Source organism: Leptodactylus fuscus, chromosome 6 (genome assembly GCF_031893055.1).
Source record: "Leptodactylus fuscus isolate aLepFus1 chromosome 6, aLepFus1.hap2, whole genome shotgun sequence".
In the NCBI taxonomy this organism is placed as follows: Eukaryota; Metazoa; Chordata; class Amphibia; order Anura; family Leptodactylidae; genus Leptodactylus; species Leptodactylus fuscus.
Window position 1 is genome coordinate 110,334,791 of NC_134270.1, and position 144,179 is coordinate 110,478,969.

Here is a 144,179-nt window from a genome sequence, read left to right on the forward strand (position 1 = left end):
TGACTGAATTTCTGTGTCTCCCAGGTAGGTTTTGGGGTTACACACCGTGAAAAACTGGATTGAGCGTACATAGCCTGACTGTATTTCTGTGTATCCCACTTAGGTTTTGGGAGTACACACCGGGGCTATCAGGATTGAGCGTACATAGCCTGACTGTATTTCTGTGTACCCCACTTAGGTTTTGGGGGTACACACCGGGGATATCTGGATTGAGCGTACATTGCCTGACTGTATTTCTGTGTATCCCACTTAGGTTTTGGGAGTACACACCGGGGATATCTGGATTGAGCGTACATAGCCTGACTGTATTTCTGTGTACCCCACTTAGGTTTTGGGGGTACACACTGTGGATATCTGGATTGAGCGTACATTGCCTGACTGTATTTCTGTGTATCCCACTTAGGTTTTGGGGTTACACACCGGGGATATCTGGATTGAGCGTACTTAGCCTGACTGTATTTCTGTGTATCCCAATTAGGTTTTGGGGGTACACACCAGGGATATCTGGATTGAGCGTACATAGCAGGACCTAATTGCACTGTATCCCTATTAGGTGTTTGGGGGGACACCGCCTGTAAAGCTGAGTTGAGGGTATAGAACTGGACTGCATTGCTCTGTATCCCTGTTCGGTGTTTAGGGGGACACCCCTTGGAAAGCTGTGTTGAGGGTATAGAACTGAACAGAATTGCTCTGTATCCATGTTAGGTGTTTGGGGGGACACCGCCTGCAAAGCTGGGTTGAGGGTATAGAACTGGACTGAATTGCTCTGTATCCCTGTTCGATGTTTGAGGGGACACCCCGTGGAAAGCTGGGTTGAGGGTATAGAACTGGACTGCATTGCTCTGTATCCCTGTTAGGTGTTTGGAGGGACACCGCCTGCAAAGCTAGGTTGAGGGTATAGAACTGGACTGAATTGCTCTGTATCCCTGTTAGGTGTTTGCCTGCAAAGCTGGGTTGAGCGTATAGAACTGGACTGAATTGCTCTGTATTCCTGTTTGGGGGGATACCCTGTGGAAATCTCGACTCCTCTCCCTTCAGTATAGCTCTGAAAAGAGCTGTTGTTGTTCTTGTGTTTTTCCCTGCCTAGTAGAAGCTAATCCTCTCTAGCCCTCAGCAACACATCTGTCCCTACGTCTACAAGTCGCAAAATGACACGAAGATGGTGCTGGCTATTCTTATAAATGGAAGGTCACATGTTTTCAGCAGCCAACAGGTTTTTTCAATTTTTTTTCAATGCCTCCGTTGTCGTAGTTCCTGTCCCACCTCCCCTGCGCAGTTATTGGTGCAAAAAACGCGCCAGGGAAGGTGGGAGGGGAAACAAATTTTCACTGCATATACCTTGTAGTATTCAATTGGAAATGAATACCTCGAACTGCCTGATATTCGATCAAATATCTATTCGATCGAACGGTGTTCGCTCATCTCTAGTTATTATGAATCAGATATGAATCATAAATTTAGCCCAGTGCAAATTATGTAATAAATGATTGTGAATATAATATATGTTATTACTTATTGTTGCAAAGTGGTTTGGGCCGTGTGTTTCAGTATGAGTGATAAAAGAGAGTAAACCTTCATTATATCAATATTAACAATTAGTACCTGTACAGCTCAGGTTGCTCACAGCACCATACGGCACCATACAGCACCATGCGTGGTTGGATATGAATTAACAGTCATCCACAACACTGACCAGCACTGTGGGATCCACATATCTCACATCTACATTAATTCAGCAGCTGATGAAGTTCTTGCTGTCTAAGGATTTACTTGTATTTTATCAACAGCAGATTTATAAGTGAAATATATCTCACAGCTGGGGGTGTTAAAGAAGAGTAGAGACGGAGACAATGCTCAATAAAAGTGCTGCTATTCTGACTCTCAGCAGGAGGCAAGGAGTGATCCAGTATAAGAATACATTATTTCCAACCCTGCAGTGTCTTCATAAAAGGCAATGCAGAAAAAAATTAGCACAACAAAATCAGGAAAAAATCATTAACTGATGACCTTAGAAATCAGTTTTGGGAACTGATAAGTAGCTATAAGTATAATTGATTGAGCATAATGCTGCGCTCCAGGTGATTACATAGCACTTGCATAAAAATAATTAGACTTCAGAAATAGTTAAATTAATTGGCGCATCAAAGCTGTGCTCTCAACGCCATGCTCACAACTTGTTGACATTTTGCTATAACCTCCCCAATGAAAATGATCATTTATTGTTCCAGCTGCTTCTTCTTCTAAAGATGTCTAAGTGTTTCTGATGGTATCTTCATTATATAGAAACATATCTACAGTATTGCCAATAAGACATCAGCAGGAGTAACACACTTTCTTGTATACAGCTATAGCAAGATCAGACTGACTGTCATTTACAGGGGTAAAGAATGTTCAATGCTCTAAATAATGAACAAATAACATAGGCTAATTGCACAATTAAAGAGGCTGATGGTGCCTTCACCTGACATTGAGATTATTAATAACCTGTCTACCCACACTACATTAGTATACAAGGATCCAGTATTCTCCGCACTGTATCAATTAAAGGAACACTAGTTCACTGTATTGTAATATGTCTAAGCAGGGACTAGAGATGGGCAAATTGGCTCATAATGAGCTGGGTTCATTCCGAATATTCCAATTTGTTTTGTTCCTAGGGGAGATGACAAAAATAAAAAAAACACTCATAGGGCTAGTTCACACGTGAGTATAAGGGGAGGTTTTTGACAGCGGATTTCGCGTCCAAAACCTCCCCTTATAATGGTGGTCTATGGAGACCGCCGGGCTTCTGTTCTCCGCTAGCGGCGGGCTGCTGCTAGCGGAGAAAAGAAAGGACATGTCCTTTCTTCAGGCGGAAGCCGCGCGGGCTCAGCCGCGCGGCTTCCGCCCCCGGCAGCTCCCTCCTATGTCGGCTCATTCATTTGAGCCGACAGCAGAGGGTTAAGCCGCGACAGCGATGGTCGCGGCGGGCGGGTTTTGACAAGAGAGAGACGTGGCTCGCCGCGTCTCTCTCTCTGTCAAAACCCGCGCGGGCAGTTCACGTGTGAACTAGCCCATACTCACCTTCAGTTACCTCTGTTGCGCCTCCTCCTTGCAGCATCCAGTGCTCTTCTGTGACATCATCGACCAGGGTTCAGCGCTGAGACTTGGGCATACCGAGCTTCTTCATGTCATAGGCTGACTTCCTTCCATCTCAGCAGGATCAAGCAGGTACTGGGGACTCCTAGCAGCCTGGGGTCACTGGCAAAATTCCGGGCTGCAGAAAATACATAACCCCTACATTGAGGTACCAGTGGGGGTTGTTATTATTACAGAACCCCTTGGATGCTGCGGTCATGTTTTCCTGTGGCATCCAAGGGGTTAAAAAACCCATCACAGCACTGCTCCAAGTGGGAGTTAATGGAGCAGGTGCTGCTGTCATAGGGTGCACTATTACTTCAGTTTGCAAGTACCAGTCGGCCAGGACATAATAGTATGTCCTGTGTCGCTAAGAGGTTAATCACATGATTGGACATGACACTTTTCCCAAATCCGGCTTACTGTTCTTCTGCTGAGGTTATAATTTCTGTTCTCCACAGCAGCAGTGCCCAACTGCCTGTCCTGTTGTGGTCTGTATGAATCAATATATAATATACATTTATTCCTTCTTTATACTTGCATTGCATACATGTGCTTTGCACGGTTTTTATGTAGTTAAAGGGGACCTTTCACCTCCTGGGACACATGCGGTGTAATACACCGCTAGAAAACTGACAGTGCGCTGAATTCTGTGCCCCCGGTGAAGAGCTATCGGTGCTAGTACCATAACTCTTAACTGTCAGAAGAGCGTTTCCCTACGTCCCTCCTCACAGCAGCGTCTATAGTGCTGTACTGTGAGAGGGGGCGTTGCTTACCGCCCAGCCATTACGCTGAGTGGTGAGAAATGCCCCCCAGTACTCGTGTACGGACGATTACTATCAGGAGGGGAGGGAGGCGTTCCTCCCCGCTTTCACAGTACAGCACTATAGACTGACTGGCACTCCGATTTTACTGGAATGGTTTATAGGTACCATGTCGTATTTGTAGAGCCCTAAAGGTATTACAACATTGGAAATTCCCCAAATGTGACCCCATTTTGCAAACTATACCCCTTAAGGAATTCACCTAAGGATGATATGACAATTTTCAAACCCTGGCTGAATTTGGCCGTCAATTGGAATACATGATAAATTCCCCACTTATATGTACTTTTTTTTCATTGTTTTATTTTTTACTAGGGAATAAAGTACCCCTTCTTGTTAAAAATTCTTCCCCCCATTTGTGTTGAAGAACTGCTGTTTGGGCACAGAGAAGGCCTCAGAAGCAAAGGAGCGTTATTTGTCTTTTGGTGCTCTGATTTTACTGGAATAGTTTACAGGTACCATGTCACATTTGCAGAGCCCTAGTCAGTGGCGTAACTTGGTCTTGGACCTCAGCAGTCACGTGGGGCTTGATCATTAAGCCAATCACAGGCCCCAGCAGTGAGGCCTGGCGTGTGTGACCTCAGTCACTAGCTAGAAGAGCAGCGGAGAGGATGCTGAGCCCAGGACAGGTGAGTGTAACTATTTTTTTATTTTGTGTCAACTCCACTAGGCTGGAAAGTATTAGAAAAGGGCCAGCCAAGGATCTTTCCATTAACAATATGTATAGCGGTCTCAGAACCAGGCTTTCCCCGACCACTATTATGACAGTCTGAGGCCCTTGCCATTTCCAGCTGGCCGTGGGCCCCGTACCTCTCCGGGCGGAGTCACGGTTGCACCCCTGCACTCACGATCATTACGCCACTGGCCCTAGTATCACAACAGTAGAAAACCCCCAAAAGTGACCCCGTTTTGGAAATTACACCCCTTAAAGAATTCAACTAGGGGTATAGTGAACATTTTGACACCACAGGTGTTTCCAAACGGTATTGCCCAGCAGATGGTACAGAAGGAGAATTGCAATTTTTAAATCTTATATGCCATTTCAGTGCCCAATATATTGTGTCCAGCATGTGCCACCAGAGACATAGACCCCATAAATTGTAATGTAGGTTCTCCTGGCTATGGAAATACCCTACATGTAACTGTTGTGTAATGCCTGAACACACGGCAGGGCTACGAATGGAAAAGTACCCTGGATTTGGCAGCATAAAAGCATTTCCACTAAGGCTGAAATGTAAGGCCCCTGAGGTACCAGTGCAAATGAGAAAGAAGTGACCCTATATTAAATACATTACCCCTTCAGGTATTCATCTAGGATACACTGAGCATTTTGACCCCACAGACTTTTCCTGTGTGCAGGGGCCACTATGGAGCATAATACTGTGTGCAGGGGCAACTATGGGGCAGGCATAATACTGTGTGCAGGGGCCACTATGGGGCATAATACTGTATGCAGGGGCCACTATGGGGCATCATACTGTGTGAAGGGGCCACTATGGGGCATAATAGCATGTACAGGGGCCACTATTGCGCATAATAGTGTGTGTAGGGGCCATTATAGGGCATAATAGAGTGTGCAGGAATGCGGTTTGTGTGGGGGAAGGGGGGGGCTGCCCACATCAAATGTTTGCCGTTGGGCCCAGCCATTCCTAGTGTACAGTATTATGAGTCTCTGCAGCAGAAGATCAGATCTCTATTGCAATACTCTACAGCAGGGGTGCTCACACTTTGTCAGCATGTGAGCTACTTTATAACATTACCAAGTTGAAAGATCTACTACCCACTTCTTGTGGGTGGGGCCGGGGTGTGCCTGTGGGCGGGGTGGGGGGTGCCTGTGGGCTGGGCGGCCATCTCTGTGGTTGGGGCCGGACATGTGGGCGGGGCTGGGCGGATCGTGAGAGCAGGAGACAGCGGCATTCTGTGGCCGCCCAGGGATCCCCGGTGTCTGCTTGTTCACAGCGCAGGCTGAGAGTTATCTCGACACTGGCAGGCTGGAGCTGCGGCAGCCCCGCCTGCCAGTGTCCATAGATGACTCTCAGCCTGCGCTGTGAACAAGCAGCACCCCGGCCCCCTCCATCCCTAAGAGCGGCCAGCAAGTCTCCGGAGTGCTTGTTCACAGCGCAGGCTGAGAGTCGACTCTCAGCCTGCACTGTGAACAAGCAGACACCGGGGATCCCTGGCTGCATCCCGCGATCGACCCATACGTCCATTGCGATCGACCGGTAGATCGCGATCGTTGTATTGGGCACCCTTGCTCTACAGCATCTGATGTGCATTATGTTATTTTGCACGAACTAATATGTTTATGGTAAGATAATGTTCTGCAGCATTAGAGCTGTGTTTACTACAAACTTCTGCAGCATCCCAAGTGTGTTATGAATGATATTCTGCAGCAGATGAGGCGTGTGATGTGCTGCAGCAGCTTTCATGTCTGTCTAATGTAGTTGTAGTTTACAGTAAGCCTTTGATATCCGTAAAACACATGCCAAAACAACCCATCTTTTCTTAGAACAGAGCTGTCTGACTCGCAGTACTCTATTGGTGAGGTTCTGCAGCAGCTGGTGCACTGTACTGTATGTTATACACTGCATTTGCTAAACCTTTTCTTGCACAGAAAGGGAGTCCTACATAACAGACAGTGCTTGGCAAACAATGAATTACATCCCACAAGTCTGTGGCAGACCTCTTGTAGAGGAAGGGATAAACGGTGCCTATGTAGTGCCGCTCATCTCTGTATATCCATCAGGTTCATACATCAGAATGTGATGATTATATAATTATTATTTATATTCTAGTGTGCCGAGATTGTCAGCAGCCATTTTCTTTGTAATTCTAAATCTTTTGTCTTTGTAATACTCATTAAAGTATCACTTAAAAGAGATAACACAGATACCAGCTCTTTCCATGAAGCCACACGGGGTGTTCTCTGCTGTCAGATGTGATTCCATCTCATGCATAAGACTGCTGTTTCATAGTTTCATTTAGGAAGAGATGTTCTGTTTGTTTATCGCTCACAAAAGTCCAGAAAGGCGCTGTCATTACAGAGAGGCTTTACTGAGTGATTGCATATGTTAGCAATGCACCTTGTGGTGTATTTACAATGTGCCGCACTGTATAGAGAGATACCGCCATTCCCTCATGCCCTCAAGCAACTATTCTGTGTCTTTCATGTGTGACAGGGGCACCACTGGCAGATTGAACTGTGACCTCCCTCCAGCACAGCTGGGCATCAAACTTTTGGAACACATCAGCAGATCAGCAAAGGCACAGCATCTGCTAGGAGGCTGGAGAACATTAGTGATCTGATTCCTGGGCAGGTAGTGTATGCTGAATGGCAGGTCCTTGGGGCCAAAACAGGTGCAGCAAGCCGCAGTAAAGTTGCAGGAACTGAAGAAAATGGAAATCACCTGCTGTCCATTTTATACGAGGCAGCAGTTGTAAGTATAAAAATAAGCAATGCTATTAACTTGAAAAATGTAAAATTCTAAGGATCCTTTGCTACTACTGTATGCAGAATATAATTTGAGAATATGGAAAATAGTCACATTAGAGATATAGGAAATGCCAAAAGGGACCCTGGGAAGTTTGGGGCATCCACTGTCTATATTTTCCTTTCAGCCTTGTTCTATCTGTCTGTGTATCTCATATTTGTTTGCCACAGATTTAACTTCCATTAACTTTGGTAAAGAGTTGATTTTGCCAAAATCTAGAATGTTGTTCCCCTGATTCGAAAGCCGTTGGTGAGTGTGTTCCCACTAATGTTATAAATAGCTGTTGCTCTCATCCGTCATAGTGTTAATGGCTTTAACATAGTCATATTCCATGTGGATAGGTCATCTTCTACCTCTATTACCCAGGGTATAATTCCTCATCCTCCCTGTCATATACAGGCCATCCTAGCACGTGACGTGGGTATGGCTATCAGGGGTTAAAATTTTAGGTTTTAAAGATGACCTGACCCAACCCAATCTCAGAGAGAGATCTGACCTTCCCAGATATTACACTGTACTATCACACTTTTCACTTGAGACATTTGGCCTCTTGGTCGACACCGTGGTCTTACAACTGCTGGCCAGAGGTGGAGAAGCTATGGCCAGCCACCACACACCAATGCCCTATGACTTTCTCTCGAGAAATATGGCTGAGCTGTAGAGTATGCTACCAATTTGCTACTTTGACGTCTCCCCTCACTCCCTTCCTAATAACTTCTCATATTCCCATTAGTACCCAGGCAGAGATTTTGAGACCTTAATCATCTTGTGCCCTATTCCAACTGGTGGACTTAGCAGAGCCCCTAACCTGCCATGTTCTTCCATTCGGTGCTCTACAGTCTCACCATGGCCTAGCATCTACTGCGGCCTAGAGTTCTCAACAAATCCTGCATTTTCATTCTTCGATATTTACTATGTTCCCTGTAATGCGACCAAAAGCTCTCTGTCATATAATTTACTTACCAATCCCCGCTGCAGGAGCAGGGATAGGTAAGTAAGGCTGGGATAGCCGAAACTGCTATTGCCATACTCTGGGGTCTCTTCAGAGGCCCAGAGGAGGTAAGAGAACATAATAAACTGTGTTACTTACCTCTCCTGCGCTCCAATGTGACTCTTCAATGACCTCACGTGGGTCAGGCCGGCATTGCAACATATAATGACACCTGAATAACCCACATCTCTAATATAATCGAAGAAGGCTCAAGACTGAACAGGGAGAGACGCCGGAGCCTGGGAAAGGTAAGTAACATTTTTTCCATTACATCCACCATGACGGCTACACAAGGAGGTTGACCTCTGACCCGATGTAGGGACAGGAACTGAGAGACTTTGTTAAATACACCACTCCCACCACCATTCACCAGTGTTTCCTGTCCCTACACAGGGCATGGCTAAAAGGTATTTACTAACCTGTATGGCCGCATAGCTAAAAGGTATTTACTAACCTGTAGGGCCGCATGGCTAAAAGGCATTTACTAACGTGTATGGCCGCATGGCTAAAAGGTATTTACTAACCTGTATAGCTTCATACTAACTGGTATAACTTCATGGCTAAAAGACATTTGCTGACCTGTATAGTTTTATGGCTAAAAGGCATTTACTAACCTGTGTAGCTTCAGGGCTAAAAGGTATAGCTTCAAGGCTGAAGGCGGTGACTGACATATATAGACCCTTTGCTGAAGGGTATATATGGACAGAGTACTGATCTCCATAGGGGAGATAGGTATAGCACGTCTATCACCATTACTGAACAATATGTGTGCATGGCACATATGGCATACATAACACCATTGTGGAATGGTATATAATGTCAGCTACAGATAGGTGTGTATATATAGCATGCATGACACCATTGTTGAATAGTATATAACGGATGCAATACACCAGTATTGAATGCTGCATATACGAAAAGATATAGCATGCTCAATACCATTTTGAACGGTATATAATGCTATAGCATGCATAACACCATTACTGAATGATATATAACGGTGTATGGGTATATAGCTTACATAACACCATTGTCGAATGGTATATAATGGATGCAATATGCCAGTATTAAATGATATATACGGAAAGTTATAGCATGCTCAATATATACATATACATATATATATGTAGAGATATATGTAGAGATATATGCATATATGTGTATGTAGCTTGCATAACACCATTGTTGAATGGTATATAATGGTTGCATTATACCAGTATGGAATGGTATATATGCATAGAGGTATAACATGCTTAACACCACTGCGGAGTGGTATATAATGATAGCATACATAATGCCATTATTGAAGGGTATATTATGTGGTATATAGATAGGTGTAGATAACATGCATAAACACCATTGGCGAATGGTATAAGGGATACAGTACATCAGTACTGAACAATATATACAGATAGAGATATAGCATGCTTAACACCATCATGGAATAGTATATGGTATGGAGATATATGCGGTTGTGTGTATATATACTTATGTATATGGCACGCATAACGCCATTGTGGAATGGTACACATTGATCGGTGTATATAGGACTGACGCCATTGTCGAATGGTATATGCCTATTGTGCAAGGACATAATATTCATTACAGGTTCCTGCTTATATCAGGGCAGATATCTATTGATTGGAGAATAAAACCCCTTTCGGACAACAGTGCAAACGGCCTGTTCTGATAATAGTGTATGTAGGTTACACTTTATGCCTGTTCGGATAAAGGGGTATGTTCGTAGATATTGTGCAGGTCCGGATAATGGCCTACCGTATTTTTCGGACTATAAGACGCACCCAGGTTTTAGAGGAGAAAAATAGGGAAAAAAAATTTTTCAGGCAAAAAATGGTAAAATATTTAATATATGGGAGTAGAGATGAGCGAACACTAAAATGTTCGAGGTTCGAAATTCGATTTGAACAGCCGCTCAATGTTCGTGTGTTCGAACGGGTTTTGAACCCCATTATAGTCTATGGGGAACAGATACTCGTTAAGGGGGAAACCCAAATCCGTGTCTGGAGGGTCACCAAGTCCACTATGACACCCCAGGAAATGATGCCAACACCTCTGGAATGACACTGGGACAGCAGGGGAAGCATGTCTGGGGGCATCTAACACACCAAAGACCCTCTATTAACCCAACATCACAGCCTAACAACTACACACTTTACACACTCAATACCACCTCTCTGACAGTAGGAAAACACCTTGAAACATGTGTATTTGGCACTTGGAGTGAGGAGAGCTTGTCACCAGCAGTGAATTTGGCCCTTGTAGTAAGTTGAGGTTGGCACCAACATTTGTTTTGAAAATCAGGGTGGATTGAGCCTCCAACCAGCAGAGTTGGGGCAAATTCATGGTGGAGGGAGCCTCTAAAAACCCCAGTTTGGACCAATTCATGGTGGAGGGAGCCTCTAAAAACCCCAGTTTGGACCAATTCATGATGGAGGGAGCCTCTAAAAACCCCAGTTTGGACCAATTCATGGTGGAGGGAGCCTCTAAAAAACCCAGTTTGGACCAATTCATGGTGGAGGGAGCCTCTAACCAGCCCAGTTTGGACCAATTCATGGTGGAGAGAGCCTCTAAAAACCCAGTTTGGACCAATTCATGGTGGAGGGAGCCTCTAACCAGCCCAGTTTGGACCAATTCATGATGGAGGGAGCCTCTAAACAGCCCAGTTTGGGCAAATTCATGGTGGAGGGAGCCTCTAACCAGCCCAGTTTGGACCAATTAATGGTGGAGGGAGCCTCTAACCAGCCCAGTTTGGGCAAATTCATGGTGGAGGGAGTCTCTAAAAAACCCATTTTGGACCAATTCATGGTGGAGGGAGCCTCTAAAACCCCAGTTTGGACCAATTCATGATGGAGGGAGCCTCTAAACAGCCCAGTTTGGGCAAATTCATGGTGGAGGGAGCCTCTAACCAGCCCAGTTTGGACCAATTCATGGTGGAGGGAGCCTCTAACCAGCCCAGTTTGGACCAATTCATGGTGGAGGGAGCCTCTAACCAGCCCAGTTTGGACAAATTCATGGTGGAGGGAGCCTCTAGAAAACCCAGTTTGGACCAATTCATGGTGGAGGGAGCCTCTAAAAACCCCAGTTTGGACCAATTCATGGTGGAGGGAGCCTCTAAAAACCCCAGTTTGGACCAATTCATGGCGGAGGGAGCCTCTAAAAACCCCAGTTTGGACCAATTCATGGTGGAGGGAGCCTCTAAAAACCCCAGTTTGGACCAATTTATGGTGGAGGGAGCCTCTAAACAGCCCAGTTTGGACCAATTCATGGTGGAGGGAGCCTCTAACCAGCAGAGTTGGTGGAAATCAGGGTGGAGGGAGCCTCTAACCAGCAGAGTTGTGGGAAAGCAGGGTGGAGGGAGCCTCTAACCAGCAGAGTTGTGGGAAAGCAGGGTGGAGGGAGCCTCTAACCAGCAGAGTTGTGGGAAAGCAGGGTGGAGGGAGCCTCTAACCAGCAGAGTTGGTGGAAATCAGGGTGGAGGGAGCCTCTAACCAGCAGAGTTGGGGGAAATCAGGGTGGAGGGAGCCTAGTATTAGCAGAATTGTGCAACGCTTATGGTGGATGAGTATGAGGATGCGGAGGAATTGGAGAGGTTGAGTACAGACATGGAGTTTCATGTTGGGGTGCTTTACACAGGTGGGCACAAAAATGAAGGCTCTATCCAGTGGTGGTTCATTTTTATCAAAGTGAGCCGGTCGGCACTCTCAGCTGACAGACGGGCCTATACTTCTCACGCCTGGTGACACTAGGACCCTCCGTGGCGGCACTTTGGCGAGGGGGTGCCATCAAGGTGTCCCAGACCTTAGACAGTGTGCCCCTCGTTTGTGTGGACCGGTGAGAACTTGGTTGCCTACTGGAGGAACTGCCCTCCCTGCCGCCAACGTTACATGCTGGAAACATCTCCATCATATTCTGCACCAATTGCCTGTGGCAAGCATTGATGCGATTGGCCCTCCCCTCTACCGGAATAAAAGACGAGATGTTGTTTTTATACCAGGGGTCAAGGATAGCAAAGATCCAGTACTGGTTGTCCTCCATGATTTTGACAATACGCTTGTCGGTTGTAAAGCACCCCAACATGAACTCAGCCATGTCTGCCACAGTGTTAGTTGGCATGACTCCTCTGGCCCCACCGGAAAGTTCAGTCTCCATTTCCTCCTCATCCTCCATGTCTACCCATCCGCGCTGCAACAATGGGACGATTCGAAGTTGCCCGGAAGCCTCCTGTATCACCATCACATCATCGGACAACTCTTCTTCCTCCTCCTCCTCCTCCATTAAACGCGATGAAGCGGACAGATGTGTGGACCTACTCTCCAGCTGTGACGGATCGGATGCTATCCCTAACTCCTCTGTGTGATCTGAGTTATCCCTGATGTCAATCAGGGATTCTCTCAGAACACACAAGAGCGGGATTGTAAGGCTCACCATTGCATCCTCAGAGCTCACCCTCCTTGTGGACTCCTCAAAGACCCGTAGGATGTCACAAAGGTCTCTCATCCATGGCCACTCATGGATGTGAAACTGAGGCAGCTGACTTTGTGGCACCCTAGGGTTTTGTAGCTGGTATTCCATCAAAGGTCTCTGCTGCTCAACCACTCTATTCAACATCTGAAACGTTGAGTTCCAGCGTGTGGGGACGTCGCACAAAAGCCGGTGTTGTGGCACATGCAGGCGTTGCTGGAGAGATTTTAAGCTAGCAGCGGCTACTGTCGACTTGCGAAAGTGGGCGCACATGCGCCGCACTTTCACCAGTAGCTCTGGAACATTGGGGTAGCTCTTTAGGAAACGTTGCACCACTAGGTTGAAGACGTGGGCCAGGCATGGAACATGTTGGAGTCCGGCAAGCTCCAGAGCTGCTACCAGGTTCCGGCCGTTATCACAAACGACCATGCCTGGGCCCAGGTGCAGCGGCTCAAACCATATTGCCGTCTCATCGAGGAGGGCATCCCTCACCTCGGAGGCAGTGTGCTGTCTGTCCCCCAAGCTGATCAGCTTCAGCACAGCCTGCTGACGTCTACCAACGCCAGTGCTGCAACGTTTCCAACTCGTAGTTGGGGTCAATCTAACAGCGGAGGAGGAGGCGGTGGCGGAGGTGGAGGCGGTGGCGGAGGAGGAGGCGGTGGAGGAGGAGGAGGAGGGGGATGTTCTTCTCGTGTCCCTGCCAGGAATGTTAGGCGGGGAGACGAGGTACACCGGGCCAGTTTTGGAAGCAGTCCCAGCCTCAACTACATTCACCCAGTGTGCCGTCAGTGAAATGTAGCGTCCCTGTCCGCATGCACTTGTCCACGCGTCGGTGGTCAAGTGGACCTTTGTGCAAAGCGCGGAACTAAGGGCCCGCCTGATGTTGAGTGACACGTGCTGGTGCAAGGCGGGGACGGCACACCGGGAGAAGTAGTGACGGCTAGGGACGGCATAGCGAGGTGCCGCAGTTGCCATCAGGTCCAGGAAGGCGGGAGTTTCAACAAGCCGGAACGCCAACATCTCCTGGGCCAGCAGTTTAGCGATGTTGGCGTTCAAGGCTTGCGCGTGTGGGTGGTTAGCAGTGTATTTCTGCCACCGCTCCAATGTCTGAGAGATGGTGGGTTGTTGTAAAGAAGCGCCAGATGGTGCCTTTGATGGTGCAGGAGAAGGAGATAAGACAGGAACAGGGGAGGATGAGGGAGAAGTCAACAAAGTGGCAGAGGCAGATGAAGTGGTGTCCTGGCTCGTCCTCTGGAGTGCATCGCCAGCACAGTCAGCAGTGGCAGTGGCAGAGGCAGTGGCAGAGGCAGTGGCAGTGGCGTGAACGGCAGGCGGCCTTTGTCCTGCCGTTGCTGCCTGCCACTGATTCCAGTGCTTGGATTCCAAATGACGGCGTATTGAAGTGGTGGACAGGTTGCTCTTCTCAGAGCCCCTAATCAATTTCGAGAGGCAAATTGTGCAGACAACACTATATCTGTCCTCGGCGCATTCCTTGAAAAAACTCCACACCTTCGAGAAACATGCCCTCGAGGTGGGAGTTTTTCGGGGCTGGGTACGAACTGGAACATCTTGGGAGATTCCGGGTGTGGCCTGGCTTCGCCTAAGCTGCTGACCTCTGCCTCTGCCTCTAGCTACCCTTTTTGGTGCTGCACCTGCCTCAACATCCACACTACTTTCCCCGCTTGACATCCCCCCTGTCCAGGTCGGGTCAGTGTCCTCATCATCCACCACTTCCTCTTCCAACTCCTGTCTCATCTCCTACTCCCGCACAATACGCCGGTCAACTGGATGCCCTGACAGCAACTGCGTCACATCATCGTCGATGAGGGTGGGTTGCTGGTCATCCACCACCAAATCGAACGGAGATGGAGGAGACTCTAGTGTTTGAGCATCTGGACACAGATGCTCCTCTGTTAGGTTCGTGGAATCGTGACGTGGAGGGGCAGGTTGAGGGACAATGAAAGGAGCAGAGAACAGCTCTGGGGAGCAGGGACAGTTGGGGTTATTGTTCTGTGAAGCTTGGGAATTTTGGGAGGAAGGAGGACAAGACTGTTGGGTAATAGGAGGAGAGGAGGCAGAGTCTGACTGGCTGCTGGACAATGTGCTGTAAGCGTTCTCTGACAGCCATTGCAAGACCTGTTCCTGGTTCTCGGGCCTACTAAGGTTTGTACCCTGCAGTTTAGTTAATGTGGCAAGCAACCCTGGCACTGTGGAGTGGCGCAATGCTTGCTGCCCCACAGGAGTAGGCACGGGATGCCCTGTGGCTTCACTGCTACCTTGCTCCCCAGAACCATTCCCCCGACCTCGCCCTCGCTCAAATCCCTCTTCTTCAAAAGAGAGGGAGTAGCAGGCCATGGACGTCAGAAGGGCAGTGGTCGCCTACCTGGAAACTACCTACTCCTGGAGAAAGGAATCTACCAGAGCCAGGGAACATCAAAGCTCATTCAACTGGGGCAGCTTCCTCCTCTTGGGATGAGAGACGGGAGACTTCCCTAGAGCAGATATGCAGGGCTCCCACGTGGGCTAGTTCGCTGACCTTTGCTAAACACTACAGGTTGGGTTCGGTAAGTGATTTAGCCTTTGGACGTAAGGTCCTTTCGGCAGGTAATCCCGCCCTAGGAGTTGTAATCTGGTATATCTTCTTGTGTAGCCGTCATGGTGGATGTAATGGAAAAACCGGAGTTAGAACTTACCGGTAACTCTGTTTCCATGTAATCCACCATGATGGCGTCTAATTACCCTCCCTAGTTAATATCTTTATGTAAGACAACATACTGTAGTTTATATTTCGCACCTTTCCTTTGTAATTTGGTAAACACTGGTGAATGGTGGTGGGAGTGGTGTATTTAACAAGTCTCTCAGTTCCTGTCCCTACAGCGGGGTCAGAGGTCAACCTCCTTGTGTAGCCGTCATGGTGGATTACATGGAAACAGAGTTACCAGTAAGTTCTAACTCCGTTTTTTTTTTACCTCCCCTGGACTTCCAATCATTATATCCGGGAGTCTGAAAAGACCCGCAAGTATACTAATAGTTAGTGGATTGTGAACCCCCAAAATTTAGGGTTCTGCCAAAACCGAAATTTTTCTAATATTTGTAAGGACCACCCTAAGGGAGACTATGGGACATTATACCTTGTGAAGGGGCCACTGTAGGACATTATACCGCGTGAAGGGACCACTATGGGACATTATACCTTGTGAAGGGGATGCTATGGAACATTATGCAATGTGGAGGGGCTGCTATGGGACTTTATGTCGCGTGGAGGAGCCGCTATGAACAATATGCCGCGCAAAGGGGCTGATATGGGACATTATGCCACGTGTAGGTGCCACTATGGACATTACGCCATGTGGAGGGCCGATACGTATGTATGTATTTGTAAGGCAAATTCAGTTTTTGCGTGAGTACCTCCATTAATACACATGAAAGTTTTTATTGCATTGTTAGCAGAATCAGCCCCATTCACATGATGAAATCTAGTGCTGATTTTGCAGTGGATTTCACACCCAAATCAGCGGCGGATTATTCCCTCATTCTGTCTCCTATTGAAAACAATTAGTGCAGGATGCTAAAAAAAAAAACGTTCTGCTGGATCTTGCCGCGGACTCTGCCGTTGAATCGGCTTGAGACTCTACTTTGACTAGACCATTGGTTCTTAACCAGGGTTCCCTAGGCCCTATGCATGGTTCATTTTGTGTACCAGTAAAAAAAAAACATATATCTATGTCTTGAGTTTTGAAAAAAATCATATTTGATTTATCACTAAAGAAGGGTTCGGTGAATGTGCATATGAAACTGGTGAGTTCGGTACCTCAACCAAGGTTAAGAACCACTGGACTAGACCCATTCATTCGGGCCTAATCAGCAGTGAAAAGCCGCAAGGGCCTGCTGATACTCTGTATCCACCTTTGTGAGCCAGGGGGAGGCAGAAAATAAAGAGGAATCCGAGGCAGCTTTCCGCCTAAAATTCCTCTTCACTCTCTCTTATCTTAACAGATTCTGTCTAATTGTATTAAATGGACTGTATTAGACTCCACTCCAGTAGGTCCGCCTCCGAAAAAAAAAACACCCAATTTTGTTTGCTTTTTTGCTATATATACATAGTTTGCTCCAAAAGGGGCCCACAAAACCTGGAGCTGGCCCTGTTGATGCCCCACCCCTGGCCACTGCTTGGATCCGAAGATTGTAATAGCAGCAAGGAAAAAAAAATTCTGTAACATGGGGCCTTAGCCGAATACAGTATTCAGTGAGCCCCTCCTAGCGGCAGTTGAAATATTTAAGTTTATTGAACTTTTTATTAAAGAAGTAAAACATTTGAAATGCTATATATCATTTGATTGCTGTTGTGTCCCTGAACAATTTTGTTTTTTTTCCTTTGAATTAGACCACCTTTTCAAAAGATATGACCGCTGTAAAGTTATATGTAAATTAGTTTCTATTTGCCAAGAGGGTGTTAACCTTTTATTTTTTCCAAGAAAAACATAAAACTTACTTCCCATTTAGTGAATAAGACCTACTTTACACCTAATCTTCCAGGGGGCATATCATTTGATCTGGTGAACATTTTTAAACAAACATCATATTTTTCAGGGGCACAGCAGCGATGAAATGAGATAGGCCATGAAAGATTTTCTACTTCTACCAGATCCCCTTTAAAGGGGTTGTCCCATCACAAGGATCCTATCTATACTGCTTGTTAATGTGAATGTAAGACTTTTTCTAAATACATTGCTTCAGCAAAACTGCTTGGTTTGTCCACTATCTTACTTTATTCATTTTTTTTTTACACATCCCTTGACTTATCTGGTCATAAGTCAAGTGATGTTTCTGCCTGCTGTGAGGGGGGACGGAGGAGGGGCTAAGTGCACGGGAGTGAGCCTGAAGGGGGGTAGTTTACACTTTGGGGGGGGGAAGGGGCCACCAATACAGACCCGGCATCCACTGTAATAGAGAGGCGGATGCCGGGAAGTGTAGACGCCAGCACAGGTGAAGCCAGCAGCGGCAGGAGTGATGCTGCTATTCCGGAGGGGAGGGGGGGGGGGTGGAATAGCAGCATCGCTTCTGCTGCTGCTGGCTTCACCTGTGCCGGCGTCTACACTCCCCGGCATCCGCCTCTCTATTTCAGCGGATGCCGGGTCTGTATTACATTGTGAAGGCTGTACGTCCGATGCCTAGTACATCGGCAGTGCACACGCAGGGCCAGCGGCGTAGAAGCAACGACTTCTCGCCGCTGGCTTTGCATATGTAACCCCGCCCACCAATGATGCAACAAAGCTGGAAGACAGAAGAATTTACTGCAGCGAAGACTGGTGAGTATGCAACGTGGGAATACCCCTTTAAGGCTGGGATCACACAGGGTTTTTTGGACCGAATTTTGACGCGGATTACGAGCCAGAATCCGGCTCAAAAAACCGCTTCCCACTGAGTTCCTTTTTCCGCGAGCAGTTTGCTCCCACTCGCAAAAAACAGAAGCAACATGCCCTTTCTTGATGCGGATTCCGCAGCTGAATCAGCTCCAGACGTCCTCAGTGTGACACTCCCTCCCGACTAGGCTCATTCATTTGGACCTTAACCGGAGCGGAATGCCGTGACTGGATGCCGGAGCACTGTATGCACTGCACCGGCATCCAGTCACAGCTAGCTGCTTTTTGGACCGGATTCTGAGGCGGCCTCTGCCTCAAAGTCTGGTCCAAAAAAAAACATGTGAACACAGCCTAAGTGCTCGTAGGGAGGTTTCCATGTATTAGGAAACTGCTTCTAAGTGTCTCTGAAGTCCTTAGCACAAATTTACATAAAATAAATAAATATGAGGGTCCAAACGTAAGTGCCGTGATAATGGAATTATTCAACCAATCTCTAATGCTCTATTTTTTTCAGTTGTAAATGACCCTTCTAGATCATAACAAGATATACAATAGAAAATAATTGCTGTGGTAGGAGTCAGGAGTTGCTGCCTTTAGCCAGGGTTCATGAATCCGCTCTAGTATATGACATCTTTAACAAAACTGCCACCAAACTTTTTACTTATTATATAAATGAAAGTGGCCGTGTTTGCAGTACATCTTGACATCGCATTACTAATTTTCAGCTTTGGTCGCTAGATATATTCATGAAAAACTTGCAAAACAGCAACACTTGGAAGTAATGAGGCTCGGTGAAGCTTATCCTAATTAATCATTGTTCGTTATCTTAGCCAGAGCTTGACAACCTTTTTCTCTATGGGAACTTTTTTCTTTTAAATTTGTACCATAGGCTGAATTGGCATTAATACTTTAAAAAAAATCTGTCCAAGACTCATTGATTTTGTTTTCACCTAAAACAAACCTGTTTTGTTCATTGTGCATACATCCTGTATCTTACTGCAGGGTTGGAAGAAAACTGAGTGTATGGTCCTGGGACCCCTATCATGTGTGGGCTTTTATTGCTTTAAAGGAGGCATATGACATCATGCATCTGGTAGATGCATCAACCGAAGCAAGCATGATGGGCAACAACAGTCTCAACTTGTAGCCAAAATAAATGTCGCTTGGACAGTCTTTTACTTGGATATTACCCCTTTATAAACCCCTTGTAAGACCACATCTCAAATGTCAGATTCAGTTTTAGGCTGTGAATGTTAAAAAAGATAAAGGAGACCTTTCTTGCCACAGATTCCGAAGCTGAATCAACCGTGGATGTCCATGGCGCGACACTCCCTCCTGACCAGGTTCATTCATTTGGGCCTAATCCAGAGTGGAATACCGCGACTGTCAGAATGCCGCGACAGTCGTACTAGTCGAGGGAGGAGTTTTTTAGACTGGATTCTGAGGCGGTTTCCCGCATCAAAATCCTGTCCAAAAAATGCCGTGTGAACTTACCGTAAGATAGTAAATTACAATAAACCCATTTTAGCCTAAGGTCCCACGTCGCAGAAAAGTTTTTTTTGTTGCAGATTTTTCAGTGTTTTTGTTTTAGCCAGACCGAGGAACAGATTGAGCAGAAGGGAGATGTATACACCCACCGGCCACTTTATTAGGTACACCTGTCCAACTGCTCGTTAACACTAAATTTCTAATCAGCCAATCACATGGCGGCAACTCAGTGCATTTAGGCATGTAGACATGGTCAAGACAATCTCCTGCAGTTCAAACCGAGCATCAGTATGGGGAAGAAAGGTGATTTGAGTGCCTTTGAACGTGGCATGGTTGTTGGTGCCAGAAGGGCTGGTCTGAGTATTTCAGAAACTGCTGATCTACTGGGATTTTCACGCACAACCATCTCTAGGGTTTACAGAGAATGGTCCGAAAAAGAAAAAACATCCAGTGAGCGGCAATTCTGTGGGCGGAAATGCGTTGTTGATGCCAGAGGTCAGAGGAGAATGGCCAGACTGGTTCGAGCTGATAGAAAGGCAACAGTGACTCAAATAGCCACCCGTTACAACCAAGGTAGCCAGAAGAGCATCTCTGAACGCACAGTACATCGAACTTTGAGGCAGATGGGCTACAGCAGCAGAAGACCACACCGGGTGCCACTCCTTTCAGCTAAGAACAGGAAACTGAGGCTACAATTTGCACAAGCTCATCGAAATTGGACAATTGAAGATTGGAAAAACGTTGCCTGGTCTGATGAGTCTCGATTTCTGCTGTGACATTCGGATGGTAGGGTCAGAATTTGGCGTCAACAACATGAAAGCATGGATCCATCCTGCCTTGTATCAATGGTTCAGGCTGGTGGTGGTGGTGTCATGGTGTGGGGAATATTTTCTTGGCACTCTTTGGGCCCCTTGGTACCAATTGAGCATCGTTGCAACACCAAAGCCTACCTGAGTATTGTTGCTGACCATGTCCATCCCTTTATGACCACAATGTACCCAACATCTGATGGCTACTTTCAGCAGGATAATGCGCCATGTCATAAAGCTGGAATCATCTCAGACTGGTTTCTTGAACATGACAATGAGTTCACTGTACTCCAATGGCCTCCACAGTCACCAGATCTCAATCCAATAGAGCATCTTTGGGATGTGGTGGAACGGGAGATTCGCATCATGGATGTGCAGCCGACAAATCTGCGGCAACTGTGTGATGCCATCATGTCAATATGGACCAAAATCTCTGAGGAATGCTTCCAGCACCTTGTTGTATCTATGCCACGAAGAATTGAGGCAGTTCTGAAGGCAAAAGGGGGTCCATCCCGTTACTAGCATGGTGTACCTAATAAAGTGGCCGGTGAGTGTAAGTACTTCCTTTATATTTCCCATTCCTTTTGTGGCTACTCTTGGCTTTGGGCCTTTACCATAGGAATATATTTTATTATCTGAACATCAAAAAAAAAAAAAGAAGGAAATAACATAGATATATTTGATACATCCTTAACCATTATTACCCTATACAGTATAGTTCGATAAATGGCATAAATAAAAATGATGTCATTATTAATTTTATTTCACCAGTCTGGGATTTCATATTATTAAATGTGGTCTGTATATACTTAGCTGTGCACTTTTATAGTTCATGCCTTTTTAAAGGTTATGTCCCTGAAAAGGCCATAAACTGCCATTCGTGAATCACCTTGAGACAGACTATCCCAGGTTGACGCATCTGCACACATACCTCCCAACCGTCCCGGATTCCGTGGGACATTCACGGATTCGGTGTCCCCCAGAGATGGGGGATATGAAACTGGGGGCAGATAAAGGAGGTATATCAAACTGGGGTAGAGATGGAGGGGGACATATAATTTACGGGTGACTGTAGGAGGATTATACTGTGTGCGGGCACATGAAAAATTAATGAGAATGGGTGGAGTCAACATAAAAGTGAGTGGAGCTAAATTTGCTGCTGCGCGCGCCGCACGTTTTATCCCTCTTTCAGTTCTTCAAAAGTTGGGAGGTATGTGCACACGGTGTCTTAGCTCAACAAGCAGTTGGAATCCTTGAAGGAATCTGCCAAGTATTCACTTCTTCTACAGCACCACCACAGGGGAAATGAAGCATTACACACTTTTCATTGATATCAGTGCATCTCCTTGTAAAGCACAGATGTGCTGGGTCCTTTAGAGTAAAAGATATTCCCTTGTAGACAGTCTCCACACTGGCTAATAGACTGGGATGTTGAGTGATGATCTCCCCATTAAAGGGACACTAAACCTTTAGTATATATTATCTTCTATTGCTGAGCAGTAATTGCTGACTTTCTAAGTTCCTTTAAGAGCATGTTTGGCTTTGACCTACTGATTCATGTCATGCAATAACGTAATTAGCAAAGTCAGTCTTTTTTTCTCTCTCATGTCATACCAATGTGCTTTATGGACCATCCCAGGAGATCATTGAAGCACTTTACGATTAATTCCTTACCTAAGCAAAGCCATCAGATTTCTGAGATGATCAGCAAAAGTTACAATCCCTGCCTGAAGCCTGACAGAGATTTGTTAATATATTCCTACTATAGATGGCTGGATCATTTACCGTTATTTACTATTAACTTATTTATTGTTATGACACCGGTGTAGCTTAGCTGAGTTTGCTGTCGTTTGACACAGGATAGTCAGATTGCTGTGATTTTCTACAAGTTTCTAGTTTCTTCTAATATAATACATGAGTGAATCTGAGAAAATTTACTTAGCAGATATTTTGGAGGTGGAGCTATATTTTCAGCATATAACATGAATTATAGCTTCCAATGTCTTATATGGGGAAATAGAAGATGTTTGTATATTGGCCAAATATCATTACAGTGACTTTTAAGTTAAGGCCACACATTGTGGAAATGCAGTTTTTTTGTTGTTGCAGATTTTGTTGCGTTCTTTTGAGCCAAAGTCAAGAATGGCTACAAGTGGAATGGCAAATATATAGGATGTTCTTATACTTCTACCTTTTGTTCAATCTACTCCTGGCTTTGGCTCAAAAAACCGCAACAAAATCTGCTACAAAAAAAAGCTGCGTTTCTGCAATGTGGGGCTTCAATCTTAGGCTCCATGTTGTGGAAAAACTGCATTTTTTTATAGAAACTCAGGAGAGGCTACAAAAGGAATGGGAAATATAAAGGAGGCACTAATACTTTTTTCTTATAAATCCCCTTTAGGCTAAGGCCCCACTTTGCGGAAACCCACTTTTTTGTTGTTGCAGATTTTGTTGCGGTTTTTTGAGCCAAAGCCAAGAATGGCTACAAGAGGAATGGGAGATATATATAAAGTTCTTATACTTCTACCTTCTGCTTAATCCACTCCTGGCTTTGGCTCAAAATCTGCAACAAAAAAAGCTGTGTTTCCTCAACGTTGGGCCTTAGAATAAAGCTCTAAAAACCGAAGCAATATCTGCAACAAAAAACAGCAGCTTCTTAACTTCCTTCCCAAACCCAAGCAAATAGAAGTCCTAGCTGCACCAAATGCAATGTACGATGGTTCACATGTGCTGAAAATGCTCTATTATAGCTTTTTTTTTGGATGAGGTATGTGAGAATCCCTGTGATGACCACTGGTATAGTCCTGTAAAAAGACCCTCTTCTCCATCTTTCCCCACAAATTCAACAAACATACCTGCAAACTTGTTGGCTTTACGCTGCCAAGTCTGTTATCCCTAGACTGTGGAAATCTACTACCCCTCATCCTGGCCTGGCTCCAGGAATTCCTTCACATCAGGCACATGGAGGACCTGGACATGGAACTCAGCCTGGATTCAGTGCCCACCCACGAGTCTGGTTGCATTGGAAGACTTTTCATTACTCCTCTGCCTTTTTTTTTTTAAAGGGATCCTATCATTAGAGTCCCTTTTTTTCTAACTAACATGTAGGAATAGCCTTAAGAAAGGCTATTCTTCTCCTACCTTTAGATGTCTTCTCTGCACCGCTATTCGGTAGATATTCCGTTTCATGATAGGATCCCTTTAAATCAGATACTTTTTATTAACCAACTTTTCTTCACATATAAAAACAATCTAATGATAAAACAACATCACTCTCCTGCCTTTTAGTCATCCCTTCCCGATGGCTGTCCATGTCTTTGAATGTCTAGTATGTTCTACTACATTCAGAGGCAGAATTTGAAGTTCCTTGGCTTCATTGCACTTGACTTCTCATAGACACTTTACATATCTCTATCTAAAGCAAAAAGATAAATACTGGTATATTAGGCGCCAGCCTGTCAATTGATGTATATATAATCTATGCAAAATCTGTTACATAGTGTCAGGATCTGAGTTATTTATAAAATGGTTGTGCGTTTTTTTGTGGTGTTTGTCTAGGGATTTGAGACAGTGTCCTGTGGTTCTCTGCTCAATTCTCTTTGCCACTGAGCTGTTGGGATAGTGGTTGGGTCTCTGCCACAGTGTCTGCCTCAGCTTGCTTTGTGTCTTGGTGGATGTGAGCTTCAAGTGTGTGTAATTGTCATCAACCTATCAGGTCTTTCCGGGGTCTGTATTAGGCTGACTGCTGGCTTCACTCTTTGCTGGTTTTCGTGGTTACCAGCTAGGATTCTTGGCCCAGTCTAGAAGGAGAGTGTTGATGGAGTAGTATGGCTTTTGGAGCTGAATTGGAAGTGGTGTGTGTTATGTTCTGTGTGAGAGTTTGTTTTCCCTCAAATATTCCTACTCAACCCCTGTCCTGCATTTCTTGCTGCCTGTCACTGTTTGCTATTAGTGAGATTCTGTTTTGGGTTCCAGGTTTGCTTTGCTCCTGTGATACCTTTCCTCATTGCTCCACTCTTCCTCTCCTCAATTCCTGTTGTGTGTTTAGTGGTTGTGCTGCACCTGTTAGTTCTCCAGCACATCCCATCCTAGTTAGTACTATTTGCTGCTGTACTTATCCTTACGCTAGGAGGTGACCGCCTCTAGTTCCCCAGTTCCTAGCCTCTTTCAGCTCTCATTCTACCTGTCTGTAGGTCTTCGTGTTTATAGAGCCAGTAGTTGTCGGGGCCGAGCTTAGCTCAGGAACAGCTGACCAACACCCTCAGGCAGGACCTAGTTAGCTGTCGTAGCGCTAGGGACAGCTTACCTACTCCGTTTCCCTAGTAGTGCTAGCATCATTCAGTACCACGGTTTTCGGGTATCTACACAACTGTGACACATAGCCACTACCTACCATGTGCCATTTATCTGCCATACTGTATAATGAGGTAGCTGGGTCTCCTAATGTACCATGGTCCATGTGTGATTTCCTCCTTTGCACCCTCTTAGCTATGACCCTAACCATATTTACCTGCAGTGGTCATCAGACCAATTGCCTCCTTAAAACAGCTGCCAATGTGATCAGTTTACCATGTTTATATCTTGGGAGACAGATTTGCATTTTCTTCCCATGTTCCTTTGCAGTGGAGCAACTATGGCTATAACTCTCCACACACCTGAGAAGGTGGTCTCTCCCTAAGGAGTGACGTTATCCCCACAATCTGGTCTCACAGCCTCTCACTTAAACCAAATCAATTCTCTCTAGGCTGCGCTGATGACGTCCAAAGAGACAGAAACGGTGCCGTCCGTAGCTGAGAAACTGATTTGGTTGTAACCTCACATCATGCAGCAAAGGCTTCTGGGAAGTCGGGCATGTTGTTCAGGGTTGCTTGCTATAGAGGGCAGCAAACAGAGGCACTGTCTCCCTGTTTACATCTTGGGAGACAGATTTGCATATCCTTCCCAGTTTACCATGGGTCAGAGAATCCCCAATGATCAGATATTATCCTCAGAGAAAGGTTTGCTCAGCCATACATTCCCAATGCTGTGACCGCTACAGGACAAATGTTAGACCACAAGAATGGGTTTAGTTGCCCTTTACTTGGGTCTCACATGGAGTTCAGGTGCTCACATTCCTTTATAGGATGAATGGATGGGAGTTGCATTGATGCAACAATCCCTGTGCAATGAGTTACAGCTTATTTGTAAGGTATCTGTAGGTAACTGCGAATTTCATGTAAAAACATAACTCACCTTTAAGTTATTACACACCTCATAATTACTCCCACTAGGTTAAAAGCACTAACTCATGAAATGTGAATAAATTATTGCAATATTGTGATCCTTAGAAGACAGATTAATAAGAAAATTGTGACAGCTTTGTCTGATAAACTGAACCAATAAACAGTACGAGTGTCGACATTAGGCACACAACTGATCTGCCTAGAATATTAGACATATTTGGCTTGTCACAGAGAAAAATTGCTTGGAAATAAATACAAAAAAACCCAGTTATGATTAAATACTGTCTCCTATCTGGTGGGTTCTGTTCCCGCAATAGCTCTTTCATAGAACTCTGCCTTAAAAATTCCCCAGGCAAAAACGTAGAGCGTCAACTGCGTTTCAGTGTGTATAAAATAAATGAGATATGAAAATAATAGATACGGCGGCTCTGCTAGACCGCACCACATTTGGTGCTTGTTATTCTGTTATTCATTAAAAATTGACTTTATGTGCCTGATGTATACATTAACCTCTTCCATGCCAAGAGAAACAAACTTGTTAGCGTCACAAAATGAGACAGAATGTGAGTGCACGAATGTGAAAGTGAGAGTGTTACTAAAAAACAAACAGTTACTCTTCTTCTGGCAGGTTCCAGCTGTCCATGTAATAGATAGGTGGCCATATATGAATAGGTTACTTCTTCAAAATCAGCCGTTTTTTGGAAGAGGGGTGAAATAGATAGATAGATAGATAGATAGATAGATAGATAGATAGATAGATAGATAGAAAGAAAGAAAGAAAGAAAGAAAGAAAGAAAAATATGAGCAAAGAATACCACATACAATATAAGTGAGCTTCAGCTTCAGTCTCCATTTACAATCCATTGCAGGAAGGATTTTAATAAGGCACATAGGGGCTCTAGGTCATTGGCGAATTGAGCGAAAGTTGTCTTAAGATCTTGTCTGCTGGTTAAAATCAGAAGTGAAGTATACAAATGTGAACATCTATTTACCCCTGTAAATAAATTGTAGCTCTACTTAGTGTAGAGAAGAACAGGCTTTAAAGCTTCGATTTCTAACAAGAATATGTTAAGGGAATATGTAAAAGAACATAAATAATACTGAACAAGAAGAAAGTCTGACTGGCTCTTTCTGTACGTTCCACATTTTCTGGTAGGTAATAGAAATAAAGTACTGATTTCTATCCACTGGGAGAAGCCTGAGTGGCGGCATCCATCACGGTGTACCTGTAGCATCAGCACAGCAAAACATTGCAATTAGGAGACTGCGACTTCAGTAAAACATAAAGAATCAAAAGCCCCAGGTAATAGGCAATGAAACTGATACAGTCATATCCGACAAGCGGGACAGAAATACCAGGCAGGTCAGGGGCATTTAATCCCAGCCCTTGATCATCCTAAATGCCCACTTTTGGGCAGAATTCACGTAAAAAGGCTTTTTCATTCCAGCACAAGCTAAATTTATGGGGATTATTTCTGTAAATTCCGAACTGTTGTCAAGTATATTACTGATGCACCATTTCTTCATTACATCCCACAAACCTTAAAGAGATTGTCTGACATGGAATAACCATGTACATAGGTTGTATCGGGGAAAATTGATATGGTAGAAGAGGGTAGCTTGGAACCCCTTGAGTGAGATCTTTCCACTGGCATGCTGGAGCTATCTATGTATTAGATGGAAGACCAATTTTATACATTTCTACATGAAATTAGGTGACAACTGGGAGTGTGGGAGACGAACCAGACCTGAGGCAGCTTCCATCTAAGTAGGGCATACCTTCTTGAGACAAACCCTTTAAAAAAAAAAAAAAAGCCTTAAGCAATTATTCTAGCCCTGAAAAAACCCAAAACTTATCTTCCCTAAGATTGCGAATAGAGATTGGCAAATTGGTTCGCAAAAAATCAGATTCGACCCAAATATTCCAAATTGTTTGGGTTTTAAAATGAAACCGATAAATTTGGAATTTATCTATCAGGAGTAGGGGAGGTGTTCCTCACCGCTCAGCGTCATCACTGGGCAGTAAGGAACTGCCACAATCTAGACCCACTTCTTTTCTCTACCACAGTAACACAAATCAAAGAGGTAGACCAAGACCGCAGATGGGTAATATAATCTAGGATCTGACAAGCTCACTTTTTAATGTGGCCTATCCGAGAGAGGCTTTAGGCACTGTATTTCTGCAGATTGTCTCAAGCAATGTAAGGTAGTTGAGGCGGAAATGATGTAAGGGATCGGAGGCGGGATCTGAATCTGTAGGTATTTAATAGATTTGGATTGCTACGTAAATGGGAAGCTATCTATGATATGGATGGCATCAGACAGGGGTAAAGTAATATTAAGAGCTTTGCTCTTAGATTAATAACTTGCTTAGTTGCTTAGGTGTCCAAAGCATCTGAACTTTTGCAGTATCGTCAGAAAAGAAATGCATGGCTGGGTGACATAAAGAAGGAGATCCTCAGCATACTACATCATCTTAACCTGTCTGCTACCCATTGGGTGACCATGAATGCTGGGACACTTATAGGTGTTCTTTGCTACATTATGTTTTAAGCCAATTTAAGGTATGGTTCATTCCAAACTTCTTAGATCATACACAAATCCTGGTCCCAAACCATCCAAGCCCTAAAAAGAAACAAATCTCTAGTTAGAAGTTTTATGCAACTGAGACAGTTAATGCTCTAGGTTGGGCCTTCATCCCTTGGAGCACTACTCTTGCCACTCAGACCTCTACCATCTCCTGCTTAATCCCCTCTCCCCTCCCCCCCAGGAGTGAGATTTGGTGCTTTCACTGCTGTGACATGACCAGTACTACTTTAGCAACAAGAGCAGTGCTCCAAGAGCTGAAGGCCTACATCAATGCACAAACTGTCACATTTGCATGAGACTTATAAGTTATTTTTCTTCAAATCTTCAAAACTGGCCTACATAAGACAAGAATATGCTCTGTAACATGGCTGCTGGCATTTGAATATGCTTGGGAGAGGTGGTAGATTCCCTTGAATGCACAAATCCACAGGCCATATAAGCCACTCTGTAAAGCATACAGTCCATTGATCTAAGAATGCACATAAAATGCCAGGGAAGACTGCTTTAGCTATTGTGCTACATGCTCATCTGCTGAGGGACGTAGACTGAGATGGTACTGGAACTAATGTTTGGAGCTTCTGGGCCTGTGTATCGATTTGATCATGGTGTCTATTCCACCTATTAACTATGTACTAGTTCCCGGAAAGGCCTAATTCCTGTGGAGATGCATAGAGGAGAAGATACATGATTGGGGTGTGAGGAAAAGCTGTCCTAGCTAGAGAGAAGGGGAAATCATGGGGGCAAATGTTGGTGTTCCTGAGATCCTCTTAGTGCCCCTACTCAGTTCTGATGTTCCTATTATTCCTCTACTACTTAAAAATGATCCTTTTATGCCTCCATTTATCAATATGACCCCTTTATTTCCTCACTCGTTAATAATGGCCCCACTCAGAAGTAATGCCCCCTTTGTATCCACGCTAAGTAATACTGCACCTTTGTACCCCCAATGAGTAAAAATAGCTCCCATTGTGCATCCATTTCCTATACTGTCCCTTTGTATGTTCCTAACCAGTAATAATTCCCCCTCTTCAGTACTTGATAGCACCTCACTCATCTAATGTCCCTTTTACATCTGTGCTCCCAACCTGAGTTTACAGTAGGATGTAGAAATGTCATCTAAACTACAACATCTGCTCTAAGTCACTGAAACCATCAATGCGCTTCAGGTATATTGTGGGCCATAGGCCTAAACCATCCAGTAGCTTCCCTGACAGACCAGATGGGTGCCCCCAGACACCGTGGGCACTGGCACTTGCCCAAAAGCACCGAGATTGCACATTGTGGAAACCTATGGGTTTGGGAAGCACAAGTGTTTGCTGACCCATCTCTATGACCTATCATCAGACCATGACCTGCTTTACCCCTTTAAGATTTAGAAAGCTATAAGCATTCATGTTCAATGTCTGAAAGTTATTTGTGATTTATATAAAGATGTCGATTACCATTCGACATAGATTAAGTAAACCCTGCACTCTGCAAACATTGAAAATGCATTTTCCTTGTAATATTTGAGCTGTAGCAGATGCACTCTGCCATGAATAGATTTTTTTAATATAAGCAGCACTTGCTGTAATACAAATATAATGTATTTTGCATAATGATGAACACATTTATTTCACTTTAATGTCCTGGTAATGAGTCTGCTGATGTAAATGAATTTCACGCATGGATAGATGGTATTGTTTATTGATGTGCATGCACTCGTACACAATACCCGCGCAGCCGTCAGAGGATGGTGAACATCCTTGGATTGTATGAGTAAACATATGAGAAAGAATTGCTTGGTAAATCTAAATCTTAAAGGGCTTCTCTGGGGTTACAATTGAAATCCTTAGTATAGACAATCAACATCAGACTTGTGATGGTTTGACTACTACCCCCACTAGTCACTTAAAGGGGCGCTGCCAGAGATTGCATAGTCCTTACAGCCCTTTAGCAGTGAATGGAGTGTCGGTTATGCAAGAACCCTGCTGCTCTAGTCACGAGGAGGTTATAGGGGGCTTTTGGTCCCCCATTCTTCTCTTGATAGAGAGGTCAAAATAGCACAAGTCTGTAGTCTGTCTTCCTTCTCCCATGTCACAGATGAGACCCAATCACAGGCTTTAGTGGTGATCCTGGGTGCATGATATAAGAGACGCCGTGAGGAGGAAGACACAGAGCACCATACATCGCAAGGAGGCCCAAAAGTGGTAACGGAAGGTAGAAATATTTTTGTCACCTCCAGCTAAATAATAATAATAATAATAATAATAAATAATTAATACTATATAATAATTTACTGATGGTGGCCATTTTAGTCCATCCAAGATGAATTCCAATTTGTTCAATTTCAATAAAAACCAAACAATTGTAATGTTCGGGTCGAATCTTGTTTATTTCTGAACCAATTTGCCCATCTCTTGTTTTTCTGCTTACCTGCCTGCAGTGTTTTTATTTCGTAAGGAAATCTACCTGAAAGACACTGGTGTGAATATAGCCTAACGCTAATACAAGGCTTTTCTGGAGGTTTAAGTAATTGCTACTTTACAAAAGCTATTTAATCATTTTAATGTGTGCAAATGTTCATCAGTTGTGAGCAAAGAATTAACCTCATATTTTTATAATTGATATAACATTTGTTAGAATCAAAATTGAGACATTAAAATACAGAGAATGATTATACACTGGGACATTACTGAGAATAATGGATGAGGCACATCTGGTCAACTTTCTCTGACCTACTTAATGTACACACAAGGGTTTATATATTAAATAGCCTCCATTAACCTTTATGTTGCTTGAAGACCCACAGTACCAAATAAAATACAATGTAAGACATGTAGCTTGCCAAATGTTTAATTAGGGTTATGGTTAGCCAAAGGTTTAATTGGATTCACTGTTTAAGGGTTATGGTTGGGGGCAAAAGTCCCACAAGGGAAGCTAAGCGGATAATGTAGTAAATATTGAATGTCACAACAATTGTGTCCTTTGGTGAATATAGGAATTGATTTTTGTACAAACAGCACAGCGGAGGGAAGAAAGTCAACGTAAAAGGCAAGGGATGTGTTAAGAGCCAATCAAACCACATCTAATATTCATTTCAACAGTTCTTTAACTAGGTCTTGTGATCGGACAGACTTCATTAGCTGTCCCTGCTAAAGGTATGTTACATATATGCTTGCCCTAGAGACTTTCAACCACCATGAATTGCATAGCCTTGTTATTAGATTAATTTATATATGGAAAAGTATATAAATAATAACAATATAAGGGAAGACAAGATCAACCATGTTGTCTTTTTTTCTGCCTTCTTCTATATTTTTGTATTGTATGGCTATCTGTATAACGTATAACCATGCACCATATGGGGAATGCCAACTGAAGTCAATGCAAAGGCCAGTCCTGATCCATGGATTACTATTGTTGCAATATCTATAACAATGTAACTGGGACTTTAATATATGAGTAGTAGTAGTAATAATAATAATAATAATAATAATAATTGCATTATTATTTATCCTGTTTTCTTTATTGAATTTTTATCACTTTGGGTTCACTGTATCCAAATGCATCTTCATTATACTGTAAGTACCGTTATAGTTTATACATGTTTAAGATTATAGGTGACCTTATACATTTATATAGGGGTAGAGTTGCTAATTTCTTCATATAACACAACGGGGGATACATTATTTCATATATATTAAAGCAATTTTAATTACTAGCTACTTTAAAATTCATTATTGTTAATTAGGTCTGAGTTAGATTATTTTCATTATCTGGTATTAGTTTAATTATCCATTAACTTCATTATCTGTTGTAAGATTAATTAAGTAAATAATGGAACATTAAAGATTTTCATTTTTTTTAACATAGGCTGCTAAATAAGATATTCAATCATAATGTAAAGGTAGCAAAAAAAAAAAAGAAAAAAAAAGAAAAAGAAAACCTGACAAGACACAAATAGGTCAAGTGTTTTATCAAATAGCTCAGATGAATCCTCATCCTCCCAATTACCTTTTGTTTTACCTTAGACCCCTAATCCCTTAAGATTGAAAATCTGTGACATACTGGAATTTCAGCACCTGTAGAAAATTGAGAAGACCAGAGAATTGGTGTCAATATTTATGGCGTGTGAGTAAAAGGTTAGGCTGCAAAAGGTAGCAGTAACAAACAGTAACAAAAAAGGAATATCTTTTACTCTTATCTTAATTGTAATTTGTTTTACTTTATTTTATTTATTAACAGCTTGTGTCTTGGCTAGAATTCTTACCAGTGAGAATTATTCAGACACCAGTACTTTTGTTCTACGTGCTGTTTGTATAGATGACAGCAGTGGCATAACTAGGGATGCCAGGGCCCCGTGGCAAACTTTTGACATGGCCCCCCGGCTGGCGCCAAAGACCCCGACTGACCCACCTCCCCCTCCGCATTTCTGCGTGCTCTATTATGCCCCATAGTGGCCCCTGCACACGGTATTAAGCCCCATAGTTGCCACTGCACAAAGTATTATACCCCGTAGTGGCCCCTGCACACACTATTATGCCCCATAGTGACCCCTGTACATAGTATTATGCCCCATAGTGGCCCCTGCGCAAAGTTTTATGTCCCACTGTTGACACCCATAAACAATTATTATACTCTGGGGTGTTTTCAGACCCCAGAGTATAATAATCAGAGACCGAGAGGGGATACCAACATAAAACCACTGTTACTTACCTATCCCTGGCTCCACTGCACTCTTCGGTGGTGTTGGCCATCTTCAATGACATCCGGGACATCACAGAAGTAGGCCTGAAGCATGTCTGGAGAGGTAAGTAGCACAGATTTTTACTTTCCCTTACCTCTCCCGGGCCTCCAATCATTATACTCGGGGGTCTGAAAAGACCCCCAAGTATAATAATAGTGTTTGTGGGGCCCGTAGCATCACTTACCGATCCCAGGCCCTGCCAGGATCTGTAAGTAAATAGGGCTTGTTACTGGCTGGAGTAATAGCTTACAAGAAAAAAAAATGCAGCCGTTGCGGCTGTCGCCGGGCCACTAATGTCCTGGGCCCTGTGGTAGCCACTACCGCTGCTACCTCAGTACTTACACCCTTGGATGACAGTTGTACAAGTTCTAACAATAAGAATATTGATGGTGACACTACTTCTGGTTTTGGTGACACCATCAGTAGCCACATGACTGTTGTATTTCCTGAGAACCATCATCTCTTGTGGTCTGGTCCATTACATTATTTCATTCCACTCGTGTTGCCACAGCTACCACCACTGTCCTCACCCAGCCAGACATGTCCTGTGGCCTCGTCCATCACATTCCACTCTACCAAACTGTTGGTGCCACAGTGTTGGCATAAAAAAAAAATTCTAACCATTTTGATTTCACATCTGCTACCATGAAGGGATAGTTTTTGATGGTTGCGTGTTTTGTGTTGTGGAAAGCCACTTTTTCTTCATCATTTTTCAACTTAGCACACAGCCAAAAATTTGCCTCCCAAGTAATCAAAAGTGGCTAATTTTTCTACAAAGTCATTCTTTTTTTGCAGTACAACTGCCATGGGCATCTGAAAAACTACGGGCAGGTTCCTTTTCTCAAAAAAGTGTAATTTTTTTCAATGTTAAATGTGTAAAAGTGAGTGCCAATGCAGTGTATGGTTAAACTAGGACTTGTATCCATTGCTTACCATCTGTTTTCCATAAACATATAGGATAATAATACTCCTTGAGGAGTGGACACCTTTGCAGATTTACATATTCCCCATAAACATACATGTTACTTTTACTTTGACATAACTTTAGTTGTGTTTGTCTCATATTAGGTTCACACCAGCAGTGACCTTTCCAATGTTCTGGTTAATTGAAGTCTTTCTTGCAAGACTTTTTCATTCAGCGATTTTAGAACTAGACTGTGACGGAATCTCCAGATACAGACTCCAAAATATGAACATGTCTTAGAGAGGTAGAAACTGGATAGATAGGTTTGTTTGTGCAGATAAAGGCATAGTGAGGAAGCTTTCTGCCAGACAAATTCTGCAGATTGAAATAAGAGCTGCTAAAATACCATTACAAAGCTGCAATTTAAAGGTATTTAACGCTACTTGTTCTTCTAGAGCAGGGGTCGGCAACCCCTGGCACGCGTGCCAAGACTGGCACGCGAGGCATATTTTGCTGGCACGGCAGCCAGCCTGAGACTTCACACTAAATTTAGAGAGAGAGCGTCCCTTCAGTGCTCTGGTAGAGCTGCTGTGCAGGACACGCCCCCTTCTCTCACTGCCCACCAATCAGAGATGAGCCTCTCACTGCACAGGATAAGGGCTCCCTGGACCTGCTGCTACACGTGAGAGGCTCCTGCCGTCTGCAGCCCTGAGGAGGGGAGAAGCAAAGTGAAAGTAAAAACACCAGGTACGTGTGTTACTAACCATTCTTATTAATGTCAGGCATTTGGGGTTATTACTTTAGTTTTAGTAACTCCATGTGCCTCACATTAATAGCAGTTAACCCCATTATGCCCCTCACATTAACCCTGTGTGGCTCACATAAGGGTTACTGATGTGTGAGACATATGGGGGTACTAATGAAGGACCTATATAATGAAGATGTTCACTTATTACCTCCATATGTCTCACATATCAGTATCCCTTATGTAAAGTACACAGGGGGTTAATGGGAGGGACATGATGGGGTTAACTGCTATTAATATGAGGCACATTGAGTTGTAACCTGTAATATACATGACCAGACTCTTTATCTACAACTGTGGATAAAGTACAGACCTATATATTTCAATTGACCCATATATACAGCCATTCTTTTTGTGTCTGTGTATCTGGGCCAAATTGAAGAACTGAAAACTATGGCGCAGGTCCTATATGTGTCCTATACATCCCCTATATCTGTCCTATACATCCCCTATATCTGTCCTATACATCCCCTATATCTGTCTGCATTTGCAGCCCTGTCAATTCATTTTTTAACATATAGGTCAGTGAAACCACATCCGTGCCATTTGTATGCAGGAGGCCTAAGGCTGATGCCCCATGTTACAGAAACGCAGCATTTTTGTTGCAGATTTTGATGCGGTTTATTTCAACCAAAGCTAAAAATGGCTACAGAAGGAATGGGAAATATATAGGGAGCTTCTTATACGTCTCCCTTCTGCTCAATCTACTCCTGGTTTAGGCTCAGAAAAACACAGCAAAATATGTAATAAAAAAAAGCTGTGTTCCCTGTGCCTCAGCCTTAGGCTAAAGCCCCACATTGCAGAAACAGCTTTTTTTCGTTGCAGATTTTGCTGTTTTTTTTGAGCCGAAGCCAGGAATAGATTGAGCAGGAGGGAGACGTATAAGAAGCTTCCTATATATTTCCCATTCGTTTTCTAGCCATTCTTGGCTTTGACGGAAAGAAAACGCAGCCAAATCTGCAATAAAAAAAGCTGCATTTTTGTAATGTGGGGCCTCAGCCTTAGTGTGATTCTATTGGGTGGTGACACTGTAACTAGATGCAATTATAGCCAAATCCAGTTCCTGGGCACCAGTGCATTCATTTTGTTGTAAGTGTGACACCCATTAATTCCTGGCTGGGGTTTTGCTGTTATTGCACCACCAGGAACTAAAAGTGACAAATTAATCTGCGTTTCACTTAGGGAGCGTTCACACTACCGTCGGTGTCCGACAGCTAGTGTCCGCTGCTAATGTCTGTTCAAAATCTTGTGCGGATATTAGTATCGGACACTAGCTGTGTCTGTGACATTTTGCATTGATTTAAATGGACATCGGGTGCTTTCGTTTACTGTTCGTGGGTGTCCTTAAGTGTCCGTTCCCAAAGATGTCCGACTTTTCAAGCGGACAGAAAAACCTACATATCGGGTTTTGCTGTCCGCTTGAAAAGTCGGACATCTTTGTGAACGGACAGTTAAGGACAGGCACGGACAGTAAAAGAACGCACCCAGTGTCCGTTTAAATCAATGCAAAATGTCACGGAACTGCGCTGAACTGCGCTGCTGCTGGCCCGATAACGGAATAGTACCAAGTCTGCTTATACTCGAGTATATACGGTAAGCACTTAAGAGATTGGCAGGCTTCGTCACACTATTTATTGGGTGAGCAAAAGAAAACCCTTAATAAATGTGGATTTTTTTAGATTAGCACAGGCTGCGAGACTGTTTCTTGGGTTAGCAAACAGCACTCCCATAAACCAAATTAAGATTTTTTTCATATTACCAGGATGCATGACACTGTTTATTTGGAACCTAAAATATACCCTTTAACAAACAGAGATTTTTCAGATTAGTGTTAGGACTGTGCGGCAGCTGTGGCCAAGATATCAGGGTAACAGCTTGTTCCGCTGTCTCTGCTCAGTCCAGCATTCATGGGGTTATATTCCCTTCCAGCTGATGGTCATGGTCAGTCTGCTGGTTGACAGTGGAGTCAGCCTATGGACACCTGGCTTGAGCACCTGGGCTGGTTGTTCAGGTCCACCTTCCCTCCATTTAAGGAGGCTGGTTTGGGCCGTCCATGCTCTAGCCTCAAACCTCATTTGTAAAATATATGTGTGTGTATGTGTGTGTGTGTGTGTGTGTGTGTGCACGCGCACACGCGCCCATGGGTTCCTGTGAATATTCCTCAGTTGGCGTTAGTTAGAATTACCCCAAGACAGAATCACACTGATAGTTGGTTGGGCAGCAAGCTGCCTTGTGTGTTGTTTGAAACTGGTAGCACACACTGTTTACTTGGTCTCTGTCTAGTTCAGGAGTTCTGGCTAGACAGTCTTGTTTGTTGTAGCAGCTGCTCTGAGCTTCACAGGCTGTCTCTGTAATTTAACAGTGCACACACGGTTTGTGTAGTTATCTGGCAGTGACACTAACTGCCAGACCATGTTCACACTAGGGTGTTTCTGCACATTCACAGTCCAGTAGGGCTCCGCAGGGTTTTTGTTTATTTAGTTTTTTAATAAACCCTGCTGACCATAACAATTAGTACCGGCTACCAGACTGTTTATTGGACAAAAAAAACCCTTAACAAACATTTTTTTTTTTTTTTAATTAGCAGGCTGTGTCACATCATTAGGTGAGAAAAAAAAAACTTAAATAATGGAGATTTTTCAGATTAGCACAGATAGAATCCGTGTTTTGTTGTTAGATCAGTAAACTCTTAAAAAATAAACTGTTGCCCAAATAAAGGATTGTTAATGAACAGGGCTGACTTTGTCATTAAAAACAATGTAAAACACTCTGTAAACAGTCAAAGATTGCTCTATTGCTGAAGTCACTTAGATAAAATTAGATTATTGACAAAGAAAGGGTTAACTGACCATTTTCTATATTACTGTAGCAGTCTGTCTCACAAAGCCCAATATTCTCCCTCACTTCTGTCAAAGATCTTTATCACTCTATCTCTGTAATACTAACAAAAGTGCCATTGGCACTGAACGGTATCCACCTACCACTAACTATTGGCTGAGAGGTTGTCAGATGATGTCAGGTGATTTCAGGACATATCAGTAGGGTTGAGCCGATCTTGAGATTTCAGGATCATTTTTAAAAAAACAATTTCTGATCATTTTCCATCCAAACCCAATACCAATCCCAATTCTGATCCTAATGCAAGTCAGTGGGATTTTTTAATGATCGAAAATCAATTTTAAAAATGATCCTATTCGCTACACAGCGTGGAGTCCAAAAATTGAAGGCTTCAACTTTTGGACTCCACGCTGTGTAGTGATTAAAAAATCCGCCAGCTACTTAGTCCCCCCTGCTGTCCAGTTACCTGTACAAAACTGCTGCCTCCTCCCCTCCTGGTGTAACTGCTGCCTCCTCTGTACTCTGTCTGTTTCTCTCCTCTCTCATTCAGACGCGGCAGAGCGCCGTACGCGTCCCCGCCTCCCTAGTGAATCACTCACGTCTCCCCGCCCTGTACCCGCCCACACTCTCCTAAGCCACAACAAGCCCTGCCTACTCCCAGCATCAGTAACACTAGCCTAGGGAGGCAGGGGCACGCACGGCGCTCTGCCAGCATGTAAATGAGAGAGGAGAGGACAGAGAACAACGGCTCAGACCTCCGGAGTGCAACAGCAGTTCTGTGCAGATAAGTTACAGTTAAGTTGCGGGTAAGGGTTGATCGATCGGGATCGGAATTCCGTTCCTGAGCTTTTTTAGGAGGGATCGGAAACCGATCATGATCGTGAAATTTACTCGATCGGGATCCGATCTTTTCTGATCTCGATCGCTCAACCCTACATATCAGTGATTTACAGACATGTGTGTCTTCAAGTATTTTACCCGTGAAAAGTTGCTTATATGATTTTGTTAAAAATTTAGTAATCTGTAATATTCAGTTCAAACCTTGGTACGAACAGGTTCACCTACCTCTAATAATGAGCATCTAATATTGGCCTTCAGCCTTTTCCATGGTCCACATGGATTCTCCAGATTCTGAGACTTTTGCTAATTTTATATGCTGTAGATGCTGAGATATTAAAAGTCTTTGTAACTTTATGCTTAAGAACATTTTTCTATGAAATTGATCCCCAATTTTTGGATGTAGTTTTTGACAGATTAATGAAACTTGGCCCAACTTCGCTTCTTTGCTCTCAGAAAGTCTACCTCTGTAATATGCACTTTTTATACATAGCCATGTCACTTAGTTGAAAATTGACCCTCCAGCTGATATATATATATATATATATATATATATATATATATATACCTTTAGCTAAGCGGGCAAGTTGACAGCTAGCTTTATTTCGGTAACAAAATAGCATGGTTTCCGGATGCGAGCGCCTTGCTCTCTAATACTTAGCCACAGCTCATGTTCCTGCTTTACTGATATCCATCGCAGTTTATTATCAGCGGATGGGTTGATATGAAATATATACCTATCGTAATTGCATACTATGTGCATGTAATTTATTCTTAACTAGCTGGTACCCGCGACTTCGTCTGCGGTGATTGTAGAAGTGGGTATATACAGGCGCGGGTAAGGTTTTAGTAGTGTGTATAAGGTATGGGATATAAAATGTAACTGTGTATCTTGTTGTTGCTGTAATTCTGAGAACACATGAGACTTTTGTGTTGAATGTAATTTGTATTTCAGCCGCTATACGGTGTTGGTATAAACTGTACATAGTGACTTTGGGACAGAGGTATTTCAGGTTAATATACTTCGATATACGACATTGTATGAGTTGTTATTTTCCGCCAGTACATGTAAGCTTTGGGCACAGGATACTCTTGAGTAAGCAACATAAAGTCTGTCCCTGTGCATGACAATTTAGTAACTCCATGTGCCTCTTATTAATAGCAATTAACCCCATCATGTCCCTCACATTAACCCCTGTGTAAGAGTTACTGATAGAGATGAGCGAGTACTGTTGGGATCAGCCGATCCGAACAGCACGCTCGCATAGAAATGAATGGACGTAGCCGGCACGCGGGGGGTTAAGCGCGCTGGCTACGTCCAAGCGGAAGTACCAGGTGCATCCATTCATTTCTATGGAGCGTGCTGTTCGGATCGGCTGATCCCAACAGTACTCGCTCATCTCTAGTTACTGATATGTGAGAGACTTGGAGGTAATAATTAAGTATCTTCATTACTAAGGTCTTTTATTAGTACCTCCATATGTCTCACATATTAGTAACCTTTATATGGAGCACACAGGGGTTAATATGAGGGACATGATGGGGTTTATTCCTATTAATGTGAGGTACATGGAGTTACTAACACTGAACTAATAACCCCATGCCTGACATTAATGAGAATAGGAAGTAAAGGAAGGGAGCTGTGTGTTTCTTACTTTCAGTTTGCTAGCTGCCTCGGCAGGAGCGATCACTATAGCAGGCAGAGACTTGAGCGATTAAGCTCCACCCCCTGGGTTTCCTGCACATCTCGCAAAGGGGAGTGTCCTTATGCCTCAGCTCTAGCAGAGACTTCATTTAACTCTTGCAGGTCCTGTGCTGCTGGCGTGCCAGTGAAATATGGCAGGAGTGCCACTCTTGGCATGTGTGCCAGGGGTTGCTGACCTCTGCTGTAGAGGGTAATATGAATTTTGTGGCTTGCTATGGTCCAAAGTGTGTGAGATTGCAGAGATAGTGATGTGAGTTTGGGTTTTGTGGGGGTCCTGGGAAAAACGTATGTGCGCTATTGTGACGAAAAGTAGCCTATTGCGCAATCGAGTGTAGGGACTATGTTTGTGGAAAATTTCAGCCAAATCGGTGGAGCGGTTTTTGCGTGATTGACCGCCAAACATCTGAACATCCAAAGGGTCCTGGAAAAAACGTATGTGCGCTATTGTGACGAAAAGTAGCCTATTGCGCAATCGAGTGTAGGGACTATATTTGTGGAAAATTTCAGCCAAATCGGGGTCCAAAGTGTGTGAGATTGCAAAGATAGTGATGTGAGTTTGGGGTTTGTGGAGGTCCTGGGGAAAACGTATGTGAGCTATTGTGACGAAAAGTAGCCTATTGCGCAATGGGGTGTATTAACTATGTTTGTGGAAAATTTCAGCCAAATCGGTCAAGCGGGTTTTGCGTGATTGACTAACAAACATCCGAACACACAAACCCACAAACATCCAAACTCACAAACTTTCACATTTATAATATTAATAGGATTAGTCTCTTCAGGTTATAAGGAAAATGTTGTTTTTGTACCGTGTTAGCCAGTGGATATATTAAAAAAAAAACAAAAAAAACTTGAAAGTCTTCAGTAGATGATACCTTTTTTAATGGCTAACTCATAATGATGACGGATTATAACATTTCGAAGCTCCCGGTTTCTTCTTCAGATATAACTAAAAACAATTTCTGAAGGCTGCATATTTATGTACAACAGGACACATAGGGATAGAATTTTAGGAGGGAGGGGGGAGGGGGAAGAGGCTTATTGGTATGTACACGTAAACAAATCCCCAGTTCCCAGGTTCTTATTAGTTCAGAGTGTCTTTATGGCTGTATCAGGTCAGTGATTTCTGTAGGATGCCATGAACCCATGTGAAAGGTTCATTCCATTCTCCAGAGTGTTAAATAGGGTCATGCACTTGTACTCATAAATCCATCTGTTCTTCTTGGATTTAAAATTCCCTCTTAAAATCAAAATTTTCACGTCATTGGTGATATTTAGAGATGAGCGAACAGTGTTCTATCGAACACATGTTCGATCGGATATCAGGGTGTTCGCCATGTTCGAATCGAATCGAACACCGCGTGGTAAAGTGCGCCAAAATTCGATTCCCCTCCCATCTTCCCTGGTGCCTTTTTTGCACCAATAACAGCGCAGGGGAGGTGGGACAGGAACTACGACACCGGGGGCATTGAAAAAAAATTGGAAAAAGTCATTGGCTGCCGAAATCAGGTGACCTCCATTTTAGACGAATAGTGGATTTCAAATCCGGGTCATATGAGAATGTGAACTTTGTGACTAAGAGACAGGGATAGCTGTACAGGCAGGGATAGCTAGGGATAACCTTTATTTAGGGGGGAATGTTATTAAAAATAACTTTTTGGGGCTCTATCGGGTGTGTAATTGTGATTTTTGCGAGATAAACTTTTTCCATAGGGATGCATTGGCCAGCGCTGATTGGCCGAATTCCGTACTCTGGCCAATCAGTGCTGGCCAATGCATTCTATTAGCGTGAACTGAGTTTGCACAGGGGTTCTAGTGCACCCTCGGCTCTGCTACATCAGATTGCTATATCTGATATAGCAGTGCCGAGTGTGCATCAGATGTGTAGTTGAGCAGAACTGGCTCAGCACTGCTAAGTCTCTGCATTCGCATAGGAATGCATTGGCCAGCCTTCGGCCAATCAGCGCTGGCTCTGCCGGAGGAGGCAGAGTCTAAGGTCGGACCTGAATGGAGACTGGTGTGGAGCGATCTTAGACTCCGCCTCCTCCAGCAGAGCCAGCGCTGATTGGCCGAATTCCGTACTCTGGCCAATCAGTGCTGGCCAATGCATTCTATTGGCGTGATGAAGCAGTGCTGAATGTGTGTGTTAAGCTCAACTACACCGGTGGAGTAGTTGAGCTAAGCACACAGATTCAGCTCTGCTTCAATCAGCGCTGGCCAATGCATTCTATTAGCTTGATGAAGCAGAGTGTGCACAAGGGTTCAAGCGCACCCTCGGCTCTGATGTAGCAGAGCCGAGGGTGCACAAGGGTTCAAGTGCACCCTCGGCTCTGCTACATCAGAGCCGAGGGTGCGCTTGAACCCTTGTGCAGCCTCGGCTCTGCTACATCAGAGCCGAGGGTGCGCTTGAACCCTTGTGCAGCCTCGGCTCTGCTACATCAGAGCCGAGGGTGCGCTTGAACCCTTGTGCACCCTCGGCTCTGCTACATCAGAGCCGAGGGTGCGCTTGAACCCCTGTGCAGCCTCGGCTCTGCTACATCAGAGTCGAGGGTGCGCTTGAACCCTTGTGCAGCCTCGGCTCTGCTACATCAGAGCCGAGGGTGCGCTTGAACCCTTGTGCACCCTCGGCTCTTCTACATCAGAGCCGAGGGTGCGCTTGAACCCTTTTGCACCCTCGGCTCTTCTACATCAGAGCCGAGGGTGCGCTTTAACCCTTGTGTAGCCTCGGCTCTGCTACATCAGAGCCGAGGGTGCGCTTGAACCCTTGTGCACCCTCGGCTCTTCTACATCAGAGCCGAGGGTGCGCTTGAACCCTTGTGCAGCCTCGGCTCTGCTACATCAGAGCCGAGGGTGCGCTTGAACCCTTGTGCACCCTCGGCTCTGCTACATCAGAGCCGAGGGTGCGCTTGAACCCTTGTGCACCCTCGGCTCTGCTACATCAGAGCCGAGGGTGCGCTTGAACCCTTGTGCAGCCTCGGCTCTGCTACATCAGAGCCGAGGGTGCGCTTGAACCCTTGTGCACCCTCGGCTCTTCTACATCAGAGCCGAGGGTGCGCTTGAACCCTTTTGCACCCTCGGCTCTTCTACATCAGAGCCGAGGGTGCGCTTTAACCCTTGTGCAGCCTCGGCTCTGCTACATCAGAGCCGAGGGTGCGCTTGAACCCTTGTGCACCCTCGGCTCTGCTACATCAGAGCCGAGGGTGCGCTTGAACCCTTGTGCACCCTCGGCTCTTCTACATCAGAGCCGAGGGTGCGCTTTAACCCTTGTGCAGCCTCGGCTCTGCTACATCAGAGCCGAGGGTGCGCTTGAACCCTTGTGCACCCTCGGCTCTGCTACATCAGAGCCAAGGGTGCGCTTGAACCCTTGTGCACCCTCGGCTCTGCTACATCAGAGCCGAGGGTGCGCTTGAACCCTTGTGCAGCCTCGGCTCTGCTACATCAGAGCCGAGGGTGCGCTTGAACCCTTGTGCACACTCTGCTTCATCAAGCTAATAGAATGCATTGGCCAGCGCTGATTGAAGCAGAGCTGAATCTGTGTGCTTAGCTCAACTACTCCACCGGTGTAGTTGAGCTAAACACACACATTCAGCACTGCTTCATCACGCCAATAGAATGCATTGGCCAGCACTGATTGGCCAGAGTACGGAATACGGCCAATCAGCGCTGGCTCTGCTGGAGGAGGCGGAGTCTAAAGTCGGACCTGAATGGAGACTGGTGTGGAGCGATCTTAGACTCCGCCTCCTCCAGCAGAGCCAGCGCTGATTGGTCGAGTTCCGTACTCTGGCCAATCAGCGCTGGCCAATGCATTCTATTAGCCCGATGAAGTAGAGCTGAATGTGTGTGCTTAGCACACACATTCAGCTCTACTTCATCGGGCTAATAGAATGCATTGGCCAATCAGCGCTGGCCAATGCATTCTATTAGCGTGAACTGAGTTTGCACAGGGGTTCTAGTGCACCCTCGGCTCTGCTACATCAGATTGCTACATCTGATGTAGCAGTGCCGAGTGTGCATCAGATGTGTAGTTGAGCAGAAACTGGCTCAGCACTGCTAAGTCTCTGCATTCGCACAGGAATGCATTGGCCAGCCTTTGGCCAATCAGCGCTGGCTCTGCCGGAGGAGGCGGAGTCTAAGGTCGGACCTGAATGGATACTGGTGTGGAGCGATCTTAGACTCCGCCTCCTCCAGCAGAGCCAGCGCTGATTGGTCGAGTTCCGTACTCTGGCCAATCAGCACTGGCCAATGCATTTCTATGGGGAAAAGTTAGCTTGCGAAAATCGCAAACTGACAGGGATTTCCATGAAATAAAGTGACTTTTATGCCCCCAGACATGCTTCCCCTGCTGTCCCAGTGTCATTCCAGGGTGTTGGTATCATTTCCTGGGGTATCATAGTGGACTTGGTGACCCTCCAGACACGAATTTGGGTTTCCCCCTTAACGAGTATATGTTCCCCATAGACTATAATGGGGTTCGAAACCCATTCGAACACTCGAACAGTGAGCGGCTGTTCGAATCGAATTTCGAACCTCGAACATTTTAGTGTTCGCTCATCTCTAGTGATATTATGATCTTTGTTGCAGAAATGTTTTGACACAGGAAGGTCCATTCTTTGTTCTCTAATTGTATGGCGATGTGCGTTCATTCTTATTCTGAGCTTTTGACCGGTCTCACCAACTTGTCTTCTATGAGTTGGTATGATTTCAGTGATACCAAATTTAGACAGTTTTTTTAAACATTTCAACCCCTTAAAAATATCCAAAACATTGAAAAAAATTTCTTAGAGCTGTCATTTTCTGACACTTGTAAATTTTTTATATTTTCGTGTACAGGAATGCATGATATCTTTTTTGCGGGGTTAGATGTACTTTTTATTTATACCAATTTTGGAAATTTATGCTTTGATCAGTTTTTGTCCAAATTTTTATGTGAGGCGAAACATCGAAAAACAACGGCACTTTTAATTTTTTCCCACTACATTCTTCCTTATGGAGAAAATATTTTTATAGGTTTTTAGACTTGGCATTTTCAGACTCAGGGTTACTTAATGTGTATTCACCCTATTTATGTATGTACTGGTACTTTTTTTATAGCTTTTTAAATTTTATTATTATTACTAGCAGTTACCCGCGACTTCGTCTGCGGATTGGCGGTGGTGCTGAACCGCTTATATTTCTTGTCCCCCTATCGGTGCCCCCAGTATCTTGTCCCCCATCTCTTCCCCTAGCTTCATGCCCCCTCATCTTGTCCCCCCCATCTCTGCTCCCAGTTCCTCCCCCCCATCTCTGCTCCCAGCTTCATGTCCCCCCTTCTCTGCCCCCAGTTCACTTCATCTGCCCCCAGTTTCTTGCCTCCCCATCTCTGGCCACATTTTCTCCCCCCTATGTGTGCCCCCCAGTCTGATGTCCCCCCATCTCTGCCTCCAGCTTCATGCCCCTCCATCTCAGCCCCCAGTTTCTTCCCATCCATCTGTGCCCTCCAGTCTCAAGTCCCCCCATCTCTGCCCCCAGCTTCATGGCCCCCCCATCACTACCCCCAGTCACCCCCCCATCTCTGCCCCCCAGTCTCATGTCCCCCAATCTCTGCCCCCAGCTTCATGAACCCCACCCCCCCACCCCCTACAGTAACCCATGTGTAGTAGCACTCACCTTTGTCTCTATCGTGTGTGTGCTGGCTGCCTGCATAGACTTCTCGTGCAGCTGGCTGTGTCGAGTATGTAGCAGATTCTGTAGCAGATTATGTAGCAGAGGTCCGGCGTCCTAGCAACCAGACCAGGGCTTGCTGTGATTCATACAGGACAGACAGGCAGCAGGAGAAGTGTATGCAGACAGGAGCGGAGGAGAGCATGGTGAATGTTACTACACGGGGTTCGCTGTAGGGGGGGAAATGAAGCTAGGGACCTGGGGACACCCCCTACCCCCGGGCCCCCCCGCCCAGGACACCCTCTCCCCGCCGGACACCCCCCCTCCCCTGGGACACCCCCTCCTCCGCTGCACTGACCTGTATCTGTTGGGCCGGGTGCAGCAGCCTCCTCCTGTGTGTGGCAGCCTGGCATAGCTGCGGCTCCGGGACCTGTGGGCGGCCGCCGTGTTGTTCTTTGTGTCACTGCCGATTCGGCATGCCCACATTGAGTCCTCAACCTATGGTGCCGCAGCCCTGGCTCTATAGCCTGCCCACATCTACCATGCACCAATAGGAGGAGCGAGCAGAATGCCAGCTTCTATTGCCGAGGCCGGAGGGGTGTTTGGAGGGTGACGCTGGCGATTTGGGGTGAGTGGCCCACTTTTAAAGTAGCTTATTGCACCTTCCTGGGAAATATGTAGGTGTGTGTGAAATGTCACCCAAATCCATTCAGCCGTTTGGCTGTGATTGAGGAACAAACATCCAAACACACAAACTCACAAACCCACAAACTCGCAAACATTCACCTTTATAATATTAATAGGATAATAATAATAATAATTATTATTATTATTAATATTATATTATTATAAGTATTATTTAATTATTTTTTTACCGTAATTTCTAGAGCCCCTAAGGGTCTTGAACCCCAGCGGGTATGATTACTAATACAATGCCAGATGTGTCTCCTGAAAGAGCACCACATTGCATTTGAAACAGTTTTTCTACCTGTTTATCATCATTTTTGAGAGGAGTCCCTTTATATTCCAGGTTATGATAAACATAATCTATGGACAATCTAACATGGTTCCACATAAGAGAGAGACAGACAATACACAATATACAACATCCAAAAGATAATAACAATAAAGTACTGCAGCACTATGAGCTAAAATAACTCCAATGTGTGCCTCATTTATGTGTAAAATAATTTCCTTTTTTTGTGTCATGGAAATGCCCTCAAAGTTCTCCGATAGGGATATAAATCATACAGAGAGGGATGGACTTCTTTTCCCAAACACTATATATTGAATATGTTATACAATCAACCCATGTTAATAATGGTAAAGGATATAACCGAGGATAACAGTGAACTGTGGTCCCACAGGAACCGAAAATGTAGTACAGTAGATCCTTCCTTTCCTGCTGGTTGGTCATGCAGTAGAAGATTTTGCTACCCACTAGCTTCCAAGGCCGGGAGTCACTAGGTAAAGATGATGAATTGTCTGCCGGTTGGTGACAAAGAGAGGTAGACAGTGCTGTATAGATAGTCAATGTTGGTGAAAACTTCAAGGCTTCAGTCATGGCTTGTGGGGTTGAGAAAGTTTGTTTTTGGCTCATATTCTGGATAAAGTGTTCCAAATGATATTCACAGGTTTCTAGTGGGTCTCAAGTATAGCAGTAGGGGTATGAGAGAGATGGACCCCGAAGTATTGGGTGGGTAAGGTTACAGAGCTCTCCCTCTAAACATCTTCACATACCAGTGCCAGAACTAGAAGATCTTCAGTTATTTTTCATTAGTACCCCTTAATTTTCAGGCCTATTGTTAACCCTTTCCCAACTTTTTTGAGATATGTTGTTGCCATCACTTTCTAAATGAGTTAATTTTTTCAAATGGATTGGAATATGTCTCTTTAAACTTTTGATATGGGTTCTATGTTTTGTTGTGAATAAATATAGATCTATGAGATTTCATAAGATTTCCAAATCATTGCATTTTTGCTTTCTTTACATTTTATACAGAGTTCCAACCATTACAACTTTGGAAGTGAGTTTGAATAGTGTATGGACATCCTTAATAATCTCACCAAACAGTTGACTTCCTGTGTTGTAGTAGGTTTTGCCCTGACTAACTGAAGCTCAGGGTGTAATATACCCTCCCACTTGTCACTCTTAACTCACTCAGATTGTGGATTTTCTACGGCAGATCTTCAGTTGTATTTTCTGATTTGCGGCAGGTGAACTGGCAAGAACTGGTGGCATTGGAGAAGATATAGTATTGACATTATATACATAATTCACTATACACTGGTCCCTTATCATACAATATTAATTAGTTCTCAATTAAAAGTTAAAGGGGTATTCCCATCTCAATAAACACACTTCATACAGTGCATGATACCAAGATATTAAAGTCGTTAATTACCTTTAGTTTCTTATATTGCATTGTTGTAGATATATTCCCATCTGCTTCCTTTTGTTGTTTCTTACAGGTCTCTATTGATTGCAGTGTCAGCAGATTTAGGTAATCCCAGACAGTGGACACTCTTTGGACCTGCACGGCCAATATTAATAGTAACTATAAGCAAGATTACTGCCTTTATGAAATATTAATTGTCTTTGCAATGTATGTTGAAATAATATTTCTATAGTAAACTGTTAACTCCCAAATTAAAGAAAAATACTTCCTAAATTAAAACTGATAAAATAAGTCCCTACGTATAACAGTTAGAAGGAGTTACTGGAGGCAATAAATGAAGTTCTACAACTTCTTCAGGTTCTGAGATCATAACATCAAATAAACATTATGCAGTATACACTGACACTAATATCACTTAACACCATACTTGCCAACTCACCCAAAAACAGGGGTGACATCCCAGACTCCTGGAAGAGCAGATACAACTTCCAGGTCCTACAGAATGGTCCTGCATCCAAGCTGCTATTTTGTACGTGATGTGGGCACTTTATGTACTAATCATGTCCCAAAAACATAGTGTGACCAACTCGTGTCATGTTTGTAACACTCAGGAGGGCCAGGGCTGGTATCACGGGTAATATATCAGATGTGGCCAGCTTTCAGGGGGTCCCTGGGTCCCAAATGTGCACAAAATCTCATTTTTGATGTCCCCAACTACCCACCCCCACGTGATATCTGACAATGACAACAGACAACCAGGTCTCGGGGGTAGCCGTTGCTCTTTTACTAGCAGGACAAAGTAATACAAATGTACATATGGAGTAATTCTTCACATACAATACAGCGATCTTTGTAGGTAGTGTCCAGTTAGAAGGTGATGGAGCTTGGAGCAGGAATGCTATGGATAATTTAATTAGTAGTTGCTTGGGTAGTTAAACTTGTATATACTTGTAAAGATGGCCTGTATCCAGGGGGTTAGTCCTCAACAAACTGGGTACACGTATGTAGGAGAGCAAATAGAATTTGTCAGCAGCGGGAGACCCTCGAATTCTGCCAGACTAGCTATGGGCTTCTTAAATATAGATTTGTCCCAAAGACTTACTTGAATAGAGAGATACGTGTAGAGGTCCCAGATGAGATGGATAAGCAGGTCCGTAAACTTTAGTGCTTGTAGGCTTGGAGCTTCAGAGGAAAACACTCTCTGAGGAGAATCTTGAGTACAGAGGAAAAGACATCTCTGCTGGGAGTGCCCTGAGACTTGGCTGCCATTTTCAGCTCCACATGTCTGTGTCTAGATGTCTACACACAAAGGACCAGACAAAAGGTCCCCAACCCCCCTAGAGGGGGCTGTAACTCCTCCTCCTCCAGGCCAGTCAAGGGAGCTTGATTGGTCCTGAAGGCCACCTGATCATACTGGACATTCCTGTACACTGTCAACTCAAATTACAATGGCAGGTGTAGTTCACAAAAACATCCACAAGATGGCGCATTAATAGACTCCCTGAGTGCTGGCTCTGGTGAAATAGGAACACTGGTAAATATATAGGAGGAATGAAGGGGGGGAATCTCTTTACTTTATATGCAAATGTCCATACCATCTCGGTCTGCAAGGACTATTAAAGGGAATGGGACAAGCAGTACCGGGACATTACAATGTTCACATCAAAAAAGGGATGTATGATATAAACTATGTCATCATACTGTAAGGATTGGAGTCAGGGTCAGGCAGTGCAAAGTGACACAGCTGGGAAAGCAACACTGTGCAACTAATGACAAAAGGGGTCGTAGGCCCTGCGGCTATGACTATGCTGTAGTATCTGAGATGAGGCAGACCCATGCACTTCCTAATTGAAGTGCGCCTACCACGACTCCTTACGCTTCTATCCCGGCTGCTAGGATAAGGGGAGAGGAGGCCCTGAAAGTCCTAGGGACTGGAGTCACAGGGGTCACACCTAAACAGAAAGCACAGTGTAAATGCAATGCAAAACAAAAGACTAAACAGCATGGAACCAGGGAGGACCACAAGTCCCAGCAAGACACAGAAGAGAAGGCGAGGTCAGACGAGCAAGAGGTCGAGCCAGGAGATATAATAAAGGTACCGAATCAAAAGACAAGGGATAGTCAAAAATACAAGCCGGGTCAAAAAAACGAAGAAACATATGAAATACAAACAGACAGGGAATAAGACTGAGCAGGGGGACCAGGAAACCCAAAGTGAATGGCTGGCAAGGATCCATGCTTGGGTGGGGTTTAAATAACAGCAGAGAACACACCTGATGGCTAACGGCATGGAGACTGAAGGCAAGGAAAAGATTAACCCTTAATGACCTAAGCACACCCAATAGAACTCCTAACACGTCTCCCAGGGAGACACCGCGCAGCAAGGAGACCGCGGCGACTCCGTATCCTGACACATACACTGATGTCTTAAGGTCACATAAAACAATATCCCACATATACCAACAGTATAACGTCACAAAAACATATTGTATCATACACTGACACTGTAACATCACATTACGATATCTGACACGGAAAAGATAGAAGTCTTTGAACACAGTCAGGAAAACCACAGATTTAAATGAAGTGCATTACATTCTGGTCTACAATCATATGACTATTTAAAGGGTTAAATTAGAACATGCATGCAGAACATATAGGTGAGTTTTCTTATTCAGGACTAGCAATGACACATTCCATAGATCAGTGCCGATGGCATGACTGTCATCTTAACCAGTATTGGGTCAAATTTTGGTTCAGGACCAGACACATTATTGGTATTCTGTATGTGCGGTTTAGAGGGCTAGCACATTTTAACATATGTGTTATTCAACTAATTTCTGCATCTTTTTTGGTGACATAAAATATTGATTAAAATTGATTTTTATTTTGTTTATATTTTGACATGTTTTATTTGTTTTTCCATTCGGGAAAATATAAACAAAAGAGAAGGGAAAATGTGTCTGTTTTTCACTTTTCTTTTATTATTATTATTATTATTATTATTATTACTATTATTATTATTATATAGCACAAAGTGCTACTAAATAAAATTTTTAAATAGTTTTTCTTCTCCGTTACATTAATTTTTATTTTGTGTTGTGTCATCAGGGGTGGGGCTAGAACCTGTAATAAGGACATGTTATTGACATTTTTTTTCCCTATATGTTTTATTTATTTATTTATTTTTACATTGTGTCCCTATAAGGTCATAATAGACCTTTGGGGACATCTGATCATAATTTTTTTTTTTTTGGTGGGGGGTGCTAATTTCCCCTGTAACTGGGGCTACTACATTTAGCCCCAGTTGAAGGAGGAATACAACTCCCTATCCATAACTACAGAGCTGATCTGGGTCCTGTAGGACCTAGTGGCTCTGACAGCCTCTGGTTCCAGAGAAGCATGTGACCGCCGGGTCAGAGTGGAGCCACATCATGGCATCTCCCATAGCTGTGTATACAGCGCTCATTGAAAACTGCAAGGACATACCAGTACATTCTTGAAGATCTAAACAATAACTCTTCAGATGTATGCCCAATGGGCAGTCCAGAAGTGGTTAATATGTTTTTGAGTTTCAATGGTCTCTTCTTGAAACTATTGCAACCTAATTCCATTGCAAGTCATAAAATTACCATAATGTTACTATTAAGCCTTTAACGATATCTGCCACCAAGAAATTTGTGCAGTCATCCATACATGCATGGCTTTGTGATTAGCACAGACTGTTGGAAGGATGTCACTCTGTTGCAGAAGCTGATAACCCAATCCCAAATATTTAATCCTCTAGATGTTGTAGTCAATAGCGACCTCTGCGTCTAAGAGGTTAGACAGAGAAAGGGAACACCCCTTTAGAACCTAATGAAGGTCCCTAGGTCTTTCATCTTAGTACACACTAATAAAATATTGTCCTTAGGGTAAAGAAATCCTCTGTGTCACATTGCTGTTATGTTTTAGCCATCACATAAGATAAGTAAGTGTACTGCTTACTGACAGCTTCAAAATCAATGTGACTAGTAAAATTCAGTCAGTAATGCCAGCAGAAAAACAAGCCCTCATATGGCTACATCAGCAGAAATAAAAAGATTATGTTTAGCCAATGTCAGAGATGAGAAAACAAAATAGGCTTTGTCCTTAAGGGGTTAATAACAGGACACCATAGGACTCCACTGTTAAGTCACTAATGACAACACAAGCACAATAAAGGAAAGCCCTATTGTTAATTGCTTTAGGGGACTCTAATAGGATGACATTTACCATATATCAAGCGAGGTTAGAACAGAAAAATGGCCTAATTAGCTGTGAGAAGATTTTTAATGTCACACCAGATATATCAATGTTTGCTTTATTCCACAAGTAATTTGTGTTGGCCTAGTCAAGAATGATCTTGTGTAATGTTTTTTTTTTTTTTTTACCTTTTCACAATATGATATTCTCTATGAATAGACAACTATCAGGCTATTCATCAACTTCACTGGACATATATTATTATGCCTATATAGTTTTGTTAATAACTAATCACAGGACCCATGAAAAAAGCTGCCACTAGTCATACACTTTCACTTTCCCTGTTGGGTAAAACTAATAAGGCATGCTAATTATTAAATCGGATGGGCCTGGTCTGTCCAAGGAGGAGCTGATTTACTCTGGCTCATTGGAATATACATATTTCATTACAATAAATCATAATTACCAACTTTTACATGTAGATTTCTAGAAGTCAAACAATTTCAGTGGCCACAACCGCTTTGAGTAAAACCTAACCATTTTTGGAAAATGACACGTCCCCTTTATGTTCTATGTCACACTCTTTTTGTCAAATGAACTAGTAATGTTACTTTTTGGTGACTGGCACGCTAAGGGTCAGTTCACACTGAGTTTTTTGGCATCGGATTGTGATGCAAAATCCGCCTCAAAATCTACTTCCAAAACCGGCTCCCATTGACTTCAATGGGAGCCGCTCGCTTCTTTTTTCCGCTAGATAGTAGCCGAAAAAAAGAAGCAAGATGACCCTTCTCACCGCGGATTTCGCGGCTGAATCAGCCGCAGCGTCAGCGGCACGAGGCTTCCTCCCAATTAAGCCCATTCATTTAGGCCTAATCCGGAGCAGAATGTACTGCACCGGCATCCCATTGCGGCTAGCCACGCAGAATGTTCACACGCAGAATGAAAATTCTGCTATGTGCACATACCCTAATTACCCTTGCCCATAAAAAGAAAGCTGCATTCATGTATAAACAAGATACTCACCCTTTTCTGAAAAAAAAAAAAAAAAAAGTAAACATCTTTATTGGCACAATAATATATAAAATCAAGAATTATTCTTTTGGACAATAAAGATTATCAAAAAATGTCCACCCCTTCCTAATCACATAAATATGGGCTACAGATTGAGGGTCTAGAGATCATATAATTAATTAATATCACTGACCACAAAATAAAATGTCTGGAGACTGTGACAAAAGACAAATAGTGAATATCATAAAATCCACCCTCATATCATAATCTCTCCCATGTATCATCATTAATGCCACGAATGAAAGCCTCCCACGTATGTACCATGACCTAGTCTCCGGCCTAAACACTTATAATCTAGTCTCCCACCTAAGTACTATAACATAGTCTAGTAATCTATAATACTCACACTTGAACCACTTTTAGCCTTAAAAGAAATTAGTAAGTAGAAAAATAATATCTGGAAATCCTTGGATGTTGATCGCAAAAGGACCTCTCAAAAATGTCCATCATTTGTCTGATTACATGTGAGAAAGTACCATAAATTATATCTGAGCTGAGCACCTCTTTTCTATGGAGTCTCTGCACTAGGTTTACAATCAGTACAAGTTGTAGGATGCCATAGGTAGGCATAGGGTCAAGGCGTAACCTACAGATGGTAAGTTAAGTCTTGAAGACGAGAGGATTTCCGATTGGAAAATCTCCATATCCCCATATTGTACTGGAGAAACATGACTGCAGATGAAGGAGAGGGAACTGCTGTTAGCTCATTTTGAAGATATCCTTTCGAATCCACTCGGTGTTTTCAAACTGGATTGAGGACTATGTTAAAGATGGAAAAAATCTTTAGAAAAGAAAACAGAACAAATCTATATGAATAAGCCCAACATATTACTGTAATCTAATAATTTTGAAAAGCAAAAAATAATAAATTATATTACTGTATGAAACAGTATGGTAGAAGTATGTTATAGAGCAGTGAAATGTATGTGTGTGAATTGAACTTATGATGTGAGAGTGCATGCTAGTAAAGGATAACATCCTATGACCCCGACTACAGCACTTGGGAGGCTGAAAAAAATCTGGGTTATCCTGCTAGTTACAAGTCTAAAATTTAAAAATACACACCTAGCGGTACATAACGTAATACTGTTTTGGATAAAATGACTGATAGGCATAACATGCTTGCTAAAGACTGGACTATCTTCCAAAAATGATCATGAGGTAGAAGTTGTTCTCATTCTTCCTCTTATAGCTATCTCGATTGTGCGTGTAGTTTACTGCATACAGTAACCATTCACTGTATATTGCTGCTCAGATTCACTCTTCAGCATGTGTCACAGTGCCACTCAATGTGTAGTTCACCTTACAGCCATAAAATGAGGGAGGGGGAGTGTATACAATGGCTTACCCTGGTAAAGTTAGGGGCAAGAAATGGTCCAGTGGAGAAGAACTGAAGGAGGAGGATGGGTCGCAACTGGTGTAAAAACTGTGCCGGCCCTGCACCCATGAGGTCATGTCAGTACTAGAAAGCTTTTCTCCGTTTCTTTGGCCGCTGACACTTAAAACATTGACCCACTGGACCTTGAAAGCTAGGTGTTGATCCCAAATTACTGCTCCCCATATTGATGGTGGAATGCTCCTTTCCCCACATGGACACTTACAAGGAAAGGTCTATACGGTGACATAAAGCAGGGATAGCTTTCCTACAGAAATAATGGTGGTTAAGTAATCTCCCTCTGGACTGGTTGCATGCCATCAGTTGTCAAACTGCAGTGTATACCAATAAACAACACAGCAGCCACTGCTCCGCCAGTGACTTGTCCAGGTGCAAGTTAAAGTTGCAGACCAGCTGAATGGACTGGCACAGATTGCGGTTTACTGGATACACATTACTTTATGGATGATGACCAACGTTGGCATGGAGGAGGAAGAGAACCAGACAGAGTTAATAATGATATGCCGATGTTCATGTGCTAGATGTGGATGTCAAAGATGATCATGGTGAGAAGGAATATAATGGTCTTGCCTATTTGGAGCCACTGCCAATTCCATTTTCCCTAATAAGTTGGTGATGCCTGCACACCCATTGCGAATTATTTGCTTGTAGATTTTGCACCTTGCCATTGATTTGTCATTTTGTAATGTGCAAAAAAACTCCAATATGGAGATGATCGCATATACAGTAGCTGCTGCTACCAAGAACAACATTAGTTGAAACATGTCTACCAATGCCACTACCAACCAAGGCTTCCTTAGACCTACCCCAGAAAGGAGTCACCAACCTCTTCCTCTAATGTCACTCTTTCACCCTGACCTGGTTGACAGGCTTTATCTGTAACAGATAGTCAGTAATGCCACCATCTTCACAACTTTTTATGACTCATCATGACAATGTCCTCACAATTGCCAACAGATTTACTCCTAGTGTCCCTACTAGCACAACTACCAATAGCACACCCTTACCACTACTACCTTCTACAACACTAATGTCTTCCACCTATACTTCCTCTACAGCAAAAAAAAAACAAAAAAAAAAAACACTGGCTGTTCTCAACCAATTCATAAAGAAGAGGAAGAAGAGGAAGTTTTGGACTCTATTTCTCAGCAGATGCCCCATAACTACTAGAGAATGGAATCTGTGTCAGTGAAGAAAACATGGCTCATAGTACAGAAAGACACTGTGGTAAATTACAACAGAGGTAAAAATACAGAACCAACCCTGAGTCTATGTTTCTCTTTCATTGCTTTCCAAAACATCTTTATTCTCAGAAAGTACCACAACATTGCATTGCAGCTCCTGGTGGGACTGTCAAAACCACAAGGAAGGTTGCTGTTTCCACCCATATTCTTCTTGTTAATACTTTCACAAGTATTGCTGTAATTTTGATGCAAGTTTGTCTCTAAACCTTGATGCAGAACAGTACACAGGGAGACAGTAAGGATCTAATTCAGGCATAGTAAGGTAAAAAAAAAAAAAAAGTATGTCAGATAGATTGCCCTGCCCTTACAAAGATTTTATAGGAAAATAAGATATGATGAGGCCATTTAATCTGCCATTACTGTGTTACTTTGCAGGAAGGAGTGGCTTGTACTCTGGGGTCTTCAGCCAGGAGGTGTCTTCCTGTTCAGTAGTTGACAGCTAGCCATCAGTGAGGGAAGTTAGCTTATGACAGAGCACCTTGAGCTCAGGTGGCAAGTTAGTGTCAGATACGGCTAACAGACCGTCCCATATCATTGGACTCTTACCTCACAGAACCAAACCATTGTGTACTTGACAACTAACATTTCCACTGATGTCACCGAGAAGGCAGGATCAGATCCCTGGATGCCGCAAGAAGGTCCAGAAGAGGTAACAGGAGGTAAGTATAATTGATTTTTATTTTTGTCACCTCCTCTAGGCCACCAGCTAATATTCTGGTGTCTGAAGAGAAGCCAGAGTATAATAATTTACCAGTGGCGGCCATTTCACAATTTGAAATATTTGGGTGAAATCCAATTCATTACAAACCCAATTCTCCCATCCCTAATCTCTGTCAGCTCAGCGCCCTGTGTAAAGTACAGTAGAACATGTCAGTGCTATATTAGCAATGGAAAATACTGTATTACTTTTTATTGGAATTCTACATTGCTACAATAAGCCTCTGCCTGTTGTAGAATGGGTTAAGGTGTAGTTTTCCGTGAAGCTATAAGAAGAAGTATTGAGCCAGTAAAATAGCTGATAGCTCAAACTTAATAAAATGTATTGGCGTTTTTATTGACATTGTGGGTACATACAGTAACAGTCGGCTTATTTCTGTATTGACCATATTATGTGAGCTGTAGACAGGTTAAAGGGATAGTACTTTACTTATTACATTTTGTCTCCTATATTTTATAACACTTTATCCGTTTTCCTTTCCTGTTTTTTCAATATTTGCTTTGGCTTTTGATTTAGTTGAACTAGTATTGCAAAGTTTTTTTCCATATATGTAGTGCAGGAGATGGAGACAACTTAGGTAAAAAAAAAATACTTATTTTATTTATTTATTTTATTTTATAAATTTTATATATTTTTTATACATTTTAATTTATTTAGTTTATTTTATTTACTTATTTCCTAAAGGATATTTGGGCCATTTTTCAAACCATATTTTAAATTCAATACCCCAGAAAAGTAAAGGTGTTTCAAGACAGAGTTGCTGGCATATTACTAGGATCTTAATGCAAAATCTTTTCCGTCATTTTAGCAATTGACTGGTCAGACCCCTTTTATTTGAACACCGTTGTTATTTATTATTAGAGATGAGCGAGTAGTGTTCGATCGAGTAGGTGTTCGATCGAATACTACGGTATTCGAAATACTCGTACTTGATCGAACACTACTAGCTGTTCGAAGTTTAAGGTTCGATGCAGAACCAGCGTTGATTGGCAGAATGCTATACATTGCCAATCAACGCTGGTTCTTCTCTTACCATTCTGAAGTCTTCTCCGTGCTGCGTCCCCGCGTCTTCTTCCGGGTGGAATTCACTCTGCCCAGGCATCCGGCCTAGGCAGAGCCGACTGCGCATGCACGTGCATACACAGTCGGCTCTGCTCAGGCGTCGGGCCTGGGCAGAGCCGACTGCGCATGCGCGTGCATGTCTGCACATGCGCAGTCGGCTCTGCCTAGGCCGGATGCCTAGGCAGAGTGAATTCCAGCCGGAAGAAGACGCGGGGCCCTGCACCGGGAGAAGACTTCAAGCAGAATCCAGCCTGACCGTCACTCGTGGACTTTGTAAGTATGATTTTATCGAATTTTGCGTACACCTGAAACGAGCATTTCCCCCCATAGACTATAATGGGGTTCGAAATCCGTTCGAACAGTCGAACAGTGTGCGGCTGTTCGAATCAGATTTCGAACCTCGGACATTTTAGTGTTCACTCATCTCTATTTATTATACATTTTTTAAAATACATATTCTCATTTCAAGCCATTGCACAGCTTTACGCACTCTCTCATCTAGATAAAAGGAAAACACTGTTCTTACTAAGCTCTGTTTACAAATGTAATGCTAGAAATTCAGTGAACACTGACACTGCCATGGCAGGTCAGTAGAGAGGGTGCCAATAAGAACTTGAACTCTACACAAAATGCACAGTGAAAGAATGGGCACTGTAATGACAAACACGGATGGCCCCAGCTACCTCTGAAGCTTTGTGAAATAGAACATTGAGCATGCACAAGAGACAATGGCAGTAAAGCTCACAATTTAGTCAATGTATTCAGCTAATGTCACCTGAAGTGGATTTTAAGAGGTTGTTTGGCTTAGAAAATCCATTTTTAAGTACCCTATTGGAGAATTCATCATCGGTAAAGGAGTTTCCTTATTCAAGGCCATCATCAATTTCTACAAAGCATGTATTACATATGCATGTATTACTGTACATGTTCAGCCCATCAATGACTATGTGTAATATATCATTTTTCCTGTGGTTGTGCTGCAGAGAAATTGAATACGTGGGGCTAGGGTTGAGCCAATCTTGAGATTTCAGGATCGTTTTTAAAATCCTATTTCCAATTATTTTTCATCCAAACCTGATCCCGATCCCAATTCCGATCCTAATGCAAGTCAATGGGATTTTTTAATGATTGAAAATCGGATTTTAAAAACGATCCTGTTTACTACACAGCGTGGAGTCCAAAAATTGAAGGCTTAAATTTTTGGACTCCACACTGTGTAGTGATTAAAAAATCCCCCAGCTACTTAGTCGTCCCCCTCCCCCCACTTACTTGCACAGAATTGCTGCTGCTGCCCGTTGTTCTTGGTCTGGTCCTCTCTCATTCACAGGCCTGCAGAGCGCCGTGCTCGCCCCGCCTCCCAGGCTAGTGTTACTGATGCTGAGAGTAGGTGGGGCTTGTTGTGGCTTACTAGAGTGTGGGCGGGTACAGGGCAGGGAGACATGAGTGCATAACTCACATCTCCCCTCCCAGTACCCACCCACACTCTCCTAAGCCACATGCCCTGCCTTCTCCCAACATCTGTAACATTAGCCTGGGAGGCGGGGGCGCGCACGGCGCTCTGCAGGCCTATGAATGAGAGAGGACTGGACCGAAAACAACGGGGAGCGGCAGCACTTCTGTGCAGGTAAGTTTAGTGATTGGGATCGGAATTCCGTTCCCGATCCTTTTTAGGCGGGATCGGAACCCGATCGCAATTGTGAGATTTAGGGCTCATGCACATGGATCTTTTCCGATCCCGATCGCTCAACCCTACTTATGGCATGTTTGTTCATGGTAAGGAGGTGTCTTTGATTCTCTTGGGCTTATCTTGTGCACCCCTCTTTGTTCGTGTCGTTTAGTATAGTGATGCAGCTTTTCACTTGAACCCTTTACTATTACACGACTATGTGGTCTTGTTAATACAACTACTCTGTGTTTATATTGCATCTACTCATACTGACACATTACCTTATGTTTGTTTTGGTACCGTGTTAGCCAGTGGTTATAAAATATAAAAAACAAAAAAAACTTTGCAAGTCTTCAGTAGGTGATACCTTTTTTAATGGCTAACTCATAATGATGACAGAATATGACGTTTCGAAGCTTTCCTCTGAGCTTCTTCTTCAGATATAACTGTAATTCTAGCCCTGTGTCCTGTTGTACATAAATATGCAGCCTCTAGAAAGTGTTTTTTAGTTATATCTGAAGAAGAAGCTCAGAGGAAAGCTTCGAAACGTCATATTCTGTCATCATTATGAGTTAGCCATTAAAAAAGGTATCACCTACTGAAGACTTGCAAAGTTTTTTTTGTTTTTTATATTACATTACCTTATGTGATGCACATTGTTTATGGCCACTTTTATACATTACTTCCTTCCATGTATCATGCAATTCGGCAGCATTGGCTCCCTTCTTTGTCTTTACCTTTCTAAGTTATGTCTTTTGATGTGATTATATGTTTTCTATGTATTTTCAAATAAAACTTTTTCATATTTTTTATACATTTGGTGTTTCTGCTTTGGCAACGAAATTGAATACTTGTCAATAGGTTCTCCTACAGACACTGGAGGTTCCCTAAATGGACATGTTATAACCATCACAATATTAGGTGGTCTCACAGTCATTGGCTTATACAGGAAGCGGTGTGAATAATAAAATATTGGGTAAGTTATAGTGAATATAATAATATATTATTATATATTATTATATAATAAGGATAACAATTTCCTAATACAACCATTGAAGTCACTGCAAACTAATCTAGTCTCAGGCAACTATCTTACTGCATTCCAAGTTCCCAAAATGCGTTGCAGCATTGTTCATTTCCCCATGCATTTAGCGGGTAATACCAGAAAATGAGGAGGGGGGATTACTACCATTATTCTCAAGAAAACAATGGTTCTCCACTTCACGAGGAACTACAAGAAGCAGCTGGGCCTCACACATCCAAATGAGTCTCTACTGACGCATTTCCTTCATCTCACATTTCAGCTTTGTTAGAGCCTTTGTTTCTTTGATGCTGAGAATATCATCCCATTTGGCTGTAAAACCTGTATTAGAAGATTAATTAAAAGCAGGCATAGTGCAATGGAGACATTGCAGAAAAAACCCTGATGCTTGAAGGTAGAATGTAATTAATTTTGTACAAGGGAAACATAAAAGCAATTGAATGATACCAAAGGAAAAGGCACCATCTCCTCCCAACATGGTAATGAGAAATACAATTCAAGATTAAGGAAAATATGAAAGAAAATAAATGGAATAATTATTCAGCACTTCAAGGGGAAGAAGAAAACAAAGGGGATTTCTAAGTGATCATAAAAGATTCATAGACGTCTAATGTTCAACTTGTTTTCCTAAAGGATATTTGGGCCATTTTTCAAACCTAATTCCTACGAAGAAGCTGATTGTATAGAGCACATCACGATCGCCTTTGCTATATTTTCCAAACCGCAATACGGATTTTTGCAGCAACAGCCACATAGCCAAACATATTCATGACTGAATGTCCAGGGCAACCACCAAGCACGGATAAAGAGAAGGAAGGAGGGAGGTTTAACTGATATTAAGGGAGACATGGGTTGTAGATAGTGGTAGTGGATCCCACAACTTGGCAGGGAACAAGCTTTACTTTCCTGTACTACATTTCTGAACCCTACTTACGACACAATCCCACAGAGAAGAAATAGTTGGTATAACAGTAAAATTCTCCCCTGGTATGGGTATAGATATTGCATTAGTATTTTTATGTGTGCATTTACCCAATGTATTCCCATGACTGTACATGTAATACACACACACTATATATATATATGTGTGTGTTTATAATCTAATGTAATCTATCAGAGGCGAATGGCTGAATGATGATTCAAGCCATTTCCCGTTGTGTTGGGCCAGGAGCAGCAAATGGAGCTCAGCAAGGATCTGGGCATTGTGAGAATAGCAAAACAGGATTGGCAAGGTTAAGCTGTTTTAGATGTTTAACCCATTTGCAGCCCACTGATACCAATCTTTATGTGACTATATGGTTGGAAAAGTATATATATTGTGACAATTTGGTGGTTATTTTAGCTCATGGGATGATTGGCACATCACAAATTTCCAATAACTTCACATTGTAACACAGTGAATTTGGTTCGAAACTGACCTCAGCCAGCTTTATTCTTCTGTTCACACAGCAAGCAGAATGCACATCACAAAATAAATCCTCAGCCGTCTGGCTACTTACACATTCGGTGTCCCTCACTATGACACTACCCATTATCTCCACCAACACAGCGGTTCGTATCCACTCACTTCCTTCTGGCTCTCATAGACTCTGAGATACACAGCTTGTCTTCCCCTAGACAGGAAGCATTATAGGAAGGGTTAACACTGAACAGGAAGACTCCTTCTCACGTGGCTGCTAATTAACCGTCATTAATAACTCACTTGTCTGCAAACCAAATAAAACACCCAACTTTCCAGCAGCTTGTCTCCCACACTGCTTTCCCAGGGTGAAATATACACTTTTTTGTACTTCTAGTAGCATAAATATACCACTTCAGCAGTCACACTACCACAATGTATATAAACTTTTATATGTGTACATGAATGTAAAATATGTATGTGGATATCTGCATAAATGCATGCGTGTATAATTTTGTGCACAAGTATCTGTATGCATGTAGGTAAATGCATTTATACATGTATAGACATTTAGGAATGTGTATGAGTCTGTATACACAGATTTGTGTGTGCATATACAGTATATAATATATATATATATATATATATATATATATATATATATATATATATATATATAATATATATATATATATATATATATATATATATATATATATATATATATATATATATATTTACTCATATGTGCGTGGGTATACATCCTCTGTTTAGATACCAGTAAGGACTTTGGCTGTCTCCCTGGGGCCTCACCTTATTATATTTCTGTGCTGCTCCAATTTTGATCTTTATATCTTTTTATATACTTTTCTTCCACAGTTCAGCATCTAAGTGCTACAATTATTATGGTACATCCAAAGAACTCTGCAACTTCCAGCCACTTCCACTGATGCTGATGACCAATGAGTTTTGGGCACAGGGGGCCTGGGGACTAGTAAAGACAGAGCAGACAAGGCTTTCATGTAGACTGGTTAAAAATAAAGGTTCTGGATTGCTTGGCAACAAATCAAAGCGTCTACTACATGGCCATTTGCAGTGTTTAAGCTACATAAAACAGAATAAGATATAAGGAGAGATTGCTGCAGTCTCAAAGCCCCATCAACATCGTGACAAGCAGGGCTTTTACATACGTCAAGAATGCACAAGCAAAATGTTGGCGTTGATGTATTCTACAAAGAAACCGTATTTTGCCTTCCAAAAATGGAAGGGATTGTGTAGGACCAGGTAAGAGCTTTTCTTCTTAAAGATCTGACGTCTTCATTCATATGCTGATCCCAGAGTACTTTGAACCTGACTTGTGGGGGCACAGTAGGATGTGATAGACAGAACCAAAAGATCTATCTCCCAGCAGAATAAATTATTGCTTTATCAGCTTGAGTGGCAGAAATGCATTATTCTGCACTGCAGACATAGGAGACACCACAAGGAGATAGAAGTGAGTGACCACTGATGTCACTGCTTGCAGCCAAACTTAAGCCAGAGACAGCAAAACAAAATAAGAAAAAAAAACTAATCTGCTTAATAAGCTGATTAAGAGCAGAGAAATAAAACTATATCCTTCAAGTCTATAAGAAGTTTTGAATTCCGCTGCTAAGGGATTGTTCACTTTTTAAAATCTCTTTTTTTTTGTCAGCAGAGACCCCAGTCATAAGCTGATCATTGGAATCTGTAGAGAATCTCATCAGAAAGTCTTCAATTTCCAAGCAATGTAATAAAGTATTGCCCAGATCGCACTGAGATCAATTGGCTGCTCATGTAGCACATGCATTTGTTAGGTCCTTAAGAGGGTGCATATGTAAGGATACCGTACTGGAGACCCCCTCTATAAAAGGAGTGATTTGAGAATGCAATAAAATTGTATGATAGCAGGAGATACCATAGGCCACATCAATCACTGGTTAAATCTCCAAGTAAGAGCCCTGCATTATGAGTATGCACTACATCTATCATTTATTTTCAGCGATAGAGTGTCAGAGATAGCCAAGCGTTGTACTCAGCTATCGCATCTCCAGAACTCCAATAGATGATGAATGGAGCAGCAGGGCACATGCTTTATCTGTTGTTGCATCTGGGCAGAAAAACTGGAACCCCATCCTATGGATTAGTAATGGGATCCCAGTGGTTAGACCTCATGATTATGAAGTTATCTACATAAAACCAGTTCACATTAGTCAGTATTGGTGCTCTGTTAAGCAGTTCCTTCTTCTCCCAGAAAGCACTCCATCCAGGCTATTGATGTTTTCCAGGTAGATTAACAAACAGTCCTGGTTCAGTTCTCCCAAGCAAAACTCAATCAACTTCTGAAACATGGCTGGCAAATTACTCATACAAACCTAAATAAATGCAATTTTAGTTTTATCCTGGTCAGCGACAGACAGTAGCCCTTGGATAGATCCAGTGTGAAAAAATATTGAGACCAATCTCTGGGCCATAAGCAATGACTCAATACTCAGCAGTGGGTATGCATATCAAGTATTGCAGTCAACAAGTCAATAATAATCCACACAGGACCTCAGTGGGTCATCCTTCTTTAACAAGGTCTCTTGTTGGAATGTGTCACCCCACTCTCCTTTAGTAGAGCCTTGACTCCCTGATACAGGGCTGGACTGATCGGCCAGTAATGCTGACAAATCAATTATGTCCCTTTATAAGAATCTCCTATACGAATCCGTGACACCTCTCTTATCAGAATCACATATTCTACGATGTGCGTTTCCCCAAAATCTATATCACGGCAAGAGTAGGTGCTTGTGTGTGCCCTCCGAACCTGAAGAAAGGCTCCCACTCACAGACAGGGTCAATCCACAGAAACCTCCTCCACCAGCCATTTTTCTGTGGTTGAAACTTCACCTTCACAGGCATGCCAGAAAACAACGTTCGGTACTTGAGGCCCAATTCATGGTAGCGTTAACCATCCAGGTCATTCACAATATTACTGGTACTCTAGGCTTTATAGAATACTCCACCACGACTATACCTTGCCTTTGTGTCTGTTCCCACACCTCAATATCTACACACATCACCCCACCTTCCATTTTTTTGAACACAGTGGTGACTTTATATACGGTGTCGACTACCTAAAAAGTTCCCCTACACCTATAGATGTAGCCATTCGTGAACATGCCATTTAAAGCGTAACTTCAGTTATGAACAACTTTGCATAAATGAATAGGACAGGTGAATAAGACATTTTGTGATATATCTTAGTAAGGAAATATAATTTCATCTCCACTTTTGAAGCCAAGTTACTTTCTACGTATTAGTCTAGGAGGGGAGTGGGAAGAAGCGGCTGCTAGAAAAGACATTCAAATAATTGTTGCTGGTACACACTGATATTCTGTGCTCTTCTAACATTGGTAGGATTGTCGCTAATAGGCAACAGAATGAATAATAAATCAATACCTAAAGATGGGGGAAACCCAGAAGATTTGTTTCGTCCTAAGTTTGGGCAACACTAACCCCCAGTTCGATTAAATCCAAACTTGTTCGGATTTAAAAAGAATGGCAGTTATTATACTCTGGATCTCTTCAGCCCCCAAAGTATAATAGATGGATGCCCAGTGGAGGTGTCACAGCCTGTTTTGTTCTAATAACAAAAACTTCTGTTCAACTTGGTCAATACCAAATAGACCAGCCCTTTAAAATACCAGAAAACTCATTAATATATTTTATTTGACACAAAATACTACAATGAAGCTATTACTTCTTGTAAAAATATAATTTTATTACCAGTTGTTAAATAAAATTTCATAACATACATAAAAAGACAACAGTTTGGTAAAAAAAAAAAAAAAAAAAACAACAACAAAAAAAAAAACAACAACAAGGATTACCCCACAAGTACAGCTAACATTGCATATACAGTAGATGTCAATTGCATAGCAGGGTATTAATATGCCAGGAAATGGTTTATTCCTAATCCCCATCTCTTCTACCCACAATCATGGATACTACAAGAGGACCTCTGCCTCCTTAACCCTTTTAAATATCTACACTAACAATAAATGATATAGTCATACTTACTGATGAAAATGTCAGTGATGTAACCACGAGAGTGAATCCTCGCTACCTCTATTCAACTTGGCAGGACCAACCAGGTATGCGGACTCCTGGCAGTCTGGGGTCACTAGTCTGACATTAGGTAATAGAACTCCCTAAACCCAGTGTGAGTGGGGTTGGCGATGGGGGATATTAGAGCAATAGAACCCCAGGTTTGGCCAATCAAATTTAGTTTCAAAGTACGTGTTTTAGAGTCAATCACAAAAGAGCCGTTGCTATTGCTGAATTCAATGACAGTGGGAAACACTTCTGTGACAGTGAGACCACTGCCTGAGATAGCAGCGGCTCCACTATGATTGGTGGTATATTGGTCATATCACAGGAATAAATCATAGTGAGTTCAACACCATTATTACCAGCAGTAGTTCCACTATCACAGAAAAGCCAATCACCAGCATTGAATTCAATGGTCGCAGCTCTTCTGTGATAGGTCCATTTTAATTTAGCCCTAAATTCACATAGTTCTTTGATGCTAAATTCCAATGAGCCAGTGATAGAAGAGATGACAACCACTATTGATGGTAATAGAGGCAGCATCTCTTTTGTCACTGGTCCAATTAAACTTTGCAGCACTTAGTGTCACAGTTGCTTGGCAGAATCCAGTCTCTCTCTCCAATCTTCAGAAGGATTCTGTTCCCTGCTTAGATTGGTGATTTAACAATGTCCCGACTAGGGTTGAGCGATCGGGATCGGAAAAGATCGAATTCCAATCGGCGATCAAGCAAATCTCATGATCGAGATCGGCTGAAAAATGATCGGAAATCGGATTTTAAAATCGATCTTGAAATCTCAAGATCGGCTCAACCCTAGTCCCGACCAATAATGTCTTTACCACTTTAGCATCTGGAGCCACAGCTTCAGACCAAACTGGAGCTATAGAAGTCGCCACTGTATCAGCACCTTATGTTGTAGTTTCTGGTGGAGACATTCCCAATGCCAAGTTTGCACTTGGGACAACAAAGTCTCCACCTTCCACCAGATTATCATCTGTGTCCATCCTTCCAATGATGCAGAGCATGAACTGCAATCCTTTAGCTTCTATACCCTATACAAGAGTCATAACCACCAAGTATATTCTGCTTCTACTAGTGATCTGATGGTAAACCAACCATTTCACCGTGGGCTGGACCACACATCAAATTTAAATGTGCAAGGTGCAATTTTGTCTATTTCATAGCTAGACTTTCATTCATCTCGAAAAAAATAAATAAAAAAATCACATGAACTTTGCAAGTCCTGTATTTAAATACCCTGGACAAGGCAAAGCGGTTCGTTGTCACCCCTCATAGCTAAACCCTCTACTCCTGAATCTTACGCATCTCCATCACATTTTACTCCATTCTACAACATTTTAAGAGGTTTGATGTCACACCACTGGCACATTAACCCTCATAACTACACCCCTACTACTGAACCATGAATGCACCAGATTTTAGCCTATTATATAACACTTCCAGACCCTTGACTTTGACAGAGCTCCTCTCACATACCCACTAACTTTGCCATATGTCCTATTTAATCTTCTCCACAAAGTCCATTATTGGAGGGGGCGAAGAGTTAGTATAATTGAGAATTAATTTTTCCCACAAGCAATATCTCCTGATGACATCTGATTACCCTTCTACAACTTACAAAATTATTTGGGGACACTGGGGCCTAATATAAATTTGGTTAATGATGAATATATTACTAGGATAGTGAAACAAATATTACAAAATGGGTTTCAAATTTCCCCTGTAAATCCAGTTTAATATGCTTTCTGTAGTCGCTGACTTATTACATTTCCATTTACATTCATCAGTGATGTGTATTGTTAGGGAGATATTAATACTGAAAAAAATCATGGCTGTCAAAGATGATTATAAAGTCTGCTAACCACTGGACAATATGCTGGAGCAGACTGAACAAGAAGTCATTAGCATTTAATAAAAGAACCTTCAGAGAGGCAATGCATCAGGACTAGAGATGAGCGAACAGCGTTCGATCGAGTACATGTTTGATCGGATATCAGGCTGTTCGAGATTTGAACACCAGGTGGCAAACTCACTAAAAATCTGATTCCCCTCCCACCTTCCCTGGCGCTTTTTTTGCACCAATAACTGCGCAGGGGAGGTGGGACCGGAACTACGACAACGGAGGCATTGAGAAAAAAATCAGAAAAAGTAATTGGCTGGCTAAATCAGGTGACCTCCAATTTATACGAATAGTGGATTTAATATCCGGTTCATATCAGACTGTGAACTATGTGACTGTGAAACAGGGATAGATGTACTGGCAATGTTAGCTGGGGGCTACCTTTATTTAGGTGGGAATGTCACTTACACAGCTCTTTGGGGCTCTATCTGGTCGGGATCCCTGTCAGCTTCCGATATGCGCGAACTGACTTTTTCCATAAGAATGCATTGACCAGCATTGATTGGCCAAATGTCATACAGAGTACAGCATTCAGCCAATCAACTCTGATTCTGCCTGAGGCTTGTCTGAGAGGAGGCGGAGTCTAAGATCAGACCAGAATGGAGACTGCTGTGGACCGATCTTAGACTCCGCCTCCTCACAGTCGAGCCTCCGGCAGAACCAGGGTTGATTGGCCGAATGTCGTACACTGTATGGCATTCGGCCAATCAACGTTGGTCAATGCATTCCTATTCTGAGATGTTGCAGTGGCCGTGTGCTCCACACCGGAGATGAAGCAAAGCTGAGTGTGCGCTGAACCCTGAACTTTGAACTTCGAACATTTCACTGTTCGCTCATCTCTAATCAGGACTGCATAGTGGCAAGAGGCAATTCAAAGAGGGCTACTGGTAAAAACAGCAATGTTTCTGCCGCACAGGGGCCCAGAGGTAACAGAGGGGCCAATATTTTCAGAAACAATTTTCACTGGCGCTTTATTCACAAGAAATCTTCACAGTGAATAACGAATAAGTGTCTTAACATGGGGCTTTGCTGCAGTACTGAACACATCCAGTGTATGGGAGCGCTTTTATTTATTTATTCATTTATTTTTAAGAAATCAGCCATGTTTCTTTACACCTGAATTGCACCTTCAAGTTTAGCCAATGTTCAACAAGAACTGACTGTGCAACTAAAAGGCAGGTATTGACATGTGAAACTATTACCATCCATGACCATTAAGTAGAGAGTGGTCATTCCCCATTAAAGTGAGTGGAAGGAAATGAAAGAAACTATGCTCTTCAGATGACTGGAAGTGCCAACGGCAGAATCTGTACTGATGCGATATTCTGCAAATTGCAAAGTGCACCCCCTACTGTGACCCCCAGTTATCCACTCTGATTTGGTATAAGTTTAATTTTCCAGCAGTGTTACCACAGAGTAAGTAAAGTGCATATTCATGCACAGTGCCTATGTATCCCTGGGTTATCTGCGAATTGTAGGGAAGGTTCTCCATCATGAGTGATAGTCTTTGTAACCTCTCTCCACTGTGGCCAAGAGATGAACATCCGGAACAGTGGACACCATTCCTAATCCTCTAGTATGAAAACAAGTGTTCTAAGCGGGAAGAATTATACTTTAGATGCATACAATGACAGACAATCCATTTTTAGTTAACAGAAAAAAAAAAAAAAAAAGCATTCAGCTGAATCTTCAGGCAGAAATGAATGGGAGTAGATGATCTTTCTGTTACTGATAGGCAGATTTAGCATGGCAGGTCCCATCACAAAATCCGCTGTGAACTTATCCTAAACCGGACAACATCTGTAAGGAGACCAAAAGACCACCTTGATGATCTGTCACAGTACTGTTCATTCAGATTCCTTCTACATGAAGATACTTCAGTTCTACTGTTTGGTTCCTCGCCATTACAATACATTCCATTTCATGCACAATTCGCAATAGCTTCATCTCATGCTCCGTCTCAAGTGCAGAAGTAACAGGCCTGGTTTAATAGCCCTCGTAACCATACTATATCTTTAAGAAGCTAATATTCCTCAATTTTCCAAACTGACCGGTTCCAGATTCATCTGCCTTTTTATGCTGTGTGTTAACGCGGCTGCAGTTTGTTTGAAATGAAAGCAGTGATTCCCACCACATGTTCTGCCGCTGCCAGATAATATTACAGCTTCAAAGCTCAACACAAGCTTCTTTGAAGTATCTTGTGCGAGCAGCCGCTCCTGAATGAATTTAACAATGTAAATGTACCCAGAGGGAGCACGTGCGAGGTCTTAAACCTTCCATCTATCACTATTTATTTTCCCATTTTTTTCTCTCACCTGTGTTAACTATTTGTAACTGAATATTCATCAACATCTACATCTCATGTCACCATAAACTTCTATGTCACCTCCAATACCTTCATCTAGATATCATACCACATGCTGTAACAGGTTGCCTACCGTTCAGCTGCAATTGTCTGTATAAGACATGTATATTAGTGCTGATTTACTAGGACTCTTTGTGTCTTACAACTTCCATAGTTCTAGCCCTAAAGCCGATGTGCTAACCGGTTGCCAGCGCCGCACCTCCCATGAGGCAACCTGAAGCGAGCGCTTCAGGCGGTGCTATGTCAGGACCCCAGGGTGGGCGGCATTTTTGATTACCTAAGCCAGTCCAGGACAAGCTGTCCTGGACTGGCTTAGCACCGAGCAGTGGTTTGGGGAGGCCACTGGAGCAGCGCTGCTCCAGCAGCCTCCCCTCACGCTCAGGCAGAGAGCAGGTCCTCTCCTTGCCTTCTCTCTGCCTGCGAACGGCGCTAAGCCCCGCCCCCTTCACACCGCCACGCCCCCTTCGCTCAGTCATGCCCCTTCACTCCGCCCCCTCCTCCCGGGGGGGGGTGGGTGGCTTTCTGTAGTTCGCCTCGGGCGGCGAAAGGGGTAGGTTCACCCCTGCCGGTTGCCATTAATGAATGGCATGGACAGGGCACGGATATCATCTGTCTACTGCCCATGCACCGACCTTGCTTCTGCAGCCTCCTTATTTCAATGAATAAGCGGCCGCAAAATTACGGGCGCAAAATTACGCGGCGTATACGCTCGTAACTCCCATTGAAATCAATGGGATGTTTTTGAACGCGCAAACTGCTGACACACGTATACGTGCCAGATTGCGCTCCACTTTACTACGTAAGAACTCAGCCTAAGAATAAAGTGTTTGCAGTATATTGTAAGATTCACTAATGTAACTGCTGATGACTGATGATGGCACTGTGTATAGCGGATGCTACTGTCACTTTAACTAGTATTGCTGAGCCATGAAACCACTTCTTGTTCTAGTATTTTCTAGACAAGACGTGGTACAACGATTTCCCTCAGTGAAACTCTGCCGTATCTATTGGCTGTGATTCCAATGCTATCTGAAACTGTTATGTTACGGAGAGAAAAACTGATGCTACACATCACTAATTTAAGTGATTTTAAGAAAATAAAAGATAATAAGCAAGAAAATACAATAGAATAAAAGATAATAAGCAAGAATATACCATATTTCTCAGACTATAAGGGCTCGTTCACATCTGCGTTGTGGTGTCCGTACTGCAGGTTTCCGTTTCCTGCCTAAAACAGAGGCAGGAGACGGAAACCTGCAGGAGTCTCTCTCACCCATTCATTTGAATGGGTGAGAGAGATGTCCGGCCGTGAGCGGCGGTGAGCGTTTTGCGCTCTCCGCCGCGAAACCTGGTTTTATAATCCGGACACAGAGTCGGACATGCAGTACTCTGTGTCCGGATAAAAAAATCCGGTTTCACGGCGGAGAGCATAAAACGCTCACCGCCCCTCACGGCCGGACCCGGTCTGTGCTTTCCGTCTTCTGGCATGCAGAAGACGGAAAGCACAGAACGGAAAGAAGAACGCAGGTGTGAACCTAGCGTCAGATGTATTGTTTATTAAGGAAAAACCTGGAGATACTGCCAGCTGAAAAAGCTATAATGTACTTTGAAAAGGTACAGACTTTGACTTTCAATGGCGGGAACGCTCTCTCCGGTATCTTGGGATCCAGCTTTCCTCTTCTTATCCACCCTCTATTCAGTTAATTAGCCTAGCCTATTTAATGAACTGAGAGGCCTCTTGGACAAATGGCGTCCCCTCCATATTTCGCTTATAGGTCGTATTAATGAGGTCAAAACGTCCCTCCTCCCGATGATCCTCTACTATTTTGAAACGCTTCCAGTTGCAGTCCCTCACTTAGAATTGTGCTCTCTTCAAAAATCCATCTTTAAGTTTATTTGGAATGGCAAGCGTCACCGCATACCCCGTTTGGTGATGCTGTCTGGGAGGGAGGAGGGGGGGATTGGCGGTACCACACATATTGCATTATTATTGGGCTGCTCACTTGCGCTACCTGCTATTTTGGACAGCCCCGCAGGCCTATACCAAATGGGTTGAGATACAGAAACTCTGGTTAGCTCCAATACATCCTAATATGTTTCTGTGGTTTCTGTGGTGTGCAGTTCCTCCCCCCTTCCATCCACTCCCCTTTTGGGTCCTATACGCTTCACAAGGGCCATTTGGATTATCTACTCTAAAATCTTTCTCCTGGCCTCCCAGTGATTTCCTTTTTGTACAACCCCCTCCACCCTGAGGGATTGATGTCAGCTTTGGTTCGGCCTTGGAGTAGGCTGGGCCTTTTCTGTGATGCTGACTTAATAGACCCGCTGACGTTGGTGCTCTGGCCCTTTGAGTATTTTGTTTCAGAATTACACCTACCCACTACTGAGTGGTTGCATTACCGGCAGATTTTCCATTTTGTTTTTACCCAGTTCGGCTCTTTGAAAGTGTCCCCACCAACTGTCTTTGAAAAACTATGTCATGCGGGCACCTCTACTGCTGGCCTTATCTCTGGTATTTATAGTATCCTCTCCTCCTCTGGTCGGCAGGGCCCCACATCGCATAAATATATGGAGATGTGGTCTGGGGCCTTGAACAGGCAGATCTCCCTGAACCAATGGCAAATTATCAGGTCCCATGCAGCTAAATCATCCACCTGTGTTACGTTCCGGGAGACCCAGTACAAGCTACTTATGCACTGGTACCATACCCCAGCCTTACTCCACTCCCTTAACCCTAACATCTCTTCCCTGTGTTGGCATTGCTGGGCAGGAGTGGGTACTCTGTATCATATTTTTTGTGACTGTCCAGGGATCCCCCCTGCTCATCTGGGTAAACAGACCTCTAAATTGTTTCTCTATCTCTGTACCACAGCCAAAACGCTCATCGCTCTCCGATGGAAGAGTGCTTCTCCTCCCTCTGGTTCTGATCTTGTAGCCCGAGTTAAGGATGTCCGTAGTATGGAGAACTTGACAGTCACACTTTACCATACTGTTGAGGCGTTCCAGGCTATATGGTCACCTTGGGACACATACTGTATTTTGAATGGTCTCTGACTCCTTCCCCTTCCCTTCCTCCCCCACCCCCTCATTTCCACTCTCAGGTTTTTGTGATGTGTATACATTCCCAGTCTACTTGACGGTATGTGCATTGCTTCACGTTCATGTTTTTTATGTTTTCAACTCTTTTGTTATATTGTTATAACATCTCTGCCTGTTCGGGTCTCTGCGCCACCCTCTGCTCGCGTGCTGCAGTGCAGGAGGCGTGTGCAGTTTGATAATTTGCTTAAAGTTTTTAGTTACACTGTGTGAACACGGCTCTAGTTCTGTGATTGTATTTGCACCACACCCGTCTTCTGCCCTTGTTACCTCTGTCCATTAAGTGGTTAAATTTTGTCTTGTCTGTGACAGCCTACCTTCCTGTCAGGTTCAGGGCGGGTTCTTCCTCCCCTATTTAGTCTTGGCTCACAGTCACACTGGTGCCTGTTATTGCCTCGTGCTTGCTGGCTTCTCGTGCTGTTAAATTACTTGTGCTCTTATCCTTGACCTCTGGCTTTCCCTACTGACTATTCTTCTGGATTCCGATTTGGCACTGCATTGCTCGACTGTTACCGAATCCCTTGGCTAGCTGACCTCCCTTTGTTGTTGTCCGTCTTGTCTGCGTTTTGTGTGTCACATATACAGGAAGGACCGTGTTCGTGGTTGCCGCCTATTACGTAGGATAGGGCCTGGCAAAAGGAAGGGACAGTTGGGGGCTTCAGCTTAGGGCTCACTGTCTCATGTGCCCCTTCCTCCAGGGTTCTCCAGCAGCTTCTGGGGAATTGTCATCTAGCAATTCCCTAACAATTGTATTTTATAAAAATCCTTTCAATAATAATTACAGTTAAAAAAAAAAAAAGAAAGAAATGGTACAGACTCTATAACCCTGAAAACAACACCTGGACAGCAAAAAAGAAGCTGGATTATCCTGACGGATATCCTGGAATAGGACCAAATTCACAGAATTTCAAGGAAAAGTAATAAAGAATTGAATGTAGAAAAAAGTAACCAAAAAGTCCCTTTATTGTTGCACATATGACAACAAGTAATGGCAATTTATTGGGGCATGCCACCGGTGTGCCTAGCTTGCCAGCTGAAAAAGCAGAACTATCTTCCAAAAGTGATCGAGATAAATTATTATTCTACTTCCTCTCACCTTTATCCACTCTCTTGTGTCTGTGGTTTGCTGCATGCAGTAATCATTCCTTATACTGTGACACATGCTGACGCATGTCCGCCATGTTCCATAGTGCCACTCAATGTATGCTTCACCTTACAACCATGTAATGAGGGAGGCACAGTGTAAACAATGGCTTGACCTGTGAAGTTGAGGTTATAAAATGGACCAGTGTCCAGGAGAAATTGGATGGTCCAGTTGTTTCCCTCTTCTGTGATACAGAATTATGGTAGGTACAGTGGGGCAAAAAAGTATTTAGTCAGTCACCAATAGTGAAAGTTCCACCACTTAAAAAGATGAGAGGCGTCTGTAATTTACATCATAGGTAGACCTCAACTATGAGAGACAAAATGAGAAAACAAATCCTGAAAATCACATTGTCTGATTTTGTAAGAATTTATTTGCAAATTATGGTGGAAAATAAGTATTTGGTCAGTAACAAAATTTCATCTCAATACTTTGTTATATATCCTTTGTTGGCAATGACAGAGGTCAAACGTTTTCTGTAAGTCTTCACAAGGTTGGCACACACTGTTGTTGGTATGTTCGCCCATTCCTCCATGCAGATCTCCTCTAGAGCAGTGATGTTTTGGGGCTGTTGCTTGGCAACACGGACTTTCAACTCCCTCCAAAGGTTTTCTATAGGGTTGAGATCTGGAGACTGGCTAGGCCACTCCAGGACCTTGAAATGCTTCTTACAAAGCCACTCCTCCGTTGCCCTGGCGGTGTGCTTTGGATCATTGTCATGTTGAAAGACCCAGCCACGTTTCATCTTCAATGCCCTTGCTGATGGAAGGAGGGTTTGCACTCAAAATGTCACGATACATGGCCCCATTCATTCTTTCATGTACCCGGATCAGTCGTCCTGGCCCCTTTGCAGAGAAACAGCCCCAAAGCATGATGTTTCCACCCCCATGCTTTACAGTAGGTATGGTGTTTGATGGATGCAACTCAGTATTCTTTTTCCTCCAAACACGAAAAGTTGTGTTTCTACCAAACAGTTCCAGTTTGGTTTCATCAGACCATAGGACATTCTCCCAATACTCTTCTGGATCATCCAAATGCTCTCTAGCAAACTTCAGACGGGCCCGGACATGTACTGGCTTAAGCAGTGGGACACGTCTGGCACTGCAGGATCTGAGTCCCTGGCGGCGTAGTGTGTTACTGATGGTAGGCTTTGTTACATTGGTTCCAGCTCTCTGCAGTTCATTCACTAGGTCTTCCCGCGTGGTTCTGGGATTTTTGCTCACCGTTCTTGTGATCATTTTGACCCCACGGGGTGAGATTTTGCGTGGAGCCCCAGATTGAGGGAGATTATCAGTGGTCTTGTATGTCTTCCATTTTCTAATTATTGCTCCCACAGTTGATTTCTTCAATCCAAGCTGGTTGCCTATTGCAGATTCAGTCTTCCCAGCCTGGTGCAGAGCTACAATTTTGTTTCTGGTGTCCTTTGACAGCTCTTAGGTCTTCACCATAGTGGAGTTTGGAGTCTGACTGTTTGAGGGTGTGCACAGGTGTCTTTTTATACTGATAAGTTTAAACAGGTGCCATTACTACAGGTAATGAGTGGAGGAAAGAGGAGACTCTTAAAGAAGAAGTTACAGGTCTGTGAGAGCCAGAAATCTTGATTGTTTTTAGGTGACCAAATACTTATTTTCCACCATAATTTGCAAATAAATTCTTACAAAATCAGACAATGTGATTTCCTGGATTTGTTTTCTCATTTTGTCTCTCATAGTTGAGGTCTACCTATGATGTAAATTACAGACGCCTCTCATCTTTTTAAGTGGTGGAACTTGCACTATTGGTGACTGACTAAATACTTTTTTTCCCCACTGTATATTCTTGTAGATAAAAATCAGTTTTATTGCAATTATATTCTTGTACATTGGATATAGTATTGTAATAATTATCTTCTTACATATAAGATGCAGCATTATAGTAGTTATATTATTGTACATAAGACAGTATTATAGTAAGTTATATTCTTTTGCATAGGTGGCAACATTAGTTCTCATGTTCTCGCCCTTAGCACCTGTGCACACATTGATTATTATCTAATTTGTATTTCAGTAATAAGTTACACACAGAGATGAGTGAACCCTCTCAAGATTTGAGTAGTTTAGGATTCGGGTGACTGAACAAGCTCAGTTTGAGTCACAATGTAAATTGGCTTAAAACATAGTGTATTACACTCTCAATGCTCCTAAGAAACTATCTATCCAATCTCTTGCTCTCTAAGCAGACGCAGCCAAAGTTATGTCAAAGTGAAATTGACATATATGTCTATGGAAATATGGATGATGCCACTTGTTTTTATGCATTTTGACATTTAAAATTCTTCAAAATTTACTCTTTTTTGCTTTGGATCATGCAGTGATGAATAGCACATCCATTCCCTACTTCCAACCTCACTGAAATGCCTCATGTTCCAGCCCACAGTACCTCATATACTGTAAATGACATCAACACTGCAAGGTGTTCACCTACCACTATTGACTTAGAGGCTGTGAGTAGGGTTGAGCGATTGGGATCGGAAAAGATTGGATCCCGATCAGCGATCGAGTAAATTTCATGATCATGATCGGGTTCCGATCCCGCCTAAAATAGATTGGGAACGTAATTCCGATCCTAATTGCTCAACCGACTTACCTGCGCAGAGCCGCTGCTGCTCCCTGGAGCTCTAGGCCGTTGTTCTCTCCTCTCGCTCTTCGCACGCCGGCAGAGTGCTGTGTGCACCCCCGCCTTCCTAGGCTAGTGTTACTGCTGTGAGTAGGCAGGGCTTTTTGTGGCTTAGGAGTGTGTGGGCGGGTACAGGGAGGGGAGACGAGAGTGATGCACTCATGTCTCCCTGCCTGGTACTCACCCACACTCACCTAAGCCACAACAAGCCCCGCCTTCTCCCAGCATCATTCACACTAGCCTGGGAGGCAGGGGCACACACAGCGCTCTTCCGGCGTGCGAAGAGAGAGAGAGGAGAGAACAATGGCTCAGAGCTCTGGGGAGTGGTGTACACATTGGGAGAGGAGGCAGCAGCAGTTCTGTGCAGGTAAGTGGGGGGGACTAAGTAGCCGGCAGATTTTTTAATAACTACACAGCGTGGAGGCTTCAATTTTTGGACTCCACGCTGTGTAGTGAACAGAATCGTTTTTAAAATCCGATCTTTGATCATTAAAATAAATCCCATTGATTAGGATCGGAATTGGGAACGGGATCGGGTTCGAATGGAAAATAATTGCAAATCGGATTTTAAAATCGATCCTGAAATCTCAAGATCGACTCAACCCTAGCTGTGAGATGATGTCAGGTGATACTAGAATGTCACAGTGATACACACACATGTGTGTCTTCTGTATTTTGACCTCTCAATGCATGTCATGATGACCATTTTAGTTTGCTATGAAATGAATCACCTTTTATTCATATTTGTTAAATACCAAACAATTTGGAATATTCATATTGAACCCAGCTTGGAATGAATCCTCTAGTCCACCTCTAGTTCTAATTGTGCAGGACCTGCTCATACATGAACATAGCTAGCAGCAAGGCCCAGCAATGAAACCATTCCACTTTGCAATGATCGTGTATCCACTCATATAATAATAATAACCCGCACAGTAGTTGATCTTGATGGAGCGTGTTCCCACATAATTATACAAACAGCTGAGGCAAGGTGCACCAATTTTATGTGTTTGTTTTACCATCCCATTAATGGCTTCCATAAACGGATCAGATTCTCCATAAATTCATAATATCCTAGATTAAATGTGCATAAACACGTCATGTGTCTGCTCCACCACACACTGCGCAATCTGGCTGTGCTGATAAGATGTCAGCCTCAATACAATGCACTATGCAGTATGTATGCAATTAATCAGGTTTATCACCTATGTAAAGAACACATTAGGAGAGGACACTGAACTTAATGAATTTAATTAGTGTTTATATTCTCAAGCTATGCAGTTCTTTCTGCTCAAGCAAGTACCAAGTAAACGTAAAAGCCTCAAGAGATGTCGACATCTGGGAGCACTACAAGCAGCAGCATAGGACAGCAAGGAAGGACACACTAGGATCTGTAACTCCATATGTTCATGTAATAATAAACTAAAATTACTTTATCAATCAAGTATCAGTGACTATAATATTCAGAACTTAGAGTCATTCTTGGTAAAATTAAAACCCCACAATAGCCAAAGATTTTATTTCGCTCTGTTCCTGACCTAGTGTTAGTATATACAGTAATGTTTCAATTCTAAATTGGAAACAAATGATGGATTATAAAGTTTTCTAGATGAATAAAATTCCAATTAAAAGCAGCTGATTTCATGTACAATATGTGGATTCAGTAGTCTCTACTGCTTTGTCGTAAATACCGTGCCTATGGATTTTTTGCATGTTACAGATACATTAAATAAATGAAAGAGATGAAATAGTGAGGAAATATACATATTCATGATAGACAGATAGAGAACACCATATCAACCAAGACAATAACATATTTTATCATAAACATATCAAGACGTAGCAAAACAATGGTTGCATAAAAATGAGAGAAACAGAATCAAGGACTATACTTTGTGTAGTACAAGAGACCCTTGAACGGGTCATTTTTCAGTGAATCTTGTAGCAATTTACTCTTTTGAGACTACGTTTAATTATTATATGTAATTATTAGCAATTATTTCATTTTCTGATCACAGTGCCATTAATACATGGGCTCTGTAATAGCTTCAAAACATTTTGGGAACGTTGTTTGCAAAACAAATGTATTACCAGCTAACCTTGGGAAAAATATTTGGTTCTGTAAGCAACAGAAATATTACATTTCCTATTGTTCCAGTTTATCATTTATGAAGTGTGTATGAAAATTATTGGCTAAAGAAACTGTGAGGAATAGCAAGTATGCTGTGAGTCGCATCCAACATCTTCTGAAGGACTCATTTGTAGGACGCTGCTGGTTATTCAGCACCACGGACAACGAACATGAGTTAATATAGCTGCAAACACTGAACAAGCTGGACAGATGGTAACTGTATAAGTAACATCTTACAGGGTTTGTGCAGGATTAGAAGAACATGGGTGCTTTCTTCCAAACACAGCACTGCTCTTTTCTACAGGTTGCAAGCAGCATTACAACTTAGTCCCACTCACTTCACTAGAGCTGATCCATAATACCAGGCACAATATATGGATACATGTGGCACTGCTTCCGGACAAAAATAACCACGCTTTTCTAAACCCCAAATCATTTTACATCTTACTACTCTGCTGTCCGCAGGACTTGAACAAGTTGCCCATGAATAATACAAAATAATTAGTTTTTGCTTTCCAGATTGTTAAAATCAAGACCAAGAAACACAGTGAAGTGAGCAGTTGTGGTATCAACATTGCCAGGGCATGATTTGTGTTGAAGTCTTAAGCCCATTCCAAGGAGTTTTGTGCCCTAAGTCAATACAATGTTTGTTTCTCAGGATAAGCATTGACAAAAACAGAACCAAATTACACAAGAATGGGTTGGAGGTATGATTGTAAGGGGCAATAACCATAGAAAGGATGTACCAGTGAGGTTAATGCAAGGCTTAGGGAAATAAAAGAGCATAGTAAAACAAGGGATTGAGTAATTCAGGACTAGAAGGATCAGTATATATAGTTACATACATAGTAGATGAGGTTGGATGAAAACATCAGTCCATCAAGTCCAACCTATAACCCTACAGTCCCCTACAGTGCTGATCCAGAGGAAGGCAAAAAAAAAAAACATGAGGATTATGCCAATTGCCCCACTTCAGGGTAAAAAAAAATCCTTTCCGACTCCAATCTGGCAGTCAGTATAAAAACCCTGGATCAACGTGTCCTTCAAATCTAGAATCAGTAACACATAATATTCTTCTCTTCAAGAAAGGGATCCAGTCCCTCTTTGAACTTGTAACCATGTAGAATCCCATGGTTTTGTTGCAAATATCATGAGAATTATAATTAATAATCATGGTATAACTGGGTGGTCAACATTCTTCTCCATCTACTACATTCTACATAAATACATGTACTTCACACAACAAAAATGATTGTAAAAGTGGAAAATCTTAATAAACCATCTCCTGCTGAGCAATTTACTCAGTATGAGGAAAATTCCCTGTTAGTCTCTGTAATTCAAGATGCTTCACTGCTGAAGACCTGGTTTGAATTCGCTGGAAGTCTGCAGGTCACCAAAGCTGTATCCCAGGATGAAATGTTTAGCTTGAGGCAGCTGTTGTAGTGATAAAAGCAGGGTTGCATTCCTGCATACACAATGTGCCGAGAATTTCTCCCATGTGAGCTGCCGTGATTAACAGAAGGAGATGAAAAAATCTAAAAAAATCTTCAAATGCTGGAAGTCAAAAAATGTTCCTCAATGCTTATAAGCTGAAATAATACATCATTAGTAATGACAAGAGAGCAGCTGAATGGTAGATATTATAGGGTTAAATAGGGGACCTTAATCACTCCGGGGCAATAACAACAGTTCTAGGGCTTTGGATAATAACAAACAATGTACACCTCAACTTAAAAGAGAATATAAAAGGGGTAAATGTGTGTCCCTCTATCCCTGCTGGAATAGAGACCACAGAATTCACTTTTAAAAAACTGTTTGATTGTCCATAATCTAGTGAAAATCTAGTTTAATGTTTTATTGCTATTGCATTGTATATCCAATGAAAATACATTGTCCACGTGTACAGTATGTTCAGGGATATATGTACATATATGTGTAGGATAGATGGGGTACTTGAGCTATGGTACTAGTGAGAATGATGGGTTTCTTAACTACAGTATAGACACGTTAGCATAGATCCCAGCAAAGTCTGATGCTAATCTTAGCTATGGCACAGGAGGCATGTCCAGCTATCATTCCTTTCTTTAGGTTCTTGTTGTGTATTTATTCTGAACAAACACTGTTCTATCCCCCTCACCTCTGTAATTGCTTTCCCACCACAACCATCTCTTTGTTGCCCTCTGATCCTCAAATAGTTCATCTTAGCCATACTTGTGTGATTGACAGCCTATCTGCCAATCAAGCCCACGGCGGGTTGTGGACTTCCTTAAACAGGTCATCTGCCCACACATGCTTGCTAGCTATTGTGACTCTGTCCTTGCTAAGCTGTTCTGTTTGCTATTGTATTTACTGACTCCTGACCTTTGGCTTTTCTTGTTACATCTCTTTTGGATTACGATTTGGTACTGCTTTGTCTCTCTGGATTTGACCCTTGACTTGCTGACTCCTCTTTTGTGGTGCCTTGTCTGCGTTTTGTGTTTACAGAGAAGGGACTGCTGCCCAGTTGTCCTTGTCAATAGGACAGTTGTGGCATGTAGGTAGGGACAGGACCGGGTTGAGTTTAGGACTCACTTTCTCTGTCTTTCCCTTCCTCCCTGATTTCAGCAGCAGAACTGGGGAATTGCTCATTGAGCAATTCCCTAACATTATCATACAATTACTATTATAGGATTATAGGACTATTATTCTTAAATCCAGTACTATATATATATATATATATATATATATATATATATATATATATATATATACACTCACCGGCCACTTTATTAGGTACACCTGTCCAACTGCTCGTTAACACTTAATTTCTAATCAGCCAATTACTTGGCGGCAACTCAGTGCATTTAGGCATGTAGACATGGTCAAGACAATCTCCTGCAGTTCAAACCGAGCATCAGTATGGGGAAGAAAGGTGATTTGAGTGCCTTTGAACGTGGCATGGTTGTTGGTGCCAGAAGGGCTGGTCTGAGTATTTCAGAAACTGCTGATCTACTGGGATTTTCACGCACAACCATCTCTAGGGTTTACAGAGAATGGTCCGAAAAAGAAAAAACATCCAGTGAGCGGCAGTTCTGTGGGCGGAAATGCGTTGTTGATGCCAGAGGTCAGAGGAGAATGGCCAGACTGGTTCGAGCTGATAGAAAGGCAACAGTGACTCAAATAGCCACCCGTTACAACCAAGGTAGCCAGAAGAGCATCTCTGAATGCACAGTACGTCCAACTTTGAGGCAGATGGGCTACAGCAGCAGAAGACCACACCGGGTGCCACTCCTTTCAGCTAAGAACAGGAAACTGAGGCTACAATTTGCACAAGCTCATCGAAATTGGACAATTGAAGATTGGAAAAATGTTGCCTGGTCTGATGAGTCTCGATTTCTGCTGCGACATTCGGATGGTAGGGTCAGAATTTGGCGTCAACAACATGAAAGCATGGATCCATCCTGCCTTGTATCAACGGTTCAGGCTGGTGGTGGTGGTGTCATGGTGTGGGGAATATTTTCTTGGCACTCTTTGGGCCCCTTGGTACCAATTGAGCACCGTTGCAACGCCAAAGCCTACCTGAGTATTGTTGCTGACCATGTCCATCCCTTTATGACCACAATGTACCCAACATCTGATGGCTACTTTCAGCAGGATAATGCGCCATGTCATAAAGCTGGAATCATCTCAGACTGGTTTCTTGAACATGACAATGAGTTCACTGTACTCCAATGGCCTCCACAGTCACCAGATCTCAATCCAATAGAGCATCTTTGGGATGTGGTGGAACGGGAGATTCGCATCATGGATGTGCAGCCGACAAATCTGCGGCAACTGTGTGATGCCATCATGTCAATATGGACCAAAATCTCTGAGGAATGCTTCCAGCACCTTGTTGTATCTATGCCACGAAGAATTGAGGGAGTTCTGAAGGCAAAAGGGGGTCCAACCCGTTACTAGCATGGTGTACCTAATAAAGTGGCCAGTGAGTGTATGTTACTGATGTAAGTATTACGCTAGGTTCACACCTGTGTTCAGGTCTCTGTTCTCCGTTTGGGTCTCTGTTCTGCATGCTAGAAGACGGAAACCACAGGCCGGGTCCGGCTGTGAGCGGTGGTGAGCATTTTATGCTCTCCGCTGCGAAACTGTTTTTTTTAATCTGGACACAGAGTACTGCATGTCCGACTCTGTGTCCGGATTAAAAAAAACGGTTTCGCAGCGGAGAGCATAAAAAGCTCACCGCCGCTCACGGCCGGACAGCTTTCAAACCCATTCAAATGAATGAGTGAGAAAGAGTCCTGCAGGTTTCCGTAAGCTGCCTCTGTTTTGTGCAGGAAACGGAAACCTGCAGAACGGACACCGGGCGCAGATGTGAATGAGCCCTTACCTGAACCAAGAACAATTAAACATTATTTTGAGGACTCTACAAAATAATGAAATTAAAAAAAAAAAAAAACGGAAAAAAGGACTTAAACACTTCAAAAAATGCTGATAATAAATTCCATTTTCCTGAGTGTACGATGTGTTTGTGTATCTTATCGATGAGGGAGGGAAATTGATTCAGTTTTCTAACGTTGGCTTAGCTCCAGATTGATCGACAACAAATTACTCAGGTTTAATGTTTGTGACAAGTTTATAAATTGTTGATTTTTTTTTTTAAATGCTCAAGAACAAATCCATAAGTCGGTGAATTTGAGAATACTGTCACATCTCAAAAAGTCTTTTAAGAGCATAACTGGGAACAAAAATGACTCATGAAGAGGTAATGTTTCCTTTATCATACTTATCAAAATCAGAACCTCTCTATTTTTGGTGATGTTCCAACTTTGTGCATGGGGAGAACAATTTCTGCGTACTCAGAATCATGGAGCTTAGATTGTAAGGTGCAGTAATAAAAGCTCTCATCCATTAAGCCTACCGGGGCATAGGTGTCTCACAAAGCTTTATAGATCAAAGTCATTTCAGGACACCAATGAGATGCACAATGTAAAGTGTGCCTAACCTTTCATAGCACAAAAATGCAGAATCCAATGGGCACTTCCACTAATGAGTTAAAATCACAAATGAAGTCAGTTAAAATAGTTACACACTACGAGTTTCAATATCAGTCTGACCTCTTCCGCAGGAACATTATCTGGTGCATTAATTTTTTTTACAATAGTTTATAGGCAATGTTTCTGTCAGGTACCTGAGAATGAGGTTGAACCTACCTAGAAATGTATAGTATACTTAAAGGGGTTTTCCCATCTGAGTGTCTCAAAACTCTGCCTGCAGTCTTTTCTTCTCACTTCCTGTATTTCTCCTCCCCCCTCTTGCTAAACGGGCCGAAGAAGTCTCACAACACTTCTACAGATCATATAATATGCAGATGCTTGTACAGAATGGACTCCATGTTATCTATGTGTTTACATAGAGAGATAACAGACCAGGCTTTATCAGCAAACTGCAATTAGCTGAACGGATTGTCCTGTCAGCACTAAGTAAGTGACATCACTTGTCCTATAGGTCCGTGGTTTAGCAAGGGTATGTAACCAATGGGAGGAATAAGGTCACATAGCAGGCAAACAAAGCAGAATTTCTAAAGCAATATATTTAGGAAAAGTCGTCAATATACATAATCTACAAGTATAGATAGGATCATTGTAATAAATATGTTTGTTTACTTCATGTTGCCAGTTTTAACTGATTGGTAACATATACTGTAGGATTCTGCATTGTGTTCGTGGGTAGATAGTCTTTTGAGATCTTGATTTAGAAAGGTCTGGAGGCTGGAGCAGCGACTACAAACACCAGAGGAAGATTTCTGTTAAACAGGCTTTTCAGATGAGAAATTAGATAGATAGATTCTGCACAGATTTCAATTGGCAGTTGTTTAGAATGTCATTTTAGAAAAAAGTGAGAGAAAAAAAGAGCCCGATAAGTGAGAAAAACTATTTTTTTTCTGATATGTAGCATAAACTTTCTTATATTAATTTATGCAAAAAAAAATAATTAAAGTAGGTAGCGCCTAGTAGGTAGGCCCTGGTGCCTCAAAGAAACTAAGGATCCTCTGCTATATAATAAGATACCAATATTATAAACAGAACATGGTGAGTTCTCTTACATATTTTAAATTGGAGGCCAAGAACTTCAAGTTCAAGCACTACATTTTTGACAAAAATGAAATTCCAATCTGAAATACCTACCTGACGCTAGGTTTACATTAGCATTCATCTTTCTGTTCTTTGTGTCCACTGAGGAAATGAGGAATGCTTGGGGAATGTGAAAAAAATGCATTTTTCAAGCGGATACAGGCACGGAAACCTGGAAGAACAGGCAGGCGCTGGTGTGAACCTGTCCACAACAATACTATTAATGAATGCTGAAAGGCCCTCAGAATCATGAATTACAGAACAAATATTATCCACAACTGTGATATACTACAATTTGCATTTTGTATTTTGTTTAACTATGTGGCATTGTTGAGTCAGTTGTTGCAAGAGTACCGTAGTAGCAGCGGAGGCAGCTGCCACAGGGCCCGGGATACTAGGGGGCCCGGTGACAGCTGCTACCGCTGCGGATTTTTTTTTTTTTTTTAAATAGGCCGCTACCTGCTGGAGTAACTCCAGCACGTAACGGGCCCTATTTACTGCAGCGCCGGGCGCTGCCTGAAGATGGAAAGGAGCTGCCTCCTCCACAGTCCATTTGTTAACAGTAGTAAAGTCAGCAATTGCTGCCTTTACTACTGCACCGAAGCTGGGGCCGCCTGCTGTCCAGGCCCCTGCTGCCTCCCAGCACTTGCATAGTAACAGAGGGTAGGAGAAACTTCTATCTCCTCCCCGCTGTCCCCAGGCCCTGTGCCGGCATCTATACTAGTAGTTTGAAGGACCTGAGACATGATGTCATCATGACGTCATCAAAGGTCCTTTAATCTACTAACATAGACTCAGAGTCTTTTGTGGGCGGAGCTACCCGGATTGTACAGGTCAGTGTACAATAGGGGGAATGGGTTATAGGCTGTGAGGAAGAGGGGTACATGGGTGTGCAGGCTGTGTGTGAGAAAGTCTGCACCCCCACTCCTTCCTTTCTCACATACAGCTTGCACACCTATGTACCCCTCCTACTCACATTCTACACCCCTCCATTCTGCCCTATGTGAGCAAGAGGAGGGAATGGGTGGTATAGGCTGTGTGTGAGCAAGAGGGGTACATGGGCATGCAGGCTGTGTGTGAGTAAAGAGGGTGACCTGGGGGTGCAGGCTGTGTGTAAGAAAGAAGGGGAATGGGGGTGCAGGCTGTGGGTGAGCAAGAGTGTGGTGGAATGGGGAGTTCCACCCTCCAGATCACCCTCTTGCTCACACACAGCTTGCACCCCCATTTCCTCTCTTGCTTATACACACCCTGCACCCCACATCACCCTCTTATTTAAAAACAGCCTGCACACCCATTTACCCCTCTTGGAGGGGGCCCCATGTCAAAAGTTCACCACGGGGCCCCGCCATTCCTAGTTACGCCACTGCCGGGTGCATAACATTACAGAAGACCGCCGGATGAGAAGGTAAAAGATGAGTATAAATGAGGGTTTTTTGTCACCTCCCCGGGCCTCCAACTACTATACTTTGGAGTCTGAAGAGACCCCAGAATATAATAATTTACTGTTAAAAACTGAACAATTTTTAAAATTTTGGGTCTAATCTGGTTGAAACATTTTGAAATCCATTGAGCGACATCCTCTTGTCTCTAATCAATAATAGGATTATCCGTCTATAACTAAGTAAACCCCCAAACCAATACTGTAGGTAAATTCAAAAAAGGAAATGGACTCTCTGTGCATATTTCATACTGCAATAGTTCTTTCCATGAAAACAGCAGATTTAAATAGAATTTGATCGCCTAGAATAAATAGCCAGAATGGGGTTTAAAGGGATATTCCCATGTCGCATACTCACCAGTCTTCACTGCTGTAAAATCTTCTTTCTTCCTGGTTTCTTGCATCATTTGGTGGGCGGGGTTTCACATGCAACCTGCCGTTTAGCTCTGCCCCAAATTTGTGTGTAGCTCCGCCCACCCATATTGGACTATGAAGTACAGGCAGCAGTAACTCCATTCTGTGTTACATACAGAGACTGCCTGTCTCTGCCATAATGAACACAATTGAATTAGCTAGCCTGATAACTGGGAGAACAGAAGAAATGAAAGCAGCTCCTCTCCCCTATCTGCTAACAGGAAGCTAGGTCACGTGGTGTAGATACAGGAATAGCTAGATACACAGGCTCGCTCCCGTGCACTTAGCCCCTCCTCCCTCCCCACTGAGAGCAGCAGATACATCACTTGACTTTTGAGCAGATAAGTCAAGGGCTGTGTCAACAATGAATTGAATAAAGTAAGATAGTGGACAAACAAAGCAGCTTTGCTGAAGCAATGTATTTAGGAAAAGTCTTATATCCACATTAACCAGCAGTATAGATAGGATCCTTGTGATGGGACAACCCCTTTAAATATCCTTCCTCAGATGCTATTAGGATCAGCATAGGAGAGGCCTGATGACCGTAGAAGCTTCACAGGTTGGCAAGAAAACCTTAAAGCAACAGCAGCTACATTGAGTATCCCAAGAGAATCAACATGTTGAAATTTCTCAATAAACCCCCAAAATACATTTTTCTGGTCTTCTCTTTAGGGTAGGGTATAGTCACACATGGCAAATTTATTTGCAGAATATTCTGTTGCCATCATCTAAATGGAGGGGGTGATCTTAGTTGAAAAATATTTTTAGCCCCTTAATTCAGAATCAAATATGTGTAATTCACATGTGAATAGGGTTGAGCTGATCTTGAGATTTCAGGGTCGTTTTTAAAATCCAATTTTCGATCATTTTCCAACCAATCCGTTCATGAAATTTGCTCGATCGCTGATCTGGATCCGATTCTTCCCAATCTCGATCGCTCAACCCTAGTCAATTCTTCTCTATGGGAAAAATCACTTTTAGGGTTGAGCTGATCTTGAGATTTCAGGGTCATTTTTAAAATCCGATTTTCCAGCCGATCCCGATCGTGAAATTTGCTCGATCGCCGATTGGAATCTGATCTTTCCCGATCGCTCAACCTTACACGTGAATTAATGCAACACGTGAATTAGAGATGACTGTGATTCCAGGTGTTTAACCAAACTATCTATGCTGTCAAGGATGGACTGAGGACTATTTAGAGAATGTGACCTATGTTTTTGGCAAAATCAACAGCGCCTTGTAAGGACACACTGAAATTTCCCCATGGTGGGACTATTAAAGGATTATTCTTATTTTATCTTAAAAGCCCTTAGACTCTAGTCACACTAGCCAATATCATTAAATTGTTATCTTCCCTTTTGCCAAGCTCTTTCAAGCCTCAAGTGTGACTTTGTCTCTATTTTCATGCTACTCTGAGTCCCTTTTTGGATAACCTGCTATCTCCAAACCTGTAAGCATTCATGTATTGCCTTGGCCTAACCTTGATAGGGAACATAACACTATGTGTTGCCATTAAGTATTTAATATGTGTTCACCTTTGGTAGAGTCAAAGAAAAGGACTAATACATTTATTTGTGTGGCCTGGACGTTTACCATCCTCATATATATTTACGTGTTTCCTGCGGCAATTCTTTCTAAAACTTCCAGCATGGTATTATAATTCTCGAAGCATTGAAAACATTTTGATTTTCTTTTAGCTCTCAAATACACTGCAATTCTCTGGAAATTATTGACATGTTTTATTGTGTGCCAATTGCTGCCTTAAAGAATTGGGTCCCTGCCGTTTGTGAAAGTAGGGAAAAATACATTTTATTGTTCCTAGAACAGTGTCTGTCTGCTCCAAACTATGTTTAGTTTGTAAAATGGAGCCTCCTCCAGATGAAGAATGGTCTATATTCCTTGTGTGATGAGAGGCTGGAAATTTCAATTCAATAACACTTTTAGATGCAAAAGTAGATATTCAAAAACATAAAGCATGTCCTAGAATAGCACTGATACTAACAACTTGGTGAGGTTTATATGCCCTGTTGTCGGATGAAAAGTGATGGCCAAATCCATCAGTAGGTCTGTTCCTACAATTTTAACATGTTACACTGTAAATGTCCTATCCACCAAGCAACAAAAACATTTTTGGAACCACCATTCTGACATTATCAATACGGTCTGAGAAAACAGCTTCATTCAGAGGTTAAAAGGAATATTTTATGTCCTCTATCACAGGTGGCAGTATAATGTGTGGATGACCAGTAAAGGGGCACTTATTGTGTGGAGGGTTAAAAAGGCGGCAGAATACTGTACAGCATGTAGGGTAAGTAAGTTTATATTGTTTGGATCCAGTAATGGGGCTTTATACCATATGGGGACCATTGAAGCGGGAATTATACCATGAGATGGAGTGTAAAGGGGACGTAATACCATGTAGGAGCCCATAAAGGGGTTTTATACCATGTAGGGGTCAAGAAACCTCCAACTATTTGCTTATAATAACTCATTGTCGACCAATTACAGTTTAAGTGAAGAGAGTGTACAGTAAGTACATTGTAGTCAGATACTGAACGCCATGATAACCCAACTTTATCACTAGACACAATTTATTATTGTGTACCCTCTACCAAAGTTTGTCCTAACTGATACTCCACTCCAGCATCTCTGCAGTTGCTGATCAGACACCATATTGATTTCATATTTCTTTCTTTACTCTGCTATCAATCCCATAATGCATCAGCAAAGCATCACATGAGCAGCTAAAGGCTATACTATATCTGCCTGCTGGGATAGTGCAATTATCTTTCTATGTTCTATGTTCTCCTAAATAATCTCAGAGACTGTACGTATAAGGTTAGGGAGTAGAGCTGGGCAAACCTGCTTATAGTCACTTATTTTTGAGTTCAGGACCAAAATTTGTTTTGGATTGAATAAGTTCCGTATGAACCACAGTTTAAATTAATTTAAAACCAGTGGCATAAGTACAGCCGTAGCAACCATACTAGCTGCCACAGGGCCCATGACCTTAAGGTCCAAAACCAAATCTTGCACCTTGCTCATTCAAAAAGAGACTAAAGATGGTGCTAGGAGCGTGCACTGTACACCCAAAGTGGCTTAGCCTACAGTGCATGTGTGAGATTTAGATTGTGCCAACATCACTAGCTTCTCTTGACACAGTTAAGAGGAGGAGAAGGAAGACTTATTTTTGAAGAAGGGGGCTTTGCTGAAGGGAGGCAGCAGCGTTGAATCCTGATGACACGGCTGTGCTTGGAGCACACAGATAATGCCTCCTGTGCAGCGTTAGAATTATTTGCATATGAAGAAAACCAGATTTGTGGATGCAGTATAATATATTGGGGGGAATAGGTAGATAGTAAACATTTATAGTTGCTCTTTAAATACACTATTGATAGTAAATGTTACTTCCCTTATACACTGTTTTTCCTACATGCCGTATGCATCTACAGACCTGAACTACCCTTTCTAGGATAAGTTACAGAAATTACTGCAGCTATCCAGCTAGACACTAGACAGGTGATAACATCTATACTCATTTCCATTGTGGCTTCAGAAAAACAATAGCCCAGAACAGGCACTCACAAGTATTAAATGACTTGCTAACAACATGAGACAAGGCACATGCACCATCCTAAGGCTCTTAGATATTGCTCACAATAGGATGTACTACAGGGCTTGGTCCAATCCCTAGTGCTGTTTGTGGTGTACATGCTACTATTAGTCAAAATAATATGGAGATATGGTGTGGCATACTACCACTATACAGGCTATATACCGCTTTACAGCTTGACATGGTCAACATTTTCTCAGATACTCAATATTCACATCAGAGGACACAGTTCATTAAGTCGCATATGTTAAATGTTTGCAAATGGCAGAGTGTTAGGCAGGATCTTCGGAGCACTTCACTGCAGAACTGTTAAATGCTCCTCATGGTTCCTTGCCCTTGATTAGCCCACTTGAGTTGGCCTCTCCTGGTGTGATGATCCTGGAGATAGCACTAGACAGAATTACTACTTTGTTAATAACACCGTCTATTATTCTCCCTGGCACCGTGAAGATAATTAAAACAGACTTTCACTGGATTTTGCTGGGAGTTCACAGGTAGCCTCTTTTACAGACATCCATCTGTGATCCTGTTCCAAGCAAAAAACAGACTTGTAAACAAAAGACGTTCATATCACATTGTAAACCTCAGCCTGAAATATTTATCTACCTATTGCCAACGTTGGCATCTTGGAAAGAGATATATTCTAGTATACTTGAGAGTGTAAACATGGAAATAAGGGAGGTGAGGAGAGACTTTTTAAGATTTGCTAACATCCCTGTTTAGTTGGACTGAACTCAGTTTTTCTCTAGTATAATATAATTAGCCATAACAGACAAATCTAAGGAAGATAATGAGAAAAATAGTTGTTTAGAATTGATATAGTGACCTTTCAGAAAAGTACCCATGCCCCATTACTGCCCATCCATATCTTCTCTGCTGATGTTTTTTTTTTTTTTTTTATATTCTGCTTTTGAAGTAGGTTGATTGCAAATAAAATGTATAGCAACTAATATCAAAATACCTATGTCTGAGCCCCTCCACATTCATGATACGATCAACTGGAAAAGAAATTGGAATTCATTTGGGATACTAAGTTTACAACATATCATTGATGCAGTTATGTTAGATGCCTGGAACACTACAAGATCTGGAGAACACAGAATCATTTGAATATAGTAATGGAAATCTGAGAAACCAGCCTAAAAGAATCTGGTGCCTAATGCTAGCAACACCATTGCTATCATTTTCTGGATCTAATATATCTATCTATCTATCTATCTATCTATCTATCTATCTATCTATCTATCTATCTTTATTGAGAAGGTTAGAGGCAAAGTGCTGGAATCTCACCGTATCAGTCCCAGATTCCTGACTTATGTGTAGTCCAGTGCAGGTCTGGAATAGGTTTAAGCCCCAGGTGTGGGTCCTAAGGCTTGCTACAGGGCAGATCCTGAGAGGAGAGGAAGTGACAGGGTCTGTCCTGACACTGAGAACCTTATGATACAGTACAGTGTTTTATTTTGGTTGATTCATGTGGCTGGTGGTAAGTCACATGTACAGTTAGTATTTTCTGTTTAATTAGCACTCAGACGAGCAGGATTTTGTTTGACATTATTTTGCCTGAAGTTAAGGCTGCATTTTATTTTGCTCATTTTTGTTGTGCCTGACGTAAAGGTTTATTTATTTTTGCTATTTTTCTTAAGTAAACCTCTTTGCTGCAAGATTTTTGTCCCTGTCTCTGACTGGTTAGGTCAACACCACTGCTACTACCGAGATACTATATATATTAATATATATATATATATATATATATATATATATATATATCCACCAGAACATTAAAACCACCTGCCTAATATTGTGTATTGAGTTTAATGCTATGGTTGTGGCTATTTGATGCATGTTTGTCCCTAGTTCTGATTACTATTACTAACCATGGTCTATATGCTATGCTATGTGGTGCAGTCTGACTGACTCTTGCTTCTTTAATATCTTGATCCTATAGCTCTAAACCTCTAACTTGTCTTTTAAGGTTTCTTATACATACAGTAGCAATGTGTCCCAATGAAAAAATTTTAATACTGGTAGGAACCCTCTACCTATCATGTGCTATTTATAATATGTATGCCTTCTTATGTGCACCAGGGATAAGGAATGATTGTTACCTTTGTGATAATAGATATGTCCCTGATGGCATGCTAACGCTTAGGCTCCCTTCACATTACCTAGACTTTTCTTCTATTTTGTTTACTCTTTGCTGTTTTGGTAGGTTGTCTTATGGATGTAATGGGGTGGCTATTGGAATGGAGCTTTTCTTAAAGGACCCGGGCAACCGCAAATCAACCACAGATTTAGCCTTTACTTCCCAGCAGATCTCAACTATCGACCCGATTTATCCAGGTCACATTTTACAGAGAGCAACTTTTTTCATGCTTTAACACAAAATTAAAAATGAGATTAAAGCAGATTGCAAAGATTTGTCTCCACCCAGAACAGCCAATAAATCAATGAGTAGACGAGTCCCAGTCATATCCTTCAATATAATTCATAAATCCCATTATATGCCTAAATATTTTAAAGCTTCGCTCTCCAATATAATTCATAACTTGTTAACAGATTCCACCCCCATCCCATACAATCCATAAATTCTAATGTGTCTGTCTGGTAGCCACGCTCCCTCCCAGCACACAAGGAGAATGTGATAAAAACAAGGCTGTATAATGGTTATGAAATTAATTCTGTGGAGTCCCACGTCCCTCCACTCTCCTAATTTCAGTTTGATGAAGTAGAATGCAGAGCTGTCCCTTTTCCCGAAGTTAATGCATTCATTACTTATAATTACTTTCTATGCCCGCTCACCAGTCGCCGTTCTCCGCTGCTATAATGATTGTGATTGGCCGTAGAACAGTTTTATCTAAGTTAATTTACTATTCTGAGTCAGATGATAGAGTATTCATTGTGTTACCTAGATTAGAGTTGCAAATGGCTCTATATATCATTAGAGGGTGATCCAGCTATGTACATTGACATCAAAATGATTACCACTTATCTGGAAGCTGTAAAGTAATAATGGTTGGAGCACCAGGGATGAAAGCAAGCAACAGATCTGATGCCTATTGTAACCTATTGTGTCTTCTGTCATTGGAATCTATGCTGTTATAAACAGACAATGTCAAGTACCTAATTATAGGAAAGTGAAGGAGGTGTGGAGATGCGTGCTCTTCTGACCCGCCATTACATGCTAAACAGTTGGGTGACATTATTAGATGCTCCAGCTGTTGTTAGACTACAGCTTCCAGCATGCTATGGGCAGTCTTCAGCTTTAAGGGCATGCTGGGATTTGTAGCTTAACTCGCAAGCCACAAGTTGCAGATCACTCTTATAGAAAATGCTTAAATACTTTCAATTATTACAGTGCATTTTAGCCCTAAAAGCACACTTAACCATGGTTCCTTGGAAGGCAAGACTGCGTAGTAGTAGGCACTGTTGCTGCTAAACAATGGGCCCAATATGCTTGCATCTATACTAAGATATGCCAATTGAATGCAAATGAATTGTTGTTACAAGTCCTGACCTTAGTGTTACTGAACTAATGCTATCAATTTAATACTAATACATGGATCCTGAAGAATAAATGAGACCAAACTTCCTTTGGCTCCATATGGAGACCCAAGTATGTTGGGACACTGTTACATACACTAAAGGTAAACTTGAATTGAGGCTAAAGAATTTACACAGGGTAAGACTGGTCTACCAAAAGTCTGTGAGGATCCTCCAGTAGACCAAGTCTCAGACTCAATAATTAAACCCCATGGTTGAGAAGAAAACAACCCATCTTGAGGTGACAATAAAGGCAATGCCTTGTGTGTCCAATGATAGCAATAAAGAGCCCAATAAATAAAAAGTGGACATGCACATGTTGTGTAGAGATTGAGGATGGATTGTCAGAATCATTCATCTAGAGGGTCATAGGAACAGTCTGATACTTGTTAACCCCGGGTGATATACTGTATGCAGTGATGGATAAACATAGGACCTCCTTATCAACAGACCTAAACTGCCAGAGATTGCCACTTTCAGATATGTTATTCCTTTATCTCCTTTTCTGCTACTCCTAAATATGTCTAAATAATAATTCATCATCAGACAAGAGTTCATCCTTGGGAATAAATGTGCACAAATCTAGTATAATTGGAACAGGTACAAACATACTAATTATCACAATGTAATCCTCATTACTAAATTGGATTCAAACAATTTTATGCCTGGGGAAACCCTGTGACTAGGGAGGAATATCTGTAAATCCAACACCCACTAAACCCTGCCATTGAGCTTAGACATGATTGTTATAATTACTGATTACCTCTAGATTATGTTATCCAAATCATGTTGGCAATATACTTTAAATGGTAAGACCAGAATCAGTGGTGTAACTTCATGCTCTTCAGCCCTAGTGCAAAATATACTTACCTTATGCCATTTATAACATTCATGCCTCATGTGGATGAAGGTTTATAATGGGATTGATATACCTCTTTGGTGTTAGAGTGGTCCCCCACAAAGGGATGAAAAAAAAAACAGGCAAACACAATATGGACATGTTCACACAGAGGATTTCAGCACTGAATAGGAAGAAGATTGCTCTTTAAAGGGGCTCTATCATTGGAAAAAGTCATTTTTAACTAATCACATCCTTGCATAGGCTTTATAAAGACTATTCCACACCAACTTTTGTATGTAAATCGCCTCAGTAGTTTTTGAATGAGACCGTTTTTTTATTCATATGCTAATTAGCTTATCCTTGCACCCCAGAAGTCTCTTTGTGCACTGTCTTCTGTATATACAGCACAGGCTGCTGTTGAATCCTCCTCCCTGCTCTAATACATAGCACACAGCATAGAGAGGAGAGCTGGCTGACAACTTCCTGTGCACGGAGAAGCTAATTAGCATATGAATAAAAACTGACTTATTCAAAAACCACTGAGGCAATTTACATACAAATGGTAGGTGTGAAATAGACTTTCTAAAGGCTATGCAAGTATATGATTAGTTAAAAATTACTTTTGCCAATGATAGAGCCCCTGTAATATCAGCTCTTAATTCCACCTGACGCCAGCCTCCATTTCAGTGGGAATCAGATGTTGATTTTTCTTCTAGAGGATTTTTCCTCTAGTAGATTTTTTCAGCTGCAGAAAAATAAGCATCATGCTCGATCTTAAGGTAGATTCTACCTCATAACTCCCTTTGAGGTGAAAGGGAATCAGAAAATTCTTCATGGCAGGTGCAGATTTTGATGCGGAATTTGACAAACAATTTGGACAAGTGGAAAATTCAGCTTCAAAATCCTGAAGTTGAACTTTCCAGCTAGAAACATTTTCTCTGGGTGAACTGCCCTTAAAACTTGTGAACAGTGGGACTTTACTCACAAAAAGGCAACAAGCTTGATGGCTCTCAAATAAGGCAACAAAGTAATGGTTACAGAGTTCTCCAGTAATGCAACATCTGTCTCGAGTAACAGCAATGGTTTGTCACTTGTGACACTTGTGGGTACTTGCACATACCCATCAGCACCTTTTCAGACTGAATACAGAATTGTCTGCTCACACTGCTCACCACTTTTGTAGCAATCTAGTCTTATTGCTCTATGACTTTCTTTTCATATTGTTATGCACTTCATGGACTACATTGTCTAGTCACCGGCAGTTTCTCAGTCTCCTAGCCATCTGTGGCATGGCACTCTTAACACTCAGGCATAACTTGCAGATTCTTGTATGGTTCATCAGCATTCTTGAGTAATTAGTATCTTTTTTTGTGGATGTACTCTCCTATGATACAGTAGAGTGTAAGTTGAATCTTATGTGGCCCCACTGTGGCCCTAAACCTAATTTCTGCAGTATCTCTCTGTGCCTGTCCGCTGTCTGTAAAATCTGACCCCTGTGGCACCACAAACCCTTTGTTTTAAGCTCTCAGCAATGCCTATGGGGGTGTGAGGACACAGCATTAACAAATCCCACTTTGACCCATGACCTCACCTGCCATCTCTCTCATTGAAGTTTACTTAGATTTAATCAATTACAGTCATATAGTGAGATAAATCATTGGAGTAAGGGAGGAAGAATAATGATGCTATGAGCCTGTGATAGCAACAGTACATAAAATTGTCAATTAACCCTTTCACTGCCAAGCACGTAGCTCTACCTCCTCCCAAGGTGGCACATCAGTAGCAGAAGACGTAGCTACTATGTTCTCCCAACTAATGTCGATATCTCTGGAATGCATCAACATATCTTGATGCTTTAAAATGCATTTTAAAGAAAAGAATCTCATCTTTAAAATGATACCAAGAACTTGATGATACAACTTACAGTTTTGGAGCAATTCACTGTTGAAAATGCTATTTAGCATTGAGATCCAACTGCAGATCTCAATTCCCGACAGCTTTTCAAGTTAGCCTTCTCCATACACTCCGGAAGTGTCTGTGAGCACTGTCTGCTATTCTCTATGTGTGTGAGAGCAGAGAGTCTGCTGATGATGATGACTCATCTCTCTGCTCTCACACACATAGAGAATAGCAGACTGTTCTCACAGACACTTCCGGTGCACAGAGGAGGCTAATTAGCATATAAATAAAAACAGACTAATTAAAAAACTACTAAGGTGATTTACATGCGAAAGGTACATGTGCAATAGCTGTTCTAAAGGCTATGCAATTATGTGCTTAGCTAAAAATGACTTTTCCCAATGATAGAGCCCCTTTAAGGGACTTTTTTAGGATACCCAATATACATCCAAGCTGAAGTCATTGTAAAGACAAAACTGTGATTTAGCCTTTGGCAACCTTTGGCAAAAAACCCCAAAAAAGCAAAGTAAGGGTGCATTCACACTACTGATACGCTGCCTGATTCTGAACGTTAAAACACGTTCAGAATCAGCGTGTATAAAGCAGTTCCCATTCATTTCAATGGGAGCCGGCATATGAGCGCTCCCCATTTAAATGAATGGGCTGCTTTTTTCACTACGAGCGCTCCCATTGAAGTGAATGGGATGTGCTCGTGTGTACGGCTCGGAACCTCCAAACCACCCAAACCTGAAATGAAACAAATCTTGACAAGTAAATATACCCCTTCCCCCAAGCAAATTGAACTGCTACCACTGTGTTACAAAGCACATCACATTGATAAGAAACATACGTTTGCTTTATATGCCCTGTTTGTGAATTTGTAGAAAAATAATTTTCAAGCAATATTCAAATGAGGCAGTTGGTACACTTTGGGTTGGCACTGAGCTCCTGGAGCACTTCACTTGTCTCTCCTGCACCAGGAGAGGGGAGGGGTTCGATAAAGTAGCAGCTAATACAGAAGCATTTGGTTATGTTCATACTGTTTTCAAACAGATATTGAACATCAAAATCTGCTCCAAAAAGTTTCCCTAATTTGCCTTCCACTGAATTTAATGGGAGGCAGTGAGCAATGTTTCTTTTTTCAGTGTGCTCATATATTTTCTAGTGGTTTCAGTGCATTTTGCCAAAAAAAGCAATGTGAACATACCCTAAAGGTCACATTGTTACAGCTGTAATTCTATAACAATGCTTTTTATGTTCTGATATCAATTATACCTCCACACCCTTGCCATTATTTTAGCAGCCACAACATAAGAACTGATTAGTTCAATTCTTTATAAAGGTTTCCCAAGGACTGTTAATTTGCTGTTAGCCTTGAAAAGCTTATTATAGAAATCTGTACATTCTTAGAGTTTGTAAACCAGACGCTTTGGCGACTATTATATAGGAAACAAGGATCCTAATTGACCTCTTAAGCTGTCACATTAAGCAGCATTACTTTGTAAGAACCCTATCAAAAAAACAAAAAATACATTGCTATTAAACAACACAGTATGGGAAATAGAAAGCAAATTAGAAAACACAAAGTCATTGAAATGAATAAGATTTATTGCACTGTGCTGCTTTATTCTATATTCTCTATTTGTTATAAATAGCAGCATCTAAATATATATCACGTCATACGCATGTCTTATAATGCATTCTTTCCCAAAATGCCAAGCTGTCAATAAATACATAGCCATGTCAGAGTGAGATAGTACAGCTATATACATTTAATTCATGTGTTTTGCTTGATGCGTTGCATACCCTACGGCAATTTCCCACAATGCACCAGTATGCTCAGTTATTAAGGGAAGGTTAGTGGTTGCTTCAGCAAGTCCATTTAAAATCTTGGTCTGCAATTCAGGTAGAAATATTTATAGGTCAATAGATATAAGAGATATTTTGTATAACTTGATGGGATCTGACTAATTGGCTTTCAGTGAACCTTGTTTTTATAATGGAAAAACTACTGTACATTAACATGTCTTCAAGAGAATAACAAAGGGCAACCGGTAACATATATCAAAAACCAGAATGGTATTCCTACTTGTGTTATTTTTTCAGGCCACAACTACGGTTGAGCGATCGTGTTCGGAAAAAATCGGATTCTGATCGGCATTCGAGAAAAATTCACGATCGCGATCAGAATCCCGAACATGATCTTTTTAGGTGGGATCGAGATTGGTGATCACTTCCCACAATGCTTTGCTAGCTAGTCTCCCATTCATTCTAATGGGAGACTAGCTAACATCGCTAGTAGCTAATTACCTGAAGAGATGGCTGCTCCGGTGCCTGGTCTTCTCATTCTTCTTCGCCTCGCTGTCCCCTGCCTCCCAGGTTAGGAGAGTGTGGGCGGGTTAGGAGAGTGTGGGCGGGTACTGGGAGGGGAGACGTCACGGCTCCCCACCCTGTTCCCGCCCACACTCTCCTAAGCTACAAGCCCCGCCTTCCAAGCTCTTTAAACACTAATCTGGGAGGCGGGGGCAGCGAGGCAAAGAAGACCGAGAACACTGAGCACCGGACAAGCCATCTCTTCAGGTAAGTGGACACTAGGGGGGACTAAGTAGCCAGAGGATTAAAAAAAATGCTCTGGCTACTTAGTGATTAAAAAAATTCACTACACAGCGTTGATTCTAACAATTAAAGTGTTCAATTGTTAGATTCCATGCTGTATAGTGAATAGGATTGCTTTTAAAATCCGATCTGCCATTAGTAAAAAAAATCCCATTGACTTGCATTGGGATCGGAATTGGGATCGAGATCGGGTTCGAATGAAAAATGATCGGAAATCGGATTTCAAAATCGATCCTGAAAAGTCAAGATCGGCTCAACCCTAGCCACAACATCTCCCTGCTTGGGAGGAAGGTCCTAAACTTTGTATATGCTTGCATTTCATTTGTTTTGAATTATTTCCCCTATTCCTGAATGCTGCCAGCGTCAACGTTCGATCACCATTTGCAAAGAAAACATGAGATACAAAAAGACCACTTCAGTTAGCAGCTCTCCTTACAAATAGTTTCAAAGTGGATGCAAGAGTAAAAAGCAGATTATAACCTAACAGGATACCTAGAAAGACAGTGAGAGTTCCTATTACTTTCCCCACTTACAATCAGTAGAGATGAGCAAACTGATTCAGCATGATTCAAGTTCATGACAAATTTCCCAAAATGTAATATTCCAGTAAATTCAAACCTTCTGGGATTTGTTTGTGATGAATCACTGACAATGAGAGTTGACTGATTAACTGGTAAGTTAGTAACTTACTGTTAGGATTGGGTCCCGCAGGTTGCTATCATAGCGCACAGCGCCACCTGCGTGTTAGTCTAACCATCCAGCTTTCACCTTACTGAGCATGCTCAGGTGTATTGGTGTAACCCCCTCACAGGAGTTACTAATGGTTATTTGGCCATAGAAGTGCCTTACATGTTATGATAGATTGTATGTGTTTATTCTGTATTCATTTGTGTAATGTTGTTAAGCTATTGTTCTCTGGTATCACTTGTCCTAGTGAGCTGTGGTCTCCATAGCAACACACACTATAGTGAGTGGATCTGTAGCTGGAACAGGAAATAGTCATAGCAGGGAGAGGAAGTAGTATTCTGTAAGCAGCCAGGGAAGGAGAAGCAAGGAGAAGTGTGGCAGTGGCCATCTTGTGTTTCAGACACTGTGTTGTGAGGATTGCCACAGCAACAGCAGGACAGAGAAGCTGTGTGACAGCGCCCCCATCACTATCAGTAAGAGGACAGGAATTACATCAGGCTAAGCAGAGCTATAACCCTGGCAGCCTGCACCTACCTCTACAAGGTAACTGAGCCCCTGCAGTAAGCCACAATATGGATCTGCAGACATCTTAGACTCTCTGCTAATACATGGGAAGGTGTCAGCCAGCTACAAGCCCCTGTGCCACAGCTCACTGCTACAGGACAAGTGACCAGCAGATGCCAGTTACAATAAAGCAGTGAGCACTTCTACTGATCCTGGCCTGGACATTGCCTTCCTTGCAGCTAAGCCCTGGGCTAAAGCTCTTTGTTGGAGTAGAGCACTGGCACCCACATCACCATCTCCAGCCCAGGGACCAGCGGGTGTCTCAATACTCCAACTGGCGTCACAACTAACTGACTCTGCCTATTACCCTGTGCACCTCTCCTGGGAGTTCTGATGCCTGTAAGGTCACCGTGACAGTCCAGCCTCCTGCACGGTTCTCCCGGGGTGGTCGCAGTTGGCGTCACGAACAGGATTGCTGTGCCATTGAAAAAGAAGTGAGGCACTTGAGCTGCTGGCAGGAAAAAGGATCTGTGACTGCGACACTGTGCAATATCGCCATCTTGGCCCTGCATCGCACGCTATACCTGAATCTACAGCACAGGCAAAAGCAGGTGAGCCACGTACTGCCAGTATGATTAGGAACAAAGAAAAAAGGGATTTTGTCAGTTTTAAACACCAAGGGTTCAGTAGTGAGGAAGAGGGGTGTAGTGTTTCAACCCCCACAGCTGCAGTGATGCCAATCACAATGCCTTATTACCCAGGCGTGCCATGGCTGCCACTCTATGTAGGCGAGCCAAATACCCTAAAGGACTTTAAAGAAAAGATGCAAGCAACTTTCAAAGTTTATCCCCTCACTGCTGAGCAGAAGGTTGCTATGTTAATGGGTCAGATGGGAGGAGCAGCCCTCCGTGACGTTAAGTCCTGGGATGTTAAGGAGAAACAAACTGTTAAGCAAATATTTGATAGACTGCGCGCCATATTTGAAACTAAGACTCTGTCAGAACTAAAAGCTCAGTTCTTTAGCCGCAAGCAGAACGCAGGTGAAAGTCTTAGAGACTATGCTCTGAGCTTGGATGAAGCTCTCCGCCAGGTTGCGCAACTAGATCCTCATGAGCTTCACAATTATGATTGCACGCTGAAGGAGCAATTCATCGAGGGTGCTACACCTGATGCAGTTAAAATGCAACTACGTATGCTTAACTCTCAAGACCCTGACCGACCCTTCAACCTATTTAAAGAGACAGCCATCCAAATCCTTAAAGTGGACACAATGCCAGTGGAGCAGCATAATGTGCCCTCAGCTTCTACAGCACCTCCGCCCTGTGTAATCCAACAACCCATTGCTCAGTGCGCACAGATCCAACCTTCTGACTCCAACATTGAACTCCAAGGACAAATCGCTGAACTTTCAAAGAATCTAATTAAGCTTTGCAAAAAAGTGGATGACCTTCAGCTGACACCACCGAGGTCTCCCTCATCCCGGCACTGGCAGCGACCTTCGCCACGTCAGTATTCACGCAGACCGTTATTCCGACCCGATCGCAGGGTCACGGACCAGTTTGATTCATCCGGAAGGCCCATCTGTCAAAGTTGTCATTTACCAGGACACGTTGAACGAGAATGCCAGTCTTTAAACTAGGCCGTCCTGGGGCAGAGGACCTACCCCCAGGAGACAACCACCACCATGGTCCACTATCACCTGAATGGGGCCGACGTTTCATTGGAGACCGTCCTATCCTTTCCATCAATATGAACAACATCCCACTGACTGCTCTCTTGGATACGGGATCACAGATGACTACCATGCCCCTTGCCCAGTTTGAAAAATATTGGTCTCAAGATCAGCTACAACCATGCAATCCTCATGAGCAGGTGACTCTAATTGCCAGCAATGGACAAGAACTTAAACAGGTAGGATACTTCCTAGCCACCCTTAAGATTGGCAAAACCGAACTGAAGGATCAAGGGATTGTCATTGTGGACGTTGCCAAAGATAGAGACACTCCCTCCATCATCATTGGGACCAATGTCTTAGTTAATTGTTTTGATGAAGCCATTGCTGCCTTGTCTGACACTCTTCAAATAGCCGCTCCAAAAGAGAGACACATCTACCATAAGGCCATTAAGGTTTTGGTACAACAACAACAGGTACAACTTTCCCAAGGTGAGATCGGAAAAGCTAGGGTGACTGACGCTAGACCCATCATCTTACCACCTGGTCATGTGATGATGGTCTGGTGCCGGGCCAGGTTTGGTGTCAAAGGCAGGGATTACTCCGTGCTCATCGAGTCAATGCCTACGGATCATACAGTTATTGCTGCCCGTAGTTTGGCTAAGGTGACCCATGGACGAGTCCCTATACAATTGTTGAATTTTGGGGATTCTGAAGTTACACTACCTCGGTATACAGTGGTTGCCAAATTATCCAGAGTTCAGGATGCTGATTGCCTCCAGAGAGTCCATTGTGAAGCTCAAACCACCAATTCACAACCCACATGTAACCCCACTGGGGAGCGAAAAGAATGGTGGCAAGAGATTCACCTTGGAACCCCTGAGACGCCTTCATCTCAGCTGGAAGGGGTATTGCGGGTAGTTCACGAATTCGAACACATTTTCAGCAAGTCCCCTATGGACTTTGGGCATGTCACTGCAGTAGAACACACAATTCAAACTGGTGATCATCCTCCCATCAAGGAAAGACATAGGCCCATTCCCCCAGCACAATACCAACAAGTAAAAGGCTTACTCCAAAACATGAAGGATTCCGGTGTCATAAGGGACAGCCGAAGCCCTTGGGCTGCTCCCTTAGTACTTGTCAAAAAGAAGGACGGTACTATTCGCCTTTGCGTGGATTACCTCAAATTGAATGATATCACCCACAAGGATGCGTATCCGCTGCCCCGGATAGAGGAGTCCCTTGCAGCTCTTCAGTCTGCAGCCTACTTCTCTGTCCTGGACCTTATCAGTGGATACTGGCAGGTCCCTATGTCCCCAGCTGATGCTGAAAAAACTGCCTTCACAACACCAATGGGTCTGTTTGAATTTGACCGGATGCCATTTGGGTTGTGCAATGCGCCTGCCACATTCCAACGGCTCATGGAGTTCTGTTTAGGTCATCTAAACTTTGAGTCTGTCCTGTTATATCTGGATGATATAATTGTTTACTCCAGGACATATGCAGAGCATTTGAATCACCTTGCGAGAGTGTTTGAGTCTTTGGATCGCTATGGTCTGAAACTCAAGCCTTCCAAATGCCATCTCTTAAAATCTGAAATCCAATACCTGGGACACATTGTGAGCGCTGATGGGGTGTCGCCAGATCCTCAGTACACTGAACGGATACACGACTGGCCAACCCCTGAAACGGTAAAAGACATCCGTAGATTCCTTGGGTTTGCCGGTTATTACCGACGATTTGTAAAAAACTTTGCCCGGATTGCTGCACCCTTACAGGCTGTACTGGTAGGTCAGTCTACCACCCGATCTGGTAAGAGTCCAACTATCCAATGGACCCCTGAAATGCAAAAAGCATTTGATGAGTTAAAAGCGGCCTTAGTCGGTCCGAATGTCCTTGCTTACCCTGATTACAGTAAACCGTTCATTCTGCAAACAGATGCAAGTAAAACTGGACTTGGTGCTGTCCTTTCCCAGAAACAAGAAGGTTTGATTAGACCCATTGCATTTGCCAGTCGTTCGCTTCGGGCGACTGAACGTAATGACTCTAACTATAGCTCCTTTAAGTTGGAGTTTCTGGCCTTGGTTTGGGCGGTTACCGAAAAATTCCATCATTATCTCACCGCCACTCCTTTTGTTGCATACACAGATAATAATCCTCTGACCTATCTTAGCACTGCCAAATTGGGAGCAATTGAGCAGCGTTGGGCTTCACGTCTTGCCAATTATCAGTTTACCTTAAAATTCCGTGCAGGGAGGGAGAATGTTAATGCTGACATTTTATCTCGTTTACCCCAAGAGTCAATTAATGACCTAGATGACCCTGACATATGGGAAGAAATTGAACTCCCTGACTTCTATGACAAAGTCACTCAACGTGTTAATCAAAATGTCCGGACCAAATATTGTACCCCTCAGACCGTGCGAGTTGAGTCCCTCCATCATATGGATTGGGAACAAGTCCAAAAACAAGATCCAACATTGCAAAGATTAAAAGACCTTTTAAAAGATTCTAATTCAATAGGTCCAGATAATGCAAGCCCTGAACTTCAAAATCTTTGGCGAGAGCGCGGTCGTTTAACTTATCTGCAGGGAAAACTGGTCCGCCGTTATGTAAATCCTCGTACCCATGAGCGAGTGTTTCAGATTGTGATACCAAGACAAGACGCTCCTTTGATCTTGGATGCATATCATAATCAGTCAGGACATTTCAATGCCCAAAAGACAGAACGAACCATTAAGGATCGTTTCTACTGGGTGGGAATGCGCCCTCAAATTGAACAGTGGTGCCGGGATTGTGCACAATGTGCTTTGCGGAGAGGATCTAACCAACGGGCCCCTCTACAGGGCATTGTCACAGTCAGACCACTAGAGTTGGTAGCACTTGACCACGTCAAGTTGACTCCAAGTCGGTCAGGTTACACTTATGCACTAACAATGATTGATCATTTTTCAAAATTCATGGTTGTAGTCCCAGTAAAAGATCTCACTGGTAAAACAGCAGCTCGGGAATTCCAAAGACATTTTGGGCGACCCTACGGTTATCCTGAAAAGATTCTTACTGATCAAGGTCCTGCATTTGAGTCAGAGCTTTTTCAAGAGTTCTGCAACCTCTATGGGTGTCAAAAGATCCGCACTACAGCCTACCATCCCCAGGGTAATGGGCTTTGTGAAAAAGCCAATCAAATCATTATCAACATGCTGAGAACAGTTGCCCGTGAAAAACGATCTGAGTGGCCAGAGCTATTGCCAGAGATCACTGAGATCTATAATAACACCAGACAGGATTCCACAGGGTACACTCCTGCATACCTCCTTAGAGGACAGATAGGGCAGCTCCCCGCTGATCACCAAATGGGAGTGATTACAGAGGTTAGGTCCCCAACTTTACCAAATGACACTTGGGTAGCAGAAAGACTAAGGGTTAGTAGAGAACTTCAGGAACTTGTGTGTAAATCTCTGGACCAGGCTAGACACAAACAGGCTCTCCAGTATGACAAAGGAGCAAATGCTCAACCCTTGCAACCTGGAGATAAGGTCCTAAAAAGGCGACATGTTAGGCATCATAAGTTAGAGGATCGTTGGGAAGACAAAGCCTATGTTGTCCAAGAGGCACCACATGATAACTCTAAAGTGTGTAAAATTGTTCCAGAGGATGGAGAATGTCCATCCCAGTTAGTGTCTCGAGATGATCTCAAAGTCTGTCCCTCCTCTTATACAAATCCAAGAGTGACCCATCGGTTACCGGCTACTCCACACGCTCTGTCACAACCAAGATGGACATTACCCTGTATACCCATTCCTGGCCAACATGGTATAGAATTAGGACTTGCTCTGGCTTCCCCTAACTTATACTTCTTTGTGAGACCTACGGTTACACCGTTGCAAAGAGAGACTCCCTCTGTGTCAAGGGAAACAAGTGACTCCATTTCCTTAGAGGACTTTGTGTCAGAGACTCCGGATACTCAGGTACTCCCTGTTGACAGAGAGGAGGCCTCAGAGCCTGAAACAATTTCTCAAAGGAGATCCCAAAGGGTAAACAAGGGTAAACCCTCAGTTCGCTACAGCCCTTAAAGGAGCATGCCAAGATCAGCCATAGTAGACTGTGCATTTCAGCTGATCATCTGCCTTGGAGACTTTTGTTTGTCTTCACTTCAACAAATAAGCCATATACCTGGTGCCATAGTGGCGACACCATGCTTGGACTGCCCAAAGTTCTATCTCTATGTTTATTATTTGTCCTAACCCATTTAACGTTTATTCCATTTACTTTGGACTATGGGATATTTAAGCCATTGATTGTTTTCTGTGTTATTGGTAGCCCGAGGACGTGCTACATTCAAGAAGGGAGGGATGTAACCCCCTCACAGGAGTTACTAATGGTTATTTGGCCATAGAAGTGCCTTACATGTTATGATAGTTTGTATATGTTGCCATGTTTATTCTGTATTCATTTGTGTAATGTTGTTAAGCTGTTGTTCTCTGGTATCACTTGTCCTAGTGAGCTGTGGTCTCCATAGCAACACACACTATAGTGAGTGGATCTGTAGCTGGAACAGGAAATAATCATAGCAGGGAGAGGAAGTAGTATTCAGTAAGCAGCCAGGGAAGGAGAAGCAAGGAGAAGTGTGGCAGTGGCCATCTTGTGTTTCAGACACTGTGTTGTGAGGATTGCCACAGCAACAGCAGGACAGAGAAGCTGTGTGACAGCGCCCCCATCACTATCAGTAAGAGGACAGGAATTACATCAGGCTAAGCAGAGCTATAACCCTGGCAGCCTGCACCTACCTCTACAAGGTAACTGAGCCCCTGCAGTAAGCCAGAAGCTGGATCTGCAGCCATCTTAGACTCTCTGCTAATACATGGGAAGGTGTCATCCAGCTACAAGCCACTGTGCCACAGCTCACTGCTACAGGACAAGTGACCAGCAGATGCCAGTTACAATAAAGCAGTGAGCACTTGTACCGATCCTGGCCTGGACATTGCCTTCCTTGCAGCTAAGCCCTGGGCTAAAGCTCTTTGTTGGAGTAGAGCACTGGCACCCACATCACCATCTCAGCCCAGGGACCAGCGGGTGTCTCAATACTCCAACTGGCGTCACAACTAACTGACTCTGCCTATTTCTCTGTGCACCTCTCCTGGGAGTTCTGATGCCTGTAAGGTCACCGTGACAGTCCAGCCTCCTGCACGGTTCTCCCGGGGTGGTCGCATTGGAGCTGCTCACAAGCTAAGTGCCATTTCCCCCCTATTGAGCACGAGCGGTGAGGTCATCACCTCCGCCCCTATTGGGCGGGGACTTCCCTTTAAATAGTGTGAGCCGAAGCCCGCCGGGTTCTCACACTTTGTCTAAAATTCCCTCAATGTCCACAGACTGAATGACAGTAGTCAGAGATAGGCTCCAGTATTCAGGCAGGTTGTCAGACTAGGCCTCTGTGTGGGGTTTCTCTGCTTCAATCTGGGTGCTGTTAGTTAGGACCTGTAAGCCCTGAACTGTCAGCTCTACACCAGGGCTAGGAGCGGTAGACGCCGTTCCAGGTTGTGAAGCTGCAGTAGGCTTGGTCTCTGAGATAGCCTATGTGTTACTGTCTGATTTCATGTATGGCTCCGAGCTGTGTGCAGGAGCATAGGTGTATGATGGCTCCAATCTGTGTGCAGGAACATGCAAACTCCCCTGGTAACTCCAAGTTGTGTGCAGGAGAATGTTCTAAACTTCCGTGGTGGCCCCTAGCTGTCGCAGGGGTAAGTGTGTGTTTGCTGGCCTGGGCTGAGTGTTAACCCTTGGCAGCTGTGTGTGTTTCACTTGTACTGGTGCACCTGGCCAGTGAGCGAAACTGGCAGGATTTTAGTTGCACCTTGTTCACATGGAGTGTCGCACAGTACACACTGTTCACATTGAGTTCAGGTTGCAGTGTCTTGCAGTAGTTCACATTTAGTTCAGGCTGCAGTGTCTTGCAGTAGTTCACATTTAGTCCAGTCTGCAGTGTCTTGCAGTAGTTCACATTGATTTTCACGCTGCAGTGTCTTTGCAGTAGTTCACATTGAGTTCAGACATACAGCTGCCCACCATTGGACCTGTGGACCTTGCTGTAGTGTTCTACAGCTAAGAGGTTCTGTAGTTTAAAAAAAATATTTATATATATATATATATATATATATATATATATATATATACAGAACTGTAACACTTACTAGTTTATCAGCCTGTTGTGGTATAAGTCAATGCAGGGACTCCTTTCTATCTGAAAGAGTCCCGGCTTAGCTGCTAGCAGTTCACAAAACCTTTGCTTTTTTGGTGCAATGATCTTTTTCTGGTGCATCTCAACTGAACATCTAATCTGTGCCATAAAAAGATCCAGTACAGGTTTTTGCAGTCATTGACATGTTGCATAGAATTCTAGGAACCATTACAGTGTCACACACAACTTAAAAAAAATTGGTATTACTTCCAGTTAATAAAAGAAACAATTCCCTAGGTTCACTCATCTCTATTTAATTATGCATATAAAAAAAAATGATGTGGGCCTCCTACATTTTTATACCAGGCAAAAGTAAAAACCAACAGTAGCAGGCTAATATCAGGATGCACTGAGATTGAGGCTGAATCCGCCTCAAAATCAGCCTCCAAAAAAGCCTCCCTATAGAACTCTATCGGGGGGCTTTTTTAGGCTGATTTTGAGGTGGATTCAGCCTCAAAATCAGCACCAAAAAACTCCATGTGCACTGAACCTAAGGGTGTTTAACACTAATATGTAGTGTCTATCTTTTGGAAAGTTCAATTACCGAAGCAGTAAAAGGATAAAAAAAAAAGCGAACTGAATTACCCAAAATCGACAGTGGCCTATGTGATTACAAAGTGGAAGGTGAACGGTGATTATTTGAATGTGCCCCTAATCAGCAGACCCCTGAAACTGAGAGATAGAGACTGACGAGTGCTGGCCAGAGAAACCGCACCCAACCGATGGCTCACATACACCAGGAGTATCACCAGGCATCCGGGAGTATTGTGTCCATCAATACCATCCGTAAGGAAGCATCTGCTGGGGTATACCAACTACTGAATATGAATAAATGTTTTTTTTTCTATTGTACCACAGATTGCCAAATACTTATTGGTAGACAGTGTATCACTCAAAACAAATCCCTGGAGATTCACTAACTTGTACTTGACAGCACTCCATGCATCAGTGTCTACAGAGAAGGCTGAGAGGTAGATACCCTATGAGTGAGATAAGCAGGACTCTCACTGCATCTCCAAGGAGTCCTGTCAAGATACTCATCTTTTTGATTAGAAATCCTGCTTCTGATCATATAGATCTATATAATATATAGCATGTTATCTCTCAAAATATTATATGCTTATCCCAGATAGGGCAGAAGTCATGTCACAAGTTTGTTTTAAATATAGGGGCAGAGTCAGAAAACTGGAGGAAAACTAATAGTTAACTCAACGTTAAAATAGTTTTGACTAAAGCTTGTATGGGTATATGGGTTTGACTATTAGCTCAATTCATTTATCCGGAGGAAAATTAGAGCTTTTTTGACTAGTACAATCTAGAGCAGGCCACATGTGTCAGTCTAAAGACATAAAAAATATTTTGTTCTTGTGTTTTGAGTGTGAGGATTTATAACAGCGATTATCACCTCTGGGAAGATCATATAGCTCCAGTTACAGACTTCACCATCTGTGGTTATTGCTTAATTACTGGCAAGAAAATTCTAACTCCAGATCTGTGCCGTTTCCCGCGTGATCCCAACTTGCATTGTGTGCACTTCATCTGTCTGAACGTAACAAGTATCGGAAACACAATGGGACCATTTGAAGAACATTTCCTACCGTTAATACTCAAATGTTTTTATTAGCGAACTGTAATGGTCTATAACACAAAGTCACATATTATTGACGTCAGCAGCTATGAATAATTCACATTGCAGGAGTTATAGATCTGATGCCTTACTGTTTTGCACACATGTTGTTTTTTTAATGATGGATATATTTTTAATACTGGGCATATCTGGAAAAGAAGATACATAAACCCATTATTAAAGGAATTGACGCAGAACACTCTACATTCTAGACAGTGAGACTAATCCTCAAAGAAGAGTTGCCACTTCTGTCTAACACTGCCGACAAAGTGAAAGGCCCCAAAAGCCATGTTCTTAGTCAGGCAACATTACCATTCTTCAAGTAGCAGATGGAGCTGAAAATGGATCAAGCACATTTACCATATTTACAAAGCATCCTACTGCTACTTTTTATAGGAACATTAATGACCAGTATTTTCAGCTATGGATTATCATCCAATTTGTTGCAAATGTATTACAATTTATAAAATACTTGAAACATTTTTACTTTCTATAGGATTTTCCTAATCCTCAATGTTATTGGCCTATCCTTAGGATAAGGGCAACAGTATTGGATCAAAAACAGTTGATAAGTGGGGCTGCCTAGTGTCAAACCTCAGCTGATCTGACATTGTTGGCCTATCATAAGGATTAGCCATGGATATCAAGTCTTGGATAACCTCTTTAAAGGGATGATCCCAGTATTGATTATCTTATATAATGTTTGCCATTTACATGCTGTTAAAACATCCAGTGAAGAGTTATGCCACTTACTTACATAGCATAGTATGGTGCCACCTGTTGTTCAAGATGTCTAGCAAGTATGCACTTCCACCCAATGAGTCTATGGTGGACAGATATAGTCAGATACATTCCATACTGCATGTTTGCTGCATAGAGGTCCAATGCTTACAGCTTTTAAGTGAATTTCTGTATTTTTGGTATCAATTGATTCATAGCCCAGTCGCCCAAAAAAGTTGGGTAGACCAACCATGGAATACCAAACTAGAAAATCAATATTTCAACATTTTTGAAAACCTGAAAAATGTTACATGAACATTGTATAGTTTTACTGACAATAATTTGCCATTAAAATACTCTTTCCTAAAAGCACGTCTCCTATCCATAAAGTAAGGCTAGATAACTGAGATGATAGTCATATAAGCAGACCTGTTCCTTACAGAGCTGCATCACAGGATGACCACACTCTTAGGTAACCCTCTCAAGATGCTCTAAGTTGCTACAGACCTATTTATAGACTTACAGTGTGGTCAAGCAGCTCCTGGGGTGTCTCACTAACTAAAGTCGATACACAGAATATTATACCTATGCAGGCTGACCTAACATGGACATAGAGCTGCGTGCTGTGTGTGCAGTAAATTATCTTCAGACTATGGAATCCTAGGACCAGGAACATAACTTTTTTTAATGATCAAGCATTTTCCCCTTACATACATTTATTACATATGCAAATGTTTAATTGGTAGAAAACCTACAGAGATATTTGGAATCTAAACCTGAAGAATCTTATGATTGCAGTGGGGGGTAAAGCATGTCTGGCCCTCTGTTAAAGTAATTGGGAACCAAGATAACTGCTAAGCAAGCACACTTCATAATGAAGAATGACTGTATGACCACCTTGGAATTGAGGCAATGGCCATATCAGCGTCTCTATTAGAAAAAAAAAAACATTTTGCTTCTTTCTGTTTATCCCACTTCAATTCCAGGTTTGTATTAATAGATATATTGGAAACTGACTACTACAGAGGCGTAAGGTCACACTCCAAAAGCAGTGACCATAAGACATGCACATGACATAGCTTTTTTATATTAAGCAGGGTACTGGAAGGATATAAAGGTTCAGTTTTTAGCATATCACTTAAATCATTTGAGGTCTTCTTGGTTTCCAATCACCTTTGAATTCCCTGTTTATCCTGGGAAGTCAGAACGACTGACATACGGGCTCCCTCAATTGGTAGTAAGTGTTGATTCTGGTTCTTTTACTTGTTCGATTGACTCGCTTATTATATTTTTTCAGTGGTTTTTGGCATTCTTGTTTTCACTATTCCTAGAACACACTGTGAAATAGGAACTCATGTAATGTGGCACTTGTGAATTTCACTTGACTTGTGAGAAGAGGACGACTGAAGGATTTGCATGTACTTGTATATCTTTGGTTTTAGTACAATTACTCTTTAATTTTAAATAGAAAGTTAAAGATAGTCTCTGTGAGATATTCACAATTCTTTATAATGAATTTCTCATAACTATTTAAGCCCAAATAATTTTCTTTACGATGCAAAAGCTGCAGATTACTTGTATGAATAGCTGTATAAGGTTACCCGGTCCGCTGAGCAGCAAGTCAAGAGTACATTGAAGTCTAGCTTTCATTATAGAACAAGTGTCATCTCTAGGGTGAATCATTACTTCTTCTTTTTAGCATGTTAAAGCAGCAATGGTTAAGCACCAATGAGTCTTTCCACTTTAAAAGTAAAAACTACCCAGCACAATACACAGATTCTCATGACCCTTTAAGTCAGCCTACAAGAACTCATATGATACAATAGTTTCAGGCTATAAAATGCTCCAAAAATATGCCACTAGGATGGTAGTCAAGGATATGTACACATTTCTGTCCAAGGAAAAACTGCTGATTTTCATGTATTACCAATGGTTCCTTCATCATGCCTGGATCAACACACTATAAGGGAGTTTGACAGGCCCAAAATGACTCCCAAACCAATAATAAAGCTGTGTAAGAGCCTTAAATAGGAACAGAAACTTAGCTTTCTTATCGCAAACTTATGAAGCAATGCAGAGGTATTCATCTTTTTATAGCTATGCAGATGAGCCTGGAAGTGCACTGGGGGTGTCTCTGATTTGGAATATTTGCCTGCAGACTGCATGGCACAGGCAGAGGCTTAAATGTCATTCACAAATGCAGAGTGTTTTGCATTGATAGTGCCAGGGGAGCAACTACTGGGGTAGCAGTGGTAGCGGCTGCCACAGGACCCGGGATATTAGGGAGTCCGACGGCAGCCGCTACCGCTGCAAATTTTTTACTCCAACAGGTAACGGGCTCTGACGAAGGCTGCGTGCCAAAATGCGCGTCCAGGTTCCCGGGCAGCAGGTGTCTTTGTCTGCTTCATGCAGTTGTCACACTATTAACATGGGTAAGCTTTGGTATACTCAATCTGGATACTTTCATGTTGATTTTGGGTACTTTTCCTGAACATAGCCGTATTCCATGTTTTGTATTGCTAATTTTTTATGCATTTAGGCTCTTTACTACTTGTACATTTGTAGTACAATACCTTGGATTATATTGACTCTGCACTTATGCATTATACTCATTTTAATCATAGTCCATTTTCTTATGGTGTGTCATAGCATTAACAGGGATTTAATCCATACTGGCATTCTACTGACCCGTAGGTATTGTACATGTTATTTCTTTCTTGTATGTCCCTTTCTTATATTATTAATGATGATGTCAAGATATTAAATAAACATTTTTTGTCATTTTTACTACAGTCCATTTTTTATATCTTCCTAAACTATTAAGTGTCACACTTACCTTTTGTTTGTTTGTTAAGGTAACGTGCTCTATCTACTTACCAATCCTGTCTTCTTTTCATGGCCGCCTGAGCTTCTCCTTTTGCGGAGGCTGTGAGCAGAAGCTGGGATCAGTAGGTGAGGTCGCGGGCCCATAAACACTATCATTATAACTGGGATCTTTTCAGACCCTGGAGTATAATGATCAGAGGGCTAGCAAAGGTTAGGAAACATAAAAACACTGTTACTTACCTTTCCTATGCTCCGGAAGGCTTTGGGCCTACTTGTTTACCTTCCAGACATCACCTGGGCCATGACTTGTGTCCTTATGCATCGCAAAAAAAATCGGCTTTGTGTCCGATTAAAAAAAAAACAGTTTTGCTACGGAGAGCATGAAATGCTCACAGGCGCTCAGGGCCAGACACTTTTCAAATCCATTCAAATGAATGAGTTTTAAAATGCTGACAGGTTTCCGTTTCCTGCCCAGTTTCGGGCAGGAAACGGAAACCTGTATAAACGGAGACCTGGCGCAGAAGTGAACGAGCCCTTAATCAATTATATCCAAATACAATACAATCCTGTAAATTTTATATAGTCCTCTGAGAGGATTTGGATGTCAGTTTGCCCCTTCACCACCAATTAGGAAGCTTACAAGTTTATCACTGCCACATTCAGTATTACTTTGTTTCATAGTGTTCTGGATAAACCACAGTTTTCGCACTATAACTGAATGCCAAATCTGCAAACAACTTTTTTTTTTTTTTTTTTGCAGAGTTGAAATTGTGAAAGATTAAAAGAAGAGCGTTAAATGAATGTGGAAGGGAAATTCACACATCACTGGAGTAAACAGTATGTGCTAATTTGGTGTAGTCACACAAAAGGGAATATACACCATATAATAAACATGTGAAAATAATGTGTTTACAGTGAGGGTGATGACACACTATGGACCTGGATGCAGTAATGGCCTGGAATTAATCAGTGTGTCACTTATTAGTGACATCACCTGTGACCCCAAAACTGGCTGCAGCTATAACTACATCTAGGTATATAATGTAGTAATGAGAAATAGCCTGGAATTAATCAGTGTGTCACTTACTTATTAGTGATGGCCCCAGAACTGACTGCAGTTATAACTACATCCAGGTATATAGTGTGTCACCCCCTTAGTAATGAGAAATAGCCTGGAATTAATCAGTGTGTCACTTACTTATTAGTAATGTCCCCAGAACTGACTGCAGTTATAACTACATCCAGGTATATAGTGTGTCACCCTCTTAGTAATGAGTAGAGATGAGCGAACACTAAAATGTTCGAGGTTCGAAATTCGATTCGAACAGCCGCTCAATGTTCGTGTGTTCGAACGGGTTTCGAACCCCATTATAGTCTATGGGGAACAGATACTCGTTAAGGGGGAAACCCAAATCCGTGTCTGGAGGGTCACCAAGTCCACTATGACACCCCAGGAAATGATGCCAACACCTCTGGAATGACACTGGGACAGCAGAGGAAGCATGTCTGGGGGCATCTAACACACCAAAGACCCTCTATTACCCCAACATCACAGCCTAACAACTACACACTTTACACACTCAATACCACCTCTCTGACAGTAGGAAAACACCTTGAAACATGTGTATTCACCAGCAGTGAATTTGGCCCTTGTAGTAAGTTGAGGTTGGCACCAACATTTGTTTTGAAAATCAGGGTGGATTGAGCCTCTAACCAGCAGAGTTTGGGCAAATTCATGGTGGAGGGAGCCTCTAAAAACCCCAGTTTGGACCAATTCATGGTGGAGGGAGCCTCTAAAAACCCCAGTTTGGACCAATTCATGGTGGAGGGAGCCTCTAAAAACCCCAGTTTGGACCAATTCATGGTGGAGGGAGCCTCTAAAAACCCCAGTTTGGACCAATTCATGATGGAGGGAGCCTCTAAACAGCCCAGTTTGGGCAAATTCATGGTGGAGGGAGCCTCTAAAAACCCCCAGTTTGGACCAATTCATGGTGGAGGGAGCCTCTAAAAACCCCAGTTTGGACCAATTCATGGTGGAGGGAGCCTCTAAACAGCCCAGTTTGGGCAAATTCATGGTGGAGGGAGCCTCTAAACAGCCCAGTTTGGGCAAATTCATGGTGGAGGGAGCCTCTAAAAACCCCCAGTTTGGACCAATTCATGGTGGAGGGAGCCTCTAAAAACCCCAGTTTGGGCCAATTCATGGTGGAGGGAGCCTCTAAACAGCTCAGTTTGGGCAAATTCATGGTGGAGGGAGCCTCTAAAAACCCCAGTTTGGACCAATTCATGGTGGAGGGAGCCTCTAAACAGCCCAGTTTGGACCAATTCATGGTGGAGGGAGCCTCTAAAAACCCCAGTTTGGACCAATTCATGGTGGAGGGAGCCTCTAAACAGCCCAGTTTGGACCAATTCATGGTGGAGGGAGCCTCTAAAAACCCCAGTTTGGACCAATTCATGGTGGAGGGAGCCTCTAAACAGCCCAGTTTGGGCAAATTCATGGTGGAGGGAGCCTCTAGACAGCCCAGTTTGGGCAAATTCATGGTGGAGGGAGCCTCTAAAAACCCCCAGTTTGGACCAATTCATGGTGGAGGGAGCCTCTAAAAACCCCAGTTTAGACCAATTCATGGTGGAGGGAGCCTCTAAAAACCCCAGTTTGGACCAATTCATGATGGAGGGAGCCTCTAAACAGCCCAGTTTGGGGAAATTCATGGTGGAGGGAGCCTCTAAAAACCCCCAGTTTTGACCAATTCATGGTGGAGGGAGCCTCTAAAAACCCCAGTTTGGACCAATTCATGGTGGAGGGAGCCTCTAAACAGCCCAGTTTGGGCAAATTCATGGTGGAGGGAGCCTCTAAACAGCCCAGTTTGGGCAAATTCATGGTGGAGGGAGCCTCTAAAAACCCCCAGTTTGGACCAATTCATGGTGGAGGTAGCCTCTAAAAACCCCAGTTTGGACCAATTCATGGTGGAAGGAGCCTCTAAAAACCCCAGTTTGGACCAATTCATGATGGAGGGAGCCTCTAAACAGCCCAGTTTGGGCAAATTCATGGTGGAGGGAGCCTCTAAAAACCCCCAGTTTGGACCAATTCATGGTGGAGGGAGCCTCTAAAAACCCCAGTTTGGACCAATTCATGGTGGAGGGAGCCTCTAAACAGCCCAGTTTGGGCAAATGCATGGTGGAGGGAGCCTCTAAACAGCCCAGTTTGGGCAAATTCATGGTGGAGGGAGCCTCTAAAAACCCCCAGTTTGGACCAATTCATGGTGGAGGGAGCCTCTAAAAACCCCAGTTTGGACCAATTCATGGTGGAGGGAGCCTCTAAACAGCTCAGTTTGGGCAAATTCATGGTGGAGGGAGCCTCTAAAAACCCCAGTTTGGACCAATTCATGGTGGAGGGAGCCTCTAAACAGCCCAGTTTGGACCAATTCATGGTGGAGGGAGCCTCTAAAAACCCCAGTTTGGACCAATTCATGGTGGAGGGAGCCTCTAAACAGCCCAGTTTGGACCAATTCATGGTGGAGGGAGCCTCTAAAAACCCCAGTTTGGACCAATTCATGGTGGAGGGAGCCTCTAAACAGCCCAGTTTGGGCAAATTCATGGTGGAGGGAGCCTCTAGACAGCCCAGTTTGGGCAAATTCATGGTGGAGGGAGCCTCTAAAACCCCCCAGTTTGGACCAATTCATGGTGGAGGGAGCCTCTAAAACCCCCAGTTTAGACCAATTCATGGTGGAGGGAGCCTCTAAAAAACCCAGTTTGGACCAATTCATGATGGAGGGAGCCTCTAAACAGCCCAGTTTGGGGAAATTCATGGTGGAGGGAGCCTCTAAAAACCCCCAGTTTGGACCAATTCATGGTGGAGGGAGCCTCTAAAAACCCCAGTTTGGACCAATTCATGGTGGAGGGAGCCTCTAAACAGCCCAGTTTGGGCAAATTCATGGTGGAGGGAGCCTCTAAACAGCCCAGTTTGGGCAAATTCATGGTGGAGGGAGCCTCTAAAAACCCCAGTTTGGACCAATTCATGGTGGAGGGAGCCTCTAAAAACCCCAGTTTGGACCAATTCATGGTGGAGGGAGCCTCTAAAAACCCCAGTTTGGACCAATTCATGATGGAGGGAGCCTCTAAACAGCCCAGTTTGGGCAAATTCATGGTGGAGGGAGCCTCTAAAAACCCCCAGTTTGGACCAATTCATGGTGGAGGGAGCCTCTAAAAACCCCAGTTTGGACCAATTCATGGTGGAGGGAGCCTCTAAACAGCCCAGTTTGGGCAAATTCATGGTGGAGGGAGCCTCTAAACAGCCCAGTTTGGGCAAATTCATGGTGGAGGGAGCCTCTAAAAACCCCCAGTTTGGACCAATTCATGGTGGAGGTAGCCTCTAAAAACCCCAGTTTGGACCAATTCATGGTGGAGGGAGCCTCTAAACAGCTCAGTTTGGGCAAATTCATGGTGGAGGGAGCCTCTAAAAACCCCAGTTTGGACCAATTCATGGTGGAGGGAGCCTCTAAACAGCCCAGTTTGGACCAATTCATGGTGGAGGGAGCCTCTAAAAACCCCAGTTTGGACCAATTCATGGTGGAGGGAGCCTCTAAAAACCCCAGTTTGGACCAATTCATGGTGGAGGGAGCCTCTAAACAGCCCAGTTTGGGCAAATTCATGGTGGAGGGAGCCTCTAAAAACCCCAGTTTGGACCAATTCATGGTGGAGGGAGCCTCTAAACAGCCCAGTTTGGACCAATTCATGGTGGAGGGAGCCTCTAAAAACCCCAGTTTGGACCAATTCATGGTGGAGGGAGCCTCTAAACAGCCCAGTTTGGACCAATTCATGGTGGAGGGAGCCTCTAACCAGTAGAGTTGGTGGAAATCAGGGTGGAGGGAGCCTCTAACCAGCAGAGTTGGTGGAAATCAGGGTGGAGGGAGCCTAGTATTAGCAGAATTGTGCAACGCTTATGGTGGATGAGTATGAGGATGCGGAGGAATTGGAGAGGTTGAGTACAGACATGGAGTTTCATGTTGGGGTGCTTTACACAGGTGGGCCCAAAAATGAAGGCTCTATCCAGTGGTGGTTCATTTTTATCAAAGTGAGCCGGTCGGCACTCTCAGCTGACAGACGGGTGCGCTTGTCAGTGATGATGCCACCGGCTGCACTGAACACCCTCTCAGATAGGACGCTGGCGGCAGGACAGGACAGCACCTCCAAGGCATATAGGGCAAGTTCAAGCCACAGGTCCAACTTCGACACCCAATACGTGTAGGGCGCAGAGGGGTCGGAGAGGACAGGGCTGTGGTCGGAAAGGTATTCCCGCAACATGCGCCTATACTTCTCACGCCTGGTGACACTAGGACCCTCCGTGGCGGCACTTTGGCGAGGGGGTGCCATCAAGGTGTCCCAGACCTTAGACAGTGTGCCCCTCGTTTGTGTGGACCGGTGAGAACTTGGTTGCCTACTGGAGGAACTGCCCTCCCTACCGCCAACGTCACATGCTGGAAACATCTCCATCATATTCTGCACCAATTGCCTGTGGCAAGCATTGATGCGATTGGCCCTCCCCTCTACCGGAATAAAAGACGAGATGTTGTTTTTATACCGGGGGTCAAGGATAGCAAAGATCCAGTACTGGTTGTCCTCCATGATTTTGACAATACGCTTGTCGGTTGTAAAGCACCCCAACATGAACTCAGCCATGTCTGCCACAGTGTTAGTTGGCATGACTCCTCTGGCCCCACCGGAAAGTTCAATCTCCATTTCCTCCTCATCCTCCATGTCTACCCATCCGCGCTGCAACAATGGGACGATTCGAAGTTGCCCGGAAGCCTCCTGTATCACCATCACATCATCGGACAACTCTTCTTCCTCTTCCTCCTCCTCCTCCATTAAACGCAGTGAAGCGGACAGATGTGTGGACCTACTCTCCAGCTGTGACGGATCGGATGCTATCCCTAACTCCTCTGTGTGATCTGAGTTATCCCTGATGTCAATCAGGGATTCTCTCAGAACACACAAGAGAGGGATTGTAAGGCTCACCATCGCATCCTCAGAGCTCACCCTCCTTGTGGACTCCTCAAAGACCCGTAGGATGTCACAAAGGTCTCTCATCCATGGCCACTCATGGATGTGAAACTGAGGCAGCTGACTTTGTGGCACCCTAGGGTTTTGTAGCTGGTATTCCATCAAAGGTCTCTGCTGCTCAACCACTCTATTCAACATCTGAAACGTTGAGTTCCAGCGTGTGGGGACGTCGAACAAAAGCCGGTGTTGTGGCACATGCAGGCGTTGCTGGAGAGATTTTAAGCTAGCAGCGGCTACTGTCGACTTGCGAAAGTGGGCGCACATGCGCCGCACTTTCACCAGTAGCTCTGGAACATTGGGGTAGCTCTTTAGGAAACGTTGCACCACTAGGTTGAAGACGTGGGCCAGGCATGGAACATGTTGGAGTCCGGCAAGCTCCAGAGCTGCTACCAGGTTCCGGCCGTTATCACAAACGACCATGCCTGGGCCCAGGTGCAGCGGCTCAAACCATATTGCCGTCTCATCGAGGAGGGCATCCCTCACCTCGGAGGCAGTGTGCTGTCTGTCCCCCAAGCTGATCAGCTTCAGCACAGCCTGCTGACGTCTACCAACGCCAGTGCTGCAACGTTTCCAACTCGTAGCTGGGGTCAATCTAACAGCGGAGGAGGAGGCGGTGGTGGAGGAGGAGGCGGTGGCGGAGGAGGAGGCGGTAGAGGAGGAGGAGGAGGGGGGTGTTCTTCTCGTGTCCCTGCCAGGAATGTTAGGCGGGGAGACGAGGTACACCGGGCCAGTTTGGGAAGCAGTCCCAGCCTCAACTACATTCACCCAGTGTGCCGTCAGTGAAATGTAGCATCCCTGTCCGCATGCACTTGTCCACGCGTCGGTGGTCAAGTGGACCTTTGTGCAAAGCGCGGAACTAAGGGCCCGCCTGATGTTGAGTGACACGTGCTGGTGCAAGGCGGGGACGGCACACCGGGAGAAGTAGTGACGGCTAGGGACGGCATAGCGAGGTGCCGCAGTTGCCATCAGGTCCAGGAAGGTGGGAGTTTCAACAAGCCGGAACGCCAACATCTCCTGGGCCAGCAGTTTAGCGATGTTGGCGTTCAAGGCTTGCGCGTGTGGGTGGTTAGCAGTGTATTTCTGCCGCCGCTCCAATGTCTGAGAGATGGTGGGTTGTTGTAAAGAAGCGCCTGATGGTGCCTTTGATGGTGCAGGAGAAGGAGATAAGACAGGAACAGGGGAGAATGAGGGAGAAGTCAACAAAGTGGCGGAGGCAGATGAAGTGGTGTCCTGGCTCGTCCTCTGGAGTGCATCGCCAGCACAGTCAGCAGTGGCAGTGGCAGAGGCAGAGGCAGAGGCAGTGGCAGAGGCAGTGGCAGTGGCGTGAACGGCAGGCGGCCTTTGTCCTGCCGTTGCTGCCTGCCACTGATTCCAGTGCTTGGATTCCAAATGACGGCGCATTGAAGTGGTGGACAGGTTGCTCTTCTCAGAGCCCCTAATCAATTTCGAGAGGCAAATTGTGCAGACAACACTATATCTGTCCTCGGCGCATTCCTTGAAAAAACTCCACACCTTCGAGAAACGTGCCCTCGAGGTGGGAGTTTTTCGGGGCTGGGTACGTACTGGAACATCTTGGGAGATTCCGGGTGTGGCCTGGCTTCGCCTAAGCTGCTGACCTCTGCCTCTGCCTCTAGCTACCCTTTTTGGTGCTGCACCTGCCTCAACATCCACACTACTTTCCCCGCTTGACATCCCCCCTGTCCAGGTCGGGTCAGTGTCCTCATCATCCACCACTTCCTCTTCCAACTCCTGTCTCATCTCCTCCTCCCGCACAATGCGCCGGTCAACTGGATGCCCTGACGGCAACTGCGTCACATCATCGTCGATGAGGGTGGGTTGCTGGTCATCCACCACCAAATCGAACGGAGATGGAGGAGACTCTAGTGTTTGAGCATCTGGACACAGATGCTCCTCTGTTAGGTTCGTGGAATCGTGACGTGGAGAGGCAGGTTGAGGGACAATGAAAGGAGCGGAGAACAGCTCTGGGGAGCAGGGACAGTTGGGGTTATTGTTCTGTGAAGCTTGGGAATTTTGGGAGGAAGGAGGACAAGACTGTTGGGTAATAGGAGGAGAGGAGGCAGAGTCTGACTGGCTGCTGGACAATGTGCTGTAAGCGTTCTCTGACAGCCATTGCAAGACCTGTTCCTGGTTCTCGGGCCTACTAAGGTTTGTACCCTGCAGTTTAGTTAATGTGGCAAGCAACCCTGGCACTGTGGAGTGGCGCAATGCTTGCTGCCCCACAGGAGTAGGCACGGGACGCCCTGTGGCTTCACTGCTACCTTGCTCCCCAGAACCATTCCCCCGACCTCGCCCACGGCCTCGTCCACGTCCCTTTCCGGGAGCCTTGCGCATTTTGAATTCCCAGTTAGAAATTGGCACTATATACCAGTAGCAAAAATTGTGGGTGCACGTAACCCCAATATATTCTTTGAATTCCCAGTCAGACAATGGCACTATATACCAGTAGCAAGAAATGAGGGTATTTATAACCCCAATATATTCTTTGAATTCCCAGTCAGACAATGGCACTATATACCAGTAGCAAGAAATGAGGGTATTTATAACCCCAATATATTCTTTGAATTACCAGTCAGAAAATGGCACTATATGGCAGTAGCAAGAAATGAGGGTATTTGTAACCCCAATATATTCTTTGAATTCCCAGTCAGACAATGGCACTATATACCAGTAGCAAAAATTGTGGGTGCACGTAACCCCAATATATTCTTTGAATTCCCAGTCAGACAATGGCACTATATACCAGTAGCAAAAAATGTGGGTGCACGTAACCCCAATATATTCTTTGAATTCCCAGTGAGACAATGGCACTATATACCAGTAGCAAGAAATGAGGGTATTTATAACCCCAATATATTCTTTGAATTCCCAGTCAGACAATGGCACTATATACCAGTAGCAAGAAATGAGGGTATTTATAACCCCAATATATTCTTTGAATTACCAGTCAGAAACTGGCACTATATGGCAGTAGCAAGAAATGAGGGTATTTGTAACCCCAATATATTCTTTGAATTCCCAGTCAGACAATGGCACTATATACCAGTAGCAAAAATTGTGGGTGCACGTAACCCCAATATATTCTTTGAATTACCAGTCAGAAACTGGCACTATATGGCAGTAGCAAGAAATGAGGGTATTTGTAACCCCAATATATTCTTTGAATTCCCAGTCAGACAATGGCACTATATACCAGTAGCAAGAAATGAGGGTATTTATAACCCCAATATATTCTTTGAATTCCCAGTCAGACAATGGCACTATATACCAGTAGCAAGAAATGAGGGTATTTGTAACCCCAATATATTCTTTGAATTCCCAGTCAGACAATGGCACTATATACCAGTAGCAAAAATTGTGGGTGCATGTAACCCCAATATATTCTTTGAATTACCAGTCAGAAACTGGCACTATATGGCAGTAGCAAGAAATGAGGGTATTTGTAACCCCAATATATTCTTTGAATTCCCAGTCAGACAATGGCACTATATACCAGTAGCAAGAAATGAGGGTATTTATAACCCCAATATATTCTTTGAATTACCAGTCAGAAACTGGCACTATATGGCAGTAGCAAGAAATGAGGGTATTTGTAACCCCAATATATTCTTTGAATTCCCAGTCAGACAATGGCACTATATACCAGTAGCAAGAAATGAGGGTATTTGTAACCCCAATATATTCTTTGAATTCCCAGTCAGACAATGGCACTATATACCAGTAGCAAAAATTGTGGGTGCACGTAACCCCAATATATTCTTTGAATTCCCAGTCAGACAATGGCACTATATACCAGTAGCAAAAATTGTGGGTGCACGTAACCCCAATATATTCTTTGAATTACCAGTCAGAAACTGGCACTATATGGCAGTAGCAGGAAATGAGGGTATTTGTAACCCCAATATATTCTTTGAATTCCCAGTCAGACAATGGCACTATATACCAGTAGCAAGAAATGAGGGTATTTATAACCCCAATATATTCTTTGAATTCCCAGTCAGACAATGGCACTATATACCAGTAGCAAGAAATGAGGGTATTTGTAACCCCAATATATTCTTTGAATTCCCAGTCAGACAATGGCACTATATACCAGTAGCAAAAATTGTGGGTGCACGTAACCCCAATATATTCTTTGAATTACCAGTCAGAAACTGGCACTATATGGCAGTAGCAAGAAATGAGGGTATTTGTAACCCCAATATATTCTTTGAATTCCCAGTCAGACAATGGCACTATATACCAGTAGCAAGAAATGAGGGTATTTATAACCCCAATATATTCTTTGAATTCCCAGTCAGACAATGGCACTATATACCAGTAGCAAGAAATGAGGGTATTTGTAACCCCAATATATTCTTTGAATTCCCAGTCAGACAATGGCACTATATACCAGTAGCAAAAATTGTGGGTGCACGTAACCCCAATATATTCTTTGAATTACCAGTCAGAAACTGGCACTATATGGCAGTAGCAAGAAATGAGGGTATTTGTAACCCCAATATATTCTTTGAATTCCCAGTCAGACAATGGCACTATATACCAGTAGCAAGAAATGAGGGTATTTATAACCCCAATATATTCTTTGAATTACCAGTCAGAAACTGGCACTATATGGCAGTAGCAAGAAATGAGGGTATTTGTAACCCCAATATATTCTTTGAATTCCCAGTCAGACAATGGCACTATATACCAGTAGCAAGAAATGAGGGTATTTGTAACCCCAATATATTCTTTGAATTCCCAGTCAGACAATGGCACTATATACCAGTAGCAAAAATTGTGGGTGCACGTAACCCCAATATATTCTTTGAATTCCCAGTCAGACAATGGCACTATATACCAGTAGCAAAAATTGTGGGTGCACGTAACCCCAATATATTCTTTGAATTACCAGTCAGAAACTGGCACTATATGGCAGTAGCAAGAAATGAGGGTATTTATAACCCCAATATATTCTTTGAATTACCAGTCAGAAACTGGCACTATATACCAGTAGCAAGAAATGAGGGTATTTGTAACCCCAATATATTCTTTGAATTCCCAGTCAGACAATGGCACTATATACCAGTAGCAAGAAATGAGGGTATTTGTAACCCCAATATATTCTTTGAATTCCCAGTCAGACAATGGCACTATATACCAGTAGCAAAAATTGTGGGTGCACGTAACCCCAATATATTCTTTGAATTCCCAGTCAGACAATGGCACTATATACCAGTAGCAAAAATTGTGGGTGCACGTAACCCCAATATATTCTTTGAATTCCCAGTGAGACAATGGCACTATATACCAGTAGCAAAAATTGTGGGTGCACGTAACCCCAATATATTCTTTGAATTCCCAGTCAGACAATGGCACTATATACCAGTAGCAAAAATAGTGGGTGTATATAGCCCCAATTCTATTGCTAGGGGACTTGCAGGGTATTTCTGAGGTGAAGGTGGGGGGGCACACCGTTGGAACGGGGATTTGGGGTGTATATATGGGGTATACGGGAATACACTGTCAGTGTGTTCCATTCAGGATCCTGGGAAAGCTGGTTTGCGGCGATTGAGCCCGTCAGTGCCACGTTACACTGACAAGCTTCTCCCTGGAATTGAAGTTATATGTAAGCCCAATATATTCTTTGAATTCCCAGTCAGACAATGGCACTATATACCAGTAGCAAAAATTGTGGGTGCACGTAACCCCAATATATTCTTTGAATTACCAGTCAGAAACTGGCACTATATGGCAGTTGCAAGAAATGAGGGTATTTGTAACCCCAATATATTCTTTGAATTCCCAGTCAGACAATGGCACTATATACCAGTAGCAAGAAATGAGGGTATTTGTAACCCCAATATATTCTTTGAATTCCCAGTCAGACAATGGCACTATATACCAGTAGCAAAAATTGTGGGTGCACGTAACCCCAATATATTCTTTGAATTCCCAGTCAGACAATGGCACTATATACCAGTAGCAAAAAATGTGGGTGCACGTAACCCCAATATATTCTTTGAATTCCCAGTCAGACAATGGCACTATATACCAGTAGCAAAAATTGTGGGTGCACGTAACCCCAATATATTCTTTGAATTCCCAGTCAGACAATGGCACTATATACCAGTAGCAAAAATAGTGGGTGTATATAGCCCCAATTCTATTGCTAGGGGACTTGCAGGGTATTTCTGAGGTGAAGGTGGGGGGGCACACCGTTGGAACGGGGATTTGGGGTGTATATATGGGGTTTACGGGAATACACTGTCAGTGTGTTCCATTCAGGATCCTGGGAAAGCTGGGTTGCGGCGATTGAGCCCGTCAGTGCCACGTTACAATGACAAGCTTCTCCCTGGAATTGAAGTTATATGTAAGCCCAATATATTCTTTGAATTCCCAGTGAGACAATGGCACTATATAGCAGTAGCAAAAATAGTGGGTGTATATAGCCCCAATTCTATTGCTAGGGGACTTGCAGGGTATTTCTGGAGTGAAGGTGGGGGGGCACACCGTTGGAACGGGTATCGGGGGTATATATCGGGTATACGGGAATACACTGTCAGTGTATTCCATTCAGGATCCGCGGAAAGCTGGGTTGCGGCGATTGAGCCCGTCAGTGCCACATTACACTGACAAGCTTCTCCCTGGAATTTAGCTCTTACAAGAGCTGTTGTGGTTGTCTTCTCCTTCCTATCCTAGCCTGTCCCTGCCTACCCAGAATCTAACCCCTAGCTAACTGGACGGAAACCTCCGTCCCTGGTGAATTGCAAGCTCAGAATGACGCGAAGCTGGGCGTCGCTGTTCTTTTAAATTAGAGGTCACATGTTTTCGGCAGCCAATGGGTTTTGCCTACTTTTTTCAACGTCACTGGTGTCGTAGTTCCTGTCCCACCTACCCTGCGCTGTTATTGGAGCAAAAAAGGCGCCAGGGAAGGTGGGAGGGGAATCGAGTAATGGCGCACTTTACCACGCGGTGTTCGATTCGATTCGAACATGCCGAACAGCCTAATATCCGATCGAACATGAGTTCGATAGAACACTGTTCGCTCATCTCTAGTAATGAGAAATAGCCTGGAATTAATCAGTGTGTCACTTACTTATTAGTGATGGCCCCAGAACTGACTGCAGTTATAACTACATCTAGATATATAGTGTGTCACCCCCTTAGTAATGAGAAATAGCCTGGAATTAATCAGTGTGTCACTTACTTATTAGTGATGGCCCAGCACTGACTGCAGTTATAACTACATCCAGGTATATAGTGTGTCACCCCCTTAAGCTAGGTTCACACCTGCGTTCTGGTCTCCGTTCTGCATGCCAGAAGACAGAAAGCACAGACCGGGTCCGGCCGTGAGTGGCGGTGAGCGTTTTATTCTCTCTGCCGCGAAACCGGATTTTTTAATCCGGACACAGAGTACTGCATGTCCGACTCTGTGTCCGGATTAAAAAACCCGGTTTTGTGGCGGAGAGCGCAAAACGCTCACTGCCGCTCACGGCCGGACAGCTTTCTCACCCATTCAAATGAATGAGTGAGAAAGACTCCTGCAGGTTTCCGTCTCCTGCTCTGTTTTATGCAGGAAACGGAAACCTGCAGAACTGACACCTGGGCGCAGATGTGAACGAGCCCTTAGTAATGAGAAATAACCTGGAATTAATCAATGTGTCACTTACTTATTAGCAATGGCCCCAGAACTGACTGCAGTTATAGCTACATCCTGGTATATAGTGTGTCACCCACTAAGTAATGAGAAATAGCCTTGAATGAATCAGTGTGTCACTCACCTATTAGTAACGAGAGGTATTAGTGTGTCACTTACTTATTAGTGACATCACATGTTACCCCAAAACGGACTGCAGTTGTATCTACATCCAGGTATATAGCGTGTCACTCCCCTTAGTAATGAGAAATAGACGGGAATTAATCAGTGTCACTTACTTATTAGTGACATCACATGTTACCCCCAAACAGACTGCAGCTGTATCTACATCCAAGTACATTATGTGTGACACCCCCCCCCCTTAGTAATGAGAGGCATTAATCAGTATGTTTTACTTATTAGTGACCCCAAAACTGACTGCAGCTATAACTATATTCAGGTATATAGTGCGTCACCCCCTTAGTAATGAGAAATAACCTGGAATTAATCAGTGTGTCACTTACTTATTAGTAATGATCCCAGAACTGACTGCAGTTATAGCTACATCCAGGTATATAGTGTGTCACCACTCTTAGTAATGAGAAATAACCTGGAATTAATCAGTGTGTCACTTACTTATTAGTAATGTCCCCAGTACCGACTGCAGCTATAACTACATCCAGGTATATAGTGTGTCACCCCCTTAGTAATGAGAAATAGCCTGGAATTAATCAATGTGTCACTTACTTATTAGTAATGGCCCCAGAGCTGACTGCAGTTATAACTACATCCAGGTATATAGTGTGTCACCCCCTTAGTAATGAGAAATAGCCTGGAATTAATCAGTGTGTCACTTACTTATTAGTAATGTCCCCAGAACTGACTGCAGCTATAACTACATCCAGGTATATAGTGTGTCACCCCCTTAGTAATGAGAAATAGCCTGGAATTAATCAGGGTGTCACTTACTTATTAGTAATGACCCCAGAACTGACTGCAGTTATAACTACATTCTGGTACATAGTGTGTCACCCCCTTAGTAATGAGAGGTATTAATCAGTGTGTCACTTACTGACATAACCTGTGACCCCAAAACTGACTGCAGCTATTATTGCATCCAGGTACATAGGAAAATGTTTGTTCTCGTACCATGTTCGCCATTAGGTATGAAATATAAAAAACCAAAAAACTTGATAGTCTTCAGTAGTTGATACCTTTTTAATGGCTAACTAATAATGATGACAGATTACAACGTTTCGGAACACTAGGCTCCACTTTCAAGTAAATTTACCCCCCTTAGTAATGAGAAATAGCCTGGAATTAATGTGTGTCACTTACTTTAAAAGGGAAAGAGCCTGTCACCCTAGAAGGGAAAAGAACCTAAAAGGGAAAGAACCTGTCGTCCTAGAACTGACTGTGTGAGTTGATCCTCTAACTGCCCTGGGGGACAAGCTGAATGCAGGATGGGCATGTTTAGCGATGATGCAACAGTGCTCAGTAATAGAAGAAAACTCCCCCTGTGCTCCAAGATTTTCATGTGTGACAGTAAGTCACTGCATTTTACAGTTTAATGAAGCCCATCTCCACTTTGCTGTAAAAAACACTCAAAATCCTCGCTGTTTTGGAAATCGCAGCATGTCATTTTATACCTATGGAAAAGCTAGCAATTTCCCCATAGGTACAATTGAAGCAGAAAGTCTGCAGAGGCTACCTCTGCAAACTTTCTGTCCAATGCGGAAGTGTAGCTTTTTTTGTTGCAGATTTTGTTGTGGTTCTTTGAACCAAAGCCAAGAATGGATTGAGCAGAAAGGAGAAATATAAGAACTTCCTATATATTTCCCATTCCTATTGCAGCCATTCTTGGCTTTGCTTCAAAAAATGGCAACCAAATCTGCAACAAAAAAAGCTGCGTTTCCGCAAAGTGGGGCAGCAGCCTAAAGGTAATTTTTCTTGGCATCCTTAAGCCTTTGAAACATGAGAAAGGTATTGTGTTTATTCTACTAAAAGCATCTACAGAACTATGGGAGTGGTTTAAGGTAGCTGGGGCATTGATACACTCCCTTTATAGAGGACCTTTCATGTCTTCCTGCATTCAGTTTTATATACCACTAGAAAACCGACAGTTTGGTTTCCCATTCTCTGTCCATGGGCTGGAGACAATGATGCCATTAGTTTTGTTACCACTTATTTCCTACCGTCAGAAGGGCGTTCCTCACAGTCACAACTCAACGTCATTCCTATGCAGTATGGAACAGTCCCTCCGACCGTACAGGGCTATGGATGAGTACTGTGAGGGGGGTATTTCTCACAGCCCGGCTAGACTGTCAGGAACGCCCTTCTGATGGCAGGCAGAGATCGGTTCTGAAACTAACAGCATCAATATCTCCAGCATGGGGGCACATAAATGAAAAGCTGACAGTGCACTGAATTCAACGCACTGTTGGCTTTCTAGCGGTATATAAAACCACGTGTCCGAGGACATGAAAGGTCCTCTTTAAAAAGGGGATATCTGGCACATCCAGGTTTCTTAATATGATATAAAGGGAGTCTACCACCAACAAGATTAATTCTAAGACACTTGAAGTTGTAGGGGCCGTTGGTGGCATTGTGAATATATCTTTTTCTGTCAATGTGCAAGGTTACTTTAGAAAAATAAAATTGAAACGCAAATAAAGACTGGATGGCCACATATGCCTACTTTTACCCAATACGTTTCAATTTTATTTTTCAAAAGTAACATTGCACATTGACAGAATAAGGTATATTCACTATGTCACCATCGGCCCCTACAACTTCAAGTGTCTTAGAATGAATCTTGTGGATCTATGTTTTTACAATTGTCGCTGCTTCGTCTCTGTAATTGAATGAATTAAGATTTGGTGACTTACAAGCTCATCTCCTGCTTATCCCATCTAGCAGTATGAGTGACCCCCATTTAATAACAAGCCCAATAAGTAAGGTGCACTACACCTACAAAGTGTTAATGTTAACCCCGACCCCCCACTCCACCCGTTCTTAATTATGTATTATGGCTGGCAGTATTATCTCATGTCAAGGAGCCTTTATTACCTTTAATTCCTATTTTATAACTTTTTGTTTGATCTTTTCCAGAATTTAATCTGATAGAATTCAGCAGAATAAATTATCGTTCCTTCCGATCATTTGACTGCAGCTTTTAATATATAATTTATCTGCTGCTGTATATAATTTATGAGAGATTGATTACTCTTTCATCTCTATATCCTTTTTCTATGTCAGGGGAGTCTCAATTTTAACACTTTCCATTTTGAATATTAGGGCTGATGTGTGTGGCGAGGTCGGCATATTAATAGGTGACTGATGAAAACCTCTTATGTTACACTAAGCTGACAAGTTTTCCAGCAAATGCCCAGTTTAAGTGACAGAGTGAAAAAGTGCAGGAGACAAATGGAAAATCACTGGCTTCTACTTAAGACTGCGACTGTACGGTAACCTCTTTTTCGAGGTTACAATGCCCGGTTATCCAGTCAGACCCTCTCTTTCCTACAAGTAACATTATTAAAGGCATTATTTTATCAGAGAGGATCCATTTGATATTAGAGCTTCTGACACCGATAGGAAACAGCTAATTTAGTAAGGGAGGGGAGGGAGACGCTCTCAGACCCAAAGTTTCCTTTAAATATATTGTAGATGGATAAAATCTGCTTGGAGCAGCTCCAATCCAACTTATAGAGGGGTCCGAAACAACTGACTTCCATAAATGATGCCCATATGACCTAGGGGTAAAATATAATCCCTTTAAGGAGTTCTGAGTGTTATCCTGATTATAACTTTAAGGCTAAGGCCATGCGGGAATTCTATGGCCAAAAGTGGCCATTTTCGGCAGAGGAACCAAATGTTCTGCAAGTTCATTGTCTTTGATAAACTTTATAAAACATAAGATATATTACAAAGTTTCTCATATTCACCTTTACTATTCATTTAGGAAAAGTGGTTTTATAATCGGAGGTTGGAAACTGTGGAAGGCCTGACAACTCTGAAGACTGTAGTTTAGTACGCCGTTCATGATAATCAGTGCACCATTGAAGTTGTGTATGACACGGAAAACGTCTCTTCATCATTCGTGTGCATCGTCCAGCAACGCCTGCCCTAAAATCACTGCCAGCTCATTGCACAATGACAGACATATGGGTTCAGCAATCCAGTTGTTATTGTCACAAACAGCAAGTTAAAGTGGTATCAGCAGGAAAATCAAATAAAATGTCTTTAACTAGTTCAGGACCGGAAACATTTTTGGTTTATTTAAAGATGCAGTTGTGAGGGCTATAACATTTTATTTATTTTTTTATTTTAGTAATTTTTTTTGTCTTTTTTTAGTGAAAAAATAGGGTTTTATTTTTATATTGTTTTTATTTTTCCATTTTTTCTATATTTTAATATCTGAGAAGATGTAAAAAAAAAACAGTGCTTCTAAAGTAAATTTAAATAGTTTTCCGTTACGGTCATTTTAATGTAGTTGGCACTTGTGCCACTGAGGGTAGGGCTAGAACGTAGGTGTGATAGTGGCAATTTTTTTTTTTTTTTTTGTATGCATGCAGCTCTGGAGCACAATACAGCAAGTCAGAAAAAGGTCTGGATAAGTAATGTATGTACACAGTGACTCCAACAGCAGAATAGTAGGTACAGTTCTGAAGTACATTGTAATGCTGCATGTAACAGGATGAGATAAGTAATGTATAGAGATGAGCGAACAATGTTCGATCGAATAGGTATTCGATCGAATATCAGGCCGTTCGAGGTATTCGTTCCCAATCGAATACCACGCGGCATACGTAGTAAAAATTCATATCCCCTCCCACCTTCCCTGGCGCGTTTTTTGCACCAATAACTGTGCAGGGGAGGTGGGACAGGAACTACGACAACAGAGGCTAGCGCAAGGGAACGGGGACGAGGACGGGGGCGTGGAAATGCAGATGTGGAGCAAAGTTGCGCTCAACCAACAGCGTCTACTGTGCCTACTGCTCTGCGGCAGCAAGCATTGCGCTTCCCCACAGTCTCCGGCTTGATGGCCACATTAAGTAGGATGCAGGGTACAACCCTAACCATGCCCAAGCACCAGGAGGAGGTGTTACAATGGCTGGCGGACAATGCTTCAAGCACATTCTCCACCAGCCAGTCAGCCTCTACCTCAACTCCTCCTCCTACCCAACAGTCTGGTCCTCCTTCCTCACAACATGCCCAATCTTCCCAGCAACCTAATCCCACCTTTCCCACCTCCCAGGAGCTTTTTTCGGCTCCATTCACTGTCCCTCTCTCTGTCCCACCATGTCCTGAATCACCAGAGGTAAACGATGAGTTGCTGTTTCCTGATGCACAAACACTGGAGCATCCGTTATCTCCTGTTGTTGTTGTTGACCAGAGATCGGCCCTCAGTGATGACAATGACGAGACACAGTTGCCATCAGGGCATCCTGTTGCCATGTGTGGTGTGCAAGAGCAGGAGGAGGAGGAGCCGTCAGAGGAATTGGAAGAGGAAGTGATGGACGACGAGGACACTGACCCGACCTGGGCAGGGCGGATGTCAAGCGGAGAGAGCAGTGTAGATGTGGAGGGAAGTGCAGCACCAAAGAGGGTGGCTAGAGTTAGAGGCATGTACAGAGGCAGAGGACAGCTGCTTCACCGAAGCCAGGCCACAGCCAGCAGGGCTCAAAGTGTTCCCTCTTGTAGCCAGCCTAGAAAAACTCCCACATCGAGGCCACAGTCTTCGGTGTTGTGGAATTTTTTAAATGTATGTGCGGCAGAAGAATATACTGCGGTTTGCACACTCTGCAACTCAAAACTGAGTAGGGGCTCTGAAAAGAGCAACCTTACAACCACTGGCATGCGCCGTCATTTGGAAGGCAAGCACTGGGCTCAGTGGCAGAGAGCAAACGCTGTACAATTGTTGTCCGGCGTTGCCGCCACTGCCCCTCCCACTGTTGCCAGTGCTGGCGCTGCAGTCCAGACCAGCAGCCAGGAAACCTCTACATGTGCTTCCACCATTTTAGAGACTTCTCCCGCATCCTCCCCTTTTCCTGCCTCAGCTCCTTCTCCTGCCTTAGCTCCTTCTCCTGTACCTTCATATGCCTCTTCACAGCAACCCACCATCTCCCAGACTTTTCAGTGCAGGCAAAAATACAGCACTACCCACCCCCATGCACAAGCCTTAAATGCGCACATCTCCAAACTCCTGGCCCAGGAGATTTTGCCGTTCCTGCATGTGGAAACTCACTCTTTCCGTGACCTGATGGCAAGTGCGGCACCTCGCTATGCCGTCCATAGCTGTCACTACTTCTCCCTCTGTGCCATCCCCGCCTTGCACCAGCATGTGTCACGCAACATCAGGCGGGCCCTAAGTTCCGCAATTTGCACAAAGGTTCACTTGACCACCAACGCGTGGACAAGTGCATGCGGACAGAGATGCTACATTTCACTGACGGCACACTGGGTGAACATAGTTGAGGCTGGGACCGGGTCACAATCTGGGGCGGTCTACCTTATTTCCCCACCCAACATTCCTGGCAGGGGCTCTGCTCTGAACCACCACTCTCCTCCTCCTCCGCCTCCACCATCACATCGACCCCAGCTACCTGCTGGAATCGCTGCAGCACTGGCTTGGGGAGATGTCAGTAGGCCATGCTGAAGCTCATTAACTTGGGGGACAGACAGCACACTGCCTCCGAGGTGAGGGATTCCCTCCTCGATGAGACAGCAACATGGTTTTCGCCGCTTAGCATCTCATTCCACCCTCATTCCCCCCAACTCTACTGGTTAGAGTCTCATTCCACCCTCATTCCCCCAACTCTGCTGGTTAGAGTCTCATTCCACCCTCATTCCCCCAACTCTGCTGGTTAGAGTCTCAATCCACCCTCATTCCCCCAACTCTGCTGGTTAGAGTCTCATTCCACCCTCATTCCCCCCAACTCTGCTGGTTAGAGTCTCATTCCACCCTCATTCCCCCCCAACTCTGCTGGTTAGAGTCTCAATCCACCCTCATTCCCCCAACTCTGCTGGTTAGAGGCTCAACTCACTCCAAGGGCCAAAAACATTGCCGGTGCAAAGCTCTACTCACTGCAAGGGCCAAAAACACTGCTTTTTAAAGGCTCTACTCACTCCAAGGGCCCAAAACTCTGATGGTGCAAGGCTCTACTCACTCTAAGGGCCTAAAACTCTACTGGTAAGAGGCTGAAGTCACCTAAAGGGCATCAATCTCTGCTGGTAACTCAGCTTAAGGGCCTGTAACTTAATTTTGAAGGGCTCACGTTAAGGGCCATAAAAGTGAATTTTGGAAGGTTTTTCCACATCACACACACACACACACACACACACACACACACATCCACAATGACAGTTCAGGGTGGGTACTGTTGGATTTCCCATTGCCTATTCCATCTGTGGTTGTCATGGGCAACGTGATTTAAAAGGGTGCTTGGTAATGTTTCTTTAGCTTGAATTTGGGTTTCTGTCCATCCAATTGGGGAAGAAAGAATGTTTCCAGGTATTTTCCTACTTTGATAGAGGTTTTTTTGAGTGTAGAAAGTGTGTAGTTGATAGACTGTGATGGTGGGGTAAAACTGTGACTTGGGCTTGTTAGATGCCTCCAGACATGCTTCCCCTGCTGTCCCAGTTGCATTGCAGAGGTGTTGGCATAATTTGCTGAGGTGTAATAGTGGACTTGGTGACCCTCCTGAGTCGAATGGTGGGTTCCCCTGAAACAAAGCATTTTTCTCCATAGACTATAATAGGGTTCAATATTCGATCGAATAGTCGAATATTGAGCGGCTATTCGAAACGAATAACGAATATCGAATATTTTACTGTTTGCTCATCTCTAGTAATGTAATATATTTCCAAAGTGATTCAGCTTTTCATGTAGTTAAAAGGTGAGCCATCACTTTAATCTTTGAGGCATAAAAGTTCATCCTGTATTTTAATTGTCAGATGCAGTCACATCCTTCTGGTGAATGAAAGGGTTAAAGATGGTCCCTTTGAAGCACAGTGCTTAATAATCCCACCCTGTGGAAGTGGGTGAAAACACTTGTGTTAGTGTACCTCTGTGATGTTCTCACTATGCAATTAAAGAACAATACAGATGAAAGCAACAGATAACTTATCATTACCCAGCCAGGAGAAGAAGGAATCTCCATACATTTTGCATTCATTACAGATTTTTGTACACGTTCTTTCAACCATGTTCTTAGGAAATATACATTGTTAAAATAATGAGGTTCCTGTCCCTTCTGAAAAACTCTTTTGACATTTGTACCTATCTCTGCGCACTTTCGTTATTAAGAGCATTTTAGAGTAAAACATAATAATGAATGGCATATGGCATTACCAGTCAAACACCTTCAAGGAACATTACATAACCACATAAATGACTAACCCTAAACACTCCTTTTAGATAAAAGTGGCTGTCATCTGTTATCAGCTCCATTGTCCCTATCCTGCAATTACTCTGCTACTACTATGGATCACCAGAGATCATCTACTGGATCATCAATACAATAGAGTACATACAAGAATCACACAGCATATACCTCCTACAATGCCCCTGACGTTGTGTTGTCCTGGCTCCTTTTCTATTGGTTGTTGAGAACTTGTGCAAGACTTTAAACGAGCAAATTTGGAGTTGGAGAATTGAACTAAACCAATTGGAGTCTAAACCATCCAAAGCAGCATCCAAATTTTGTTTACTTAGGGAAAGAGGATGTCCTCATGTCACTGGTTTAGAAGTGACATTAGTAGTCTTTGCCATTGACAAGAACCCTTTGTTTCCTATCACTCAGCTAGCAAGTTACAAAGTCTTTGCCTTGTATTTTAATAGTACCCTTGCCAAAGCAGAATGACGTATTACCGGTCCCCATCATGGCACCCGCATTTGCCATACATGCTGCTCATGTATACAAATGGGACCTCTTCTGAGCTTTTTTGTTGTCTAGTCACTACTTAAGAAGTTAAGAGTAAGACAACCACACAGCCTCAGGTTGCAAGCTTCTAATTCATCTTTCCATGTCAGACCAAGACAAAACCTTTCCCAGAGTTCAGAAAGCAAACATTGCCAGCCATTCTGCCACTAGAGCATCCAAGTTTAGCTCGGGTCAGACAGAGCCCACAATTAGATGGCTTTAAGGCTAAATTTGCAGGCGAAAAGGCCATCCATACGTCTTAAGCATCGTGAATGTCAACCCTGTGATAGAAAAGTAATATAACAGCAGACAATGTGTACAGAGATACACAACAATCGCTCCCCCCTCCGCCAGCTGTATCAAACTTTAATTTGTTTGAGTCTCCGCTTGTCCTTGTTCTGCGGTCTCTCATGGCATTTATAATGTTCCCATTAAAGTGCAGCAAATAGAAGCTCCAGAAAGGTCACAGTTTCCTCACTGAGGTAAGTTAAATGTTATTTAATAATAAAGACAAACAATCTTTCATGTGATCTAATGTTCCGTATTAACTACCACACATCCAGACCTGTGGAGGCTGCCGGCGCTCAGGAACCTCTATGATGTTTGCCGTTTGGGATCCAAAGAGAAGCCATTAACAGACAGATTCCCTCTTATTGTACCTTTCTACTGCTATCAGGGCATTCATTGTTCTCACTGGATTAACCCTTAATAGAATGTCCCACAAAGTACGCAATACATGTTCCAAAGGTAAGGTAGTACTAAGAGGTTGAACTTGTCAAATATAAGTGACTATGACCATTATTTAGTTGCTGCAAAGGCAAAGCGCTAGTCCCATTATTTGGCTCTTGCTATAATAGAGAGAGATAAGACACCAAGCAATCACATATGTTGTCAGCGAATGGGAAACATCTGTTTTTTTTACATCCAGGAATCAATAAACCATTTTGATCATTTCCAACACATGGAGGTCCTTGGCTTGTTACACATTTTAGCCACAATACACTTTAACATGTCACGGACCTGAGTAAGCGGCACATTTGCTGGAGAGGTTTGCATTCAAAGTCAGCTAGCAAAGATCTTGAAAATGACGAAAAACTGAAACACTAATGATATTAAATACTTGCAGAAGTTTTCATTTTCAAAGGAATATTTCAGGTGAAATTAAGTGAAGATGTAACTAATAGTGTAAGTTGAAGGGATCAAATTGGGCCCCCATTATGGTGCCAGACTTTCCCACCCAGGACAAAATGGCCTAATGTTTGCTTCTCCTTGTTCTTACATAATGTTAAACCAAATACCCACCCCCATATTTTCCAACAATGCAAGGAGACCTTTGCATGAGGTGGGCAAATGGGATAGAACCAAGCAGAATTGGGCCCCCTTTCTTCAGGGGTCTGTAAGTATGCATGCGGTTAGCTGTAAGAGAAAGTAATAAGCAAGACAGCGCTTGGCTACAACAAATTATGTGTTACAATTTACGAAAGCAGGTAATAAAAAAAAAATAATGAAAAATGTAAAGTGACAGCTGAGAATGATGGGAGTGCTCTCGCGGCTGAATTAATGCAGTTTAACACTTTGCAATATAATTGTATGGATGAAAAGAGGAACAACAAGCTCTTTTGTTCTACATTCCATTTAGTGTTTAGGTAGCGCAAAGACATAATGCTGCTTTGTTTTCTATGAGGGAAGGTGGATCATCTTTTTATGTATTCCTTTCATTTTTCTACTCTAAAGTGTATTCAGTATGGGATCTTGCTTAATGCAATTGAGACAAGGCCTGGGAATGTATCCACTAAAATGTCAAGGTTTCCATTGCAGCCTCTAGCTTCCATTACACAGTCACCCTTTTGACAACACAACTGCTCTCTACGCTTATAGAACAAAGACAGCAAATGAATTAGTCGAAGCTGGTACCGTGTATGTGGAGGGAACGAGAACGCAAATGCTTTGAGTTCAAGGAGAGTAAAAATGGAATATTTTGTGCTGTTATTTCTCAGTCATTAACTGAAGTAGAAACTTGTTTCTGTCACAGTTGCAATGTTAAGCTTCTTGCCTCAGTGCAGGAACTGTAACAGGGCATCCACCTACCATTTTCGTGACTTATTGGTCGTGGCTAGTGGCTCACTGGCACCACGGGCTGCTTTGTCTGCTTCCCCTATACTTATACTGGTTCACGGTGCACAAAGAGTCCCCACCGTTGTATTTTACTTAACGGCAGGGTTTCTATGGACCACAGGAGAGATAGAGGCTCTACAGTAGTAGACAGAACTACTGTAGAGCCTCTATCTCTCCTGTTGTCCATAGAAACCCTGCAGTTAAGTAAAATACAACAGTGGGGACTCTTTGTGCACCGTGAACCAGTATAAGTATAGGGGAAGCAGACAAAGCAGCCCGTGGTGCCAGTGAGCAACAGCCAATAAGTCACCAAAATGGTAGGTGGATGCCATGTTACAGTTGCTGCACTGGGGCAAGATGCTTAACATTGCAACTTACTTCAACTCCAGCTATTTGTATGACTACAGGTATAATACCTATATTGATAAAAAGTTAAACTGCAAGTGAGTGGTTGTATTTATGAGGTTTTTTAGCCTTAATCTGTCCAAAATTAACAACATTATCATGGTTAGAACAATGTCAGATTTCTATCGGTACAGGGCTTGAACCACTGACATGCTAGTATTATGCCTGCATTTGGAATTATGCCTCTAAGTCATCAAATTTTATCCCATCTATGCAGAGTTGATTCCTATAGACTGTGTTTTGACATAATGCATTTTGCCAGGTTGCCTATAACTTTATTTCATTTTACTCTTGGATTGAAAAGGTTCTTTGAAGCAGTTTTATTTCACCAACCCATAAGCAAACTTTATTTCAATGATCACTAGGGTTGAGCGATCAGGGTCGGAAAAGATCGGATTCCGATCAGCGATCGAATAAATTTCACGATCGTGATCGGAATTCCAACCCGATCTTTTCCAGTGGGATCGAGATTGGAGGTTGTCTCAAGATCGGCTCAACCCTAAAAGTGACTTTTCCCATAGAGAAGCATTGACTAGGGTTGAGGATCGGGATCAGAAAAGATCGGATTCCGATCGGCGATTGAGCAAATTTCACGATTGGGATCGAGATCGGCTGGAAAATGATCAGAAATCGGATTTTAAAATCAATCCTAAAATCTCAAGATCAACTCAATCCTAATCACATTGGTCATTGATCACAAGTCTTGAGACTAGATATTGCAATACCAATATATTTACCATTACGGTTGTTCTTTGAAGGAACGTTGTGGGGAGCTCTAGTGGAGTGTGTTGATGGATAGTACAGGATCTGAAATAATGGTGGGGCCTTGCTCTGAACATAAATCTCGTATTTTTTTTTACTCTTCTTTAAGCGTAAACTCACTAACTTCCCCATTGGGCACATATGACTATATAGAGCAAAATGGGAACTACAACAAAGGTTATACTTAATCCCACTTTCTGGTTCTGTTTCATGCCACCATATCTCTGTCCACTTGGACCAAAGGATCTTGTTGCATGTTTGCATCCACTCACATCCTTCCATTATCTTTTGAATAGTTCCTTACAAAATATTTGACATTTTCCTCCACCACCCATGTTGCATTGATAATATTGGCATTGTATGTAGCATAGGGGTGTTTGGATCCATTTTTGCCAGAGGAACAACTGTCCATTCCTTAACAACAGCCCCCTCTCCCATGGACATACATGTGATAGACCATCTCCTTGACTCCTTATCTCTACCCAATCTTACTACTCTCTTGAAGAAGACAGCAGAAGGAGGTTAAAGCTATACTAAGCATGGTAGATAGTATCCCCTAAAATAATTATACATGACTCAGCTCTTCAATATGATTTATGAAAAACACTGTAAGATAGATAGATAGATAGATAGATAGATAGATAGATAGATAGATAGATAGATAGATTAACAGATGCACAAACAATACTGATCCCCAAACTAAACTGAGGCCCGATGTTTCTACAATCATAGAGGCCGATAGTGCTCCTAAATCAAGACTACAAACTGTTAAATAAAATGTTAGCCATGTGTCTTCTATCGATTTTTCTATTTATTCTCATATCAAATAGACACTCAAAAATATACATAAAGCAGTTGCAGTCTGTGCCATGGACAAGAATAGATACCCCAACCAGACTACTTAGTTTGCAGATATGTATTCCTCCAAGCATCATGGCCTTTTCTTCATCAGACACTACAAAAACACAATTTTAGCCTTATCTTTGTGTTCTTTCTCAAAAACTTTCACACTCAAGGGGCTACAATTTTAAAAGTAAATGGTAGAAATACTCCAATATTGATCAAGGCACGAAACAGGAATCCCTGATTTCACCATCTTATTCAACTTAGTGATAGAACCACTACTATGTCACATAGAAAAAAAATCACCTTTAAACCCAGGTAACTCTGTGGGCAATAGAAAGCACACAGTGGCTGCATTTGAGTACGATATCTTACTAATGCTTAAAAACCCATGACAATATTTAGAAGACGCTCTTGAAGACATACAACAAGTAGGAGTTTTGTCAGAATACTCTCTTAATATAGACATATGCAAAGCAATCTTACTCAAGGCCCCACTCACCCACTGTAGGTGAAATCATTCTCGCTCCATTGCACATCAAATATCTAGTGATACACCTTACTAGAACCCCTTTTTGTCTATAGTCCTTAAATGTTGACAAAGACATTACTAGTTTGGAAAATACATTGTCAATATGTAAGGGTGGAGCGACCCGGGGGTTCTGATCACATGACCCAGGGGTCATAACAAGGCTGGATTCCTTAGGTTTATCATCAAAGTCTGCTGGATCAGATAAGGACCTCTTAAGTGGAGCAATGCAAAAACGAAATCACCCATTTACAACAATGGTCTCCAACCATTGCATAATACTACAACTCCCAGCAGATCTAAGGCTGTCAAGATACGCTAAGAGTTCTGGTTTAACAACAGCTGAAGATCCACAGGAGACCATTACTTTACAGAAATACAAAGCAGACATAAAGAATATAATTACAGTACAAAATACTCAAAAGAATAACTGTTGTACTGAATATAGCTTTGAAAAACACTGCAGCTTTGTTGGTGTTGTTGCCATATTTGAGTGAAAAGAGACAAAAAAAATTTCAGCGGTATTAGCAGACAGATTCGACTGAGCATTGAAGTTGTGCTTGTTTTATCTACAAAAAATACTCAATTTTCAATCATATATTTGATATAGAAAGACAAAAAAGTTCAAAAGTCAAATAAATGATACCTGCACTATTATTATCACATAAAATTTCTCATCATCAATAACAGGAAACTGTAGGTGGGAACCAGAGCAGCAATCATACTGTTACTTCTAGCTCAAGCTGCCAATTAGTCAGGCTCGTCTCTCAGCATGCACAGATTTTTGCCTATTCCCAAAATGGCCAATATAATCTTCTCTCGTAATAAGGTTTTTATTAGTGAGAGAGCGCAAAATGAGAAAAACCTGAGGGAAAATATAGAACTCCAATATTTGATATGAAACAATTGGCAAATCTCAGTTTTTTGGGTACAAAAATCGTTAGCTAGATTGTAATTACCAAACTTTTTTGAAGGCAACTAAAATTGTTGGTAATGCCACCATAGTAAAGCTAAGGCCCCACAGGACGTCCCGTAACAAAAAAGCGCTGCGGGAAAAAACGACGGCGGTAACGCGGAACTGTTATCCATTAGAAGAGACTATGGGACTATTATAAGAGAGGAACTATTATATATATATACGGTTGATTGTTATAAGATGGCCGTTATGTATAAGGGAAGAACTATTTATAATGGGGCAACTAGAATAAGAAATTATCATCTACATTATAAGGCAGGCTAATATAATATAATAGGTCTATATGGTCTCTTTTATTTATAAGAGGGAAAATTTATAAGGGGGGTATTATTAAAGGGGCTATTTATAAGGGGAAACTATTATTTGTAAGAGGGCTATTATTTATAAGTGGTTATTATTGTTAAGAGGGCTACTATTTATAAGAACGCTAATATTGATAATGTGGACTATTATTTCATAAGATGAACTATTATTTATGAGGGAGGCTATTAATAATAAGGGGGGTCTATTATTGATATGGGGCACTGTTTATAAGCAGGGGCTATTATTTATAAGGAGCTGCTATAATAGCTGATGAGGTGGGGGCGATAATCTTTTAGGCAGTACATTATTACAAGATCATTATTTGAATTGTGTGTGGACATGGTGGGGTGGTTGTTATTGTTTTGGAGGAAGAAAGGGGAAGTTATTAAAGGGGCTTTAAACCCATAAAATATTAGAATAGTTTTCTTCTGATTTCACCCCACTTTTTATTTTTTATTTTTTTACAGTTAAATGATGCCTCTTGATAATATAAATGGTAAAAAAACAACAAGCCTGGATATAGCTATGTGAACATAGCTATGAAATGCATAGCTGTGAAATGCACAAAGCAAATCATAGAAACAAAATAATGAAAAAGAAGATGTCAGGGAGGGGTTAAGTTCAGTGTATAAAGTGCAGCAAGTGGTAAGCTTTAAGTGCCATCTGTAAGTTCGGATATCACCCATAGACGATAGACCATAGGTGTTAGGACTGTGCGACAGGTGTGGCCACGGTGTTAGGGTCGCAGCCTGTTCTGCTGGTTCTGTTCAGTCCAGCATGCATGGGGATAATCCCCTTGCAGCCGATAGGTGTGGTCGGTTTGCTGACTGTCAGTCTTTCGGCATCTGGCTTGTAGTACCTGGGCTGGCTAATCGGTCCCACCTTCCCTCCATTTAACCCCTTAGCGACCCTTGACGTAACTGTACGTCATGGGTCGCATGGGGATGTATGGAGCGAGCTCACACGCTGAGCTCGCTCCATACACGGCAGATGCCGGCTGTATCATACAGCCAGGACCTGCCAATAACAGCAGCGGTCGGTGCCCGAGCCGATCGCTGCTGTTAACCCTTTACACACTGCGGTCAAACGTGACCGCAGTGTGTAAACGGCGCCGGCGGCATGGGCGCCGCCATGTTTCGCCGATCACCGCCCTCCTGAACGTCACATGAGGGCGGTGATCGGTTGCTATGACAGCCGGAAGCCTATTGAAGGCTTCCAGGCTTGTCTCTGCATGAGATCTATTAGACGATGGCCGAGGCATCGTCTAATAGAAGTGCTGCGATTTTCCTATTCACTGCAATACTGTAGTATTGCAGTGAATAGTATGAACGATCAGACTCCCTAGGTTTCAAGGTACCTAAGGGGTCTGATCATAAATGTATAACAAGAAAAAAAAAAGTTT